Here is a 122,024-nt window from a genome sequence, read left to right as displayed (position 1 = left end):
AAAGTGATTACTGATGCATTTAAATAGGAATAAACAGAGGATTGTGTCTGAAAACAAAATTATTCCAACTTTATGGGCAACAGTGTACAATAAAAACAAACATTTTCCCTCTCTGCCTTTTCCCTGTGCCTGTTGCAGTCACCAGGCTGTGATACGTCAGAATTAAGAAGCCGCTGTTGATAAACACCAGTTTTCTTACAATGACTTGTTAAAGTTATTCAATAAGTTTAATTGACTGTTGAGGGTCAGACAGGAATATCTTTTTCATTCATCTTTTAACTCTTAACCTTTTTCATTTCTCTAATTTCCAAAAAGAAAACCCATACACCCAGTCCCCCCTCCTCCTCTTCTCAGTTTTCATTCATACTCTCCACAAGCATCTTTTCACAGCCATGGAGGTGTCCTTGCATAACCTCTCAGATGGCCAGCTGAAATGAGGAGGGAAAAAAGGATAATAAAATCGTTACTAGTTCCTGTTGCATAGCCCAGCGGATTATGCTTCTTATGCAAACAGATTTTTGATGAATTTACATAAGCAGGGAGGCAGGCAGAGGGGAAAAGGTCAGAGCAGAGGACACACACACTATAAGGATCCGCAGCTGAAGGGTTTCAGCTCAGCCAGTTCATTCAGATTCAACATTTCCATCCTTGCTGCTGACCCAGAGGCATTAATCCTAAACATTTTCATCCGTGTTTTTCACTGAAGAAATAATCCTTTTTTGCACGCGAATGTAACCAATACTCATAGATTATCACACAGTGGGATATTAGCTGTAATCGGCCTGTCTCTTACATCCAAACTGGTTTTACGCTTATATATGGCTTTAAAAACAATGGAAAGAGTATATGTCATAGGATGTAATTTCTTTCATAGTGTTACATATATTTTTCAACAGGAAAAAAATAAAGCATGTGATTTGAAATTATCAGTTTTATTTGTCAGTATTAATTGAACTCAGCAGTGTATAATTAGTCCAGATTTAACATATTATACATATTATCATAATATGTTGAAAATGTTTTAGTTAAAGTACACTTTAAGTACAAGTTTAAGTACACTTTTTAAGATACAGTTCATTTGACTGTATTCAGTCAAAGTCAGTTTGATATTCAGTGATAATAACACTCTCTGAACTAACTACTATACAAACTTTGCTGGGAGCTTTAATCATTATTAGAACATTTTATTTCTTAATTGGAAATAAAGGTAAAACATATAACAAGACACAAGACTGTGGTTGAGCAATGAAAAAAAAAGTGCCGGACAGAATATTACAAAAATCAAACAATAAGTAACCAGACAACAGGCAAAAACAACACAAAAGTGACTTTTTCCATGGAATAAAAACTGTTTTAGTTCTTTTTAGCGCTGAAATAATTCATCAATTTGGGTTTTTGAACTAAACAAGCAATTTAAAGATGTCACCTCGGGCTCTGAGGACCTTGTGATGAACATTTTCAATGTTTTTTCATTCCATTGACATGTTTAAACACTAAGTGATTAATTGCAAAATATTTGAGAGATTAATCAATAATGAAAAAGGGATGGTTGCAGCCATAGTGTTTTTATAGGCCCTACTGTAATCAAACAGTGTTGAATCTCCTGTGAAACTCAGAGAATAGGTGTAAGCTACTAAGAGCAGAAACTGTAAACAAGCAACTGTACCCCCTAACCTGTAAACTGATAGTATCCTATTTCCTCTGTCAGCTGCAGGTTCAGATGTTAGTCTAATGTACACAAAGATGTCAGCACTCAGCTGGAAACCAGGGTTGCATCTCTTTAGCTCATGAACCTGACTCCTCCCCGCGAGCCTACAACCACGCTTGCAGCCACACCTCCCCTCTACAACCTCCGAGCAACCCAGCAGGCTGGGCAGACAGGGTCAACACACGCTGAGAGGAAGGGCTGTCCTGACTGAAGAGGGACCGGACTGATACTGAGAAGAAGATTAAGAAACAGACGGAAGACAGAGGGGCTTTTTGCACTGCACGGGTCAGCTGCTGAGTCTCCGCTTCAGGGGTCGTGTACAGTGCGCTTGGCTGGTGAACAGAAAATACCAGAAGAAGGTGAGCACAAATAACTACATGGTGACACTTAATTCTGATTTAATTATTCAATTCATAACACCATGTTCCATAACCTTCAATGAAAATGATAGAAATGATATATTATGTGTTTATCAGATAACTGACCACTTTGAATTATTACAGCAAAGAGTCTTGAAAAAAAAAAAAAGGACTTGCAGCTCTTTTACCTCATTAGTATATTTGGTATTTTTGTCCTGGTAGTGATGTCAAAATTAATTTCATGTTATAAATTTATCATGATACTTTTGAGAAATGTTTTCATAATGTCAGAAAGTGAAAGACATACACACACGCAGAGTCCAGACATGGGGCATATTGTCCAATCCCTCAGAGGGAACACAGACTCTTCAATCTGTCTTAATCCCGATTTTCTGGCTCTGGCAAACACCAACCTGTTCTGTGCTGTGTCAGAAAGTGCTAAATGAATTCATAACATTTCATAATTACACATCACTGTCTGTATTTCCACTTGCAGAAATGAGTTTTGGAGCAGCCTGCATTTTCCTGCGTGGAGGGAAAAACATTGTAAGTGCAGCAGTAAGAGCCTTTTCACGTTTTTTGATGGGTTTGTTGCTAATGTTTGCAAACTGCTATGAACGGTTGACAGGATTATAACAACAAAGGTGACAGGATAAAATGATAAGAGATTTAGACTGACAGAGAGAGAGAGAGAGAGAGAGAGAGAGAGAGACAGTGCCTGCTGTTTACTATTGCATGCCGATGATGACACTGGCCCATATGAAGCCATCCTGCCAACATGGGCATAATCTACACTTAAATCCAAGCCATCAGAAAATCCAGCTTCTCTTTGGTGCCACGCCATTTAATTCAGGAGGAGTAGCTATAAAAATAAATAATACATCCATTGCGTGGCAGATGGTTTAGTAGCTAAATTTCTTTTTGTATGTATTTTATGGCAGTGTTGTACAGTATTACAGGGTTTGATATAAATTTCCATACTACACTGGACTTAACCAGCTGTTTTTCTCTTTATGCAGTCCAGAGAACTGGCAGATGATGAGATTGATGGTAAGTTAAATTCTTACCACTGAAATCTTTTCATATTCTCATGTTTTCATCATAAAACGCATCACTTCAATACTCATACAATCACTTTGACTCACACCATGTCACACACTCAACTGTCCTGACTGAGTGTGTTGCTGTATTTTGCAGAGCTGCGTGATGCATTCAATGAGTTTGATAAAGACAAGGACGGGCTGATCAGCTGCAAGGACCTGGGGAACCTGATGAGGACGATGGGCTACATGCCCACTGAGATGGAGCTGATTGAGCTGAGCCAAAACATCAACATGAACCGTAAGTCTTTACTGGACCAAATTTAGAAAAATGGTTGGAAAATTCTGCAGATGCACAGACTTTTGTGATGCACAGCTGCCAGAAATGCAAATGAGACCATGTACGCACTTAGGAAGAGTGACGGGTGTTTCTCAACTTTATTTTTTATTATTTTCCCTGTAGTTGGTGGCAGAGTCGACTTTGAAGACTTTGTGGAACTGATGACTCCGAAGCTTCTGGCAGAAACGGCTGGGATGATTGGCGTGAAGGAGCTCAAAGACGCCTTTAAAGAGGTGACAGTGAAACACTTTCCGTAGACTTTCCAGGAGCTCTGATGTTTCTAAAGGAAATGAAACAGCTCTCCAGCAGCTTCAATGCCAGATTTTGCTTAGTTACTACTCACTCACCACGGTTTCATGAAGATAAACAACACACTGACAGCACTTTTTAAATTTTCTTTTGTCTCTCTGCTTAGTTCGACGTGGACGGAGATGGAGAGATCACAACGGAGGAGCTGCGTTCAGCCATGACAAAGCTGATGGGAGAGCACATGAGTCGGCGGGAGATAGATGCCATAGTGAAAGAAGTGGATGAAGACGGGGATGGCACAGTAGACTTTGAAGGTACAGACTGTCGTTTAGACTCAGTGATTATCAACATAAATGATAAGTGATGCTTTTCTCACAGTGAACTGATTCATCTTGTTGTGTCGTCCCTGCAGAGTTTGTCAGAATGATGTCCCATCAATGATGGTCGAGGAGAAGGTCAAACAAGAAAGTACCTTTGCACATCTGCGGTCATGCATCGATAATCACGCTGTCTTTCTCTAAAGCTCCTTGACAGATTAACTTGTACATATTCAGAACAAACGTAATAATGTTAAAATCCAAATGTAGTGCTGCAAAGAAAAGCCAAGCAATATCAAATAGTTCTCAGAGAGAATACACAGCTATGCAAAGACTGAAAATCATGTACTGAGACATTTTTGTAAATGTAAGAGAATTGGAAAGATGGTGATGAACAAATAGAGCTATATTATTTTGTTTGATGATATATATTGTATATACACAAAGTCCTTTTGGGTTGTTTTGTTGAACTGATTGATTTTTTGAAATGTACTTATTGAATTATTCAGACACTACTGCGTCATTCTTATCACTGAAATGATGTTATAATGCAATATTAGCAATTACTCTGTTACTGTTTGCCTGGACTTGTAATGTAACTCCTTGGATTACATCATTCATTTTTGGATCGAATCCAACGAGTTAAATCATGTAAACAGGTATTTCTGCCTTTGTTTGGCAAAGAACAAAATAAAACATCTAAATATATATGAACATTGCACATGAGTATTGTGTGCCTCCTGAAAGGACGGCGAGGACACTGGGTGGGTTTCATTCAGCAGTTAGTCTGCAGGAATTTGACTTCTGACTTTGCCACGTATGTGATGAAAGACTAAAGGGCCATTTCATAATTTGGCAAAGTAATCAGAAAATAAAGAGACTTTAAAATTTAGGCTACTTGTTTGCAAAAATCTATCGTGGCACATTATAATTTTAAGCAAAGATATGATCGAGTCTAGGGGTAAATTTATCAGTCCAGCTAATGGAAAAACTTTCCGATGTGTCACAGAATGTAAAGCATGAGTATAAATAATAAAATGAATGATGGCTGAATTCCATTTGCATTGCCTTTCTTGATCACAAGTAAAAATGTCCGCTGTGTCGCTTCAGTGCTAACAAGCAAAGCAAATGTGGGACATATTCTCAGAATGACTTCCATAATAAATCAATTTTTATAATAATACACAACTCGCTGGTTATATAAGGAATTGATCTATGGATTTCATGTAGAGGGGATTTAGAAACCAAAAACATCAGTGATGCAGCTGTGCTGTGGGTAGAAATGCTGAGAGTTGAGTAACTTCTCTGCCCTGGCTTTGGAAGGACATCGGGATAAAGAGATTGTGTGACCAAAAATAGACGAGGCCACTGATTTGGTAAAAGTGAGGCCCATAAAACATAATCTAAAAATTCTGACATCATAACACATGCATAACAGATTTCTAGGTATTAGATGCAAAGAAATGGCAAAAAATACATGCCTGCCTCAGCATTAAGCCTTTCAGAGAGGACAGTCTGGACTTTTCTTTGAATTTGACGTTTCTCACAAAAAGTTGTTAATGTTTGTGGAAATAAGGAAGGAATATACATCAAATCATCGCTCGATAGCATCATTATATTATTTCTACTGATACACAGCCTGTGCAAATTTTACCAGTCAACACAACAATAAAAACACCAAAACCGTCTCAAATTTGCAGCAGAATTTCCACAGATTTCACTTCCCACCCTGATACAAAGGAATTGTGAAGAGAAGTCGTCTTGTGGCTTATCCCCAACACAAACTTATCCAAAGCCAGCAGAGCCGAGATTAAATACCTGGGTTGAGAGAATTTAGGGATGTGGATGGGGACACACAGCACCCTCACAAACAGATGTTACTGCATGACAAACTGGGCAGAACTTCAAACGGATGGACAGATGGGGTATGAGGGCTTATAGGACCAATTAACAAAAGTGAAGCTGTTCTGCCTCTGAGCACGTGGACCTAATAACTAAACACACATCTGTCAATGGCACTCCACAGATTGGATACAAGGGGTGATAGCTGTGCCAATATGCTTAATGGATAAATAACAATATTTTGTTTTTTGTTGTAAATAACTGCTCTCTTGTGTGGGCAAGCAGTCAGCATGAGGATGAGAGCGAATCAGTCATTTAGGAAGGATTTATTGCTTTTATTTGTGCTCTAATGCACATGTAATGCAAGAGAGGGGGGGTCCCATTTAAATTGAGGGGTGTAGTGCACAGGGAGGTTGATGAGGCCAAGGGAAGAAGCAGATGATGTAATGCATGCAGCCCTGCCTTTGCCCTGATCCTTCCCTGATCCCTCTAACATCCAGCATCGACCTTTATTGCATTAATCCACAATAATCTCTCTCGGTCGCTCTCTGACTCAATTCCGAGGTAGCCAGTCGGCCCAGCAGCTTGTTGCCGTGCACATCATGAGACTGGCAGTTTTAACCTCCAGCAATCATCTCCTAACACTGTTAACCATCCGCTCTGTCTTTGTTTTGTTTTTTTTCCGTATTTTGATTTGTTTATTCCAAAAGTCCCAGTAATCCTTCTGAGAAGTGGCGCATGCACCCTGGATATCTTCTGCTGGACCACCTGCCCTATAACGCTTAATACAGCCTATCAAAGTCATCTGGTCTTTTCTGTTTCACATTACTCTGTGTATTTGTTTTATAACTTTACATCGGCCTATAAACTGCATTACATAATACCAACAGCTATATGGTGTTTGCTTCTGGTTCAACAGATTTTTTTAACGAATTTAGCCGAATACAAATTTACATAACTAGTGTAATGAGATTTCTAACTGGCTCTGTGCTCAATTACAATACTATTATCAGGATGTGTATCAGTACTATCTTATTAGAAGTGTCAAAGAGAGAACTGACTGTGAGGACACATCTGTTGTGGGGATCAGGATAGTTTGTGTGTTTGTGTGTTGCTGACAACCTGATGACAATAAAAAGCTCAGTAAATCGCTTCAGTGTCATCTGATTTAATTCTCCCACTCAAGTTCTATTTTCAAAATTTCAGTGCTTACAACAAGTTGTAGTAATGAACAGTCATGCTGTTTTGTTCCAATCATTTTGAATCTATTCATTGTTACAGCTTTATGCAGTCTGAACTTAACTATATTGAGAATTAAAATATGAATATGTTCTTGCAAAACATGATCAAAGTGCCAGTAGGTATGACTGAAACTTTTTAAAACCTTCTCAAAACTCCCTTATACTCCCTCACTTTTTGTACACTCTGACATGCTTTATTTATGCTTTCAATGTGAATCACTTTGATACTTTTGTTTTGAAAAGTGCTATATAAATAAAACTTTACTTACTTAATCACTGCACTTATTGCAGTTGTAGCCTACTGAAGAGAATTTGAATTCAATATCATAACAGATCGCAAAAAAGGGTCAGGGGTCAAGGGTTACATCTAACATCTATGTTGCTTCAGTAATATGTTCTACCCTGATCTCAGCTACAGCAAAGCTACGGTCATCCTCCCTCACGTTTAGTCATTTGTGAGAGCAGTAATGGTTTTGTACATAACTATAGAGAAGAAGTATTGCATCTCAGAAGGTCTTCTACCACTGAGTAGGTGAGATGATCAATCTGTCTTAAAGATCTGTCCGTAGTGAATATTTTCACTAGCATGTAATATTTCAGTTTAGACACTCAGTGCTGTTTAAAGGAGTTTTCAAACCTGCCAAGATTTTAAAAAACCACTCTGAATATTTGTGACTTTTCTCCTGAATATGTAAACAAATTATATGGAAGCTATTTGGATAGTTGGAAATATAAATAAATAAATGTTTATTTATAAATGTGTTTAATAAATGTGTGTGCTTGTGCCTGTGTTTGTGTTGTGTTATTTTATTTATATAGCCAGATTATGCGAATTTCTTTTTAAAATTCATAATTATTTTGACATAATTCATCCACTATAAGGTGAAATACCGCTGATATCTGAGGTGTTTCATAGTTTCTCCGCCAGTGGTCATTCAATTAAACTACATACTATACCACATTATACTGAAAAAGTTTTTATCATAGTCCTCGCTGACATTTCAACTGTCCAATCAAAACACTGCATTAAGAACGGAACCCGGAAGGGGAGATTGCTACTCAGTAAGTGCACCATTGCACCTTCTCTGTTACTCCGGGAGAAATGTGTTTAGCAGCGCGTTTGTCTCTGACGTGCACAGCGAGAGTACGATAAGCTCACTCACGCACACTTATATGTGTTGATGCCTTGCTTTTAATTACAGCGGAGTCGATTCAGGTTGTGGCGTTAGCTAATATTGGCTAACTGGCTAGCTGTGCTGTTAGCCACATGCTCTGCAACACCCAGTTGTAGTTGTAGCTCTTGTGAGAGGGTTTCAATTAACAGTACGGCACTTTATTAATTCAATACAAAAGTGTACTGAACATTAGACTTCAGGCTCAGACATCTTCCCTGTCTATCTCATTAGATAAGACACATTAGAAAAGTTCATTGTTGAGTCAAAGTTCATGCAGTGTGCATGTGTTGCTCAGACTGGAGATTCTGTCTGGATGAACTCTTGGAGGTTTTACTGGACAGGAATGATCGGGGTGTCCAGTGTGGAAGATTGAGCAAAACTGAACATGTTTGGAATTTACACCGTTAGTCAGATGAAATAAACAATCTGAAGACACTTAATATTTTACACTTATTACCTTGCATTTTATAGGCCAGTTGAATAATCACTTAATTTAGAGCATAATCAACAGGTTAATCAATAATGAATGATAATAATTGTTAGTTGCAGTCCTACAGCAAGTCTTCATATTTTAGCAAGTGGAATCATTGAATGTTTTGCATTTTTGACTGATAAATGATTTATGATTTCTTTTATGATTTCTGATAAATTTTCTCACTAGTTCATTTATTAACGTATCTGCTCAGTAATCATACTTCTGTGGGACGATAAATCTGACAATGTTGATTTTGTAGAATGGTGTTCTTTTGATGGTGTATTATTTTATCCACACAGGTCTCCACTGATGTTGACTGCGTGTAGAAATCTCCCTTGGACAATTTTATCGCTCACCTGCAGAAGAGTTTGTACCAGGGGGAGCTCGATCTCACCCTCTGCACTCTGCTCTCCCGCCTCAACAGTATCGCCCATCCCTCCCTCTCTCCCTTCACCTACTCACAGTCACAGCTTCCTGACAAGCCGACAAACCTCAGTTCCCCTGCACCTATCTGTTCATTTCTCCTCCGCCCGCTCCTTCTCTCATTCTACTCAGTGTTGGGGCCCGATGGAGCTAAAAGAGGTTCTGCAGGTGCTGGAGCAGCTCGCTCCCCTGTCACTTGCTGAGTCATGGGACAACGTTGGCCTCTTGGTCGAGCCAAGCAAATCTCGGCCTGTTAAAAGCATCCTGCTGACGAACGACCTTACAGATGCTGTCATGCAGGAAGCAGAGACCATGAGCTGTGACCTCATTATTTCGTATCACCCTCCGTTGTTTCGGCCAATCAAGCGCCTGGTTCAGAAAGATTGGAAGCAGCGATTGGCCATCCGGGCTGTGGAGGCCGGGATAGCGGTATTCTCCCCTCACACTTCGTGGGATAGTGTTAAAGGAGGGGTAAACGACTGGCTGGTCGGGGGACTTGGTAAGAGGTCATTCTGAATGGAAACTGTGTCATATATACAGGACTTATGGTACTTGCATATTTAATGAAGGTTCAAGCTAAAATGTTGTGACACATGACGCTGACCCACTGGTCTCCTATTCTGACCTATTTTCCCCATCTCTGTTGTCTGTCTCTGATTCTCAGGTAGCGGCCAGGTGTCTGTGCTGAGTCAGGCCCTCGGTGGCGCCTCCCACTGTCACAAACTGGAATTCACGGTCAGGAGCGCAGAGGAACTAACCGCTGTGATGGAGGAACTGAAGGCTTATGATGGTGGAACCACACCACAGCTTTCAGTTAGCAGGTCGAGTTAATGTTTATATAGACAAACGTGTGTTTTCATGGGCATCATCTTGGTGGCTCTTTAACTACAAATGTAATATACATGACATCACTGCAGACAAGTTTTGATTGATCACCCTTTACTGTAATTACCTTCCATTCCATACAACACGATATCAGCTTTCACTGAAAACTTCCTGTCAATCCAACACACTTATCTTTTAGTGTGCTAATATTCTCAGAGTTGTGAAAACTGTGTTTGTGCAAGATTTGTCAGTTTTAATGAAGAAACAGAAACAAAGTGCTGTATTCACAACAGCCTGTATCGGGTTTATTTTACTGGGCTTGATTTTCAACTCACTTTGCATTTCAAAAGTCGACCTTCACACCTCATATCAAAGCTTCCAGCGCCTTCGTTACTACAGGCTGGTAGCAGGACAATGACAAAAGGCTAAAACCACGTACTCTGATTGATGACCTGTTGTCAGCAAATCTGAAAGGTGACAACAGAAGCTAACCATTTATGTTAATTGGAACATGGTCAGCAGTAAAGTATGTTTTAGTTTGAGACATACAAAAAAAATAACCCCCACAAAGATCCTTTGCTTTGCCCTGGTGAATGAGAGTGTGTTTGCCCTCATGACAGACCAGACAACAGCGGGATCCATGTCAGTGTTACCTGCAGTGACTCAGCGCTGACCCCCAGTGTCCACGCACTGCTACGACACACCACTCCCAGCCAGTCCCTCAGCATCCTGAAGTTAGAGAAGGTACAGCATGAACACATCGCTGTTATCACAAGATGAACAACATTGTATCTCGAGTGACATCCATATTTCTTTTAGAAATAAAACAGGAGACCAATTATGTAATTTCAGAAACACAAGAAGGGTAACTGATGATGATTGGTCTCTTTCAAATGCTACTTGTTACATGTCACAAAGCAGTTGTGGATAGTTAATAGTACGATTCAGTGATATCCTGTTTCATGCATAGTAGTTACTTTTTTGTTAACTAAGCCCTTCACCTGTCACTCCCTGCAGCCCCCTCTCCCAGGACACGGCCAAGGGCGGCTCAGTGTTTTGGACCAGCCGGTAACCGTGGCAACAGCCATTCAGAAAATGAAGTCTCACCTGGGTCTGAGTCACCTCCGTTTGGCTCTGGGATGGGGTCAGACACTAGGTACAAACAAAAAAGCAGCTGCTTTCACAAAAGACTACAAGTTTAAGTTTAACAGTTTGGTTGAGATGAAGATGAACATATGTTTGGGTCAAAATGTAACATAGTTTAGATTAAGAGATGAAAAGTGACACTTGGAACAACCAAATATTAAGTGACACTTATTTTAACAACACATGTGACAATATTGTTTCACCAAGAGGGTAAATACACAGCTTTATAATAACAAATTACATAAATACAGACCATATTTCAAGCAAACGTAACCCAAAGAAGTAATTTTTAAAACAGTCATAGTCAGCATAGATGTCAGGCTTGCTGTGGATTCTCTTTGGATTAATAGCTCACATATAGACCAAGCATTATATGCCTTAAATGTGATGAATGAACTCATTAAAAGTGTCTGAATAGATTTAATTATTCTGATATTTTTCAGAGTCCTCTGTGCGTACTGCGGCTGTGTGTGCTGGATCAGGGGCTTCAGTACTGACTGGGGTCAAGGCAGACCTCTACATCACAGGTAGAGCTTTTCACTAAAAATCCAGTTTAGTTTACATAAAGAACGATTGCATGTGCCTACAGATGTGTTACCAGATATTACAATATAATCATTTTTCAGGCGAGATGTCCCACCATGAAGTGCTGGACGCTGTGGCGAAGGGAACCAGCGTCCTCCTCAGCGATCACAGCAACAGTGAGCGGGGTTTTCTGGCTGTGTTCAGGGAGCGGCTGGCTGTGCGGGTTCCTGACAGTGTCACTGTGGTGGTGTCGAAGGCTGACAGAGACCCGCTAGAGGTGGTCTGACCAGTTTGACCTGAATCATTGGGTAAAATGCAGATGTTTTGATAATAGTAAGAGTAATGTCTGCTTTGAAATGTGTGTGAAATGACTGAATAAAAAACCCTATCGTCCATTCAGACTCTTTATGTAAAGCATCAACATGAAACTCCCTCATTTAATGACGAAAAGTGCTTCCTTGGTACATGGTGTGCTATTTACAATGTATTTCTGGCAGGTTCTTAATAAAAATGGACCCTGTTGATCAATAAATGGACTGAAGCATGTAATCTGTAATCTGAATGCATGCGGCTTGTGCATGCAGCGGATTTATTTATGGACAGCACATAGTGTGTTTTAATCCCCATAATCAGTGACATTAAGTGTGCCCTTTCCCGGTAAGGAGAGAGAATTTCAGCGTGCACACATTTTCCCTAAATGAAATGGTATTTGCATCATGCACACAGGAAAAAAAAAAAAAAAGTAATCCTCATCAGATTAAAAGGCTTGTGGTTTCATCGTAAACCTGTTTGAGGAAATCAGACAAGATGCTGTTATGTGCCTGTTCAACCGGGAGGCACATTTGCGCTAATCTGAGCGAACAATGAGAATTTAAAGACAAATACTTTTTTATTATATCTTTTAAATTCATAATGATGAATTTACTCATCAAAGAGTGTTTTCTGTAAGATGACCTTTAGACCTCAGTGAGCAAATAAAGGTGGACATCAAACCACTTAGCAAGTACATGTCAAAGAGCAAACCTGTGGTAATACTTAATCCACTGTAAACAGCACACACTACCTGCCCCCGCTCTGGTAATGGTAAAAAAAAACCAACAAACAAAACAAGTAAAAATCCTCATTATCTGCCGTTACAGAGTCTGGTGGCTGCAGCGCCTGCGACACACCTGTCAGCTCGTAAAAACATTAAGAGACGTTACACACACCTCGCTGCCCCCATCAAGGTAATGACCTTTCTCTTCGGTGTGGCGTTCACACCTCCACTTCCCCTCGGTCCTCACTAGCTTTTATCCTCTCCCCAGCACACACGTACACAAATGGAGAAGGAAAACAACAACTAGAACAACATTTATACTTCACTCCCTGTAAAGTGCCTCCAGCTGTCACTTTTATACAGGCAGAAATGTCTATGAGCAGGTAGATTCGGGGTTGTGTTTGCCAGTTTCAGAGCTTTTCTCTTTTCCTTTTTGTCTTTTAAGTATTGATCCACAGGCAGACACCGTTCACAGGAAATCATCCACACAGAGATGAAGTCACGCAGTTTATCCTGTCGATCACTGAAGTTGCAAAGCCTTTAATCATGATGTAATGGTAATCCTCAGCCAAACAGCCTCTATGGTCTGCTGACATGTCCTCCTACAAGCATCAGATCACTGCGGCCAGTTCTTGCATAATAAAGTCTCATGATGATTTGTTATCACTTCAAGGAATTCAAGCTTAAGCAACAAGAGCAAAATGAGAAACTTGATGAAGAATCATCTGCTAAAAAGCCATGAAGAAGGAAGGTCAATGCTGTTGAATGTGTTTGAGTTGAAGACATCTTAAACTGTATTGCAGCTGGTTTGCATCCATGAAAGTACAAGTATTTATATTCAGTACTTCTTTATATTTCTGCTCCACTACATTTCATAGGGAATTTTTTTAAATGTTTGTGCATATAATATAAATAATAGTACAACACCAACAGAAGCAATATGGCTGTATAAAGTATCTTTTTCCAATGAAACTTCTGTCCTTTCGCTTCAGTAATACTTTGAATGCAGGACTTCTACTTGTAAGGAAGTATTCTCACAATGTGGTATTGATACTTTCCCTCGAGTGAAGGATCTGAAGACACACCTGCTTCACTTGTCTGGGACCATCACCAGAGGTTTGTCTGTGTGGTCTACAGTGTTGTGTTTTATTGCGTTTTAACTAGAAAGCCCTGTCCTCTCTCAGGACAGCAGAATCGATTCATTCAACTGTTCTAGTGCTGAAATGATTTGGGTAATGCTTGGCAAGATTCAGCTGTAATACTGAGCTTTTCGTGCCTTAATCCAAGCCTTCATATAAAACTTCTAGACTCTTGTGTTTGTGTAGTGGCCAAATTGCTGTGTCTTCCTCTTCCAACTTGATCCAGGGCCTGACTCCCTGCAGAGAAGGACTAACAGGCAGAGCGCTGAGAGGAAGAGGCCTGTCATCAAGTCATCAAACAGCCACAGGGAACCTGCCAGTAAACTACTGGATTTAAGTGGCTGTATACGAGCCATTTGAAACTTGAGAAGCATTTACAAGAATTATTACATTCTTAGGAAAGTATCACCACCACAATGTAAAAACACTGAATTACAAGTCAAAGCCCCGTAAAAGTATTAGCAACAAAACAGTACTGTGTATAGTTTATTATTCAATTCTTTAATTGTTGATTTGTAAGCAACAATATAATGTTGCTGGTCGAGATGAAGCAAATTTGACTTTAAATACTTTCAGTAATTTAACACATAGCAAAACATCATATGTCATGTTGTTTTTGCTTGAATAACCTTATATTCAATACAGGGCCAATCAGTCTGTATGTGTGTATCTATGTGTTTATGTGTAAAATTCTGATTGTAAGGTGTTTTAATTAATGCTCTTTGTTACCTCAGGTTCTAATGTGAATACACTTCATTTATTATTGATATTACAGTTGTAAAATAATTGTAGTGAAGCACAGTATTTGCCCTGAAATGTAGCGAAAAAGAATCATAAAGCAACATAAAATGAAAATACTTGAGTAAAGTACAAATAACTCCAAACAGTACTTGAGCAAAGCTACCTGTTCTACCTCCTCTGACATAAAATAACACAAATCACATGAATTTTTTTCTTCCAGAAACTGAAGGCCTAAGATTTTTTTAATCACCTTGTGTTATGATCAGTGTTTGTGTTGGTTGAGCGGGGACATAAGGGAAGATGGTGAGACAGGGTGGAGAGACTGGGAGGCAAATGAAGAGCTATGTGAAAATGGGGCCATTTGGCCTTAAGTGTGAAGCCTCACACACCTATTTAACCGAGCAAGTCACCACTGTGGGCATTTGTAGCAGAGGACGGCCGAGGGATAGGAACGGAAATAGAGACAAGAAAGAACTGAAACTCTTACAGAAGCGGTCTCCAGTTCAACTGAAGACTGAGAACACTTTGTTAGCAGCAGTCGGCTGAAGTCAGTCTGTAAAAGAAACACGAGACAAAAAGAGTGGAAGAGTGAAATGCTACTTTGCAGCAAGTGAAGAGGACGAGAAAAGGGACAAACACTGACAAGGAAAATGCTGAGCGTGGAGATGTATCCCAGTTTGGCTCTGGGACCACAAAGGATTGGAGACTGCTTTTACAGAGGTGAGTGAGAAGGAGAGTGTGTGCATGAGTTTGCTTTCAAAATCTTGAATAATTATCCAAGATTTTAACAGCGTACCAAAAACATTCTTACCAATTAGGTTTCTCTTTGAAGGAACAACCACTGCGTCTGCAACAGGAGGAAGAAACTGTCATTTAGCGAATCCAGGGGTGCGATGGGGTTTTTATTTGCAGCTCTCAGACTAGAGATGCTCTGAGGCTGAAGCCTGAGCTGGATATTCCTTCATTATTAAAGACTTTTATTTATAGTATATTTATTTTTTTGACAGCCAAATGATTGTTTTCTTAACTGTTTAAACATTGATTGTAATTCATAAGATTACAGCCCTGGTAAAGCCTCCAATAGAAGTATAAAAATGGGGTCATTGAAATCTTAAGGATGATAACTTCCTAATCTCCAAATATACATGTGTATTTCTTTAAATGTTAAGTTTTTACTATTTCCCTGTTGTTTCAGAACGGGAGGCTCCTGCCCACATGCCACTGTACCCTCCCACCTGTGACGTTGCAGCTAAAGCCCTGCCCCCGAGGCTTCTGGCCCCTCCCCCTGTCCCCAATGAGCCTGTCACCAAAACCCAAAAAGATGAGGTGAAGATGGACCTGGAGAACGCGTTCTTATGGAAACAGTTCAGCTCGGTGGGCACGGAGATGATCATCACAAAGAAGGGCAGGTGAGACAAGACTGTAGAGTGCATGTGTATTGGCGCCGACCCTTGACCTCTAACTTCAATCTCGGTTCCTGCACCTTTGTTTATATCCTTATTTTTTTAATTCTCCCAGACCAATAAGACAAGAGACAAAAAGGTGAGCTGATAAACACAAGTATGTGATTTGTAATTTTCTCCACTGTCTTTTCCACTTGCCTAGACGAATGTTTCCCGGGCTGAGGTTGAAGCTGTCAGGCCTGAATCCATCTCTACGTTACATCCTCCTCTTGGACATCGTCCCAGTGGACAACTCCCGCTATCGTTTCCAAGGCGGTGGCTGGCAGGCTGTTGGCGGGGCGGAAGCTCGGCTACCAGACCGGGTGTTCATCCACCCAGACTCCCCCGCCACAGGTGCTCACTGGCAGAGCCGCACCATCTCCTTCCACTTCGCCAAGCTCACCAACAACACACTGGACTCACAGGGACATGTAAGTACGGCGGGCTGACTGATGCAGCACAAATACAGTACGGGACCTTCACTGTAGCGTTTGGAGCCAACCTCTTTTCTTTTATTTCCAGATCATCCTACACTCGCTGCATCGCTACCAGCCCAGGGTTCATGTAATTGAAGCCAGAGACGTGCTGAGGTGGGGCGGAGGGCAGCACTCCTTTGTTTTCCCTGAGACCCAGTTTATCACAGTCACCGCCTACCAGAACAACAAGGTAACTTAACACTACATTTCTATATGAAAGATGAGGCCAATGTTCCTATACAAACTCACCGCCAATACATGCAGTTCAGTTCAGTGCACCGACCATATTTCTCTCTCATAACAGACTCTCTCTCTCTTTTTGTCCTTTTCAGATCACAGAGCTGAAGATCAACGCCAACCCCTTCGCTAAAGGCTTCCGAGAGGATGGCATGAACAGCAAAAAGTAAAGACCCGCACAGAAATAAACACATACAGATTCATACACTTCAAATTGTTGCATATATATTGTGGAGAATCTAAATTCCTTTTTTTTCCTTCCTTTGCAGGCAAAGAGATGCAAGACAGAAGCGCAAAGTAACTGTCTTGACAGAGACCTTGGATATTGGTAAGTGGGTTAACCAGACTTATACAACTTTAAATCATTCATTTGGAAAGTGTTGTTAGTATAACTGTTGCCTGGCTGCTCCTGAAACATCTCCACCTTCCCATCTGTCTCCCTCAGTGAACTGTGACCCATGCGACTCTACTGAGCTTCTGACGCAACCCACCAGCACCAGCAGCACAGACCTGCAGGCCCTCGCTCTGGCCTCCCTGCCACCACTGCCTGATCCCTCCTGTGGGTACAGACCACAGGAGGCCTCCTATCGGGACACGCTGGTCCCACAGCAGCAGCTCGACCTCGGTCAGGCATTCATGGCATCCCAGATGTCTGACATCAGCATTTCCATGGCCAACGGGATGCAGGACACACCGGGGAGCGAGGTGGCAAATAGTATAATTGAAAGGTGGGTGTGTGTGATGTTTGGTTATGAATGGTGGAATTTCTCCATTATTTTTGTATCCACTAAACACTTTATTACACCAGAGGAATGAACTGAATCTAATATGATTTCTTTGCCTTTTCTCCTCCACAGATCAGACACTATGGGTGAAGCAGCTTATACCTCCAGCTTCCCTGCTGCTCAGGCCAACTCCTCCTCTTTCCCCTCAGCTCCTCTTCCTCAGTCATCCTCCTCTTTCCCCTCCCTCCCCATCTCCGACCCCTCAGACACATCCGATCCCCAGCCCTCCATCTCTCCTATCGACTATCCCTCCATTCTCTCCTCCTCACCCACGCTCTCCTCCTCCACCACCACCACTCCCTCTCTGCAGCAGACCTCCTTCACCTTCCCCACTCCGCCTCCTTCAAACTCCTCCTCGCCACAGCCACTCCTTCCCTCCTCCTCCTCCTCCTCCTCTCCCTCCGCCAACACCTATCACACCATCAGGCCCCACGCGACGACAGACGCCTCCTTTCCTGCCCCACCCTCGGCATGTCAGACAGGTCTGCAGGACCAAATATCCGCTCATTCTCTGCTCACTCAGCCCAGTCAGCCACTGCAGGGTCAACCTGTTACCAGTGGAAATAATTCACCCAGCGATCAAAGCTCAGCAGCATTTATCTACCCAAATATCCTGCCTCCAAATCCGGATCCTGCTCCAGCTGCCGCTCATCCTCACCCCAACCAAAACCAACTACTGGCTCCCAATCTGCCGTGCTCCCTACCCACCCACGGTGCCGCCACGTCGTTTGCCTTCCCCTCTGTCCCTCCACACATGCAAAATCTCTCCTTTTCGAATGTATCTCCCAGCCCTGCCCACCCTGCCTTGCACCTCCCAAATCTCAGCCATCAAGCCCCAGCTCCCTCCCTTGCTGCTGCCTTCCCTCCCTCCTCCTTCACTCATCCATCATCCTCCCTTCCTCACCCTCCTTTCCAACCCTCCTCTTGCTTGGCTGTCCCCTCTTCTTTCCAGCAGTCCGTCTCCTCCACTCCAACCGCCCATCCTCAGAACTTGCCCAATCCTTCTGCGTCCTCCTCATACCCTCCGGTTGAACTAGGTGGCATCCCTCAGTTCAACCCCCCTGCCCCCTATCGCCCAGAGATGGTGCTGCACCACCCGTCTCTCCTCCCTCAGCTGGATCCATCTCTTCCCTCCTCCACCCCTCCCCCGGCCCTCTACCCAGCCTTTCCGTCCTACCCTCTCCGCCTGTGTCAGGACCCTCACTCGTCCCTCTCCATCCCTTTCAGGCATCTGTACAGACAACACCAACACGGCCACGCCCACCCCCAGGGGTCCTACATGATGGACATGAGCACGAGACCAATGTTTTAAAATGCAGCATTGTTAATGATGACAAAAATGTTTTGGCCTTATAGCGCTTTTAGGGGTTTTAGCAATTTGTAGCATTAGTTCAAGTAGCCCAATGTACTGTGAGTGAGCGTGTGTGTGTGTGTGTGTGTGTGAGTGTCTTCCTATGAACTGAGCTGATAAACAGTGTGGAATTGATCTAATTTGTAAATAGCTGTTGAAGATTTTCTTTTCAAATGTCCATTCCAGTGTGAAAAATAAAAATGTATCTTTTCCAGGCTTTTGTCGTTCAATTCTTTTCAGCTGAAATATACTCAAATTGAGTTTTAACTTGACTCTAGCTCTTTGGATTACATCTCAAACAAATCAGTACAAAAGTCTTCTACAGTGCACTGCAAAAATTATTCCTTACAGTAGAAACGCAGGGTAGCATACTGACTAAAAATTGTCAAAACATGTCAGACATACTTTGGTGTGTTATGAATTTAATCATCTCCCCTCTCGAACACGTCCTCTGACCTCGCTCTTTCCACCGGCCCATCTCTGCTGCTTGTTGACATAACATATTTTGAGTCATTTTGAAGTCAGTCAACCCTTTTACCAGCAAGAAGACCATCCATTTCTCTACCAAAGTGCGTTGCATTACAACAGATCAGAGCAGAACATCTTTAATGGATTGTTTTGACTGCATCAGACCTTAATTCGTTCACGATTACTCGAGGATGTAAGCGCCCCCCAAACCTTCAGTCATGAAGCTGAGAGACAGTTCAACCTCTATCAGCATCATTTTGTGATTAGTATTTTGATGCTTGGTTTGTCAGCAGTGTCAGCATAGCAAAGATTTGAGCGGTGTTAAAAGACTTTCTGTCTGTCTGTCGGGTCAGAGATACATGACGAGGATGGCGGCAGGAGGTTAATCATTTCCTCTCCTTTGCTGCTTTGCTGGGTCCACACCCTCCCAACCCCTCAAATTTACCCAAGCTCTCTGTTATGTGATGTCATGCATTGAGGTGAAGGCTGATAATTGCATTTGACTCATTATTGAAGGGTCTACCATCTGAATCTCTGCTTCGGATTTCAATTAACAGCCAAATTCTGATATCAACAAAAAAGGGGGGAAAAAGCAAGAAGCAACATTGGTCAAACATGAGCTTTTAATGCCCGTTTAGTTGATGGCAAACTCAGGGGCTTCACTTGTGTGTTGATGCTAAGGGTCAACTTAATGTTTACTCATTTTTTTTCCAGGTAGTCACTCATTAACCAGCGAGTAACGCAAAAGATTATGAATTTTGCTGGTTCACCTACAAACCCTCAAATTGCACCTGCTTAGCTTTTCATCATTTAGGTCTTCTGGGTGCCACTTTCAGGAGGGAGGGTAAGGTGCGTCTGCTGACTTATTTCTTATGCAATTTTAAGATCAGTTTCATATGCCTCGGTTACTTTTGGAGTATCCTAACAGACACCTCATTTAACTTGATCTTGATCTTGAAGCTGTTTCGTTTTTGCTCTGTTTTAAACTACTTTTTCTACACGTCAAAATCTAGTTGTCACTGTTCATTCTTGTCAAGATCACTGACAGCTCCATGCAGCGAGGCTGGTAACTGCATAATCACTGCTGCCGTCCTTTTGCTTCTCCTCTTCCAACAGGTTGTGACATGAGGGGGATCATCACTTCTTCCTGAGCTGACCTCTCAGACTCTGATAATGCCTCTCTGACACTCTGGATTATTGTATTTCTATTTAACTCACACATCAGCTACTTCTGAGCAGCGGGCACACGCTTTGAAATTACAACAAAGGAAGATATACGCAGAAATTTCAAATCATCCAAGCGCCAACTGCAAGCTGTGTTAGTAACATAAACAAAGACCCACATACACACACTTCTCCAGGGACGATGATGTGCTCTCGCTTGCGCCCCTCACTCTCTCACCTCTTGTCGCTGAGGCTGCTGGGTACTGCAGCCCCCAGGACGGCGGCTGCCAGGCGGTCCGACCTTCTCTCAGCGACTCTGGCCTTTGAGGATCCCAGTGCCTTCAGGGTGAAGAGTTTGGGTGAGCTGCTCCGTGCTCTGGGAATCTTCCGCCTCTGCTCCTTCCCTGTGCTGGTTAACCACTGTGGGAAGGTGAGACATAATGTTTCACTCATGATCATCGTATGGAGGAAAATAAGGCAAAAAAAGAGTCACAGAGGCAGGGACTTATTCTTCTCTTGCTTTATCTTTTACAATGATGTTGCCAAGGCTCTGACTGTGATGTTTCTTTACAACTGATTCCTTAGTTTGATAGTTTATCCTTTAGTGTAATGTTGCACACTTTGTACATCTGCCTGACTTCAGTAATGCACAAAATAAAGCAGGACTCTCGGTGAGAAAAACATCAAAATTCCACTTTTTCATCTCTTCTTCTTTCAGCTAATGTCTGTAGCACGCACCTTCCTGGGGAGGAGGGGGTTTTCCTTGCTGCTGCGGCCCACTGTATATGCTCAGTTTGTGGCCGGAGAGAATGAGAGAGAGATCTCTCAGTCCATGGAGAAGATGAGCTTGCTGGGGCTGAGGCCCATGCTGGCGGTACCTATCGAGGAGGATCTTGGAGAAAGCACAGGGTATGTCTCATCTTCACGTCTTTTTTATCAGGTGGATTCATTTTAAATGAAGGGGAGGAATAAACATTTGCTTAAGTTATTGCTGCACTTGACTTTACTGCAGCCACTGCACAGATCTTGTCTGTATTATGATGTCAAAATGTGCAAAATGTATCATCTGAACTGAACATCTCAACATCTTAACTGAAAATCAGTCTATGTTACTTCCTGTCTGCCTGTATATCTCAAGCAGAGCACATGAACCTCATACTCATCCACTTTAACACATTGCGGCTCAGCTTCATGTTTAAATGTGAAGTCTATCACAGCCTCATGTTACCGTTTATCACCTCCAGAGAGAAGAGATATGATGACAACATGGAGGCCATGCTGGAATGTGTGCAAATGTCCCACAGCAACGCCTGGAGCAGAGACCCCATGATGCAGCTGAAGATCACAGCCTTGCTCAGCCCGGAGCTGTGTGTGAGGACAATGTTTTCCAGCTCAGAGTCACCATTCATAATGTTTCTGGGGAAATTAGTTTCATATTCATTTTCAGTTGAACTCCTACTAGCATATTTTCTGTAAATATGCAAAAAAAAAAAAGGATAAAAGACATTTTTAATTACATTTCAAATGCTATTTCTTTACATTTTCAGTAGAGGGGGGCTTTGACATTTAAATTTGGTCGGATACCAATGATATTTATTGTCAGTACTATTGATGTTTTTGTTATAAGGAAAACCAGTTGTGAAATCCCCAGTTTTCCAAGGCCATTTGACCATAAGGCCACCGGGATACACTGTGTGTTGGACCTGAGCCAAACAGTTGCAGAATGTAGTTCAAACATGTGGCAAAAAAAGAGATAAAAATACACACTTCAGTGTTAACAGCTGGGAACCTCCCCCAGTATTTCCCAGCATATACTCTCTTTCTACAGTGATAGATTGTGATAAGTCTGTACTGATTGTATCAAGGTGAAACTCACAACCCTGATCGCAAAACAACCATATGACCTGAATCTCGTTGTGAGAGCCATGGATGGAGAGGTGCGTCCACATTCCATCAAAATAACTCAATATAAACACAGATATATTTACAACATTGGGGGCGGATTCTGATGTTGAATGACCTTTGAACTGCCTCTTTCAGCCAATCAGTTTCCCCGGTTTAGATGAAAGTGAAGTCGCCCACTTCCTCTGTGGTCTGCAGAGACTCAACAAAATAGCAGAGGTACAGCTTCGATGGCTCATGGGAAATGTGTCTGACACGGGAGCACATCATCATAATGATATTATTTTTGAATAATGAATTATCATTTTGCATCACCACTGTGTCTCATTTGCTCCTGGTCAGCACTCTGATGTGTCTGTTACTTGTCTTTCTTAGGCTAGTGTAAACAAAGTCCGAGTCCTGGTTGATGCAGAGTACACCTACATGAACCCCGCCCTCTCTCTTGTCACCATGGCGATGATGAAGAAGTTTAACAAAGATGGTGCCTGGATTTGGAACACATATCAGTGTTACCTGAAGGCAAGTTTATTTTACAAATAATATTTATTTTACCTGCAGTGAATACTATAAGACTTAAACATGATCAAATACTCCCCTCTCCATCTGTGTCTCTCAGGAGTCCAGGTCCCTCCTGTTAGACGCTCTGTGTCTGTCCAAGAACGAGGGTTTCTGTCTGGGAGTCAAGCTGGTACGCGGAGCCTACATGGACAAAGAGAGGAAGCTGGCAGAGAAAGAGGGTTGTCTGGACCCCATCCACCAGTGCTGGGAGGACACCAATGACAGGTGGATAGGAGGAAGCAGCCATTAGTTACAATCTGGCAAAGGCATCACAGACAATGACAAAACATAAACTACATAAACTGAATCTAAAAGTCTGGGTTGTTATTTTTTACCTTTTTTTCCACTAAAACCTTTTTTTTATCAGGATTGAAATCAACTCAGATGCTTTTCTAATGTGTTCGGATGAAGGCCTGTGATAAACTGACTGAAAAACACATGCATCAGTGAGCCTGACTCTGACTCATTTCATCTGTTCACTTGTGTTTGTGCAGTTATAACGGCTCTCTGGATGTGATGCTGGAAGTCATATCCCAGAAACCCGAGCGCTACAGGATCATAGTCGCCACTCACAACGAGGAGTCAGTAAGACGAGCCGCCAAACGGTCAGACCACGTGAAGTGAAAATCACATGGTGTCAACTTGGTGTCATTGACATTAGATAACTATGATATCTGAGAGTACCGCTCCAGGCAGTGTACCATGGCCACAATATTAAGTCTGCGATAATTCAGTTTTCTCTTTGTTATGTGTGAAAATGAAATATTTGTCTCCCTACAATGATCTCACTTTCATGTGAAAGTCACTTGATGCTATGTGTCAGTGGTTCCCAACCTTTATGGCTTGTGACCCCCTAAAACAAAATGTGTTTGCTCATTGATTGTTAGTGATCTCATTAAAAGCGATGTGAAATTGGTGGAGATCGATCACGGCCCCTCAAATTTATCTTGTGACCCATAATGGGGGGTCTCGAGCCCCGGGTCGGGTACCACTGCTGTCTATGACGTAGCTGTTGTGTACATCGTCCTCAGGATGGAAGAGTTGGGGATAGACAAAGATGGAGGTGCAGTGTGTTTCGGCCAGCTGCTGGGCATGTGTGATCACGTTTCCCTCACTCTTGGTGAGCTGTTATAATAAAGTTCATGACATGACAAGCAGCTGCTGTTGGGACTGAAGCTGGAAACCTTCAACTACAGGAGCTCTGGCCACTCGGCCTCTCCTTGTTTAAACTGCTATGGGCATGATGATCTTTAATGATTATTATGTTTAGTCTTTTTTTTTTATTTTTCTCTCATGTCCCTCTCCTCTTCCCTCCAGCTAAGGAGGGTTACGCTGTGTACAAGTCAGTACCATACGGCTCAGTGGAGGACACGCTGCCCTACCTGGTGCGTCGGGCTCAGGAGAATCGCACTGTGTTGCAGGGAATCCGCAAAGAGAGGGACCTACTGAGGAAAGAGCTCCGTCGGAGACTCCGCCTGAGCAAGTAGGCCACCAGCACAGAGAGGAGACACACATGAAGCTAGTGGTGTGAGAGTTGGTGTTAACACCCACACTAATGTTGCCAATTAGGAAACGTGTAGAATAAAAAAGCCACATGAGAACACTTGAACAAAAGGACAGTTTTAAACCCTTGTATACTTACATGTCTCTTGATATGTGATTATAATACCCAAAAAACCCATATGAACGCTATAGCTCTAAACAATGGTTTGATGTTTGATGGACAAATTGTATAAAAATGCATTTCAATACATGTGATATTGCTGCTGTACACTGAAAACTGTCAATGTCTCTTTTATAGTAATAAACTACACAGATGTATGGAATACTTATTTCATTTTTGCCTGCTCAGCTGAACATTTGATTAGTTATCCATTTAATAACAAAGACATCACAACAATAAAAGCTGTTTTTCAGTGTCTGAGTATCACTAAACGCATCACTATAAAAGTAAAAACCAGCTCCTTCAGCTTGTATCTTCATTAAAGTATTGAGAAATATTACCATGACTTGATCCTGTACTGTCCACAATCTAAACCCGAGTTTCTAGTGTGAGGTTTTTAAAGCTATGGAAAATCTATTTCAGGATGATTCTCTTCTGCGTGTTCTGTATCTTCATTAGTGTGATTTATCAGAGGTATCGTCTTTTGATACTTAGAAATCCGTGTATTAGTTCATGCACAAATTCTGCCTGACAGCCTTAAACAGTAATGTCGCTTTGTTTGAACTCTAGCTCTCTTTGCCAAAAAGAAAACTCAAAATTCACTGTTTATTATTGTTTATTTGTTAAGTATAAGTCAACAATACTTGAAGCGTCTATCGTCTGACTGCACTCCCACAAGCTAGCCACACTGCAATGCCCTTTTTGTACAATGTTCTATTATCAATAACCTTAAAACTCTTCATGTACTGGAATATCACCCCGTGCAGTTGCAGTGAGAAAGGCTTGTGCTGCAATGACTTTCAGCTATTTCAGGATCAGTTTTGAGTCAAATGAGGGAGAACAGCACACGGCCAAGTGCCAAGCACAGAAACCCAGGTGGTGGTTGTTATGGAATGAAGACTAATTCAGGTGGCAAGACTGAAATCCACACTTTGCAAGCTCAGTAGTTGCTTTGGTTTTGATTTCTGTAGCCGCCTCGCTGGTAGCCCCCCTGTTTCTGCTGGTATCCACCTTTCTGATCTGTGAAGAGGAAAACATGATTATCAATGAGATGACACAGCAGCATCTAAACAAATGACAAAACAAAAACACTTTCACAAGGTTTACAGCTTCAAATGGAACTATTTAAAAATAGCTGCCTTATTCTTAATCTGACTCAAAGTTACAGCAACAGGAGCAATGACTAAACAGATCAGTGGGATGTTGTGCAGCCTCAGTGTGGCTTAACATACCTCTCTGGTAGGACTGTTTCTGTTGGTAGCCACCTTTTTGATCTGCAATGCAAACAACAACCAGTTACCATTTTTTCCCAAGAAAGCACTATTCAACCTATAAAAGCAAAGGGAGCAAACGAGATGTTCAGGGAAATTTAAAAGATGTAATAATCATATCTTTGGAGAAGTACTTTAATGTGACTTATGGTCATTGACTTACAGGGTGGATATAACATACATACATGTATGGTATAAATGGCATTCAGTGGAGTGTGTTGTCTAAACTGACCTCTGTTGAAGTAGCCTCCGTAGACACCCTGTTTGAGGTCGAAGACGCGCTCGTTGTTCTCCACCAAGCCGCCCAGTTTCTCAGCGAGCTGCAGAGCCATGTTCTGCAGGGAGGTGGGCTCTGTGCGGTGCATCACAACAGTCTGTGTGGGCTGGTCAAGTGATGCCTGTTGGGAGGAGAAAAAAAAAAACATTCGTTATTAATTAGGAAAAAAAAAACAACTAAATTACACAAATGGAAACTAGTTTTGAACATGTAAAGATGCAGCAGAAATCCCATTTGAGATATTCTGTTGCATCTATTCTGATTAAAATTCACAGAACAGAGAAGCCATGACACTCACCATCAGCTCCTCGTTGATGATCATCTTGCTGATGATGCTGTGAACTGTGGGTATTTCCAACTCAAACATCTCAGATAGTGTCTCCATGCTGGAGGAACAGACAAAAATTATATTGACACTCGTTTTTTCCATTAAAAAATAAAAACTTTCACATTGAGACAATGTTGAGGTTGAGCTTGGGTGGATACAAACTGAAGCTTCAGCTGAAAGCTCAAGTAGTTTAGTATTGATCGACACTAGCACTGTTAAAAATGTAATGTATCTTACCTGATGGAGTCGTACACACTGCTGTACGTGAACAGATAAGTCCTCAGAGACTCCTCTTGGATCTTCCTGTAAAATTCATTATAATGAAGTTATAAAGGGCAGCAGAATGAATTTCTATTTGTAAACAATCCTGAGTCCTGAGTTCTCAGATCATTAAGACATAACTTGTAACACAATCTTCATCACAACAGCTACCAGAAGTAACTGGGAATACCACACAGCACAAAACCATGCTACTTGATAAGACTGAATGAAGATACATTTAGAGATGGATGATAATAATGGTCTTTTCTCACCTGACAAGCATCTCGCGTACTCTCTGCGTCTCAGGAAACAGGTCCCACACCTTACTGTTCATCTTCTCATTGATGATGAATGAGTGGCAGGTACGCCAGTCTCCCATCTTCATGGCCTTGCTGGCGGCCACCACATGCTCCCTCATGCTCTCTGGGGGTCCTGGAGGACAAAGGCAACTACAGTTATTCTCTGGTTTTTCTCTATTGATTCAACATCCTGATGTAAAGAGTAATTAGATGACATTGTTGCGTACCCAGCAGTGGCTGTCTCTCTCCCACCCTCAGCTGGTGATGGAACTGCTTGCTGATCATCCTGCGGCGGGCATCAAACTCATGGGCGGCCATGTAGGGGATTTCCAGCAGCATGGCTGACACCAGGTACACACACTCCAGCAGCTCCAGGTTGATGTGCATATGGAATGGCACCTTTTGGGGGGAGGGGTCACAGCAATGTTAGGATACAATCTCACATCAAGCCTGGTCTTTAAGTGGTAGCTCCACTGAGATGTTCACTGACACAGGAATTCATATCAAGCTCATCTGGTCCACAGTTGTGGCAGAATAACAAATCATCTTAGCCATTTGTTACCTGTGTTAAAAGTGTTTTTTTTGTTACAGCTGCTTCACATAAAATACTGAAAAAATTTAGTTAAAGTTTAAAAACACATCCAATGTCAGAACTTAATCTGCTAATTTATTCGATAAAATTAGATAAAATAAAAATCGTTAACAATAAGAAAAACGCACCTAAACATGATCGAAGACATGATTTTACTGCTTCTGTTGGACTTACTTGTCTTCTCTTTTCAATTTTCTCCTGCTCGGCGTTCCTCTCCTGCATGTTCCTCATGAGCAGACCCTGACCCAGCAGCTCCTTGGCGCGGCCAGAGGACTGGATATCCAGCAGGGCATTGTGGGCATCTTTAATCATGCCCTGCCTAAAAGCGCAGATGCCCAGTTGGACCATGGTTCTGTTGTAAAGGATCTAGGAAAAACAAAAACAAACACGGAGTTAGTATTCTCATTTAGGGTTTAATCTTGCAACTAAATAAGTCCTCTTGTGTAGGGTTGCGTCTGTCTGCCTACCTGTACAGGTGGGTCAGCGTGCTGGATATTGTCCTGCAGGTGGCTCATCAGCATCAGGTCGCGGGCCTGGTACCAGCGTGAATGCAGAGCGTGGTGGTAAATGTGGCAGAGGATAGCGCAGGTACGGATACGGTCGGTGCGATCCTTGGCGTAGATGAACTTGCAGAGACGGTCCATGATCACAGCGCTGTCCTCCCCCTCGCTCTCCTCCTGGTCCTGCTCGGACTACACCGCGGACAGAGAGGCCGACACATTAACAAATTCACATCCACTTGATGCCCTACGCTGACTTTTTCTTGATTTGGGTCATTTACAACTTTTTTCCTTCTCACACTGAAGATGTATTGATGTCTGTCAAGTCTGCTGTATCACTTCTGTGCTTTTTCTCACCTTGGTCTCTCCCTGGATGCCCAGGCTGCGCCGGTGGGCCTTGTAGTCAAACTTGTAGTAGGTGTGCATGATCCTGCGCAGATAGATGCGGCAAATCTCCTCTGTGCTGCCCTTGTTCTCCAAGTAGTCCAGCAGCCGGTCAATGATGCCACAAACCCGTCCCTCATCCTTCAGATTGTCAACATATTCTGGAGAAAGAACAGAGAACAGAATAATGAGCTACTAGGAAAAGCTTTTGAGAGCTGTTGTCTTGAGTCTGTTTTCTTGTATAGCTCACCTTGTGAGTGGGGATCAGTGTTCTGCATGATCTTGGTAAACTCTTCATCCATCCTCTCCACCAGCGTTAAGACGCAGCCACGCACCCTGAATGGCTGACAGACGCACACAATAAAGATATAAGTATTTATTTTTTGCAATGCCATCCTCTATCTGGGCTTTCAACAAACAGCCACATATTATGCAGTTTGTTCAGGAGGTAAACTATTCCCATGTTAGTTAAAATATACAGATGATGATGCTTCCATAAATTACAATAATGTAGACAACACAGATGATAAAAATACAGATGCAAAGATGCGGTTTCAGGGATTCATTTTGGGATGGGTTACCCGGCAACCAGAACAAGCTGCCATCCAAAAATACCAGGAATGAAAAACAAAAACAGATGGGAAGAAGGACGAGATACCTGTTCGGAGACGGCCAGATTCTCACTGTCCTCTGCAATGTTCTCCCCGATGAAGATGTTGTTGTGCTCAAAGAGGATGTCCAGCAGCTCATCTATACAATCCAGGCACTTCTTCCACATATCGGCCTAAAGAAAACAGCCAGAATGATTCAATTTCACCAGGATTAGAGTTCTGCTTCTAAGACATTTAAACAGACAATTAAACATATTTTGCAGCATTTAAGCACAGGTTTCCTATGCTGGTTCAGAATTTGATAATTTATAACATCAAATATTATAACAAATTCTAATGGGCCAAAAATATAAATATGCATACTGGGTCTTTATTTTGTTTTATGCAAATAATTTTTTCAAGCATTTCCATGTTGTAACATTTAGAAAAACAGTCGCTCCTACCTTCATGAAAGCTGCCAAGTTGGGGTTGTAGTCATACAGGGAAGCAATGATGTTGAACTTAATCTTGACCAGGATACCTTGGCCCAAGTTATGCTCAGCAGCGATGGCTGCCAGAGCATGGAGCAGTTCAATCTGGGCAGCCCTGTTACGGGGAGAAAAAAAAGCAATTTGGTTGTTTTTCACTGGTTAGTCAGACCTTTTGTTTTTAATACTAATAATGAATTCAATTGTCCATAACTTCATTAAGAATAGTTATCAATACCAGTTTTTTTTTTAAATTATGAATGCAAAGAGCTTCAGTGCATGATGCAGTGTTACCTGTCTGTGCCCTTTTTGCCTCTGGCTTGCAGGATCTCACTCAGCTTCTTCACCACCACTGTTGTGTTGATCTCTGTGCCTTTGGCAAACATCTTAGGCTTTTCCTGATAGAATGAACATACCACATAAGTATTGATTTGTTGATCCATATTATGTGGTGGTTTCCTTTGAGACTAACTGTTCTACACCAGCTCCTTGATATTTTTAAATTATGTACAATTGTTTATGACAGTTTATCATGACTGTCTTTACCTTAACTGAATATTTCTGCCCTGAGACAAAGAAATTGTGGCAAAGACAAATATGGATATGAGCACCATCTATTGTTCCATCTTGATGTAGTGGCAGCAATTGTGATAGCAGTAAATCTGAAAAATGCTTGTGTCACTGTCTCTTTACCTTGACCAGGGGGACGCCTCCCTTCACCTTCTCCCAGCCTCCCTCAACCTCCTCTCCTCCCTCCTCCTCAGCCTCCTCCTCTAGCCGCTCTTTCTTCTTGGGCTTCTTCTTCTTCTGAATCTTCTTTTCGCTGGACTTCTCAGTCTCCTGGGTCCTGAGGACAGACACAGAGTGAGTGGAAGTACGGTATTTAAAGGTTACATGTTGGTGTAGGAGAGGAAGCAATTACTTGCCATTCTTTGACTTGACAACTTCACTTAATTCCCATTAAATCAAAATTTTTAGTCTTTAAAATGTCTAAAAAGTAACTGGAAATGATTCAGCACTGCATGCTTCATTCCTGATTTTTTTTCTGTTGGAAACCAAAAAAAAAAAAGTGTAGAGGGAGACTCACTTCTTGAGGAAGACCACAGCCAGGGAAGCGCTCTTTCCTTCCCCTTCATCTGAGCTCTCACTGCCACTGTCTATCGTGTCTGAGCCCCAGTCTTCATCATCATCATCCTCATCACTAGAAGAGGACTCATCCTGTCAGAGAAAAACTCATTAGCACAAGTGTCCTCTCACACAGGAGTTCATCAGCACAGAAATTAGCACCAGGTTCTCTCATTGTTCTCTCTGTAGTACATTCTTATATGGTATGCCGCCCTCTTACCCCAGATCCCTTGGCAGACTTGAGGAACTTGCTGGCCTCTGGAGCAGCTTCAGGCTTTTTCTTCAAGAAAGACTTGGCTGATACGCCATCATCACCTCCCTCCGCGTCACTGTCAGAAGAGGAGCCTTGTGGAACAAAAATTAGGATGAATTATAGAGATGATGCTTGCACTTATTCAGCATAACCACTATCTGATCTTGACAGCAAGTATAAAAATTATTTATGTTTTGCAACAGAGTTTAGTATGGAATTAAAATATGGGATTACTAGTAATTATTATTTTTTTAGTTGGTAAATAAAGAACTAAATACAGACTCTTTGAGGTGATAAAACAAAATACTGTTACCGTCTTTGTAAATCTAACTGTTTTCTGAATTTGTAGATTTAATGAAACTCCAATTTGAGATCACATATGATCTTGATTTACAAAACTGTACCCATCTTTACATAAATAGCACTGAGAACAGACACAGACATATACTTTTATGACTTTGTAGTTTGTCCAATGATCTAGGAACAGGTACAGGACTCTGAAAGGCTTCAAACCTATTCTATACGTAAACATATTTCACCCATGAACACTTTGCAGTTTGTTTAATTTCTTGGATGCTTTTATAGAGTTCTTGTGATTTAACATAAAAAACATAAGAGCAAACTTACCAGAATCCTCTGGCTCCTTCTCTTCCTCTTCATCTGCAGACTCCTGTGGGTTCTAACAGACGGAGAGAAGACATTGAGAAATTTCTCTTACCGTTGACAAGTCAGGACGCTCTTTTGCAGCATTGCCCAGTTGTTACATTTACATTTTTGACACTGCCAATTACAACCACAGTGTGATCTGTTGACGATTTAAGTTTCGCTGGAGGAGTTAAGTGCCTTGTTAAATGGGCAACACATGGATCTATTCTGCAGATCTGCAGATTGAAGCAGCTAGCTTTTTGCTCTAATCCAGCAAGCTTTCTCTATGATCTGAAGCATAGAACCATGGAGGGAAAGTTTCCTTATTTACCTCCTTGTACGCAGCGATTTCTGTCTCATAATCTCTGTTGTACTTGCGGATCTTCTGACGCAGTGTACTAAGGGCTTTGGCGTTGTTTTTGTTCATCTTCTTCTTGCCCTCTTTGTCCTCCCACAGCTGGAAAGAAAATGATGTTAATTATTTCAAAGTACTGAAAAAGTGGAACATTACACATATAAGACTGCGTTAACCAGGGTTAACATCCTTTTTTTTTTTTAGCTACAAGCAAAGCAACAAACGTGTTAAATTACAAACCTGGTTCAGATAGTCCTCCAGGTCGGCCAGAAGGCGGATATAAAAAGCAGGAACACCCTCTTTGTCCACTATATTTTTGCTTTTGAGGAAGGCTCGACATAACTGCTCAAACTCCTCCAGACATTTGGCCATGTCACGAATCTTCATAGCATTGCGGATAGTCTTGATGAGGTTGGTCAACTCCTCAAATCTGAGGTTTAAGAATAAATGCATTTAAAACAAAAATTGCTAAAACAATATGTACAGTTTAAAAGGTATACTGCTTACAAGATACCACACCAACCTTTTGTCTTTGGCGCTGCGCACCACTCTCTTAGTGTCTTCCTCATCATCACTAAGAAGCAAGGACCTGTGAAAACAACATGGATGTGTAAGATCAGTATAAAAAGTACAGTTTGAGTCCTGATAATGGGATTTATGGCAAACTGCACTGACTGCTTGAAAGTTGTCCCGGGTGCTTTGGGGGTGATCTCACTTCCAGATGAGGACTCCTCTGACTCACTGTCAGACCCGGTGGCAAAGAAACGAGACATTGCTGAAGAAAGCTGTCAATCTGTAAAGACAAAAGACACATGTGTGAGAAATGGTATTTGCAAAAATACAGCCGATTTGTGGACATCTATGGAATATGAAATGAGAATATTTGATATTGTAGAAGCAGTTTTTGCTTACTACTATAAATAAGATGTAAATAAAGATTCGTTTTCTTATCATTGAATAAACTCATTAGAGTTTTTAAACACCATTGCCAACACACACTAACTGGCGAAACTAACATTTAGGACTGGAACAAGACTATGTGAGACATCACAAAACAGTTTGTTGCTGTTTCGACACGTATAACGGGGGAGAAACAGAATTCACTGCACTGTTGTCAAGATATATGTTGTTTGGCTAGCCAAAAATAAATGCATGTCTGTTTGAGATGCGTCACTGTAATGCACACTTTCGAGACTTTGAGAGCCAATGTAAACATTTTAAAGTGTAGTTTGGCATGCTTCCAGTGAAAGGTGCAGTTTTCCAGACAAAAGTAAACGGGGCTGCTGGTTGAGTTAGCATCCTACGTCTGTAGGCTACGTGCTATATGCAACAACCTTCATTTTAGAAAAACGTTATCTAGCTTTGACAGATGGATCGGCTACAATCAGACAATATAACAGATCACCCAAATGCATTTCAAGCTACAGATATTCCCCCGTTTTATAAAAATAATCTATGCGATACAAAACATACAGTAGTCTATTAATTAACATGCCACCACTGAGTTATATCTGAAAATAAAACACGAACTAACGTGGCGCGGGGTTGTTGCTATGCTAACGTTAGCATCACCGGAGCAGGAGCGCCGGGCCTCCCCTCATGTGCAACCGGCGAATACACGTCTCTAAAACGAATAATTATCATATACTTTAATCAAACATTGAGGCAAACTTACCTACGTCCTTGTAAAAGTTATCCCGTTGTGTGTCTGTCCACTTTGAGTCGTTATAAAATCCAGTTTTGCTGTACAGCGGCCACAAAATAAAGGCGTGCAACAGCCTTGCCGGGCACTTGCGTCAGGAAAGGAAGTGCGCTGTAGATCAACAAGGCATAGAGAGGGTCCACAGCAGATCTACACATTCACCATGGACACAGGCTCCGGGGTCATGTTGCCACCTAGCGGCTGACTACATGTGAAACCATTCCGTTGATATGGATGACAGCCATAAAGACTCACTTAATTCACAGGATAATTATGAAATGCAAAACACAATTAGCCCTTCAGCATATTTATTTCAAAGATCTCACAAACATACAAACTCTAAAGACCACGTTAGGCGTCCAAGAGTAAGTTGATCCAAATGTCTTCAGTATTTGTTTTTCACTCCATATTAGTAGATATAAACACAAACAGTGCAACATTTACATGCACATATACAGTATATACTCATTTTAGCATTGTTCGTCAGTATATTTTAATATTTATTCTGGCAGTGTAAAAAGTAGTTACAGCCTCATAACAAGCAAATATTCATCAAAACCTTTTAGTATTTGTAAAGATATGTATGGTTGAATTTATAATTGGTGTCCATTTCAGCGGGTTGAAAAAACAATGTTTTATTACACCGTCTTGTGGACTCTTATATATCTCATATCAGACCAGATTTCAGTAAAGTTATGCCCGGTCAAACAAAGCCACTATTCTACACTGAAGAGCTTCATAGCATTCATTAAATCATGTCAACAAATTGACCTTACTGAGCTAAGCAGTGTAACAAATTAGTATTTTAGAATATTTAAAATCCATTTATTGACAAAAAAAAAAAAAATTATTGACAAAAAAACTATAGATATATTATTAAATAGTCACATTGGGATTTAATTGGAGCATTCAGCATTGTTCTCCATGTTTACTGTACTTCAGCAGCTCTGGAAAAGAGGGAAATCAAAAACATGAACAATTCAAAATTCAAAACCTAGCACAAAATAAATTAAAATTTGGGTACTGACACAATTATGAGACTGGACAAAAGAGACTTCAAAACTAAAAGAGGGGAATCATTTTTTAAATATTAAACATTAAAAGTCATGACTGAGGTAATGTTCAATGAGTGGTACAAATGATGAAAACTCACAGGGTTTTTATTACACAATGTAACAGCATGTTGTCCAAATCATTTTAATACATTCATTAGGATATAAAACACAGTAGCAATTCATACCTGCTTTCAGTCTCCTTATTTCTTCTGATTTTATTTTGAGTTGCTCTTCAAGCACCACACATTTGGCACATCCTGCAATACAATTTGAATCATTACATTACTGTGAACAAAGTCTCTGTGAAATATCTTGCACTTTTTGTTTAGTTTTCAGTTTTGGAGTAGTATAGCGACTACCTCATTTCATTTATACCTTTGTCTATGTTATTCCTCCAGCCAACACTATGTCGTAATGATAGTGCTAGTGCAGTAGTTGCTATCCAGAGACACCAGTTTGTGCTTTAGAACTAGAAATCAAAATCTATAAAGAAATGATGAATGACCACTTTTGCTTATAGCTGGATCAAAGATTGTACATCATGACCATTATGATCGCTAGCAGCCTTCAGACAATCTAAAGACAATACACCCAACAACAGATCTTACTATGCAGATGTTCACCCTATGCATGGAGCATCCTACGCCAGAGGTTTGATTGAATTAGTCCTGTAAGACTTCCGGGGGCCTTAGCTGTCCCATATCAGCAATCCCAACTTACCATGGCCTTGGGGTTTAGCTCCAAGACCTCTATGGCTGTTTGCAGGTTGTTTCAGGGTTCTGGCTCTGCTCGCAGCATCACAAGTTATTATGGTTTCAGCAGTACTGGCTGGCACTGCAGTATCTGAAAGCATGTACCAGAGCAGGTTAGTAACTAACAAGAGTCAAGAAGTCCAAGTTGCTGAGCTCACTAGTACATAAATCCCAGCTGAAACAGCTTAATTTTTCTACATAACAGAACAGTACGATACAATCCCAACCAACCATCTCTTTGGGTTTTAGCTGGCACAGGTCTCTTACTGGTTGTGGGCTGTTTCAGGTTTTTGGCTCTGTTCACAGGATCACAGGAAGATGCTGGAGCTTCGGTACTACTGGATGGTAAGGGAGCATCTGAAAGGAGGAGAAAAAAAAAGTTTTAGTCTTAGGTGATGCTAGCTAGCTTTTGTGCAAATACTAACAATGCAAGTCTTAAAAAATTAAGAACAGCTATGATCACAGTATTTCCTTTGCAGCTGCTCAACATTTACCCATTTTCTTCTTCTTCGCTGTTGGCAAAGCTTCACCCCTGGTTAAGGGATGCTTCTTTGGTTGTGAAGCCCTTGTCACTGGGTTAGCAACTATTGGTGCATAAAGAGTGAGAAAAAAAACAAATGAGCATTAAAACATGTTAAAAACATTAATGTAAATGAGATGTAATAATAAAATAAAGATAACATAAAAATAAAGCAAGTCAACAGGCTATGTAGCAATAGCAAAACTTACAAATAGCTTTAAATGGCAAATGTGCATTTTTCCCCCTTTTTCTTGTCACATTTAACAAAAATCAAAAAGTACTCATGGCTTGTCTTGCGAGCTCTTCCATCCTTGATTATTTGTTTACTTGTTTATTACTGGGGCTCAGAAAAACAACTGTATGGAAATAGTGTACATATGTACAGCAAGACTATCTAATTTAAAGTGTCACATTTATGCACATATCGATTTCCTATTTGTGACTGGCTATCAGAATCAACAGTCAAAACATAGAGTCTGTGAACCACTGAGTGAGTACCTGTAGGCCCATGGAGTTTGTCGGTACTTGAAGCAGTTAGTGCGTTGCTTCTTGCTGATGGCGGCCTGAGACCCGCTGTAGCTCTCTGGATGCCTGATGGTATGCCCATCAACGGTGGTCTCAGCAAGCCAGAATTCGGCTTATTGGATCCTAACGTCAGCAGAGGGAAGATGGTGTGAATTGTGGATATTGTGTGCACAAGCATCTTCCATTTGCAGTGTACATAGCTAAAAAGTCAGACTGAAATTAAGTAAAAAGACACTAAAAACTTTGTCTAAAAATATTACATAAAAGAAATTTTAACTTTAAGTTCATAGAGTGCACTAATGCTTACAGTTCTCATCCCATATTTTTAACAATTAACCCTAAACATTTATCTAGAATACCAAGCTCATTCTAAAAATCATTAATATATACTGCCTACCTGTTGTTGTAGCACGCAGGTTGTAGGAGCTTGATATTCCTGTGGTCTTAAAAACAAGAACAGGGGAGAACTGTCATCAGTACATACAGGCAAAGCTCGCTTTCAGTTGTCTCAATCATAAAAAAGGGGATTTAGCAGATGAAACTGACAGGAGCAACAGAGTTAATTTGATCTGTGTCTTTAAAAAGAAGGTGCTGTCAACATTTTTTAGACTTAGATTACCAAAATACATTCAATATGCAAAGCCTACCCCTTGGGCTGCATCGGAAGCTGCAGTGTTTTTCAAAACCTCAGCTTGAGCTCTCTGTCTTGTCATCGGCAGGCCTGATGTCGACGACTCACATCTTCTCAGAGGCATGATGGCTGGCTTGTACTTCAACAGCTGGGATGCAGCTTTCGCAGGAGGCAAAAGGGACCTAGCAGTGGGTTGCGTCAAGAACGTTTTTCGGTCAGAGACAATGTTAGATGGAACGTCTGATGGCACCTGACCAACTGGATTACTGGGTCCATACCCGTACAGTTTTTTCTGTGCAGCTATGGTTTTACCATCCTCGCGTTCGGTGCTGAAGTGGAACACTTTAGAGTTAGTCATTGGTGTGGAAGTAACCAAAGAGTCTACTTTTAAATCTAAGGTGTCATCCAAATTGAATGCGTTTGCTTTGTTGCTCTCCACAGCCATGCTCTGATGGCCCAAAGCGTCGGAAAGACTGTCCGTCGCAGGCAGGTTTGGGTGTGAATGATCTTTAGCCTCATGTCCACTAGCTCCAGAAGCTACCTCTACGGCTGAATTAGCTTCAAACGTGCTCTCAGGGGTGATAGTTGTTGTTACATTTTGTTTTGGCAGTTCAGGAGGATGACCTTCAGAAGTGTCATCGTTTGGGCTAGTGGTTGGATTACAGACTTTAGGAGGAGAGGGCTTGTCCAAAGTATTCTGGTGACTGTCACTGGAGCTGGTTTCTGACAAAGTTATGGTGCCATTCTGTTTAGAGGTCGGTTTACTGTCGAAAGTGTTCTGGAGGCAAACACTTGTAGCACTGGCTTCCCCTAAATATGTATTTCCACTTGATTTTTGAAGAGAATGCCTATCAAAAGTGGCATTGTTCACTTCACATGAACCACTTGCGTTACCAGCGGAACTACTCTGATTCATAATAAGTGAAGTTTCAGTAGTGTTCTTAAAGTCTGCACTAACCTGCTCTGTAGCCTCACTCTGTGCTTTGGGTCTGTTTCCATTAGATGGTGGAAGATCCAGAGTCTTATTGTGAGGGCAGGATATTTGAGCAGTAGTATTTAAATCGGTGGAGGGCTGTCCAATGGTAAATGTGCCGTTCGAAGACTTGGCTGTTTCTGGGCTTGGTTGTGGCACTATACCTGTCAACTCAGCATCATGGGTAGTAATTAACTCTTCGTTGTTAGCTTCCACAGTATTAGAGGTCTCCATAGTTTTAACATGAAGCTCAGAGGTGACATTTTTTAAACTGGTGTTACACTGCACATCAGAGGTCTCAGCAGACTGGACAGACATGTCGCTAGAGGAGCTTATGTCACGAGTAACATTAGCAGGATGGGTACCAAGTGTGTCCTCATCTGAAGTTTGGCTCTTCGCCATGTTTTGTCCACAGGGTTCCGATGAAGACCTACTGCTTTCCAAAACACTACCCATAGAAATATCCCTAGTTACGTCCGAGGAAGCTTTCATGACGTTTTCCTCCACACACTTATCAGATTGCTCACTAAAAGAGCTTAAGGTCTGGGTGACATTGCCAGTAAGAGTACTTGACGATTCTTCACTTTGAATCATGTCCAGTCTGCCAGGCTCTGCCACAATTTGTCCACTCATCTCTGATGAAGGCCTCCTGTTTTTCACACTATCCACTGGGGGATTATCCTGTGTGGCCTCCATAGGGGATGTTTCTGCTCCTGGTGATGGTTCTGAATCACGTGTAACATCCAGGAGAGTAATTTCCGGGAAATATCTGTCATCCAGCCAGCGCTCAGGAGCATACATGCTCTCAGGGATGTTTACCATCTTGTCATTAAGGTCTGTACTAGTTGTTGTCCCATTGTGTTTCGGCAGCTCAGGAGGGTAGAGTTCAGAATTTTTGTCTTTGACACTAGATTGAAGAGGATTGACTGTCTCATTCTGAGGGCAGGGTTTGTGAGCGGTAGTGTTTATATTGGTGGAAGAACTCAGCTGGGAGGGCTGGAGAGTGGGAAATGTGCTGTTCACAGTCCAAGTTTTTACAGGTGTTGCAGGCATGCTGTCAGGAAGAGCAGAATCATTTCTAGTCATTTGCATTGTGGAATCACATGTATCATTAAGGAGAGTAATTTCTGGCAACTGTTCATCATACAGCCAGCACATAGGAGCAACCTCATCATTTAGTGATCGCCCAGAATGGCTACTGGATAAATCAGAGTTGGGATTTTGACGAGAGCCTCCAGTTGAATTTTGACAATCTGCTGTGGTAACACAAAAGGGAACACTGAGACGAGGATTGTTTCCACGTTTTAAAGGCTCTGGTGATGAACCTTTATTGCCAATGTTTAAGTATTTTAAAATGGGTGTTAGAGCAGACTGGAGACCAGAGATCCGTGATTTTGCCTTGACTCCACCATTGCTGCTTGCAGGAGCTGGGGTTGAAGAGAAGCAAGTGTCAGAGAGAGGCTTGTTTTCTCCACTTGGCTGTGCAGAGGAATATTCAATCACATCTCCTACTTGGACCTTGAGCTTTGAAGTCCCAACGGCAGCGGTGCCTCCTGGTGGAATATTTTCACGACATTCATCAACTTCTGGATTTTTTTGAACACATGAGGGTTGCACTGTTGTCTTACTTGCCATACTAATCAATTTCTCCTTTTCTTTTATATTCGGAAAAAAAGGATTTGTTTGTTCTTTTGGAGACAGGACGCAATACTCAGACTTCCTGACACATGTTTTTCCAGGTGTCCCCTCAGACTCTCCCTGCCTGCGACCTGTGGATTAAAAGTCATACAAAACATCTTTACTTTGACATAAGATCATGTACACCTACACTGTGACAATATGCCACAATTATTGACAGCTCTGAGATTATATTAAATAGCTTCATCACAGGATTATGTTAGTGACAGTTGAAGTAAAAACATAACATTTTAAACAACAGACAGACTTGTTAGTAAAAACAGCAAGCAGTTTAACACTTGTGTCATCCACTTCTACGAAGTTATTCATCTAGATGACAATACATGATGATCAACCGTTAGTAGTACGTTGTGTACCACTGGAGCTGCTGGTCTAATGTTAGTTATGAATTTACAATATAACGCTAGCTTGATATAATAACTGCAGCCAGCAGAGAGGGGTCACAGACGGTGCACATAACATACACATGTCAGTCTCAGGAAAGTCTTAAAAAAAAAACATTAACGGATGTTGTTTTGTCAAGTTTCATGTTGAGAGGTGACAGTAACGATGTCAAGTAGGTCCCGAACGACGCTAAGCTAATGTTAACTTGGTAACGTTAACGTCAGTAGATTGGAGACAGCTTTGACTTACCTATTTCAGCTGGCACTTCTTGGTGGATGTTATGTCTGTGAAAGTATCTGAAATAGTTTACTGGAGACTCGAGCCTGTTAAATGACACACTAATATCAACGGCATGTCAAAATAGCAGCGAAAAGTTCAAGAAAACCGAGGTCCGCCACTCTAGTTCAAATAGCATTTTCTTCTCGCTCATTGGATGATTCCAGCCAATCACAGCTGAAGATTCTTCTTCTTCTTCGCGTATTTAAGAGTGAGTGATATCCATACGGTGGGACAACACTGACACCTATTGTCAGTGAAACTATGTTTTAAATATTTAATGCTTTCTTGTAATAGAGCAACAAAGTAGATCTAGTTTGTTTTTCTCATCTGCACTCAGTCGTGAACACAGCCAGGGTCTTCACTGTGACACTTCAATAATTTATTATATCCTTTTGCACCTCATAGGCCTTATTTGGGAACCGAGGGATCAAAACAGAACAATGACATACTCACTGAGTCTCTCTGCATAATAATACTATTAATACTAATACGAAAAAGTGAAAAAAAAAGTTGTTCCCAAATACAACACAGTGCTTTGATGAAAATTTTGTTAGTTATTTACCGTAGCTGTCACAATCACTAGGTCTCAACTTGATGGTAGACTTTGGACTAACATGTTAGATAGTGCTCTCAACCACCACCACTGAAACACAAAATAGAGGATATCTAGTTGATTTCATCACTGTAGTCAGGTTTCACAGCTATATGTCAAGGAGTAATGAAGCTTTTGATCTGGAGGCTCAGTGTGACCCAATAGGTTATGAAGACACTTTATGTCTGTGTTTCCTTTAATCGGTCGTTCATCTGTAGGATAAATGTTAAACTGAGATTTTTCATTCAATCATACATCATACTATCAGATGTCTCAGTATCTTGCTTTTTGTGTTTGGTGCTCCCTGAACTGATTAAACTTCAAAAGTGTGTTGTTTGTCTTTTGTTCTTGTGTAATGTTTGACTGATTGACATTTTGAGGCTAGAGTGACGTGTGTGTTAACAACCCAGCAAAGCCGAGTATTACCACTTTTTGACTGTATAAGAAAAAAAAACATGTTTTTCAGCTCAAATTTATTACAGAACTTTAACATAGAATATGAACATCTCATCACTGTATTCAGTTTGATAAATACATCAAAAATAAAGCCATTTGTATCATATAATCAAATATTCACACAATGCATTACAATTCATATTTTTTTCACTCTTTTGTGGTTTTCTTCAGTTTGGACTTCAGTTCAGACATGAGTGGATTTCCAAATCTGGGGTAACATTTATAAAAGTAAGAATTAGAAAATATCTGAACACAAAAGAGAAAAAGAGAATATATATATATACAGAGAATATATATATATACAGTAATAATGTCAATACTCTTTTTTTACCCTGGTTGTCTTGGTGGCATCCATTTAGGTCTGTGTTGTGCCTCATCTTGTTTGGGAGTGTCACTCTTCTCCTCTGACTTTGACTCAGGTTCCTGTTGATGTAGTGACATTTCAATGATATATCCCCCTCAACATGAGAGGCAAGTGATTTTAAAAGACTAGTAATAGTACCTGTGAGCTTTCTGAGCTTTTGTCTTCTCTCACCACACGTGTCTTTTTTAAAACAGGAAAACCTGCACCAAGCCCTAAAAAACAAAAATGTGTGACATTAATTACAGATTATGGAAAATAACCAGACATGAAAAACTCAGGATAAATAACAGTAAGTGACCTACCAGGCAGTTTTATTCCAATGCCCATGCCTCCCAAAGGCACACCTATAGGTGCTCTGACTGGCAGATGTGAGGAGGGTGTGGGATCCAGCGAGGGCATATTTAGCAGGGAACGGGGATCTTTGGGTGGCCTTACATGAGGGTTTTTAACAGCAATTCTTGATCTTTGCGCAGAGAAGTCCAGTGAAGATACATCCACCTGCAATGACAAATACATCTGAATTCACACCATCTCTGTATGGTTTCGAATACTGATTTACTAAGACATTTTATGATTAAATGTGAATTTGGAAACAATACCTCAGTCTGATCCTCAGGTTTAGTTGTCGTCTGTTCTGTATCCTCAGCCCGGTTTAGCTCGAGCAGTGATTCAGCAATATCTTCTGACCATCCGGGCTGTGGTTTGTCCAGTGAGGGCAACTTCAACAGCTTCTTGGATTCAGTACAGGCGTCGTCTTGTGATTCTGTCAGCATGATTTCATCCTGCGATGAAGCATCTGAGCCACTTCTAGATCGTCCTGATTCAGCATGTTTGATTTCATCTGGAGAGTCTGACTCAGTCACCTCAAGAGGCGCATCTTCAACTTTAGTTTTCTCGTCTTTGAAGAGTGAGCCCATTTTGGCCTCAACGTCTGCTTCTTCAGTGTCTTTCCAGTCAGTTCTCCATGATCGGTCCACTACCTCAGCATCAGTTTCTTCCTGTGATCCTGTTTCAGTCATCGCCGATTCAACTTGTTCTTCATCCGTTTTTTCTTGCGATTCGTCCGATTCCTGATTTAGATGTCCAGCTTCTGATGATATTACTCCTGAATCAGAGGGAAATCCAGTCTCAGCACTTGATTCCTTCTCTGTCAGATCAGATTGTCCTGCCTCCACTGCTTCCTCCATCAATATATGCTGAGATTCAGAGTTGGGTTGTTGTGTAGACAATTCAGAGATGTCTGCTGATTCTGACATACTAGCCAACTTGTCATAGATGCCTTGAAATGAGCCAGTGCTGGTCGATTTCAGCAGATGGGTGTCACTTTGGTTTGTGTCCCATTCACTGACAGACTGGTCCGAAAATCCTGACTCTGCTGTTGATGAAGACATTTCAGCATCACTCAATAATCCAGATTCCCCTGAATTTGACTCCACAAGCTTCTCTTTCTCCTTCTCTGCCTGCACCGACGGCATTTCATCTTGTTCCTCATTTGATGGCTCTATTTTCGTGTCCATTTGTTGTCCAGGTTCAGGCCCCTCTTGTTGTTCCATGTCATTCGTGTCTTTTAATGATGCCGTCTGTATCCACAAGTCGAGGATTTCTTGATCAATCACATCTTGACTGACTGAGCTACTTGTTTCTTCAGGATAACTCCCCTCTGATTCTGTCACATGCTTTGCCATTTCTGTTATTGCTATCAAAGTCAAATCTTTTGGCCTGGACTCGATTGTCATTAATTCACCCACTGCTTCAGTATCTGTTAACATCTCCCTCTTGCTCATCCCAAATGCTTCGTCTGATAGTTGATCTTTTGTCTCCAGCGACTCATCCGTTCTAGATATTTCAGATTCTCCAAACAAATTATCTGTGTTTTTTTCTGTGGCTGGACCAGCTGCCATTCCCACAACCTCTGGACTGAAAAACTCCATCTCATTGTTGCTCTGAATTTCATCTTCTACTTCTTCCTCCTCAACTCCATAACCTGGTTCTTCCGTATCTATCCCTGCATCTTGCATTTCCACAGTTCTATCTTCAAGTAATTTAGGCTCAGTCTCAACTGGCTCTTTCATGAATCCACATTCAACAATGTCTTCTAGTAAACTAGGAGTCATGTTGCTGTTTTGTTCAAAGTTTATGGTATCTTCTTCTTCTTGAAAGAACGCTGTCCTGGTCATATTCTGTACTTCAGCCTCAAGCATTTTTAATGTTTCATCTGCAAATCCGACCACCGAATCCTCTGCTGCTATGGCTCCTGTTGTCTCACAGCCATCTTCAGCACTTAACCCTTCATCTTTTTCAAATTCAACCAACAGCTCTTCAGTCACATCTTGCAGCTCTTTTGTTGTCTCACCTGTTACACCCACATGCGTCTCAAAGTGCTTTTCTGAGTGTTCCATTCCCATCTTCGAACTGTCCAATAATTTTCCTTCCTCTTCCTCAAATAAGTGTCCCGATTCTTCAGTTGCTGGTTCAACAAGCAGCTCCTCTGTTTCTTGTGGTAATCCAGTATCTGTGAGGTGCAGTATTCCAGTGTGCTCCTTCTCAATATCTTCTGTGTTTTCTCGTTCCTCTTTCATTTGCTCCCTCAGCATTAAATAGTCACCTCCAGCACCACTGTTTTTAAGGCTCTCCAACTCTTTGCTCTCCACCTCTTCTGGTAATTCAGCAGCGTGGATTTCCTTGGAATCTCCTACATCCAGGAAGCTTTGTGTTGTATTTTCATCTGGCCCAGGGTCATTGTTGTATTCAGGAACTCCCTCTTGTGTTTCCTCAGATGTCGGAGAATTTAGCCCCTGCGACACAACAAACGAGCCTTCGCATATTCCTGGAGGTATATTCTTAGACTCTCCACTTTTTTCCTTTCCGGTCTCGCCTTCAGGTTTTACTGTAAATGAGGTGGACGTACATGCTATTTCCATGCAACTTTCTGTGTCGTCTTCTGTCTCGCTGGAAAGCCTCTCCTCTTCATCACAAACTCTCTCGTCTGCCGAAATGTCTGTTGCTGTCACATGAGATTTTTCATCAGTTACTGCACCATCGACATCATCCATCTCTCTTGTTTTGGTTTGCACTTCGGTGTCCTTAGCCACATCCTCCTTTTCTTCATCTGTGAATTCAGCTGTGTCTAGCTCTGCCTCAGCGTTTTGCACGGCTTCTTCATTGTATGTAACATGTTCAATAAAAATGCCTTGAATGTCTTCTGAACCCGTTTTGACGTCTTCTTCCTGCTCTGGCTCTTCATCTATTGCCTGATTGTCTGCAGCATCATTGACAGTTTCTTCCTCACTCTGCTCCCTCTCGTCCACTGTGCTCTCATCCTCCTTTTCTCTTTCATCCTCAACTTCATCACTTTCACTTCTATGAGCCATCGCATGCTCTTGTCCAACATCCTCTGACACACTGCCACTTTTTTTGAGGGTAGTTTGTAATTCATCTTCCAGTGAAGTAATGCCTTTGTCTCCCTCAACATCACTTTCTGACAGCTCTTCAGCTACTGAAAATTGATTCTCAACTGGTTTTGCCTCCTCATCATACTTGTTTTGATTTTCCGAGGCCAGCTGCAACACACCCAAACTGTTTTCTACTTCTTCATACATCAATGCCGTAACCACCTCATCCCTCTCTACCCTTGCCTCTTCTATGGGCATGCTAAGCTCCTCTTCTAAACTAAAATCAGTGTCTTCTGCCTCCAAATCTTTCTCATCTGCATGGTGGATTTTATCATCTTCCTCCTTTACTTGGATCTCTGTCATGGTTTCATCCATTTTTTGATGATCATCCAGTGCCCCCTGAGTCTCATCCTCAGCATCCTTTCTTCCATTTCCCTCTGTGTCTTCACTCATCGCATCTTCTGTAAGATTTCGTGACTCCATCTTTGCCTGTTCTTCATACTCATCATTCTCTGGCATCTCACCTTGTCCATGAGTGTACAATTTCCAATCTCGGTTTTCTTCTTCTTCGTCTTCTTTTGCTCTTGCATCTTTAGTGACAGGCAGTCCTGCATCATCATTTCTTGTTTGGCCTAACTGTTCCTCTCTCGTCCCCTCACCTTCCTCAGATGCTGTGCTTTCATTACCTCCACTCAGCTGGCTTTTGTACTGCATGCTTTCTTCCACAGGCCCCAAGTCGATGTCTGTGGTGCAAAGATCCCAGGCAACAACTGGCCGTGATAAACTAAGCAGAGAAGCTTTCTCAAGAAGCTGTTCCTCATCGTCACCCCTTCCACTAGTGTCACCCTCTGGGTGATCACTGTCAGCAGGCTCACTGTCAACTGCAGATTGCTGGGAGGCATTCGGGTCATTGCTGTCGGTGTTAGTGGGCTCTGGCCTGAGGAATCTGTTCACAGCTTCGGTTATATAGGACTATGAAAGATACAGAGAGAAAGAGTTGACTTTTGGTTAGTTAATAAATCAACATTTGATCTATTCATGTTCTCATTTCTCTTTTTTTAATATAATTTGTCTTGTTCAATTGCTTCAAGCGATTCAAATAAAACATACTTTTTCCTTATAATGGATGCCATGTGTGCTTGATGTCTTTGTTCTAAATAGATTCTAAATCATTTACTTAAAACTATGTGTTTGTACGTATATGGATATACTTGCTACTTGGGACAGGCCCCTTAGTGCCAATTAAGGAAAATACAGGCTACAGCATTACTGTACCGTAGATGGCTACTTACACAATAGCCTCATACCTTCCGGCTTTGCAGCAACAGTTTGTGGAAGGCCCCTTCCTGTTGCAGGATGACGGTGCCCTCATACATAGAGTGAGGTCCATAAATAGTTTCCTGAGCTTGGTTTGTTCTTTCCCCCCTCAGAGGGCTGACCTCAACCTATTCTAACACATCCTGGGTGAACAGACCTCTTTCACAGCAGGGCGGGCATAACTAATAACATTAATTATGGTTCCATTTAAAACTGCAATAATTCTATTATTCAGTTTTTGTTGCAGTGCAATGAGCTTCAAACACAACACTGACACCTTAGAAGGTTGGTATGGAAGACGTGTTACCCATAATTTTTTTTTTAATTTTTACATTCACTATTTACACATTCTGTAGACATGGAGCAACATTAGCATTTATCTGAAGTAATGTATCAGGTGACCAGATGAATGTAAGCTCAATATTTACTTTCCTTTTTGTTCAGCTGCAGGTCTGCTCCACTGCTCCTCTATACCTGGCTCTTTATCTACCAAATGCTGCACAGTAATTACTTTGTGCTGGGCAGGTAGTGTCCATAAATTCCTGATAATTTCCTATAGATTCGTATAAAAACGGTGTAATCTCACACTATTTCAAAGCAAAATACAGACGGTATTCAATTGGTAAACCACCAAATAATGTATTACAAATATTAAATACTTTAAGTGAAGCCTTTAGACCTTTTAGTCAGTGTACAGCCGGTCAGCTGTGCAATATGTCTGCAGGCATATGCCAATAATCAATCAAACTTTATTGGTATAGCACTTTTCACACAGGTTAGTGCAGCTCAAAGAGCTTCACAAAGTTCTTCATATAGCAAATGTGATTTCGAATTTAGGAGACAAACAAACGTGTGTGTGTGTGTGTGTGTGTGTAAGGTAGACAAACACACAGAAAAAGAGAGACGGGAGGGAGAGAGAGGGTGTGTGTGTGTGTGCATTTGAGAGAGAGAGAGAGAGAGAGAGAGAGAGAGAGAGAGAGAGAGAGAGAGAGAGACATCCATACATCCAATCTATGTAAGAGAGAGGTAGACAGACACACAGGAAGCGAGGGGTGACTTTGCATCCACATTTTACTGTTTTCAAATATGAAAATTACAGCAGCCCCCGTTAGAAACTTAGTTTCAAATGCAGCAACTCACCCAAACTGTCCAAAAAGTCCTCCCCACCCTGGAAACGGGACTGTCAGGGTCCATCGTCAAACTTCGTCCTCGTTGACTCTCTGACCATCTGACTTAGGCAATTTTCCTTTGGGAGTAACCGTGATGGGGAGGGGGGGGGGGAATCTAAATCGCCTGTCAGTTTTAAATTTTCCTACACATGTAACTTAACATCAAGCTGCATCCTAACGTGACCAGGTTGAAACACTAGTCACGGTTCAGTTCCTCATACTGACATATGTCCGGTGTATCATTATGAGGAAGAGGGTGATTAACGCAGCTGAGTCGCCAGTGCATCAAGTCTACGTGTTGCGGATGTGAAAAGAGCTTGTGAGAAACCAGGCCACAGAGAAACGTGGTGGTTTCTGTGTTTTGCTCGGTGAGTCACTCTTTTGACAGAGGTCTGCTTACACAGCAGGGCGCTATGACGATCCTCCACATTATAAACAATTATGACGGAAAAACAAAAGGAGCCCCTGTCTGAAGACATTTCTTCATGGCTGATTATGTGTGACTGTCATTAGGACACATCTTCCCTAAAAAGACAAAGATCTTAGTCCTTGTTGACATATTTAGGGCTTGGTTAACTTAATATCAAATCCCAGCCAGACAGGACTTAAGGATGAGCTTAGAGCCACACTATACACTTTTAGTGAAGTAAGTAAAAATAATATATTCTTCATCTGACATATAAAGAGTTAGATGCATGAGCAATAAAACACGCCAGTTCACAATGCAATACACTCAATGCACTCAGTGGTTTTGCTGCTACAGCCTTACTTGTTCTGGTATGACCAGTAGCTTCTGCTAACAAGTAGCTAATTTTAGCAAGCTAGATATTGTTGTGTATCTGACACTACTGAGTCAGTTGGTTAACTTTAAAACTCATCCAACACACCAGGAATTGAGTCGAGTTGCATTGTGGGTAACGTAGGCACCGGGGTTTGACAAGCAGGAAGACTGCTTGGATTAAACATGACATCTCTGGTTCTGCTACATTGATTTTGATACTACCATTATTGTACACCACAACTGAACTTGTTGCCACTCGTCAGCAAAATGTTCGTCACTAAAGGGTCTATAATTAAAGATATGTGTCTATAAACCAAAGAATCTTAGTTTTGATTTAGCTCATAATTTTGTTTAAAATGTTACAGGTTGCTGATCTTGTATAATATTATACAATACATACAAACTGTATGCACTGTTAATTGAATAAACGTATATTGTTTTATTGGTCATGTACCCTACAATATGATATTTGTGAAATGTATAGCATTGTGTGACACTAGAATCTACTGTTCTAGTACATCTGTTTTTTCTGAGGAGGAAGTTCCAAACTAAACATCTCAATTATTCAGTTCAACCACACAGTACCTCCTCCGTGCAGCAGCACAGTGAAGTGACGCTCCTGTGGTCAGAGTGTAGAAAAAAACCACAAAAAACCAGAAGTGGCCTCTATTTTGAAATGACACCTTATTTTAGGAGCAGTGGTAAGCAACAGATATCTGTTTTGCACAGAACAATGAACGGAAGAGAAGCACAGTAAACATTGCCTGTTGACTCAAAACGACATCTCTCCAAAAAATTTGATTTAGATTTTATTTTCCAATGGAGATTTAGAAAGAAAAAAAAATCCACAGAGATCGATTATTATTGTAAAATGTTTGGTACAAAAATATGAGCATTTGTAAAAATCATGAGGTTGGAAGAAAAAAGTAATAGATGACAGTTCATAATAAATAAAGACCAAAAATGAAGCAAAACCACATGAAAGATAGTTGGACATTCTAACATGACTAATACATTATATCTACTATAGAGACATACAGTATATTAGATATATTATATGGGATATATGAAATAGAGAGGCACTCTTCAGACATCAGGTCTTTCACGCAGAAGATGAAATTTCCTCATTGGGCTCTGAAAAAGACGGCACAAGATCAAGAACTAAACATGAACAAATTTCCTGTTGGTAGAGATTTACCTTTTTCTTGTGCAACAAAATGACAGTTGCTTGCAGTTCCTTTCGTAATCTGTCACTAACTCCCTTGCTGTATTTCCTCACCGTTATGCTTCTTAATCTCTGTGACTGCATGAGTAAATTGTTTGCACCGTCTTACCTGTCCAGGTTCGATAAACAGGAAGCTTGAGTGCAGGGTGTGTGACCTCCACACAGACTCTCAAACGTGCCGCCTCATTTTCTCTGGGACCTTTACTCAGGTTGACTCTGTTAATGTGCAATGCGCCTGGCTCTTCCTCTCTCTCTTTGTCACTGTCCTCGTCCACTTCCGACATTGTCTCCTCATCCCTGTCAATGTTGTTATTCTCTCCATCCACTTTTTCATCGATGTATTCTATTCCTTCAGTGTCGGGGTCTGTAACAGCAGCTTTTGTTTCTGTAAAGTAACACCAGCGGGGAGTTAAGGCTGCACATTTCTGTATACAGACACAAAGACTGCAAACCATACTCCTCTTCCAAGACACATCAGAAAGGTCATGGTGTGGCCTGAGCAGGAGTGCAACACCAACTAATTGGCAAAAAGGTGCTTCAGCAGAAAGGGCATACTCTGCAGAGGTAGTGAGCTGAAAGGGTATTTTAGATCGAATACAACTGTAAATAAAGTTCTGAATGAAATAATTCCTCCACCTTCTCCATGTTTTATAGCAGCATTACATCAATTGAAAATAGCACTTCAATAAAATAGGGAGTCTTACAAGAGATACAACAACAAAAATCACTGCACCAGAGGTTAGGATACTCTGACTCTCAGTAATCATTTTTAAGCTCCAACATAGTGTATATGCTGGCTCCCACACTTCCCATGATGCAACAGGTACTGTGTGTTTTATTTAACGCTGATCATTTTGCAAAGAAGCAGGAAAAGTTTTCTCACATTTTAACGGCAATTCTTCACCATCAGCAAATCATTTTTATCTTAAAAAAAAAGATGCACGTATAAAAGAAAACTTATATATATATATATGAATGACAAATACTTATTGCATGTCCGTTCTTCTGTCTCTCCGGCTGTTTGTTTGTGTGACTTGGCAGGCTTGTAGACCTCTCCAGGGCGCACACGCTTTTCAGCTCCCTCTGCCCGTCATCTCCTATCTCCTCTGTTTCACTGGACACCAGCGGTGAGAGAGTGGGTCCTCCTGCTGCCCAGAGTAATTTGACCTTCGGGTGACCTCCCTTCAACAGGAGAGAGAACACACCAACCCCTTCACTGCTCCAACAGACTGAGATCGATGAAGGAATGGAGGGAGCAACTGAGGGGAGTAAAAACAGAAAGTGTTAGTTAATGAAGAGACAGAAGCAGGTCAATATGTTTTTTTTTTTTCTTTAGGTTCCTCCTCATTGTAAGGATAACAGCAAAAGAAAAAGTTGCTGAGAGTAAAACTACCTATAATGATTCATACCAATGTCAACATTTCTCCAGTGTCTCTCAATAGGCTCGTGTAGGGAACAGTGCTCCACTCTACAAATAATCCCTCCTCTTCTCTCCTTCTCCTGAATCGTTATCCTTCTCTTCAGAGTGGCTGTGGCCCTGTAGATTCTGGGATGAGTCTGTACGGGGCCCCACATCTCTCCTCCCTCGAACACCTCCTCCTCTCTGTCGTCTTGCTCTCCCTCTCTGAGCTTCAGCCAAGTGACTGATATGTTCGGAGGGTAGAAATCTGTGATTTCACATCCCAAGGTCAAAGTCTGATCAGGGGAAGAAGTGGAGCCGACGATTTCGGACACACATGGACTCTTCATGAAGCCTATTTGGGATCAAGCGGAAAATTAAGCTTTAATCTTTTAAAATGTGACATTAAAGGTGATGCCTATTTTTTCCTCTCTTTCTTACCTTTGGTTTCACGGGTGACCGGCTGTTTCAGGGCGATGTGGTGGACACTGACCCACACTTTTGTGCCTCCCTTTTCCAGTTCACTCCGTGGCAATTTACACTGGCTGTAGGCTGAAAAGAAGCCCTCTGAATTGGGACGAGGGGAGGATGAGGCCTGGGAGGCCACAGGGCTCAACTCACCCCCCTGACAGAACCAGCGGAAGGTAATGACATCTGGATGGAAATGTGTTGCCCATACTGTCAGGCTGATGACATCTGGGAGACAGAAAGTTCAGCGATGTAGCCCCTTACAACCAGGGATTTTTAACATATAATGAACTTCAACAAGAGGATAAACTATTGCCTTACCCGAGTCATTTGGTGTCTCTGCCAGCTGGATCTCTGATACTTCAGGAGCAGCTGAGAGAGAAAATATTCAAAAAATTCTATTGCGGAAATTGTGAAAATCATAGAGAAGTAGCGGAAAAATGAATGAGAGAAAAAAATCCTTTCTTACACAGAATAGTAAACTTCTCTGACACCCTCTCCACCACGATCTTGTCCTTGCCTATGTAGGACACCTGACACTTAAACACTGCCGCCTTGTGGATTGAAATCTGAGGGATAAAGGTGAGCGCGGAGATCAGCTGTTGAGTGCCACTTCCAGATGAGTGCAGTGGCCCTTGAGTGTGCAGCCTGTAGTAACCCATCTCGCCTCTGGATCGCAGCAGAGGACCCTTCTCTGATACTGGGGAAGTGAGAGTTAGACCGTAGGGCAAATGGATGGTGGTTAGAGGGTTATAGAGGCAGTTAAAGTTAGCTTTGGAGGTCCCTATGTGTGTAAGGTTGTAAAGTGTTAGAGGAATTAAAGTGTAAAAGAGAAAACATGGTATGTTTTAGGAGTAGTGTAAAAGATATTTCATGTGCCATCATACACTTCAATGTATCATTATTTATCACATCATTCCAAACACATTTTATTTCCCATTTCTTTAATATATTGACTATTTAACCAACCCACCTTTGTTTTTCCTTGTGTAGCTTTAAAGGAAGAGGTTAACATTTTGGGAAACATCGTCATTTGCTTTCTTACTGAGGGTTACATGAGAAGATTGATACCACTCCCATGGCTGCATGGTAAATAATGAAGTTACATCAGCAGCTGGTTATCTTAGCTTACCACAAAGACTGGATATAGGTGGAAACAACTGGCCAGGTTCTGTCCAACTCTGCTAACACATTATATCTTGCTTCTTTAATTTGTATAAAAAATGTGTAAAATCCATCTTTCTACCTACTTTGCAACCTCACCATGACAACAAATCACTGTTCCCGGCCAAGAGGTTATCTGGCACATTACAACTGAAATGTGTTGTTTTAATATTTTGGCTTTTGTAACATTTACATATAATGTAACATTTAAATATAATATAATAATAACAATAATAACAAGACATATAATCTGTTATTCGGTGAACTTTCAATTAACTGCAATTCAGCTTACAGATGTGAGTTATAAGTGCATTTCCCAAAATAATGAACTATTCTTAAAGGTTGGAAAAATAGTCTTTCCGCTCTGCCTAACAGTCATCATATACTTTGTATCAGCTTGCTCCAACTTTTCACTGAAAACACAATTAAAGTGTTTACAGTCAAATATTCAAAAGCAAGACATGTTTTATAAGACTACACCACTCCACGTAATGAGAATATTCTAGGTGATCTGTGCACAGGTTTCCCCAAAATTGAGCCAGAATTTCAGATCAATGTCTGTGAGTTTGAAGAATGTGCACGGCATGAGTTTGTGATTGCTGATCCGGGTTTAAGAGGTAAAAGAAGCATTCACCAGTAGCCGCTGGTTATCTGGATGTGTGTAAGGTCTCCTACCTGTGAATGAGGTGTCAGAGATAGGCCTGTCATTGAGGAACCATGCAGTCTGGACTCGGTCCACCCTCCTGCCTTCAATGCTCACTGTCACCCTGCCCTTTTGACCTACAATCACGCGTGGAGGGAGGATGATCCCCGACACACTGAGAGACTTCTGCTTCTCTGAGTGGGGGGGGGGGAGTGGGGGGGGGGTTGAAGGGAACAAAAAAGGATAGTGAGAGAAAGAGGTGCTGAGTTGGCAGCTATTGCGCAATAAGTCCTGATTAAGTCTTCCTGAAACCCACTGTATATATCGTAATGTGTGCTCACAGTTTAGTTAATTCAACATGGTAGTTGTGGAAATGTGGTACAGCATATGCCAGTTAAGAGTTTTGATGATAATTGTTTTAAAGTAAAACTGGAAGCTTGAAAATGGCAACAATAGATCTTTATTTGTCTGCTTGTATATTCCTAACATAGGGGTCACATCACCCATATGGGGTCCAAAAGTAAATCTGAGGGGTCAAAAGATGGTTCTGTCTCACAAAGTCATGTCTTTTTTTGTTGAAATTAAGGCCCCCCCCCCCCCCCCCCCAGAAGGCCTCCAAAAAGCCTTCTCAAAAAAGAAGAAGAATAACCCATGATAAGGGTTGGCTTCATTTTAAAGGGGCACAAGCTAAGTATATACCATTCCCTCAACTGCATGACTGGTTCTGACTCACCATCCCTTCTCCTCCACGAAAAGCCGAAGCATAGCAGGAAGACCAGCACTATAGAAATACACATCATAGCCACAGATGCTTTGGCTGATTTAGTCAACACTGGATCCTCATCTGAAAGGAAACATGTGAGAGAAGACACATGAGGAGGAATCCTGAATAGTGAATCACTAAACTATGCATTGTGTTTCCTGTAAGTATCAGGAACAAAGTATCAAGAACCATCAAGAACCAAACGAGCAAGTTACAAGCAATTGTGCAACTGCCTCTAAAAGCAGCACAGCAGTATAGTTAATAGGCAGCCAGTTTTGTTCTGTTGTTCTCAGACATGCATTACTTCTCGTAAGTCACTGCATGCATGTTATCTTGTCAAATGTACCGTGAAAAATAGGTCTGTACTCTACTGAATTTAGTGGTATGTTTCACCTTGAGGATCCAGCGTCTCCAGGAAGGCTGAGCCGCTGACTGGGTGCACTACCCCAGGTTGGCTTACTGCACACTCCACTTTCCCACCTTGCTCCCTCTGCTCGGGGCTTAAAGTATAATAGCGTCTGGTTCTGTAGGTCCCGTCTGGGTTTTGGTCAGTGGCGGGGGGCTCAGGGAGGGTTGTGCCATTTTGAACCCAGGACACAGACACGTCCTCTGGGTAGAAACTCTCCAGGTCACAGTAAAGCGTGAGAGGAATGTTGCCTGAGTGTGATGGCACGGCAGAAAGTCTAACAGAGGGGAGATCTGACAAAGACAGTATTAAAAGCGTTTGGCTTCATCAGATTAACAGTTTTTATCACAGTTTGTGCTGTACTGACTGATTAACATCTTTGCGTCACTCACAGGTGATGTTGAGTTGGAAATCCAGCTCTTGATAGCTGCCATTGTGTGACACTTTACAGCCAAAGGTCACATTCTGGTCCTCACGAGAAGGGTAGAAGGTGAGGTTGCCCACAGCCATGTAGTAACCATCTGGAGTCTGTTCACCTTCAATCTGGTAGAGAGACTGAATCACTCGCCCATCTCTGGTCCAGGAGAAAGAGACAGAAGGAGGGTAGAAACCATCTGCACGGCAATTAAGCTGGCTCTCTGTCTCCAACACCACCCACTGCTCGGGGATTGAGAGAGTAGGGGAAGCTAAAGAGGGGAGAAGTAGAAGAAATTTGTATTTGAAATATTTGAATTGAGCACCTAAAGCCCAAATCTCAACAACTGAACACAGACATACCAAGGATACCAAATGTAACGCTACTGGAGTGCACCATTGTGGAGTTGTAGCTGACTGTGCACTCGTACAACCCCTGCAGGTCGAGACTAGCGCTGAGGATGGTCAGTGAAAAGTCCCCACTGACAAATTGACTGGTGTCCCAGCTGAAGCCTTCCTTTATTTGTGTTGCTGCTTTCCCGAATAAGGCGATGTCAGAGCCGTGACTTATCCAGTTGACGTTGAGGAGAGACTGATCCATTTTGTCCCCTTTTACAGAATCGGGAAGCGTCACATTGCAGGGGAGGGTTGCATTTGTGTTTGGGCTGGCCTGAATTTCACTTGGAGACACTGTAAGCAGAGAAAGAGCATTTAGATGGAGAGAAAATAAAGAGCTTTTACTGAAGAGCGCTCATGGATACTCTTTCAGGGCGGGCAAGAAAGATGTGATTGTTTGAAAATATTTGGTTAATGATTGAGTTTGATCTTCAACAGTAGTTTTAAGTGAAAATACAGTCGGGTCAGAACACAGGATGGCTAAATGTCTGTAAAGTTTGATAGAAAGTTTTTTTTCATAACAAGCCAACAGTCACTATAGCTTACACTGTGAAATAACAGTTTTAACTTTCTTAAAATTAAAATTTGAACCCATTAACAATAAAACCCACCTTTGTTCAGTTAAATACACTCATGAGTAATTAAGCAAAGACATAAACACACAGCGCCGATCTGTAAATGTCACTTGTAGCCATGGGGGCTGCCCAGCAAAAGTTACAAAATCTCCCTTTTATATCTTTTCTTTTCATAGATCTTACAATAACTGCCATTAGAATACTATACAAACAAAACACAAATAGCATTTGTCCAGTTTGTTTATTTGAATTGAAAAATGTCATAAGTTTAAATCAACAGTGACAAGGAATTGTAAGTCAAGAGTTTGAGTTTCATGAAATTTTCCATTTCACATTCTTTCTTTTTATCCTTCATGCAAATCAGTAACCTCAGTATAGCTCATTGAATCAGTGTAATACCACACCAGTGTAAACATAAAGCCTGTCAGTCAGGTCTGACAACCCAATCAGCTTAATTAGTAACTAGTACAATAAATACTTGTTGGCAGGTATCGAGCCAAGCAATAGTAAACTTGTGTTTATGTTGCAACTCTTGTCAAGTGTTATAGATGGGCTGATCATAGCAGGGTGACAAGGAAAAGAATCAGTTTAAAAAGACATGATTAACACTTTTCTTTAGTACCATTTTTACCTACAAAAGAACATTACAGACACTTATTTGCATGAGGTCCAAATAGATTGAGATGAATGTATTCATTTAAAACATACAGGCCAGTTCAGAGCATTAATTATTTAAATGTGGAAGAAAATATGAGTGTCTGATTGTTAGAATATACTTTTCATTGCTTGCAAATGTAATTATCATCATCTAATCATATTAGACAATATTATATTATTGGACAATGGATGGATGGATAATATGAAATTTACATTGCAAAATCATGTGTCATATGTCATAATAAAGGAATATGGAAATATAGAAATTCAATCGAGAGACATTTTGTACCATAGCCAGACTGGAATGTATGGTTTTAGCCAATTTGATTGAATTAGAATTCCTGAAAAATCACATTATTTCATTACACTGATCTTATGATCCTGATCCAAAAATCCTATGAACCCAGTGTTGCCTTAAAGCAGTCTTATTCGCTGATTTCCAACATCACTCACATTGGCATAATACAACAAGAGATCATATCAATATAACAATATATAGAAAAATAGCAAATCTCTCACTTTATGTATTGACATATTGCCCAAACCTGAAACACTTTATCTGTAATACTCCAATAGTTTTAGTGGTCCTGGCATGCACTCCTGACAAGTTTACCATGAATCGACACAAAATAAAGGTCAGGTGCATGTTGACATTAACATCTCTGAATATCATCAACATGCACCATCTAGACTTTTACATTATTTACATTACTTTAACTCCCACCTCATAAACCACCAAAAGATCCTCACAAACTAATAATTTAAATTCAGATTTAATACTGTAAAACATGCCCGTTCTAAGACTCAGAGTAAATCCAAAACAGCTCAGCATCAATATTTCGAATTGCACCTGGTCAGCTCAAAGTTGTGGTCGTTAGGTGAAGAAACAACAATGTAGCCTTTGTAACAGGCTTGTGAGTGCAATGATACAATACTCACCATGCTTTATGAGAGTCAGGAGGACAACATAGACGAGGACTTTACACTGCATGGCCGGGCTTGTCTTGAGACCAACGTCTTATCATCAGGCCCTTTCGCTGGCTTATATAGAGCTATGTGATGACAGTGGGCAGGATTGTCCTGACAGATGGATAATAAGAAATATTGTCCCTGGGCCTCACAGGAGTGAAAGGAGGCCCTTGATATGTGTGTCGAAATAAGCAAACCTTAGAGGATTGATAGAGCGAGAGGGAGAGGAGGGGAAAAGGAGTTTGATGTGCAGGGACACACAAGTGAGGAAACTGGTCACTTAAAATTCAGACGGGCCTCTAGCCAAGGTTTTGGGGCTACTTTACATTGGTGCAGTGTTGCCATGAATAAACAGAGAGGGTAATCCCACTGAGTTTATGTGGGCAAACACTCAGGCGAGACTACAAGTCCTTTCTCTCTGGGGAAAAGTTAGTGTGGTGTTGCATTTAGGAGAAAAAAGGATAGGAAAGGAAAGGATTTTTTTCTCTCTGTACAGGCCCTCTATCTTTTCAGTCAGCTCCTGCTATGATCCATTCCTCTGGTTCAAGTTAATTTTTAACCAGATCAAGTGCTTGATGTTTGAACGAAAAGGTGTTGTCCGTTTCATCCCCCTCTGAATATTCATTAACTTGATTAGCTGTTTAAATTGTTTGACTTTGCACTTTAATTGATCGTAACACACATCAGTCAGTGGACATGGGTTAATGTCTTATTTGGAGATCACACAGGATCACTGCGTCAGTTGAAATGTTTTCTCTGACAGTTCTCCTTTATGTTCCTTCTCGTTTTGACTTTGCTTTAGCTGACAACAAAAGTGAAACTTGAAAGTGCTAAAAAAAAAAAAAGAGGTGATTAATGTGTCTCATTTCCTTGTTTGTGTTTGGTTCTCTATAGTCAGATGTGACTGAACATCTTGTTCTCTCACCTTTCTTTTTCTGACACTCCTTTCATCGGCTCGAAAGATTGAGTGCACTTCAGGTGGGTTGGAGAAAAGGAGGGAAATTAGGGTTTGATGGAGGGAACAAGCGTTAATGGAAAGATTGACATAACTTAACAAGTGTGAAGAAGTTTTCATTATCTTGTTGGGACATCATCCATGACATCAGTGTCAAAATGCAATCCCTGATAATTGGAAATATGAGGAAAAATGTTTATGATTTGAATACTATGAAATTAGAGTATATAAGGTGCAATAGGCTGCAGTGTTACACACAGTAACAGAAATGAGAGTTTTGTCCTAGCGTTGTATTTTATTTTGTTAGGGGCTTTTATGGATATGCACTGGCTCCTGTTATTGTCTTATTTCTTAATTGTTTTTATTTATTATTTGGTCATTTATTGTTCTGTGTGTAAGTGTGTGTAAGTGAGGGTTGTTTTTTTATTGCTTTTATTCTGTAAAGCACCTTGTGTTACATTGTTTGTATGAAAAGTGCTATATAAATAAAGTCTGATTGATTGATTGACAAAATAAATATATTCATTTATTTATTTATTGCTGCATTGGTGTTGCAAAATAAGTATGATAATATACCACCTTCAACCTGCATCTGTCTGTCACGCTTCAGGGCAGAGAAGCAAGGAGAGCAATTATCTTGATTTGAATGTACCGAAAAACAATTTGACCTCAATTCCGGGATTCCATTGCTGTTACCTCTGCTAAGCACAGACGTGACATTTTAATTATACATCTGTTGGGCTTTGTTTGAAAACAGCCAGAGCGGAATAGTTGTTTTAAAAGGCTACTTTTATCAGTCTCTCAAAAAGAAATTTCAGAAACATTGCATTTCAAGACTACAGTGATTCTTTATTATGCTTCCTGAGCTTTCACTATAGATATGGATGAACTTCTGATAGAAATGTGAAGATTTTGAGGACCACTACTAAAAAGCGGATATGTATTCAGTGTTGGGGAGTAGTGAACTACATCTAACTGTGGCAATTTTACAGTCCAATCAGCCCTCATCACAAATGAAAAATGTACAAAATCTTTTTTTTTTTATTCCAAATGTTCACATTTGAACACACAGAACAATAAAAACCTAAATAAATAACAAAATTAACTACATGTTGGCGCATTGTAAAAGGCCAGTGCTCCTTAACACATAAAGCCCCTTTAAATGCACAGTATGTAACTTCTACTGCTAGAGGTCTCTCATTCAAAACAATAAGAAAAGACAGCGTTGGGTGATGTTGTGACAGAGTTGCCACACTGCTGTAAGCTTCACTCGGTTTCGATTCCTTCAGAGTCAGTTGTTCAGCAGGTTTTTACCAGGAGCCGAATTATCCACGGAGGTCTTCTCCTCTCCAGAACAGCCCCGGGGATTATAACCAGTAAAAACGCTGAATAAAACAGCTTCTCATTTAAAATCAGAGTTTCACTGGCGCTATACAGTGGACACGAGACGTCAGGGAAAGGTTGCGAGCTGAGATTGCTGCTAACCTTTGTTTTGATCGTTCCTCTGATAACTTATGAACCAAACGTTCAGGAGGTTTTTAACAGCAGCCAAATTATCCACGGAGTTGTCTTCCTCTCCTAAATAAACAGACCAGGGGATTTAAACTGGTAGAAACCAAATAAAGCAGTTTCACGTTACAAATCAGACATCCGATGACTAAAATTCTTCCTCTGGTTAATATACTTAGTTGAAAACTCTTAACTTCTCTTTGGCTGGGAACCACAATGCTAACGCACGCGCATAGGGGATATGATGTGAATGACAGGCGACGAAATGAAATGGCACGTTACCATGATTAAAATCATGTATTTCTCTATGTTTGAGAATTGCTAGAAACATTTTGGATAATGTAAATACACAGCTCAAAAGTATATGACATAGGTTTAGTTGTTTTAGACATTGGAATGTGGAAATGTTACATATCATAACTTTAAGGGAGGTTACCTATCCCAGTGCTCTATTCGTGATACTACTGTTACAGTCTATGCAACAGCCTGCAGTTTTTTTTAATATTAGAGTGTTTGATTTAGATGCACATTGAGGAGCTGCTTGAATACTTGAACTTGAATTGCATAGTTGCAGTCTAGTTTAATGCAAGTTTAGTTTAATTATCATGAGAATGCATCAGGGAAGAAAGAGATGTGTTGCAAAGGAAAGGCAGTGTGGCTTCATCGATCAATACTTTTTAAGAAGTCAATCGAATAAGTCGGATGAAGTCCAGCGACAGGTAGAAAACCAAAGTTCGAAGGATATCAATAACACAGCTACAGAGGAGGAAGAGGAGAGTACAAGAGGGGATGCAGCTGATATTGAGGTGAACAGGCCAGTCAGAGAGAGAAATATGGAGCAGAAAACTAGAGTTAAATGGCCGAGGGCAAATAGAATAGTTATCATAGGACTTAGGATGTTAAGCTTAGGGAGCTATTCACTGAGTCTGGTCCATTTTCTGTATCACAAGCTCCTTGTGTTTACCTTAAATTAGATATTTTTTAAAATCTCATATGTACGCCATGTGCAGGCTTTACTGAAAGTGGTTGGCAACGCTGCTTCTGAGATGTCATTGCAAATCATCCAGGGAATGACATGGCCCCTTCAGAGAGATTTCCTACTGAGATGTAAGTTCCTTGAGGGGAGGGAGCTGCAGTTTGTCAGCCCTCTGTGGCCTCATAATAGTTTGGGACCCCAAGCAGTTTCCTGCCTTGCCTGTTCACAAGCTGTGCATCTGATAATTAACTAGTAGTTTAACAACATTTTGCAGTAGACTGCTGGAAGTTCAGATACATTCATATGTGCATAGTGATTCAATTAGTTTAATTCCTTTTTTTTGTTGCCATTTTTGTGTGTTAAACAACTGACACTACAAACAATTCAGGGCCATAAAAGGAAATTAATTAACATTATTTCTCTACTGTAACTGAACAGCCTTTAACTGTCCCAGACCACTGTGAAGACTTAGCCAGGCAATGCATTTGTCATGCAGTCACCACCACACACTTGGCCTTTGAGTAGTGCATGTGCAAAAGCCAAGGGTGGGAGTTGCTCAACACTCACACAGAAACAACATCATGGTGGATAAGTCTCCCTAATCTCAGCATGAAGACCATCACCATGGCAAAACTTAAACATTTATTGTATACAAAACCAAAACTTGACATTCATTGCACTTTCCTATGAATAGTGAGATATTTTAGTTTTTGTGTTTCTGCATGACTTGTGAACAATAAGGCACTTGCAATGAAGGTGGAAACAGCTAGCCTGGCTCTGTCCAAAATTAAGTCAAATCCTGCCTGAAGTCTGTAAAAGAAACCAAAACCAAAACAGCTGTTCACTGTCTCAACCAGGACAAAATAAATTAACATAATACTGTTAATGAAATACCATTACACACAACCTGGCTGACTTGTATGACAGCATACTAAACAGTACACAGACTGGCAACTTGAACTATTTGCAGTTAAATTGTTTAATATTATGGCTAGTAAGTTAGTTTAATAGTTTAAAACAGAAAAAAGCCACATACAAACTCTGTTCATTCCACTTTTTTAAAAGTTGTTTCTTTTTGATCAAACATTAAGTATGTTGTGGAGTCATACAGTAATAAACTCAACAAAAAGGCATGCTGGATGTTGGTATGAGGAAAAGATTTCCTACTTTCTTGGACACAAAGTAGGTGCAATTGAACAGAGCTGATGAATGTATACCAGAGGTACTGACCAATTCTTACTATAGGTACCCATTACTCCGAACTACTGAAACAGGTTTGAGTAGGGTGTGGTGGCTTGATTATAAATAGAGTGTTTGTAGAGTGACAAAGAGCAACCCTACATCGGAGAGACTGTGCTTACTGGAAACAAAATATTAATGACAACACAGAATGACAGCCAGGACTGCACTGATACTCTTGACATGGACTGTCCTCACTGGGCAAGGTGAGCTTTTACACTGAGTTAGCAATTTATTGCACCTTTACAATCTATTTCAAACCATAAAATTCCCTTTTTTTTTTAAAAAAAAAGCTAATGTTTAGTTTTTGTAAAGTGTTAGAGAGGTTTTCATTCAACATTAATTTTGAGGCTATAGTTAATGGTGTTGTACTTAACTGTATTTTGTTAAAATGCCTGTCTAATGATTTTCCTTTTCTTTTACACTCAGTAGAAACTTTTAAAAAACCCTCTAAATATGATGTGAATACAAGCTTACAAAGCTGTTGTGTTGTACATTATGCAAAGTATTGTACAACTGCGTCAAGCTGTTGTTTGGGACGCTGACTTGGTATAATGACTTCCCTTTTTTATGATTCACAACAAAGTAATTAACACCCTCATGTAGTAGTAGCACATGTAGATTCATTTTACTGATGACCTCACTGCATAATGACACAGCTAAAACCTAAAAATCCACTAGAATCAACTAAGGAAAGTGGTCACAGACTGAAATTATAAATTGCAGGAATATGGTTTGAGGTTACACTATTTAAAAAAAAAAAAAAAAAAAAAAAAAGAGCAACATATATCCATTACTATCACCATTACTGTACATAGTAATGATTTTATCCTGTTCTATGTATCTATAGACTGAGAAGCACCAGAGAAAACTGTTAAATTGCCATTTTGGGGACCTTTCATTCATTAGTTAACTTAGAGAAAATAAGACACAATCTTGGGATTAATTGATTTATTACATTTGAAAACTCATGTGTGAACTGAAATATTGGAAACAATCCACAAGTAACCTTGAAATTGTATATTAGCTAACTGTCTTCAACAGTGAATACAAATCAGTACAAGGAAGAGATACAAATCAATACAAGGAAGAGATACAAATCAGTACAAGGAAGAGATACAAATCAATACAAGGAAGAGATACAAATCAATACAAGGAAGAGATACAAATCAATACAAAGAGGTACAAAAACAAGCAGTCACATAAAGGGAAATTATTATGGCTATGAGATGATAACCTGTTGCTTGTTTCCTCATAACTAAAGGTGTTATTAACATTCATCGCCTGTGGCAGAGGGCACTGTAACATTTACTTGCATGTCACCAGCATTTCCTGAAATCTGCAAAATATCCACCTATGATGGTACAATATACTGTAACTGCACTGCAGCTGTAAATAAGCACCTGTGGAAATTACCGACAATGACCATTTGATTTTGTTTTGTTTGGAACATTAAGAAGACAGATACATATAAGGGAAAAGAAAAGATGATACAAAAGATACAATTAACCATATAAAACGCCTAAATGGCAGACAAATATGACTGAAATTAATCTTTCAATAAAAAAACTGTATTGTGACAATTTAAATCAGTTAAAAATAAACAAGTTACAGTTTGCAGGTAACTGTTTTCAGTCTCCACTTCCCTCAAGGAAGATACATATTCTACAATGCAGGAAATTTGTATAATTTCATAGATCTATAACGACCACATGTAAATGTAACAAATTAAAAATATGAACAAAATACTCATAGTACTGTAAGTACAGCTCATCCAACATTCAAAAAGAGGAAGCAGCTGTAACTCTAGTGCCACACTGTGGCTGTAATTACACATATCTACTACACTCAATCAATACTCCTATCCATGGGAAGATGTGTCTGGTCTAACACTTTAACACACATTGGAGAATATAGATTTATGTAACTGTTTCATCTCTCTCTCCTACAGGGTCAAAGGCTCAGGGTAAGTGCAGTCACATATATTCCATACAGCCATGTGAATGCTTTTGATGATGTACATGCTCAGGTCATGAACTGTTTTCAGCAACCATGAATCAAAACAGCTACAAAGGAGAAACCTGTTTAGCTTCACAAATGAATCAGCCTGACTTAACTGTATGTACTGACACACAATTGTGTATTCTCTGTCAGACTGTGGAGTGGCACCTCTGAACACAAGGATAGTGGGTGGTGAGAATGCCACAGCTGGGTCCTGGCCCTGGCAGGTCAGCATGCACTATTTGTCTGCTCACTCGTGTGGAGGGACCCTCATCAGTGACCAATGGGTACTCACAGCAGCCCACTGCATCCCATTGTAAGACAAACTAATACTCATTCAACTAAAATCCCCAAACCCTCAGAAGCAAAGTCTCACTTCAGTTCTTGTTTCATGGAAACATCAGAGCCTTCAAAGGTTCAAAACATGTGTACTCAAAGGCATAGTCTGCTTAACCCCTCGCACCATTATCACTTCTTTTGTGGTGCGCCACCCTGGACAACGCTGTCTAAGAAAGCAGTGCTGATTAGACTGAGTTATTAATGAGCCCGACTCAAGGCCTTAATTTCAAATATTAAATATAGTATTCAGCTATCTGACAGTCAAGAGGGAGGTTTTGAAAAGAAATTGAACATCTTCTATTTTAACAGTCCCTTGAACCCTTCGCTTGCTCAATTTGACCCCATCGGCTAGCTAACGAGTCCAAGTGGACGTTTGAACCAAATTTAAAGAAATTCCCTGAAGGTGATCCAGAGGTGTCCTCTTCATAAGATTGGGACAGACTAACATACGAACAAACGGACGACCAAAAACATAATGCCTCCAGCCACGGCTGTCGCTGGCCCGAGCAGTGAATTCTATTAAATCACACTTCTGCTGCTTGTCAATTTTCACTTGTTCTGACAAAAGGCTGGGTGTATACTGGACTGTGTTGTGAGGGTGATTGATTGAACTGCCTGAACAAATAAGGAACATCTTCCTTTCCCTTTTTTTTTTTTTTTCGTAGACGTCCGCTTTTACATAATTGAGGAACAGAAATTTACTCATATACCAGAAGTCTAATTCTGATACTTGAGAATTGATGCAGCCTGTTAGTCACTTGAACGGGTGTGATTGCCACAAAAAACAGGATCCTCCTTTTTTTAGCCTTAAAAGACCAAGCCACACTGCATTCCGATCCCCCTCCAATATATAAACAATACCTTATCAGCCTTAACATTATGCTGCACTTCTGCATTTTAAAGTTACTCATCACAGATGGTGTTTAAAGATCATGTACTAAACTATTACTTCTGTCTCAAATCCTCACAACCCTCTGAAGCAAACCAGACGTAGACAGTAAGCAAGCTGTTTAATTAAAATAAAGAGCAACATCTATCCATTATTATCACCATTACTGTACATAGAAATGATTTTATCCAGTTCTATGTAACTACAGACTGAGAAGCACCAGAGAAAAATGTTAAATTGACATTTTGGGGACCTTTCATTCATTCTTTTCTGCCTGTACTGACCAATTTAATGAGTCTTTGCTTTAAATCCAGGAACGCAGCTAATAGATGGGTACTCTACTTTGGAAGAGTGAATCAAAATGGCCCTAATGTTAATGAGGTGAAGCGCACTGTGTCTGAAATCATCGTCCATCCTGACTACAACAACACGTTATTCAACAATGACATTGCCCTAATGAAGCTCAGCAGCCCTGTCACTTTCACCGACTACATCAGACCTGTCTGCCTTGCAAGTAACTCCAGCCAGTTCTACAACTCCACCCCCTGCTGGGCCACTGGCTGGGGAAGAGTCGGAAAAGATGGTGAGTTTACTTTCAGGTTGTATAGTTGGGGGCAGACGAAGCATTCAGACAACATTTCTGTCAGGGTATTTTTGTCATTTAAAATTTAACTTCTGTTTCAGTCCTAGTTTGAGCTATTATTAAATGTCTTTTTTAAGTAGTTGCAATTTTTAAGATTTTTTTTTTTTTTTTAAATTAGGTATAAATTAAAGTAATTCTCCATCCACACCTGTCTTTGTATGATACAAATCCATTGATAAACAATATTTTGGGGTTACTGAAACTAGACTGATTTCATACTCTCACTCCTGCAGAGCCCTTGGTAGCCGTTGAGAGACTTAAGGAGGTTCAGGTTCCTGTTATTGGAAACAAGCAGTGCAGCTGCAATTATCGCCCAGTAGACGAGGCAAACATCACTGACAACATGATTTGTGCCGGGCAAGAGAACAGAGGAACATGTCAGGTAAAAATAATTAGTCATTGTTGCAATACCTGATGTAGGAGGACAGACTACTTATTATGTTACTTGATATCCCTACAATACACTCCTCTAAACCACTAATCATAGTGTATAGTATTCAACACATGCAGACTTCACTTCTTTGAAGGTTTTAAAAGAAAACCAAAAGCATCTTACTCTCCTGTATACCCACATATAACGTTATACTCATTATATCCTTCATCAGCAACTTCAGCACTGAGATGTAACTATGGAGCATCACAGGATGAAACTATTTTTACTATTCAAATTTTACTGTCAGTGAGAATGTGTGAGGCTAGGCTACTCCAGTCTTATTCTGTACATGTTACTAAGAGTGTCAATTAACTGTTGTGTTTTGCCTTTTTTAGGGGGACTCCGGTGGACCTTTGCAATGCAAACAAGGTTCAGTGTGGATCCAGGCTGGCATTACCAGTTTTGGAGTACCTTGTGCATTGGCTGATTTCCCTGAGGTCTTCGCCCGAGTGTCTCAGTTCCAGACTTGGATTCTAGACCAAGTGGCAGGGTCCAGCGTTAACTTTGTGACATTCACCTCCAGAGGCCAAAATCCTGAAAACAACTTTGTGTGTCGTGCAAACTCTGCCAATTCAACGGCAGCTCCAACTACGGCCTCCATGGCACCAACCTTTGCAATTGAGCTTACACATGTTGTCATCTTAGTGTTCCTGCAACACATTTTAGCTCTATAGCACAGTTTTGCTGAACAACTTTTCAAACTGAATGCAGACAATGGTAGGCTATAAAGCCGTCCATGTTATGAGTTGCACCACAGTGCCTTAATATTAAAATTAAAATGAATAATTAAAAAATATATTAATATGAAAACTAATAATGAAACAAGGTGTCTTTTATCACTATCAGTTACAATGGGTTGAAATAAATTACTCTTTGACTCAGAACTTACTTACTAAAGAACTAAAAACTAACTAAAGAAAATTTAAATGTCTGAATTGGTATTGGTATTACTGACAAGTAATTTTTTTTTATTAATAAATACACATATAAATAATGTGGAGAAAAAATATAACATTACTGATGTAATGCGTAGAGTAACATTTCTTTTGGTAAAGAAATTGACTTAACACCCTGTTACGGTGCAGGGATGCTGTTTCTGTTGTGTTTTTGGTTTTTAGTTAGCTTTGGTAGCCAGCCTTGGTTTTCCTTTCACTTTGAATTAGTTAAATGATAACACTGATTAGCTCCTAGAGAGTCCTCCTTTTGTTATATTCTGTTTTAACCATTATCTTTACAAATTTAAGTTACAATAAACAACCTTATACCTGTTAACAACTGGGTTTTGTGTTGCGTCCCTTTCCCCTGTGAGCCGGGTTGTAACACACCTTTCCACCTCTGTAAATCATGATCATATGAGGATCCACGCTAAAAAGCAGATAGTCAAAATTAAGAACAAGCAACCAAAAGCACCACAAGCAGGGTCAGACTGGAAACTAAATTATTTTATCCCCAACGTATCACAATTTCAGGCTATTTATAACATATAGGCAAAGCAACAGATATGAAGGCAGCTCAGTGGTTGTTGCAGAATAATGGACAGACAGAATCCATGTTTGTTGTGTGTAAATCGATGTAAAGGTCATCTTGCAGAATCTGTCTGTGGTTGAATATTGCTATAAACAAAACACAGTGAATGTAGTTCCTTCCTCTTTTTAAAGGATTCTTTAAAAGTAAAGCTACACATACTGAATAAAGTTTTGAGTGTTTTTTTTCCTAGTCATGCACGTTTGGTGCCAGTTTAGCACTGAAACGCTGTCTTCATAATTGTATTTTTAGTGTTTGGAGGCTAAAGCACAAATCGAAGTCGCGTGTGGACTAGCTCTGTTAGCTCTGCTAGCGCTAGCTCCGGTATTTTCTCCACATACTCTGTTAACACTGGCACTACATGAAGATACCTGCGAGTCTATCATGTCGCTCGTCCTCGTCAGCGGCCTCCTCCTCTTGCCCCGGGCCCTTGTCTCCATCAGCCTGAGTACAGAGTCTTTCTTCCTCTTCATCTGGCTCCGGTGGACGGTTAATATTATTGCAGCTAACGATAACGCTGACACCGGCATTGCTAACTTTAACTTATTTTTGAAAACATTTGTTAACTTAAAACATTGTGCTGCATCAGCCTCGAGTTTTTTTCTGCTTTTTTGACGTGCTCTGCTCTGCTCCACCTTTTCTTTTTGGGACCTTTATCCAGCTCATTTATATTTTATCCGTTAGCTTAGCTTCTGTTTGTCCTTTGATATTCTCCCTCCTGATCTCTGACATTACGTGGATGGACGCAACCACTTGAAGGGGCCCGGGGGGAGGTGAAGTCGTCCTTCACCTGCCTGGAAGTAGGTCAATACCACTGGGCGGCCTATTTAGCACCGTGTGACCCCTAATCAAACACACATTTTCCAAGAATATTTTATTCCCATATTGCTGGTGGCCTTGTGATCAACTGGTGACCCATCCGGCATTTTCCAGATTTGCCAGTTCTAGCCTTTCTATAAGTAAATAAAACAAGAGTTCACCTGTGAGATCATCGTGAATGCACTAAACAATGGATGGGAAGTCCACATGAGTCACATGACAAATAAAATGTCATGTGAATCCACTCATCAGTTTGGATGTATTAGTTGACAGTTATTGCAATCTTAACCAATTCTTTTAAAATATCTGTTTTTAAAACAAGAATTTACCTTTGTTTGTAAAAAAAAAACATCTTACTATGCTATAATGGGAACAATCATTTTTAAGTTGGGAATCATTTACAACCATGTATTTTATATGCAAATGGAAGACACCCTAATAGGAAACGTACAACCATACATTTCAGATAATTGTAGTTTTCTTATAAAGTAAATAAAGTGTGTGTGTGTGTGTGTGTGTGTGTGTGTGTGTGTGTGTGTGTGTGTGTGTGTGTGTGTGTGTGCGCGCGTGTGTGTAATGATATTTGATATTAGGCTACATGTTGCTTCAGCTTCCCAACAATAATGATGTGCATTTACTCAAAATCTAATATAATTCCTGAAAGAGGAGAGGTAAGGCTTTTCTTCCCTTTTTTTACTCAAAAAGATAGTAAAGCAAAAGCTCAGTAAGAATGAAGTAAAGCCAAATGTTAGGGTAAATGCTTTATTCCATGATAACAGTTTTATACTGCACTTGGTGGAATTAGACCAAGGAAAGAATAGCATATGGTTGTGTAAAAACAGTGTGGTAATCTTCACCTGAAAAAAGGTGTTTAAAAATAAAAGGTAAGGGAATGGAGGCAGAACTTTTTTCCAGAATCTCCTGGCTACAGCAACAACCTAAAGAAAAGTTTTTTCAAACTTTCCTTTCTACCAAGATGTTGTGTTAAGATGTTGAAAGTGTTATTGTCAATAGCAGAGAGACCGTTTCATAGGCAGTGTCTAAGAGGACATGTTTTTTTTTTTGTGGTGATGTAATAATGGTGGGAAGATGGTGGAAGGGGAGCAGGTGAGTGTCCATGCTTAATAAGCGTGGTTGGCCACGAACAGTGACTCTCCACCGGCAGCGCTGCTTCCACTATGCACATATTTGCCAACGCAGGCCTGGCTGTTAGCCTGTAAGAGGGAAAAAGGACAAAGTTATTGAATGCACATTACAGTACTGAAGTTCTCTTAAAAAAATCGACTGCAGCATATGTGTAACTTACTTTATAATGACGTACTTTCATATATTATGTTTCTATATGAACATTTGTATTTATATTCACACATACCAGAGCTCTCTTGATGAACTCCTCCTGGCAAGCCTTTCCATTCTCCTTCTTGCCACCCCATGCTTTGAGGGCAGAGGCCTGCAGGGCACGGCCATAGGAGAAGGTCAGGGCCCAGGGCCTGTGCAGAGGGCACATGTTCATGGCGTTCAGGTTGATAGAGGCTTCCTCCTCACTCTGGCCACCAGACAGGAAAGTAATGCCTGTACGGAAAGATGATGAGAGGTTAGCAACACACCTCTTGAGACATTTGTTGAAACAATGTTTATACAATAAAAAATTCAATCCTTTTATAACATTTTTTTTTTTTATTTTGGGTTTGCAAAGTCTGCAGATGTATGCATATCAACATGAGAATATTTTGTACGTCCAGCTTACCAGGGACTGCAGGGGGCACGGTGCGGCGCAGGGCAGTCACAGTTGCCATGGCAATCTCCTGGTTAGTGTACTTGTGTGAGCAAGAGTGTCCAGCGGTAACCATGTTGGGCTTGAGCAGGGTGCCCTCCAGGTAGACATGGTGGTCAGACAAAGCCTTGTAGACAGCAGCCAGGACCTTCTCAGTAACGTACTGGCAGCGCTTCAGGTCGTGGTCACCATCGGGGAGAATCTCAGGCTCAACGATGGGGACGATGCCGTGCTGAAGGAGGCAGGGACAAAAGTCAGAACTACTATGTTAACAAATACCGACAGCTGAGAAAGGCAAGTTGGTCCTCTCACAGCTGGGTCCAGATTTTAAGGGGCTTTATTAAATTGCTTTGTTATTTTTAAAAGCAACAACAGAGACTTACATGTAAGTATTATAGTATGATTTCTTAATTGATAAAAAAGAGGCCAAAATGGAATTGGAGTTACTCTTTCAACAGTGCAGAAGGTTTTTAATATTTGTATAATATCCACCCAAAAACCCATGCTATGAAGAGTGTAAAATTAAGAGGAAAACCACCTATCTGTTGCGTCTTACCATCTGGCAGATGCTGGCATAGCGAGCCAGGACATTGGCGTTCTCAATGATGGCCAGTCTTGAGGGAGTGGTGGGGGTGATCTTCAGCACACAGCGCCACTTGGCAAAGTCAGCACCGTCCTTCTTGTACTGGGCGCAACGCTCATACAGTCCATCGAGACCTGCGAAAGAGGGAGAGGACACACGGGATAAGTTAGACAGAGACACTACAAGATATTGATGTATTTTTCCTTTTGTGTCTAAATGTGTTCTTCGCTCACCCTGGGTGGTTGTCTCGCCGTTGGTTCCGGCCAGGGGGACAACACCTTTGTCGACCTTGATGCCCACCACCATTTTTCTATCTTTGAGATGCTGGGGGAAGGTCTTGCCACCGTCGGTCTTCTGGTACATGGTCTCGTGGAAGAGGATTACGCCACCAATGCAAGGGGCAACACGGTCATCTGCGGTGAAGAGGAGCTGGCGGTACAGCCTCCTGTTCTCCTCAGTGTTCTCAGCATTGATGCTCTGGAAGCGCTTGGCCACGCTGCCTGGAGGTTGAAGAGAAAGATGAAAACTGGGTTGTGAAGTGCACTAGGGTGTTCGCAGACCATTTTCAGTTTCGTTTTTTAGAGATTTATATTTAAACCGGGCAGCCACAACCTAATTGTGTTCCTGATTATTTTGCTCAGTTTGAATAACTTCCTCTTCACATGTAGGCCTAGTCATGTCAGCTCTGTTATCTGATTAATAGACATAACAGAGCTTCCTTGTAAGATGAAGGCTTTGTTGAAATTGTTTACCGGTGGACTCGTCTGCGGCGAGGATTCCCTTGCCGGGAGCGACAATCCTGTGAGCAATATCGCTGAGCTCCTTCTTCTGCTCAGGAGTGAGGAAGGGGTATGCGTGAGGCATCCTGACTCTGGATAGGAGGAGAAAAAAGACCAAGAATGAGATGATGATGAAGGAAACACCTGACTATGTGGGAATATGCATGGAGGGCAAAAGTTCAACAAAATTCAAACTGCAATGGTTGTGGTTCTCGAGACAATGAGAAACTGCAAAGGTGGGGGTAACTAGTACGGATGTGGTGAAGCAAGAACCAGACTATATGGTTAACATTTTCCTGTCTGTCCTCTCAAACCAGCTGGTGACTATGTAGCTGCAGTTGTTGCATCTATAACTGCTGCAGTAACATAACGCTCTTTATGTGCTGGGGTTGCACACTATTCCCCAGGCACAATGTGCAGCAGTACAAAGTATCCAGTGTCAAAGAGCCCTCCACCCTCCTCTGCCCCATCCTCCACATTTCTGACCACCCTTGAAAAATCATGACAAGCATGTGGATGACCTATTCCATTTTCTAACCTCTTATCCCTGACCTTTCTGTCCCCCTTCAATGTCCTTTCCCTCCTCATTCCTCCTCTATCACCCACCTCCTCTACACACCCCCACCCTCTCTCTCCCCTGTCTGTGCCTCCACTATCAATAGGCTGGACTAAATATACACAGTGTGCTACTGCAAAGCAATGGAAGCATTATGGCTTAGCAAGAAGACATTACGTAAAGGAGAATGTGCAGCTTCACACCCTTCACTCGTCAGAAGTCATGTAGTCAACAGGAAGGTTAGTAGCTACACCGATATGACAAATATAGAAATATACATTTATAGAAAAGAGAGCAGTCAGACTGATGAGTCAAGACCGACAACAAAGCAGTGGAAACTTTGCATCACATAAATTGTTACATAGTAAAGCAAAGCAGTCAGGTCACTTAGTGTGTTGTGTACCAAGACTACATGTGAAAATATAAAATACTGAGGGAGAAAGTGTTAAAGCCAAATGTGGACTACAGTGCAAGTGAAGCAACTCATTATTGAATAGTGAAAGTATCATTGAAAACTCGGTTTGTTTTAGTGTATCAGGGTTAGGCGCGAGTGCATCTGTCTGTGGGTTAAATGTGGCTCTGGCTGTCACAGTAACCACAAATTTAAAAAAGCATAGGAGTAGGTGGAACCTTACATCTCTAGCATGTGTGAAAAGTTATGCGCCTCATGCCTCATAAGTACAAGATCTTCAACATGTAGCACAAAAAGCCAATTAAAGCAATGCATTTATCTCATAGTTGTAATGGTCTGTTCTTTTACCTTTGAGTTTAGGAGGAGAGCTGAGAGAAGAGAGAGGGAGGGAGAAGATCCGGCTTTCGTCTGCGACACCCCCTCCAGCCCACTGGCCCTTGTATTTATCCTCCCATTGTGACCCCTCACATTTCAGCTGCCCAGCTATAAAAAGATCAGGACGCAACCAGAGATGGCTCGTGACATTCAGAGAGACTGTGGCTGGAGTAACATGGTAGTGAGGAACCAGTGAAAGGGCAAAGAGTATCAGTGAATGGCAGAGAAAGCAACAGAGAGAGGGACAGTTACTGTACGGTGGGAAATATAGGGATATACACGTAGAAATGTTGTATGAAAGTATAGCATAAATAGGTGGGCAGAGGTGTAGAGGATATTATTTGGAAATATTCAATAAAGAATAAAGTTTCTTACATCTTCCTTAAACAAAATTATACATTGTCCGAGCACATTGCTGCAACCGGTACATCCTAGTTTAAGGCAATTTTATAAAGTGTATGTTGTAATGGATAAATACATTTTTCATACATTATACAAATGCAGTTAGTTTAAAATGTGCTGTCTCAACTGAGAAGAGCATCTTGGCACCCAGGGGTCATTTGAAAGGGTATGTGGAGGAAGATAACTGGGGTACATGCAGTTATGTACTAATAACACGCACACACGCACACACGCACACTCACACACTCACGTAGAGACTTGGAGAGCATGTGACAACATTGCTAACCTGCCCTTAGAAATCCAATCCAGACACAGCAACACAGTGCACTGATCCTTGACCTTTTCTTGACCTTTCTCGATCATCAGGATAGGGTCAAGCAGGGAGCCTGGCAAAGGTTGCACATGCACATGGTTAATTTGCACAACACTTTATACCTCATAGTGTTCTCATGTAGATAGGTTACATGAAACCACAAGCCACAGTTATCGAAAATGCTATGATGTGACACATTGCATGTGCACCGTGGAGATGGTCAGAGAGTTGTGCAGACAACAGAACTGGAAGAGGTTTACTTCGTGTACAAATTGTGGGCTGAATATTTCAACATGCAGAGTTGTGACAAAGACACAAAAAAGCAGGGTCTCTTAATTTATTTATTTATTATTATTTATCTACCCAGCAGACAGGGTTCAAATGTTATTCCCTTTTTTTTTGATGAAGTCAAGATCTAAGTAATTCTGAATTATGTGGGGGTTTTCACTACTGCAAATCTACAAAATCTGTACCCAGTCAACTAAATTTCCATCCTCCATTCATCCTTCCACTGCACCATTATTTAAGTCATAGTCCAAAAACTTGATGGTTTCACATTCACAGCAGGTACATCCATAGAACATCTATTATGATTTATCTATTTCAAACTTATTAAAAAAAACAGACATAAAGCCGTCAGATAGTAAACCCATCGCTATTCCACCAACTCATAGTGTTAGTGCTCAAGTATTCTAACAGCTGGGATAGGACAATACAGAGGAAGTCAAGCAAAAGGAGAAATGAAACTTTTTATATTTAGAAGTATTGCATGGCTTGTTTGAACAGTTGTTTGGTTTATGCCTAATCTCACTATGGTAAGGAGAAACAAATAATAGATTCAGATCTATTGATATAAAATGTCACTTCCTCTCTCCCTGACTGGTCTCGCATTCAATGTGTAAAGGTAATTCCCTTCATACAGTCAACAACTAAATTTCCTTCCTGTTGTATATAGCTATATATACATTTAATCTTTATTAGAGCAGTGGAGCAGGTTGGCTGCTGGGATCCTTGGCTCCCTCGAACCCAGGCTGCGTCAGGAAGGGCCACCGGCTTGGTCAGTGTATTATGCTAGATGCAACAGAGCTGATCCTAAATGAGACGCACTTGTCATCCATCAACGTGGGAGCAAGTGACTTTTAGGATGAAATTATGAGAGGATTAGCAATGCTATTTCAGTTAGCAGGAGCGAATACTGGAAATCCTGGAAGTATTTTACCAACTGTCTTGGCAAAGAGGACGGATGATATGCATCACGGCCAGGCACAAGGAGAGAAGGCTACTAACTTAATTGGAAAAAAAATAAAGTTTTGTTTAGGCAACTTGTAAATCAACGTTATCAGCTGTGAAATCGGTGCCTATTGGGTCTGTGTCTCCTGTTCGGGGTCCGTCGTTTCCGCATGGGTCCAGGACGAAAGTATTCTTTCTCCAACCCAAGGAACGACGCCCACTTCCGTATGACGAAAGCCTCGACAGAACTACGGAAGCCCTATCCCTAACCTTAAACAACATATGTTGTGCGTCCATCACATCATTCTGGGTATATCATAATGCTGCTTGCTCTGAAACTAACTTGTAAATGAGTTCCTTCTGCTCAATAGTCGTAGACATACGGGTCTTTGAAAAATAAGATCTTGAAGGACTGAAACAGAATTAAACAATGACCATGCTTTGTGCAATCAAGTGACAGCATATAGTGTCCCCACACTAAATAGAAGGTTTGTCAATATTGTAACCCCTCCTACATGTGAGTTCCTCTAACTAGCTATCAAACCTCATGATTTCTGCAGTTTGCTTGCGACATTAACCTCTCTGACAGTAGAAGAAATACCTGTCATAGTTTCCAAATACATTCAGAGCTCAGAGACTGCATCACACTTTTTCATGGGAAGAATACAATGGACTTCATAATTACTGCTACAATATTCTTGACGGGTAAGACACGTTTGAACCTCCTGATTTTGTCTTTCATTGTCTCTTTAAAAATATTTGTTGCCAGCAATTTTATTTAAAGACATATTTAATTTACACCGTCTTCAGCTGTGAGTTATGCATACCAAATATCATAAATTGTTATTTTATAAAAAGCAACACGACTAGAAGATTAATGACTACAAATGTAGAAAACGTAATGTAAAAAAAAAAAAAAAAAAGCCCTTAATATTGAATACAATTGAATTGCAAGTATTGTGAGAAAAGGCACCTGTTGCAGAAATTCCATCAAATATAACAGTAAAACTCAGTTATAATTAATATATGCCATCAATAATGAAGTCACTTTATAACAATTAAATGACACTAGCAAGACTGGCAAATAATCACAAGACATTATGAGAACCAATTATCAACCTATTCATTATGTACATCCTGTGGGTGGGGGGTGGGGTGGGGGTGGACTGACATTTCACCCGCTTAACAGGCCACAATCTTTAGATGCAGACATCCTACATTATGTTTGAATGCAAATTGACCATAAAGAAGCTACAGCAGCAATTACTCATCTCTTAAAAGTAATCTTGCTGAGCCTACTAAACTTGTGACACCATGACAAATATCACAACCAACACAGCACATCTGTCCCACTCAGAGGGTATGAATAATTTACCATTTCTGCTGCCGTGTGTTTTAAACTAGCTCAGTATGTATTTGACTTGTACAATCAAGAGCAACTTTTTACTGTTTTTCTGATACAACAATGGCTACAGAAACCTAACTAAGGGTGGAGTGACAAGAAAACGCAGAACCCGAGTAAATGATGCCAAAATTGATCAATATCTGTCAGACATACTTGACCAGTGTCAGTCTGAATTTCAGTCTATTCACACAATCTCTTATTAAGTTGTTGACCATAAGAAAATATTCAGATTTTGTCAGGCAGTTAGAGTTTGTATTGTATCTGGCCAAATAAGGAAAAAAAGGAAGGCTTTACTTGTGCAATGAAAACACTCAATGTCAGAAAATCCCATATCTATCAGGAAGTCCTACATGTGTCCGTGTGAGGTAGTACACAGTATTTTAGTATAAAAACAGTCTTTTCTGCTTTTAAAGAAATATTAAGGAAGAAGAAATATCACATAGAATAAGAATCACAAGTTTACAGGAAGGAAAATAACTGGCTCAAGAATGTAATTCTGAATATATTTTTTAAATGAATAATTTTTTCGAGCTATGTTTAGAATTTGACCTTTTTTTTGACCATGGTGCTCCCTAGTGGCTTTATTAGGGAGGCAATGTATGTTATAATCACATTAACAGTCTGTTCATAGTGGTTTTAAATCAGATTCTGATCTTTTCATTTCTCAGTGTTAAAAACTGCACCTTGTTTCAACATCGAACCCGTGGCTTGGAAGTCCTGGAGTAACGGAGCCGCAGGTTTTGGCTACCAGGTGGTGCAAAGACAGTCAGAGTAAGTCAGACACATGTGTCAGAGCACTGAGGACATGAACAGATAACATTTCATAATACAGAAGATATAGGCTTTATTTAGCTACACTGTGCTCACCACGCACATTTGTCTGGTTTTCACTTCCTCAGCTTGCTCGTCAGCGCTCCCCTTCAACAGAATTCACTAAATGAAAGGGGTGAAATATACAGGTGCACCACTACAGACGAATCATGCCAAAAATTGCCCATTCCAGGTAGGTAACTATTGATTTCTAAACATTTCAACAGAAAGTCTTGAAACTTACATGGTGAAGGTGTTTTTCCACCAAGCATGTTACTTGAATAGTATATTAGTTCCCCCCCCCCCACCCCCCCCCACCCCTCAACATAACTGTTTACAATTCAGTGCCAGCGTTTGCAGTCAACATGTCCCTTGGTTTGACAATGACGAGTGATCCCGCCAATCAAAACACTGTGGTGAGTTTGTAAACTACAGAGATTTCCACTACATTGTTAATATCAAGGCAGCAATCAGTCAAAATTCCCCTTAAACCTTTTAAACTTCTTGCAGCTTGAAAGTGTTGTTTAAGGTGACAGGAAAACAAATCAACGTATTGCCTGTTAATGTAACTGTGTTATCTCTTTTCAGGCATGTGGCCCAACCATCCCAAAGGACTGCAGGAGTATCACTATGTACAATGGTGTGTGCTTTGCGATAGACCCTTCAAATAGTTTTGGACCTCCTATTCCGTCTTCTCTTGAAGGTAAATGCCATATGCAGAGTTTGTGAAAAAAATACCCATGATAAAAAAGGTAGGGGAGAAAAATATTCATAATAATATATCTCAATATTTTCATGTCAACACACACACACACACACACACACACACACACACACACACACACACAGGATCGTCATTGACAATGCATTCCCTAGCCCCTTCAGTAACCTTGACTGTCACCACTGCATGCCTTACCCTGACCCAACCCTAGCTCTAACCCTAAAAGCAGTCCCTTAGCCAGAGCATTCATATCCATTTAAACTTGTGGGGTCCAGCATTTTGGTTCCTACAAAGCTGTCAGACCCCACAAGCTGTTGGACCTCACAATTAGAATAAAAAAACAATTTCTGTAATATATATAGTCTGTGGAAAGAAATACCAATAATTAGCACACATTAAATCAGTGTATTATCTATAAACTGAAACAATAGTGAATAAAATTGAATGAATTTTAAACAAAAAATAAATAAAGACAACTTTGACATAAAACCTTGTAGAAATAAAGTCTCTTACCACATGTTGTCCTGGGCTGAAGCATGTCATTGTTGATCATCTTTGGCTTGTACTTTCAGAACACCTCTAGAAGCATGTCTGGATTAAATGGAACAAACAAATACCAAATATGTTCCTCCTTTTAATTCCTTCCTCTGGATTGTTATTCATTGTGAAACCCAACCCACTCACCTCCTTTGCCTCTCATCAAATATGTAATGTAAAAAAACAAACAAAACAAACAAAAAAAAATCTAAAATATATATATATATAAAAAAACATTTCAAAATAACATTTACAGTAATTAAAAACACAATATATAATATTAACATAGGTGTATTAAGGCCACAACAGTCAGTGTGGGTTATCTGCCATAACATTTACTAAATTCTAAAACAAGGAATAAAGAGCAGTTGTACCACAGACGGAAAACCAACTACCCACTCACTGAGCAGAGGAATTATTCTACCTGAGAGAAATGTAACACAAACCAAAACTAACTTGAAATGAAAAAACACACTAATAAAATGTTTGACCGCAAACCATATCGCCATCAAACGTGAACTGGAGGCCACCAGCAGCAGCAGCAGCAGCAGCAGCAGCAGCAGCAGCAGCAGCAGCAGCAGCATTAGAAACTACTAGAAATGAAACTATGTGAAGTCAGTTCTACAATGAACCATGATAAAAAAGGGAATAAGAAATAAAATACCTAATACTAAAGTTTGCAAAGCTGAATTAATACATTGCAAACCTCAGCACTAGGTCATCCATCTCTTTTCGATATATATTCTATATCAGTGATTAAAAGATACAGTACCTCGGGGTGTTTGCACGCCTACAGTATCCATCAATAAAAACACAAAAATAAACATAAAACATAGTTAACGATGAAAAATATTTGGCTTACCAGACCCACAAGTGTACAAAACACTATCAGCCACATTGAGAGAGATACACAGCATCATTAGTGTTTGTGGAGGCAGCTCGCGGTCTCCACACCTGCTGGCCATGAGCCTACTTATTAGTTTGGCCCACTCACCTGATTGGCTTTTGCCACCTGCATGGTTCCTGGTGTCCCTGTGCTGCATAATGATTTTTGTGAACTTACACAAAATGAAAAGGTTATGACTGATGTAGTCACCTAGATAATGCAGGTATAATGAAAGAATTCAAAGGTATGTTAAAAGGGAACTTTCTGTAGGTGTTAAGTATCCACAGAATCTGCTTGCTGCATACATACTGTATATTTCATGTGATATATTATGTGGAAAAATGTTCAAATGAACGCTTAACTGATAATTCTATTGTCTGTCTTTGACAGATTGCCGAGCCGAAGCAGATATTGCATTTCTCTTGGATGGTTCAGGCAGCGTATCTGATCCAGATTTTAGAAGAATGAAGGACTTCGTGATAGATCTGGTCCGCACACTAATGGGAAAAGGTAGACAGGTAAAGTACTGTGTTCCCACTGTCACTTAAACTACACTCATTTGTGGTGCAGTGTTGAAGAAAATGCAATTCCATTTGTAAATATAATTCCACAATTTGTAACGGTTTCCAATATTTATGTTTCCACAATTTTTCTCCTCTTTTTTCAGTTTGCTGTTGCCCAGTTCTCTTCGTCACCCCATATCCACTATTACTTTGATAATTTTTTCACATCTGGACAATGGGAGTCTAACATTAAGGGAATATATCAACAAATGGGAGCAACTTACACAGCCAAGGCCATCAGATATGTGGTGTAGGTGCTGACATGATACTAAAGTCAGATAATGTAATGGTGGTTTGAATTGAATTGTAACAGATGTACTATATACTTTTCTAGTCCTGAAAAAACAACAAGTTTGAAAGCACTAAGAACTGTGTAGACTTTGGAAATTTCTGACTAAGGCAACTCCTACTTGGGATGTCAAAAGCTATAGTTTGTGGTGTTGTGTACTGTCTCCTGTGCAGTGGATGGGAACAGGGCTAGACATTAAAATTGTTTTATTTACATTCCTGGACAACTGGCAGAACTAAATGTGGAACATTAAGCCAATAAACTTGCATTACTGAGATAATGCACATATTTTGAAACAAAGAAACTGCAAGGTGTCAAAATTGTTCACAAATGTTGATGTCTCTAGAGATATAGTCTTATAACATGACAAAGAACACAGTAAAAAAGTGTCTTAAAAAGATATCTTTCTTGTTTAGGGAAAATATTTTCACACAAAGAAGAGGTTCCAGACCAAACGTGAAGAGGATCTTGATAGTCATTACTGATGGAGCGTCTCATGACCGGACTCAGTTGCCAAATGCAGCTCGTTCCGCTGAGCAGAAAAAGATTGTTCGATTTGCAATTGGGGTAAGTTGTTCAGTTAAGTCAAACGTGCAGAATGTATTTTCATAAAAAGGCCTTTTTTGTGTTTTATACGTGTAACCAAGATATACGGTGAATACTGTCACATGATGCTATTTGACTACTTTAAAGGCCCAATGTCCAAAATCTAATTTCTCCGATCCTGTCAATTTGTATTATACTTTCTTATATAACCAGCCCAGTTCACAAACCTTTGTAAAAAAAAAAAATTAATTTGAGAGGCATTATCTTGGATTTAGTTTCTGTCAAGTTTAGCTTGTCTATTTAAGACCTGTCAGTCAATTTGCGAGTAATTAATACAAATGATATTTTAATTATATATATTCATTATTAAATTATATAATTTAATGAATGGCCTTTTTATGTGGCTAAAACCTTTATCTTATCAACTGTATATTAACAAGTAAACAAATCAACTCTGTTGCACAGTATAAGAACTTAAATATTTTTTCTCAACATTTCTAGGTGGGAAGTGCATTTTTTGATGTCAGTGCAAAAAATGAACTGATTACCATTGCATCTTCTCCCTCGAACGACCATGTGTTTCAAGTGGAGAACTTTGAAGCACTTCAAAAGATAAGGCAGAATTTGCAGGACAAAATCTTCTCTATTGAAGGTACAGATGATCATATTGACATTTTCAGTTGAAAATACTATACATGCATTAGAGTCCAGTTTCATTTATTCAGTTGGAATATGTTATTGAATTGGAATATATGAAAATACTGTTATAACAAACAAGAAATGATAAGTGCTCATTTCTTTTGCTGTTACAGGATCTCAATCCAGTGGAGAGACACTGAAAATGGAAATGGCTCAGGGTGGATTCAGTGTTGCTTTTGTGCCTGGGGTAACTAAAAAACAATATACACCAGCAATTCACTGGACAATATAGTCTGAGACACACAGACACCCACTCACTCATGTCTCTATATGCCAGCCTTTGTAGCTACAGAGCAAACAGACAGCTGCACAATTTAACAGAAAACATATTTTGAATCTATAATGCATTTAGCTTATTATTTTGGTGATTTATGGGAAACATTTTCTTAAAATGTCTGTCTATGCTGCAGGCAATTCAGATGGCTGTTGTTGGTGCCAACCAGTGGAGAGGAGGCTTCCTGCAATACCCAGTCAGAGGCCAGGCGCCTTTTGAGCCTGCGTTTATAGAGCCTGACAGTTATCTGGGTATGAATAATATAATAATACACTAGAAAACATATACACGTGATTTGTGTCAGGTTTTAAAGTTATAATGGACCCAAATGCAGACCATCCAAGAGTAAGTGAAATCTGTCATTTATTAAGTGAAGGAAAAACAGAAACTTACAAAAAACCAAGAATCCAAAATACACCAGCCAGGAACAAAAAAACAGAAAAAAAAAAAGAACAAAAGAAAAGAACAATGACCGGGAAGAAAAAGCTATTTCAAAATAAAACAGGAAATGGCAATGACCAAACTAATTTAAAAAGTCCAAACACAAAGAGTCCTTAAGGCAAACCATGACAGAGTTGTATTTGCACTGATCTACTGTAATCCTCCCACTTGTCTTTTGGACATACATAGATCAAATGTGAGTTTGTAAAAGGGACATGAAGAAGGCAAATGAGGAATAAAGAGTCAGTAATTTGAAGTAGTAGTTTATATGCAAGCATCTTTCATATCAGTCAAGTGTTTTTTTTCAGCTTACATGTATTTTATGTCACACATAAAACACTAAAAAGGACTGCATTTTTGTAAAAGAATAATCCATCTTCTCTCTCATTTATTTAATTTATGTTAAATAAATAAAAATCACCAAAGTTAAGAAGAACACTACACCCACCACTGAGCATATTGGTTAAGATTAAGAGTTTTACAAAAGCCAGTAAGATCTCAGCAAGGATTTGCAATCCCAGGACTTGAATCTTGGGGAAAATTAGGTCTCAAACATGCAGGCCACACACTGACAAGAAAAGAATATTATGAACTGGAAGGCTCCTTCAAGAAATATTGGATAGCCTGAGACTCAAAGAAGTTTTTTGTATTATTTTATCTTTTTTTTTAGTATGACTATTTGCTGAAATATGTAATTTTCAACTTTTTTCCCAGCAGCGCTAATGATAATGAAAAATATAAAGGCCACAATTTGTCTACATTGGCGAAATCATGATGGCTTTGACTCTCAAATTGTAGGTTACTCCATGGCAGTTGCTATAACCCGGCGAAACAGCCCACTGACAGTTGTTGGAGCTCCGAGGTATAAACACGTAGGGATTGTGATGGCAGTTGACAGAGACCAAAACCAGCAATTGATTGACCCCTCTCCGTGGCAGGTGCGTGTTTACCCATAAGATAGATAGACGATCCATGTGTAGAAGACGAAAAATGTTTTCTCTTGAATAAAAAATGTTGTTTTCTTCCTTTATTTGAATTGTTTTGTGATCATTTGTTGCTTCCTACATCAGTTTCAGACTGGTGAATATTTCGGTGCAGAGGTTTGTGCCATGGATATGGATCGCGACGGCTTCACTGACCTAATCCTCATATCTGCCCCTATGTACAAGGACTCTGATAGAGAGGGAAGAGTTTACGTTTGCATGTTAAGGGGTTCGGTAAATACCAGTTTAATCTAGTGCCATTAAATGAATCTATTTGTATTTTTTTTAACGCTCATGCAATCACTGACTCTCATCCTTATATTTTCACCAGAATGTTGAGTGTCGCTTAGATTCTCCGGTGATACTGAGAGGGGCGGCGTCTGACAAAGGAAGGTTTGGCTCGTCTCTTGCTGTACTGCCTGATCTTAATGAAGATGCTCTCAGTGATTTGGCAGTTGGAGCACCTCTGGAGAACAATGGTCAAGGCAGCATCTACATATTCCTCGGCGAAAGAAGAAGGGGAATCAATGATACCTACTCGCAGGTGAGCGAACTCAAAGAGCCAGCAAAGATTTAACACATCCAGTATGACAGGCCTTATGTTTGCCAAGGTACTTAAAATCTATACAATTTTAAATTCGATGAACTAAAATGCTTCCATTTACATAGAGAATTGCTGCCTCTGAAGTCCAGTCAGGACTGAAGTTCTTCGGTATGTCGATCAGTCGGTGGTCTTCTGACCAGAGTGGGGACGGACTGCCTGACTTAGCGGTGGGTTCAAAGGGCAAAGTTGTCTTACTCAGGTTAGTACAAGATACTCCTCTCATTCATTATTATGGTGTGTTTTCATCATTCTACTGTTACGCTTTCAGGAGTAACTAAACTTCCACTTTGCAGTGTGTGTGTAGAGCAAAGAAATGTTTAGTCATTGAGTCTCTTTGTACTAATTAAGGACAAAACTGTTTGTCAGTAATGGCATGAAGATACAACTGTTATCAGTTTGGTATTCTGTTAGATTATTCATCACAAAGCCAAAGTCTTTTTTCCTCATGTATTTTCCTGCTCTGTCTATTTCTAGATCAAAACCTATAGTAATGGTAGTTGCTACGGTTTCATTCAACCCAAACCAAATCCCTACTCAGCAGTCAAGCAACGACTGCAAACAACCATTGAAGAACTCTGCTGCAATCTGCTTTACAATGACCAGAGAGTCTACAGTAGCCACAGGTGACTCATTGTCCTCACTTTTTCCTAACCAAAGAGCCACTGTCCATCTGTTTAAATCCTTGTATGTGTGTACATGAGCAACATGTAGATTAAACTCTAATTTATTCCAGCTCAAGCAAGGATTAATTATACTCTAACACTGGATGCCACTCGCAAGGCCCCAAACAACAGAGCTTACATCACTGAGAACCAACAAGAGAAGACTGGATCGATTATTCTTGTCTTAAATGACGAAAAATGCCTCACCGAGAACTTCCTTATTGATGTGAGTTGTTTAACATCTTTAACAATAACATCAGGGAAACTTACCACAACCCAAAGAGGTTCAGACTGGAAAACCCCAAAAATCCTATTTTTTTAAGCCCATGCTATTTTAAAGAGTCCTGCAATAAGTCACTGAATCCAGTGCAACCTTCACATCTTTGACAAAGAGTATTTCATAATTGTGCCCTCTTCTTGCAGGCTTGTCCAGAAGATGCTCTCAATGTACTTTCCAATGAGCTCAAGTTCACCTTTGATGGTCTGCCCTCTAATACAGATCTCAAACCAAGTCTCTCCCAGCAGGCTCAAACCACAACCATTCATCCTGTAAGTGACCTTTAAAGACACCCTTGTCTATTGGTCAGTTTAATACTTGCTAACAGTTCTTACACGTGGTCTTCAGAATATTAACGGAACAAAACCTAGTTGTCACGGGTTTTTGAAGTAAGTAAGGTGGCGAAGACGGGGTATAGATAAAGAACACAGCTTCACTTTGACTACTACTTTTTGGGAATTCATTTCCAAGTTGCATCACAATTGACCACTTTATATTAGCTACTTTGGCGAGTTCTACAGCGCTATGAAATGTGCAGGAATCAATATTGTAAATTTATTTGTGAGAACAGATGGACAAACTTAAACTGCAATGTCTTTGCTGTAACACTTTCTGAATAAATATGTTCACGCTCTCTTCCACAGTTAGGGTTTGAGATCAACTGCGGCAATGACAACAAGTGTGTTGATAACCTGAAAGTGGATTTCAACTTCACAAGGTGAGATACAAAAGTGACACCTAACCTGAGTGTGTGAACACATGTTTACTTTGTTCATTTCTGCAAGTACAAAGAGTTCAGACGTTTCAGTTTTGGGGTTGCAGGCACGGTAGAGAAAGAAAATAGCAGGGATGTCGTTTATCAGTCAGTCGGTCAGTTCAGGCTTAAATATCTCAACAAGATAGAACATGAATCCTAGACCTCATAGATCCTTTGTCTTTCTCTTTATCGCAACCTAGAGTTTCTAATTTGCTTTAACTTAAAAAGCTTCAACAGCTGGGCCATGACATTTGGCGCACATATTCATGTCTCTCTCAGGATGATTTATTATCATATTAGTGATCCCTTAACTTTTCATGCAGCAGTTCTTTGGTTGATGATCAAATACATTCAAAACTAATGACACTCCCGTGAGCCTCAGCTGTACTTTGTGTTTTGTGCTAATTGGCAAACGTTTGCATGCTAACACACTAAACTAAGATAGAAAACATGGGAAATGTTATACCTACTTACTATCAGTATGTTAGCATTGTCATTGAGAGCATGTTAGCATTTAGCCAAATTGCTGTGCCCACGTAGGGCCTCAGAGAGTTGCTAGCACGCCTGTAGTCTCTTAGACTTGTTTTCCTCTCCCGTCACTTTTCTCTTTTTTCATAATCTGCCAGATCCTCAGAGGTTAAAGTGGGCATTGATGAACTGTTGAATGTCACTGTAACAGTGGAGAACAGTGGTGAAAACTCCTACAACAGCCGCGTTATCCTCACATACCCAGCTGGGCTCTCTTACAGGAAGTTCACAAGTCTGCAAGTAAGGCATGAGGATGTCTGTTTCAGTTCATCTCTGGTCGGCTCCTCTCTTAGGTCATGCAGCAATTGTGGTTGATGTTTGGTTTTGTGTTTCATATAGGGAAGAATTGAGTGCAACTCATTGGACAGTGAGGATGGATTATCACGAGGAAGGACAGACTGCACCATAGACAAGCCTATTTTCAAGAGCAACACTAAGGTTTGTGTTTTTTTGTACAGCAGCATCTCTTCTCATTGCTGCAGAGACAGTCGATCAAACTGCGGAGGCAACCTGATCTCTCTCAACTCTTTCACGTTAGGCTTCCTTCATCGTGTCCTATGGGATCGAAACCAACAATCAACTTCAGAGGAGGATTTTTGTCACTGCAAATGCCACCAGGTATTGTTCAGCTGCCTGTGAATAAGCACAACACTATGCACCAAGCCTGTAGGTATTCACTAGTCAGTTAATTTCACTTCTCTCTTTTAGTGGCAATCAGGAACACACCAGTTCAAATGAGCTTTACAAAATGAGAGAGATTGATGTGAAGTACAGCATTTTCGTCACAGTTGAAAGGTTTGTGTTGTTCTGTGTGAGACAAAAGGAATTCATTTTAAAAAAGTAATCATTTTAAGTTGACACCGTATTAAGTAATATTAAAAAAGATGTTTAATATGTGTGTGTTTAATCTGTTTAGTTCCCTCAGCTACAACAATTTCACTTATGGAAAGAATGATTTGCAGAAACCAGTCCAACAATCACTTGTGGTAAAATATCTTATGATATGATAGTATCAAACATGATGTTAATGTTCATTACCTTGATTCTGTCTAGGCTTGTTTAGAGTCTTAAGTACCAACCATTTCTTTTCACCCTTTCTTTTAGGTTACAAATGATATCAGAGCGCTGAATTTCACTGTTGTGATCAAGGTGCCGGTAAAGCTCGGTGATAAAGACATCTGGGTGGATTCAGACAGTTTGCAGGTAATGATCCCAAAAATATGTCTTTTTGTGCAACTGCAGCCTCATGGACGGGCAGATGGATGGACGTGGTTAAATGTAAGGACCTGTTAAACTGACATGAATCGGCTCTATTTCAGATTCCAGACTGCCAAAGAGACATGGATGAACAAGCTAGTGTCAAAGATTTTGTTGCTCAGATACAGAAAAATAAAGTAGTGGTAAGTACGCCTCTACCATCTACAGTCTGGCATGTATATTTAGAAATGTACATTGCACTGCATTACAGCTTTCTCTGCTTTCTGCCTTCTCTTAATCGCTCACAGGACTGCTCCATAGCCAAGTGCAGAGTGTTCAAGTGCACTAGGTTCATGGGAAGACTGGAGAGTAGGAAGTACAAAATCTCTGCCAACCTTAGCTCAGGATGGATAGAGCAGGTAATTGATGTGCATGTGTAATACTTAACAAGTGAAGTTATGAGTTTACATTTTATTCACATTTTAGGTGCTGAATTTGTAAGTATTTCGATTACAACTGGTCCCAAATATTACATATTTATATTATATTCAGAAATAACAATTAATAAAACTGAACATCACTGCAGATCAAGTCAAAATGCTCATCCTAAACCCCTGTATTTCTCAAACAGATTGGACTTAAGTCTGCCAAATTCCTCTTGACCAGCACGGCCAGTCTGGAGTACGACAGGAACCAGTTCATCTTCTTTTCAACAGGGTCTAATAACAACCCTCCCATTCGCAAGGTGATTACACCTTAAAGTTCTCTTTATTTGTGCTCTTAAATGAGCTTGAATTTGATCCTCATGGTGTCATTTCACCTCACAGATTGAGGCAGAGGTAGAAGTGTATCCGGAACCAGACTTCACCAAAGAGATCGTCGGAGGATCCTTGGGAGGGTTGGCTCTACTGGCTTTACTCACCGCTGGCCTGTATAAGGTGAAATACTGTATATACATTGTTTCAGTTCATTATACGGCTTCATGGAGACAATGAAGTCACTATAAGGTGTGCTACTGGGTCACCATTACTGCAAATTGCACCCAGTCAGTGTCTTTTCATTTTCAAATATTCAGCAGTTGTTCCCTCATCTGGTTTGGTTCTTGTCATTTGTTTATGATGCAGCTCTAATGCAGGATTGCAGTGTTTTTGGATAATTTTCTATATTTCTTTCTCTCAGGCGGGATTTTTCAAGAGTAAATACCAGGAAATGATTAATGACGCAGGAGGGGAAGGTGCAGGGGCTGGTGAAGGTGGAGCCACACCAGACGAGGCATAACATCTATTTCTATCCCACTGACACTGGCTGTTTCCAGATCCAGCACAATCCCAATGTTAGCCTGCTGATTGCAGCTGGTCACAAAACAACAAATCTCCAGTGGCATTTTTACTACTTTTATCATTCCTTCACTTTTGATTCATTAACTAGAGAAGAGCTTGGCTGTGTCCTGAAATCACTCCCTCAATCAAATGAAACAAAGGAAAACCACACATGTACCATGTGACAAGAGATCAAAACTAGACGAAAAGGTTGGGAACCAGATTTAAATAAAGTGGCAGAAGGTTAATGTCGTGCATTATATATATTACATGGGGAGAGATTCTGAACACAGCCCAGGTGCTTCAGGCAGGTTTTGCAAAGTGACATTTTGAACTAAACAGCCGACTGTTGGTGTACAGTGAAACATTTCTGTGTTTCTATTTCTGCTAAGTATGTATGTTAATTTATACATTTTGTATTAATCATGTGAAAAAAAATCAACACGGTATGATCGGCTGGATTCGGGTTTTCGTCACATAAGGTATTGTAAAACTGTTATGCTTAGGAGCTGCTTGCTAAAAATAACAATTTAATGCACTTTTTCTTGACAATCTGAATTGCTTTGTTTAGGGACAATTGATTAGATATGTAATATTGAGCAATAAGTATGTAGAATTTATGGAAAAGACATTTGTTTTATGCTTCATCAATATTTATTATATACTGTCACATTTCATTTGTCTGAATCATACATGACTCAGAGAAAACAGGTACAATATGATGGAATCGAGAATAAATATTATGAAAAATACTGTCCTTCATTTTTTTCCTTCAGGATTAAATGAAACATTTTGAAAAAGATATTTCCCTGTAAAATTGTATTACAGTAAAATGCCTTCTGTTGTTATAAAAATATAAACTTATTTGGAAGTGCCTCGTGATGCATTCTCTTTAGTGTGACCTGAGTATCATTTACAGTACACAATATAAACGTAAGGAAGAGTGGTCAAAGCTATCGGTCAGCTTGACTTTTGAGTGCAATAATGAACAGACCTACTATCACAACAACAGGAATATGGAAGAAATGGGGACAGTGAAAGCGAAGAATAAGGAAATTGTGAAACCTGGTGCATTTCCTGTTGTAGCTGCTGCAGGAGAGGGCATGTCACCAACTGTCTCCTTCAAGAACGACCCAAATCTTGAAGTCTTTGCAAAGACCTGAATGTCTGCACGGACTGATTTACTTCCGCTCATCGTTACAACGGCCACCTGGAACCAAGATGAGTCCGACTTGCACAGTAGAGGGCTGCCCGTATCCCCCTGCGAAAAAAAAGGATTCATCATCAGTGAGGTCCTGACACTCCTAATTCAAAAGAGTACAATGCTTTTCTTTCCCCACTTTTTTTTTTTTACCTGCTGAAGGTCCATGGTATGAGTGCAAATGTTCTCCGAATCAGAAACGTTCCCACAACTTGCCACTTGAGTTTCAAGGTCCCGAAGACCTGAGCCATCTTTATCGGCACCTAGAGAAATCCCATTTACCCACATGAGTACAGTTTGTGTGACTCATCAATCTCACCTATCAAAGATCAACTGAAATTACACTTGTCACAGTATATAAGTACAACTTGTAAAAAACACAAAACCTTAACAAATTCTTACCTCTGCTCTTACTCCCCTTCCCCCAGCCTGCCACCCAGCATGGGCTACCAATGGGGAAGGATCTGTCATTGCTAATGTCCACACATGCAGGCTGGATATAATCACTGTAGCTGACTGGTTTATCCAGCTGAAGCAGAGCAATATTGGAGCCCGGCATTTTGCTCAATGTAATGTTCACAACATCCAAAGACATCTCAAATTCCTCAAAATTGTTTACGCGTCTCTGGCCGAGAAACACGCTCCACTCCCGGACATTTGGATTGAGGCTGTAAAGAGGATAAAAGAACTCATCAAAAATACATGTCCACTGGTTAATACCTTCAATGAGTAATCAATACAAATTACTTTTATTCTTACGTAGAGAAGCATTGACCACTGGTGAGGACAAACTTATCAGCGATGAGGGTTCCTCCACAAGTGTAGACCCCATTTTTGTGGAGACTCACCATCCAGGGCCACATTCCTCCAGGCACTACACTACTGTCACCAATAGAACGACTGTTCATGGGAGCTTTGCCACACACTGACCCTTAAAGAGGATATTTGATAAATGAAGAGATACCGAAATAAATTGCAGATAAAGGAAAATAAATAATCCAAATTGTATGAGTGTAAAAGTTTTATTTGAAATATGCTTACTGGCAGGACTGGCTACACTTTGGGTGATAATAGTTGGCCTTGTTGTTGGTGAAGGTGCTGAGGGAGGAGGGAGATCAGGACAGTTGTAGCTGCTGTCAGCGTCCGGCCCACTGGAGCTGAACTGGACAAAGCCTGGCTTATCAGAGCTGATGAAGGAGTTGATCCAGGACTGGTAGCGGGACACTCTGGAGTAGACTCCTGGCAGATTGGGACGAGCACAGCCAAAACCAAAACTGACTATTCCAGACTGGACCCACACGGAGCCCTGTTTGCTCACCATTGGACCTCCTGAGTCACCCTGAGGAGATGGAGAGGACACGTCTGAGACGGCGAGGAAATCCTAAACACATTTACCAACAAGTGACAAATGAAAAGAAGCAGCTGACCTGACATGAGTCTTTGCCTCCTGCCAGAACACCAGCACAGATCATGTTGTCTGTGACTGTACCGACTCCATTGAGACAGTTACACTGTCTGTTTCCCAGAACTGGCACCTCCACCTCTTGTAGAGTTTGAGGGAACGGTAAAGACACTGAGAGACCAACAAGAAGAGAAACAATTCATGCATCCACCTACACTTTATGTGACTGATCGAACTGTTTTACAGCAACAAGCAGACTCACCTCCCTCGTTGACTGCGCCCCAGCCAGTGACCCAGCTGTCAGTACCGTTGTTGAACACACTGTCACTGGCTGCCAGACACACAGGTCTGATGTAGTCTGTGAACATGACTGGTGAGGAGAGTCTGAGCAGAGCAATGTCGTTGTCGCTGCTGTCGCTGTCATAGTTTGGGTGTAAAATGATTCTGGCAACAGTTCTGGACACTTCATTTGGGTTTGTGCCCTGCAGGTTCTGACGGCCCAGAGAAACCTGCCATCCAGACGTACTTGTACTAAAGTCAAAGTGACAAATATGAATTAGTTTGAAGATGAAAATCATCACCAAACACAGACTGAGACACACACAAATACATCCTCTGTTATATAGTAGTTACCCACCTGGAGAAGCAGTGAGCAGCAGACACCACCCACTCTCTGTTGATGAGGGAACCGCCACAAACATGGCCGCCAAACCTCTGCAGACTGACCTGCCAGGGCCAACTTCCAGGTGGAGCATCTTCACCTCCAACTATCCTGTTGTTCATGGGAGTGATGCCACACACTGCAAACAACAGGACATAGAAAATGGATCTAAAGTTAACCATACTCACCTTCAAAGTAAAATTACATAATTTAATGAAAGTATATGAAGCCTGGAGAAGGTCGAATAACAAAGATATATTATTTAGTTACAAAAATCTAAAATGTAAATTAAATATGTTGCTCATTAACTAAAACCCATCAGTGTAAGATCTTGATTTTTTCCTGACTTTGGTAACTCCTAGTGGCTGTATGAGAAAAGACACTGTGGCAGACAGCAATGCATGAAGCTACCTCATCCCCCACATGAAGACGACACCAATATTCACTGGAATTGTAGAAATTCTTTCACAAAATGTGATAAATTCAGATACAAAAGAAATATGCAATGATCATAAAAGCTCTTGAGAGTTAATTAACTACTACTAAAAGCCAGTAACTGCTGTCTGCTCCACGTCATTCTTCACTCTCACACTCAGGGGAGACAAACTTTGAATTTTTTAATTTTGCAGAGGGTCTCAATACATTACCAAACTGAGTAACCAGTGCTGAATGAAAAATGTAATTAGTTATGAAATGTTGAGAATTCATGTCTGTTTTAAAAAGTTGGGTCATTGATCATTTATAGTGTAAATAAGAGACAGAATGACCTGTGTGGTGTTTTCTATTTTCTGTGCTAGTCAGGATACTTACATTCAGCACTTGATACAGTGGATGGTGAATCTGTGGGTGTAGCTGGTCCTGCAGTAGTAGTAGTATTAGTAATGAGAGGAGGTGGGAGACCAGGACAGGTGTAGCTGCTGTCAGCGTCCGGCCCACTGGAGCTGAACTGGACAAAGCCTGGCTTATCAGAGCTGATGAAGGAGTTGATCCAGGACTGGTAGCGGGACACTCTGGAGTAGACTCCTGGCAGATTGGGACGAGCACAGCCAAAACCAAAACTGACTATTCCAGACTGGACCCACACGGAGCCCTGTTTGCTCACTATTGGACCTCCTGAGTCACCCTGAGGAGATGGAGAGGACACGTCTGAGACGGCGAGGAAATCCTAAACACATTTACCAACAAGTGACAAATGAAAAGAAGCAGCTGACCTGACATGAGTCTTTGCCTCCTGCCAGAACACCAGCACAGATCATGTTGTCTGTGACTGTACCGACTCCATTGAGACAGTTACACTGTCTGTTTCCCAGAACTGGCACCTCCACCTCTTGTAGAGTTTGAGGGAACGGTAAAGACACTGAGAGACCAACAAGAAGAGAAACAATTCATGCATCCACCTACACTTTATGTGACTGATCAAACTGTTTTACAGCAACAAGCAGACTCACCTCCCTCGTTGACTGCGCCCCAGCCAGTGACCCAGCTGTCAGTACCGTTGTTGAACACACTGTCACTGGCTGCCAGACACACAGGTCTGATGTAGTCTGTGAACATGACTGGTGAGGAGAGTCTGAGCAGAGCAATGTCGTTGTCGCTGCTGTCGCTGTCATAGTTTGGGTGTAAAATGATTCTGGCAACAGTTCTGGACACTTCATTTGGGTTTGTGCCCTGCAGGTTCTGACGGCCCAGGGAAACCTGCCATCCAGACGTACTTGTACTAAAGTCAAAGTGACAAATATGAATTAGTTTGAAGATGAAAATCATCACTGAACACAGTCTGAGACACACACAAATACATCCTCATTTATATAGTAGTTACCCACCTGGAGAAGCAGTGAGCAGCAGACACCACCCACTCTCTGTTGATGAGGGAACCGCCACAAACATGGCCGCCAAACCTCTGCAGACTGACCTGCCAGGGCCAACTTCCAGGTGGAGCATCTTCACCTCCAACTATCCTGGTGTTCATGGGAGTGATGCCACACACTGCAAACAACAGGACATAGAAAATGGATCTAAAGTTAACCATACTCACCTTCAAAGTAAAATTACATAATTTAATGAAAGTATATGAAGCCTGGAGAAGGTCGAATAACAAAGATATATTATTTAGTTACAAAAATCTAAAATGTAAATTAAATATGTTGCTCATTAACTAAAACCCATCAGTGTAAGATCTTGATTTTTTCCTGACTTTGGTAACTCCTAGTGGCTGTATGAGAAAAGACACTGTGGTAGACAGCAATGCATGAAGCTACCTCATCCCCCACATGAAAACGACACCAATATTCACTGGAATTGTAGAAATTCTTTCACAAAATGTGATAAATTCAGATACAAAAGAAATATGCAATGATCATAAAAGCTCTTGAGAGTTAATTAACTACTACTAAAAGCCAGTAACTGCTGTCTGCTCCACGTCATTCTTCACTCTCACACTCAGGGGAGACAAACTTTGAATTTTTTAATTTTGCAGAGGGTCTCAATACATTACCAAACTGAGTAACCAGTGCTGAATGAAAAATGTAATTAGTTATGAAATGTTGAGAATTCATGTCTGTTTTAAAAAGTTGGGTCATTGATCATTTATAGTGTAAATAAGAGACAGAATGACCTGTGTGGTGTTTTCTATTTTCTGTGCTAGTCAGGATACTTACATTCAGCACTTGATACAGTGGATGGTGAATCTGTGGGTGTAGCTGGTCCTGCAGTAGTAGTAGTATTAGTAATGAGAGGAGGTGGGAGACCAGGACAGGTGTAGCTGCTGTCAGCGTCCGGCCCACTGGAGCTGAACTGGACAAAGCCTGGCTTATCAGAGCTGATGAAGGAGTTGATCCAGGACTGGTAGCGGGACACTCTGGAGTAGACTCCTGGCAGATTGGGACGAGCACAGCCAAAACCAAAACTGACTATTCCAGACTGGACCCACACGGAGCCCTGTTTGCTCACTATTGGACCTCCTGAGTCACCCTGAGGAGATGGAGAGGACACGTCTGAGACGGCGAGGAAATCCTAAACACATTTACCAACAAGTGACAAATGAAAAGAAGCAGCTGACCTGACATGAGTCTTTGCCTCCTGCCAGAACACCAGCACAGATCATGTTGTCTGTGACTGTACCGACTCCATTGAGACAGTTACACTGTCTGTTTCCCAGAACTGGCACCTCCACCTCTTGTAGAGTTTGAGGGAACGGTAAAGACACTGAGAGACCAACAAGAAGAGAAACAATTCATGCATCCACCTACACTTTATGTGACTGATCAAACTGTTTTACAGCAACAAGCAGACTCACCTCCCTCGTTGACTGCGCCCCAGCCAGTGACCCAGCTGTCAGTACCGTTGTTGAACACACTGTCACTGGCTGCCAGACACACAGGTCTGATGTAGTCTGTGAACATGACTGGTGAGGAGAGTCTGAGCAGAGCAATGTCGTTGTCGCTGCTGTCGCTGTCATAGTTTGGATGTAAAATGATTCTGGCAACAGTTCTGGACACTTCATTTGGGTTTGTGCCCTGCAGGTTCTGACGGCCCAGGGAAACCTGCCATCCAGACGTACTTGTACTAAAGTCAAAGTGACAAATATGAATTAGTTTGAAGATGAAAATCATCACTGAACACAGTCTGAGACACACACAAATACATCCTCATTTATATAGTAGTTACCCACCTGGAGAAGCAGTGAGCAGCAGACACCACCCACTCTCTGTTGATGAGGGAACCGCCACAAACATGGCCGCCAAACCTCTGCAGACTGACCTGCCAGGGCCAACTTCCAGGTGGAGCATCTTCACCTCCAACTATCCTGGTGTTCATGGGAGTGATGCCACACACTGCAAACAACAGGACATAGAAAATGGATCTAAAGTTAACCATACTCACCTTCAAAGTAAAATTACATAATTTAATGAAAGTATATGAAGCCTGGAGAAGGTCGAATAACAAAGATATATTATTTAGTTACAAAAATCTAAAATGTAAATTAAATATGTTGCTCATTAACTAAAACCCATCAGTGTAAGATCTTGATTTTTTCCTGACTTTGGTAACTCCTAGTGGCTGTATGAGAAAAGACACTGTGGTAGACAGCAATGCATGAAGCTACCTCATCCCCCACATGAAGACGACACCAATATTCACTGGAATTGTAGAAATTCTTTCACAAAATGTGATACATTCAGATTAAAAAGAAATATGCAATGATCACAAAAGCTCTTGAGAGTTAATTAACTACTACTAAAAGCCAGTAACTGCTGTCTGCTCCACGTCATTCTTCACTCTCACACTCAGGGGAGACAAACTTTGAATTTTTTAATTTTGCAGAGGGTCTCAATACATTACCAAACTGAGCAACCAGTGCTGAATGAAAAATGTAATTAGTTATGAAATGTTGAGAATTCATGTCTGTTTTAAAAAGTTGGGTCATTGATCATTTATAGTGTAAATAAGAGACAGAATGACCTGTGTGGTGTTTTCTATCTTCTGTGCTAGTCAGGATACTTACATTCAGCACTTGATACAGTGGATGGTGAATCTGTGGGTGTAGCTGGTCCTGCAGTAGTAGTAGTAGTAATGAGAGGAGGTGGGAGACCAGGACAGGTGTAGCTGCTGTCAGCGTCCGGCCCACTGGAGCTGAACTGGACAAAGCCTGGCTTATCAGAGCTGATGAAGGAGTTGATCCAGGACTGGTAGCGGGACACTCTGGAGTAGACTCCTGGCAGATTGGGACGAGCACAGCCAAAACCAAAACTGACTATTCCAGACTGGACCCACACGGAGCCCTGTTTGCTCACTATTGGACCTCCTGAGTCACCCTGAGGAGATGGAGAGGACACGTCTGAGACGGCGAGGAAATCCTAAACACATTTACCAACAAGTGACAAATGAAAAGAAGCAGCTGACCTGACATGAGTCTTTGCCTCCTGCCAGAACACCAGCACAGATCATGTTGTCTGTGACTGTACCGACTCCATTGAGACAGTTACACTGTCTGTTTCCCAGAACTGGCACCTCCACCTCTTGTAGAGTTTGAGGGAACGGTAAAGACACTGAGAGACCAACAAGAAGAGAAACAATTCATGCATCCACCTACACTTTATGTGACTGATCGAACTGTTTTACAGCAACAAGCAGACTCACCTCCCTCGTTGACTGCGCCCCAGCCAGTGACCCAGCTGTCAGTACCGTTGTTGAACACACTGTCACTGGCTGCCAGACACACAGGTCTGATGTAGTCTGTGAACATGACTGGTGAGGAGAGTCTGAGCAGAGCAATGTCGTTGTCGCTGCTGTCGCTGTCATAGTTTGGGTGTAAAATGATTCTGGCAACAGTTCTGGACACTTCATTTGGGTTTGTGCCCTGCAGGTTCTGACGGCCCAGGGAAACCTGCCATCCAGACGTACTTGTACTAAAGTCAAAGTGACAAATATGAATTAGTTTGAAGATGAAAATCATCACCAAACACAGACTGAGACACACACAAATACATCCTCTGTTATATAGGAGTTACCCACCTGGAGAAGCAGTGAGCAGCAGACACCACCCACTCTCTGTTGATGAGGGAACCGCCACAAACATGGCCGCCAAACCTCTGCAGACTGACCTGCCAGGGCCAACTTCCAGGTGGAGCATCTTCACCTCCAACTATCCTGGTGTTCATGGGAGTGATGCCACACACTGCAAACAACAGGACATAGAAAATGGATCTAAAGTTAACCATACTCACCTTCAAAGTAAAATTACATAATTTAATGAAAGTATATGAAGCCTGGAGAAGGTCGAATAACAAAGATATATTATTTAGTTACAAAAATCTAAAATGTAAATTAAATATGTTGCTCATTAACTAAAACCCATCAGTGTAAGATCTTGATTTTTTCCTGACTTTGGTAACTCCTAGTGGCTGTATGAGAAAAGACACTGTGGTAGACAGCAATGCATGAAGCTACCTCATCCCCCACATGAAGACGACACCAATATTCACTGGAATTGTAGAAATTCTTTCACAAAATGTTATACATTCAGATTAAAAAGAAATATGCAATGATCACAAAAGCTCTTGAGAGTTAATTAACTACTACTAAAAGCCAGTAACTGCTGTCTGCTCCACGTCATTCTTCACTCTCACACTCAGGGGAGACAAACTTTGAATTTTTTAATTTTGCAGAGGGTCTCAATACATTACCAAACTGAGTAACCAGTGCTGAATGAAAAATGTAATTAGTTATGAAATGTTGAGAATTCATGTCTGTTTTAAAAAGTTGGGTCATTGATCATTTATAGTGTAAATAAGAGACAGAATGACCTGTGTGGTGTTTTCTATCTTCTGTGCTAGTCAGGATACTTACATTCAGCACTTGATACAGTGGATGGGGAATCTGTGGGTGTAGCTGGTCCTGCAGTAGTAGTAGTAGTAATGAGAGGAGGTGGGAGACCAGGACAGGTGTAGCTGCTGTCAGCGTCCGGCCCACTGGAGCTGAACTGGACAAAGCCTGGCTTATCAGAGCTGATGAAGGAGTTGATCCAGGACTGGTAGCGGGACACTCTGGAGTAGACTCCTGGCAGATTGGGACGAGCACAGCCAAAACCAAAACTGACTATTCCAGACTGGACCCACACGGAGCCCTGTTTGCTCACCATTGGACCTCCTGAGTCACCCTGAGGAGATGGAGAGGACACGTCTGAGACGGCGAGGAAATCCTAAACACATTTACCAACAAGTGACAAATGAAAAGAAGCAGCTGACCTGACATGAGTCTTTGCCTCCTGCCAGAACACCAGCACAGATCATGTTGTCTGTGACTGTACCGACTCCATTGAGACAGTTACACTGTCTGTTTCCCAGAACTGGCACCTCCACCTCTTGTAGAGTTTGAGGGAACGGTAAAGACACTGAGAGACCAACAAGAAGAGAAACAATTCATGCATCCACCTACACTTTATGTGACTGATAAAACTGTTTTACAGCAACAAGCAGACTCACCTCCCTCGTTGACTGCGCCCCAGCCAGTGACCCAGCTGTCAGTACCGTTGTTGAACACACTGTCACTGGCTGCCAGACACACAGGTCTGATGTAGTCTGTGAACATGACTGGTGAGGAGAGTCTGAGCAGAGCAATGTCGTTGTCGCTGCTGTCGCTGTCATAGTTTGGATGTAAAATGATTCTGGCAACAGTTCTGGACACTTCATTTGGGTTTGTGCCCTGCAGGTTCTGACGGCCCAGGGAAACCTGCCATCCAGACGTACTTGTACTAAAGTCAAAGTGACAAATATGAATTAGTTTGAAGATGAAAATCATCACCAAACACAGACTGAGACACACACAAATACATCCTCTGTTATATAGTAGTTACCCACCTGGAGAAGCAGTGAGCAGCAGACACCACCCACTCTCTGTTGATGAGGGAACCGCCACAAACATGGCCGCCAAACCTCTGCAGACTGACCTGCCAGGGCCAACTTCCAGGTGGAGCATCTTCACCTCCAACTATCCTGGTGTTCATGGGAGTGATGCCACACACTGCAAACAACAGGACATAGAAAATGGATCTAAAGTTAACCATACTCACCTTCAAAGTAAAATTACATAATTTAATAAAAGTATATGAAGCCTGGAGAAGGTCGAATAACAAAGATATATTATTTAGTTACAAAAATCTAAAATGTAAATTAAATATGTTGCTCATTAACTAAAACCCATCAGTGTAAGATCTTGATTTTTTCCTGACTTTGGTAACTCCTAGTGGCTGTATGAGAAAAGACACTGTGGCAGACAGCAATGCATGAAGCTACCTCATCCCCCACATGAAGACGACACCAATATTCACTGGAATTGTAGAAATTCTTTCACAAAATGTTATAAATTCAGATACAAAAGAAATATGCAATGATCATAAAAGCTCTTGAGAGTTAATTAACTACTACTAAAAGCCAGTAACTGCTGTCTGCTCCACGTCATTCTTCACTCTCACACTCAGGGGAGACAAACTTTGAATTTTTTAATTTTGCAGAGGGTCTCAATACATTACCAAACTGAGCAACCAGTGCTGAATGAAAAATGTAATTAGTTATGAAATGTTGAGAATTCATGTCTGTTTTAAAAAGTTGGGTCATTGATCATTTATAGTGTAAATAAGAGACAGAATGACCTGTGTGGTGTTTTCTATCTTCTGTGCTAGTCAGGATACTTACATTCAGCACTTGATACAGTGGATGGTGAATCTGTGGGTGTAGCTGGTCCTGCAGTAGTAGTAGTAGTAGTAGTAGTAATGAGAGGAGGTGGGAGACCAGGACAGGTGTAGCTGCTGTCAGCGTCCGGCCCACTGGAGCTGAACTGGACAAAGCCGGGCTTATCAGAGCTGATGAAGGAGTTGATCCAGGACTGGTAGCGGGACACTCTGGAGTAGACTCCTGGCAGATTGGGACGAGCACAGCCAAAACCAAAACTGACTATTCCAGACTGGACCCACACGGAGCCCTGTTTGCTCACCATTGGACCTCCTGAGTCACCCTGAGGAGATGGAGAGGACACGTCTGAGACGGCAAGGAAATCCTAAACACATTTACCAACAAGTGACAAATGAAAAGAAGCAGCTGACCTGACATGAGTCTTTGCCTCCTGCCAGAACACCAGCACAGATCATGTTGTCTGTGACTGTACCGACTCCATTGAGACAGTTACACTGTCTGTTTCCCAGAACTGGCACCTCCACCTCTTGTAGAGTTTGAGGGAACGGTAAAGACACTGAGAGACCAACAAGAAGAGAAACAATTCATGCATCCACCTACACTTTATGTGATTGATCAAACTGTTTTACAGCAACAAGCAGACTCACCTCCCTCGTTGACTGCGCCCCAGCCAGTGACCCAGCTGTCAGTACCGTTGTTGAACACACTGTCACTGGCTGCCAGACACACAGGTCTGATGTAGTCTGTGAACATGACTGGTGAGGAGAGTCTGAGCAGAGCAATGTCGTTGTCGCTGCTGTCGCTGTCATAGTTTGGATGTAAAATGATTCTGGCAACAGTTCTGGACACTTCATTTGGGTTTGTGCCCTGCAGGTTCTGACGGCCCAGAGAAACCTGCCATCCAGACGTACTTGTACTAAAGTCAAAGTGACAAATATGAATTAGTTTGAAGATGAAAATCATCACTAAACACAGTCTGAGACACACACAAATACATCCTCATTTATATAGTAGTTACCCACCTGAAGAAGCAGTGAGCAGCAGACACCACCCACTCTCTGTTGATGAGGGAACCGCCACAAACATGGCCGCCAAACCTCTGCAGACTGACCTGCCAGGGCCAACTTCCAGGTGGAGCATCTTCACCTCCAACTATCCTGGTGTTCATGGGAGTGATGCCACACACTGCAAACAACAGGACATAGAAAATGGATCTAAAGTTAACCATACTCACCTTCAACGTAAAATTACATAATTTAATGAAAGTATATGAAGCCTGGAGAAGGTCGAATAACAAAGATATATTACTGGAGAGAATAAAAATGATAGGCCAGAGGGAAATAAGCTCCAGATTTGTCCTTGTGGCTGGCAGAAAGTAACGTCAGTTAGGGGCCTTAGAATGCATCAGGGAAGAAAGAGATGTGTTGCAAAGGAAAAGCAGTGTGGCCGCATCGATCGATACTTTTTAAGAAGTCAATCGAATAAGTCGGATGAAGTCCAGCGACAGGTAGAAAACCACAGTTCGAAGGATATCAATAACACAGCTACAGAGGAGGAAGAGGAGAGTACGAGAGGGGATGCAGCTGAGACTGAGGTGAATAGGCCAGTCAAGGAGAGAAATATGGAGCAGAAAACTAGAGTAAAATGGCCGAGGGCAAATAGCAAGAAAGAATGGGAGTCAGTCAATAGAGATTTGTCAGCAATTCTAAGTAGACTAAGAGGAAATGCAAGCGATAGACTAGAGAAGATGGGGGATATAATTTACTCCTATGGTGCAGAAAGATTTGGGGTGCAAGACAGAAAGAGGGTTGAAAGAGCACAGTTAGTTAAGTCTAGACGGCAAAGGGAAATGGAGAAATTAGTTAAGGAAAGAAGACAATTAAGAAAGCAGTGGAAAAGGGCAACAGAGGAAGAGAGGGGGGGAATTAATGTGTTGCAAGAGGATTTGAGAGGCAGACTAGCAGTACTTAGAAGGGCTGAATATCTTAGGAAAAAGAGAAAGAATAAAGAGTATGTAAGGACAGCGTTTTACAGGGACCCTTTCAAGTTTGCTAAAGGATTGTTTAACCAGGAAAAGGGAGGGCAGCTTAAGGCAACAAAGTTAGAAGTAGAAAAATATCTAAGAGACACATATTCAGATTTTGAGCAGAATAGAGTAATAGGCCTTCCACCTGACATGCCGCCAGTAGGAAAGATAGATCATGAGATGGATGTTAGACCACCCAGGTGGAAGGAGGTTGAGGAGGTAGTCAGGCGTGCAAAGGCTTCTTCGGCCCCAGGGCCAAATGGAGTCCCCTACCGGGTTTATAAAAGCGCACCTGATATCCTAAAGTTTTTGTGGAGGCAATTAAGAATAGTTTGGGAGAAACAGGTTATTCCCAGAGCATGGCGTAGGGCAGGAGGTGTTTTTATCCCAAAGGAGAAGGAATCCTCAGACCTGAGTCAGTTTCGAATGATCTCTCTCCTAAATGTAGAGGGGAAGATCTTCTTTAGTGTAGTCGCACGGAGATTAACTAGTTATTTAGAAAGGAATAGCTTAATTGATACTGCAGTACAGAAGGCAGGAATACCAGGGTTCGCAGGATGTTTAGAGCACACTAGCATGATTTGGCATCAGATTCAGGCAGCCAAGACAGAGAAAAGAGACTTGAATGTCACATTTTTGGATTTAGCAAACGCGTTTGGTTCAGTGCCACATAGCCTTATTTGGGAAGCATTTGATTATTTTAAAGTACCTGGAGTAGTGGTTAATTTAGTAAAATTGTATTTCCAAGATATTAGGCTGTGCTTAAGCACAGCAGGCTTCACAACAGGATGGCAGAGGCTAGAAATAGGCATCATGGCAGGGTGCACGATTTCTCCATTGGCATTCACAATGGCGATGGAGGTAATCATTAGAGCTTCTAAGTGGGTTGTAGGTGGAGAGAGGCGGCAGGATGGGGTGCGCCTTACACCAATTAGGGCCTACATGGATGACATGACGTTGATAACTACAACGGTGCCATGTATGAAAAGAATACTTGAGAGACTTAATAAAAACTTAAAGTGGGCTAGTATGAAAATCAAGCCTAGTAAGTCTAGAAGTATCTCAATAAGCAGAGGGAAGTTAAGTGATAGGAAGTTTGTAATAGATGAAGAGGAAATTCCAATAATTAGGGAAAAATCTGTAAAGAGTCTAGGTAGGTGGTACAACGCAGACTTGAATGACGGAGAACAGGTAGTGCAGTTTCGGAAGGATGTTGCTGAGGGACTAGATAGAATAGATAAATCAGGGCTGCCAGGAAAGTTGAAACTGTGGTGTCTGCAGTTTGGGTTATTTCCCAGGCTGATGTGGCCACTGTCTGTATATGAGATTCCAATATCCACTGCAGAAAAAATGGAAAAATTAGTTAGCTTTTACATTAGGAAGTGGCTAGGTGTTCCTAGATGTTTAAGCACAGTGGCACTGTATGGGAAAGGCATACTTCAGCTCCCAGTAACTAGTCTAGTGGAGGAGTTTAAATGTACCAAGGTTAGGACAGAGCTCCTGTTATCTGGGAGCAAAGATGCGGTAGTTAGTAAGGTGGTTCCAAACCCAATCAAGGGGAGAAAGTGGAATCCAAGAATTGCAGTGCAGGAGGCAGAAGCAACGCTTAGGCATACAGAGATTGTGGGTAATGTCCAAATAGGCCGGGGAGGCTTGGGGCTTGGCCCAGGCAAACCGGTGTGGAGTAGAGCAGGTCCCAAGGAGAAGAGAAAGCTAGTTGTGGAGCAGGTTCGTAGACAGGAGGAATTATTAAGGGGTGCTAAGGCAGTGGCTCAGGCTAAGCAGGGACAGTGGGTGAATTGGGAAGGTGTAGATAAGAAAAAGCTTAGCTGGAAAGAACTCTGGAGCATGGAGGAAAGTAGTATTAGATTCTTGATAGGGGCAACTTATGATGTACTGCCAACTCCCCAGAACCTAAAACTCTGGGTAAATGGAGACCCACTATGTTCATTGTGTTCAGGTACGGCAACTTTAAAGCACATTCTGTCAGGGTGTAAGGTTAGTCTGTCGCAAGGCAGGTATACGTGGCGACATAACCAGGTTCTAAAAAGCTTAGCTGCAGGAATTGAAGAATTACGGAGGCAGGCAAATTTAGGAGGACCTAAAACAAAGAAAGGTGCAATCAAGTTCGTTCAAGAGGGAGAGAAAGTTGGTAAGACAACAAGAAGGCAAGGCAGCTTAGAAGGTGCTTGTGATTGGGAAATGCAGGTAGATTTAGGAGGAAAGCTTCTTGTTCCCCAGGAAATAGCCATTACAAAGCTAAGGCCTGATATAGTCTTGTGGTCTAGGAGTAGAATGAAAGTATATTTCATAGAGCTGACTGTTCCGTGGGAGGCCTTAGTTGAGGAAGCATATGAAAGGAAAAAGCTCAGGTACGCAGAGTTAGGGGCAGAAGCAGAGCAGCGAGGATGGAAAGTTAGGATTTGTCCAGTGGAAGTAGGATGTAGAGGATTTGTAGCAAGGTCTGTTGTCTCTTTGGTGAGGGAGTTAGGAGCAAGTGGACAGAGTGTGAGGAAAATTGTAAAGGACATGTCAGATGAGGCAGCAAGATCCAGTCAGTGGATTTGGATGAGAAGGAGTAATGGTAGCTGGGGGCCCAGCAGGGGGAGCACTTAGGATAGATAGACTCTTAGGAGAAGCAAGGAAGAAATCCAGGAAGAGGAAGTGTTTTTAAGTGGGGGTGTGGCCTGTGTGAGCCTCTTTGAGACCATGCGGTTAGTCCAGGTGAGGTGGCCTGTATTGTTTGCTTGTATCGAATTGGTTTGTAGTGTGTCTTTGGCTGTTTAGGTGAGTTTGTTTGTTTTAGGTGAGTTGCATGGTGTGGTGTTAGAGTATGAGGGGTGTAGAGCACAGCCTAATCCGGCGGGGGAGAGCCAGCCTAAAAAGGCCCCTCTCCCTGACTCTACATCCCTCATTGTCTTGAAGAGTGGGGGGGTGTGGGGGGCAAGAGTACAGCCTAATCCGGCGGGGGAGAGTTTAGCTCAAAAAGGCTTCTCTCCTTGACTCTGCCTCCTTCAAAATGGCCGCCACTTTCTCCAACTGTGCAGGGGAGTTTGTTTGCTGAATCTGCTAGTGTGTTTTGTCAGAGTTGATGATGGTGTTGTTTGTGGTAGCATAGGCAAGATAAAGAAAATGGTGGTGTGAGGAGCAGTGATGGCTGGCATTAGGGGAGTGACTCTGGGACGCCAGTGATCACTGTCTAGCCTCCTGGAGGTGTTGTGGGACCAACTAGACGAAACACTGGTGAAAGGAGGTTCCCACCTGATGACCCCAAAGACATGTTAGTTATCACTGCTCATTAGTCTGTACAGTTAAATTAATAGTTATCATAGGACATGTTAAGCTTAGGGAGCTATTCACTGGGTCCATTTTCTGTAGCACAAGCTTTGTGTTTATCTTAAATTTAGTTACAAAAATCTAAAATGTAAATTAAATATGTTGCTCATTAACTAAAACCCATCAGTGTAAGATCTAGATTTTTTCCTGACTTTGGTAACTCCTAGTGGCTGTATGAGAAAAGACACTGTGGTAGACAGCAATGCATGAAGCTACCTCATCCCCCACATGAAGACGACACCAATATTCACTGGAATTGTAGAAATTCTTTCACAAAATGTGATAAATTCAGATACAAAAGAAATATGCAATGATCATAAAAGCTCTTGAGAGTTAATTAACTACTACTAAAAGCCAGTAACTGCTGTCTGCTCCACGTCATTCTTCACTCTCACATTCAGGGGAGACAAACTTTGAATTTTTTAATTTTGCAGAGGGTCTCAATACATTACCAAACTGAGTAACCAGTGCTGAATGAAAAATGTAATTAGTTATGAAATGTTGAGAATTCATGTCTGTTTTAAAAAGTTGGGTCATTGATCATTTATAGTGTAAATAAGAGACAGAATGACCTGTGTGGTGTTTTCTATCTTCTGTGCTAGTCAGGATACTTACATTCAGCACTTGATACAGTGGATGGTGAATCTGTGGGTGTAGCTGGTCCTGCAGTAGTAGTAGTAGTAGTAATGAGAGGAGGTGGGAGACCAGGACAGGTGTAGCTGCTGTCAGCGTCCGGCCCACTGGAGCTGAACTGGACAAAGCCTGGCTTATCAGAGCTGATGAAGGAGTTGATCCAGGACTGGTAGCGGGACACTCTGGAGTAGACTCCTGGCAGATTGGGACGAGCACAGCCAAAACCAAAACTGACTATTCCAGACTGGACCCACACGGAGCCCTGTTTGCTCACCATTGGACCTCCTGAGTCACCCTGAGGAGATGGAGAGGACACGTCTGAGACGGCGAGGAAATCCTAAACACATTTACCAACAAGTGACAAATGAAAAGAAGCAGCTGACCTGACATGAGTCTTTGCCTCCTGCCAGAACACCAGCACAGATCATGTTGTCTGTGACTGTGCCGACTCCATTGAGACAGTTACACTGTCTGTTTCCCAGAACTGGCACCTCCACCTCTTGTAGAGTTTGAGGGAACGGTAAAGACACTGAGAGACCAACAAGAAGAGAAACAATTCATGCATCCACCTACAATTTATGTGACTGATAAAACTGTTTTACAGCAACAAGCAGACTCACCTCCCTCGTTGACTGCGCCCCAGCCAGTGACCCAGCTGTCAGTACCGTTGTTGAACACACTGTCACTGGCTGCCAGACACACAGGTCTGATGTAGTCTGTGAACATGACTGGTGAGGAGAGTCTGAGCAGAGCAATGTCGTTGTCGCTGCTGTCACTGTCATAGTTTGGATGTAAAATGATTCTGGCAACAGTTCTGGACACTTCATTTGGGTTTGTGCCCTGCAGGTTCTGACGGCCCAGAGAAACCTGCCATCCAGACGTACTTGTACTAAAGTCAAAGTGACAAATATGAATTAGTTTGAAGATGAAAATCATCACCAAACACAGTCTGAGACACACACAAATACATCCTCTGTTATATAGTAGTTACCCACCTGAAGAAGCAGTGAGCAGCAGAAACCACCCACTCTCTGTTGATGAGGGAACCGCCACAAACATGGCCGCCAAACCTCTGCAGACTGACCTGCCAGGGCCAACTTCCAGGTGGAGCATCTTCACCTCCAACTATCCTGGTGTTCATGGGAGTGATGCCACACACTGCAAACAACAGGACATAGAAAATGGATCTAAAGTTAACCATACTCACCTTCAAAGTAAAATTACATAATTTAATGAAAGTATATGAAGCCTGGAGAAGGTCGAATAACAAAGATATATTAGTTAGTTACAAAAATCTAAAATGTAAATTAAATATGTTGCTCATTAACTAAAACCCATCAGTGTAAGATCTTGATTTTTTCCTGACTTTGGTAACTCCTAGTGGCTGTATGAGAAAAGACACTGTGGCAGACAGCAATGCATGAAGCTACCTCATCCCCCACATGAAGACGACACCAATATTCACTGGAATTGTAGAAATTCTTTCACAAAATGTTATAAATTCAGATACAAAAGAAATATGCAATGATCATAAAAGCTCTTGAGAGTTAATTAACTACTACTAAAAGCCAGTAACTGCTGTCTGCTCCACGTCATTCTTCACTCTCACACTCAGGGGAGACAAACTTTGAATTTTTTAATTTTGCAGAGGGTCTCAATACATTACCAAACTGAGCAACCAGTGCTGAATGAAAAATGTAATTAGTTATGAAATGTTGAGAATTCATGTCTGTTTTAAAAAGTTGGGTCATTGATCATTTATAGTGTAAATAAGAGACAGAATGACCTGTGTGGTGTTTTCTATTTTCTGTGCTAGTCAGGATACTTACATTCAGCACTTGATACAGTGGATGGTGAATCTGTGGGTGTAGCTGGTCCTGCAGTAGTAGTAGTAGTAATGAGAGGAGGTGGGAGACCAGGACAGGTGTAGCTGCTGTCAGCGTCCGGCCCACTGGAGCTGAACTGGACAAAGCCTGGCTTATCAGAGCTGATGAAGGAGTTGATCCAGGACTGGTAGCGGGACACTCTGGAGTAGACTCCTGGCAGATTGGGACGAGCACAGCCAAAACCAAAACTGACTATTCCAGACTGGACCCACACGGAGCCCTGTTTGCTCACCATTGGACCTCCTGAGTCACCCTGAGGAGATGGAGAGGACACGTCTGAGACGGCGAGGAAATCCTAAACACATTTACCAACAAGTGACAAATGAAAAGAAGCAGCTGACCTGACATGAGTCTTTGCCTCCTGCCAGAACACCAGCACAGATCATGTTGTCTGTGACTGTACCGACTCCATTGAGACAGTTACACTGTCTGTTTCCCAGAACTGGCACCTCCACCTCTTGTAGAGTTTGAGGGAACGGTAAAGACACTGAGAGACCAACAAGAAGAGAAACAATTCATGCATCCACCTACACTTTATGTGACTGATCAAACTGTTTTACAGCAACAAGCAGACTCACCTCCCTCGTTGACTGCGCCCCAGCCAGTGACCCAGCTGTCAGTACCGTTGTTGAACACACTGTCACTGGCTGCCAGACACACAGGTCTGATGTAGTCTGTGAACATGACTGGTGAGGAGAATCTGAGCAGAGCAATGTCGTTGTCGCTGCTGTCGCTGTCATAGTTTGGATGTAAAATGATTCTGGCAACAGTTCTGGACACTTCATTTGGGTTTGTGCCCTGCAGGTTCTGACGGCCCAGAGAAACCTGCCATCCAGACGTACTCGTACTAAAGTCAAAGTGACAAATATGAATTAGTTTGAAGATGAAAATCATCACCAAACACAGACTGAGACACACACAAATACATCCTCTGTTATATAGTAGTTACCCACCTGGAGAAGCAGTGAGCAGCAGACACCACCCACTCTCTGTTGATGAGGGAACCGCCACAAACATGGCCGCCAGGCCTCTGCAGACTGACCTGCCAGGGCCAACTTCCAGGTGGAGCATCTTCACCTCCAACTATCCTGTTGTTCAGGGGAGCAGTGCCACACACTGGAAAACAGATCAGTGAGGCCACATGTGAGAAGCAAAGTCTGTCAAACTACTAAATCAATTAGTCAAAGAGATATTATGGAAATTATAAATAATATTTCCCAGGTTGTCACAGGGAAAGCAGATGGAGCATCTTGTTATAGGGATAATAAATCCCAGCATTAAACAGTTGGAAAACTTCAAGGAAATGTAGAATTAAAAAAAATGTCATACCATCAAGCTGAGCATGTGATTCTGGGAAAGAAGCAACACAAATGGGTTAGTCATAGTTATCTGACTATTGTAGCTTTTTCTAGGCAAACGCTCCAAAAGAACAGAAATAGATTATTTTCTTCAGTTACAATAAATAAATAAATAAATACAGTACATAAAAAGTGAAGGCTTCTGTTTATTCTCCTTTGGAATCAGTGTCAAAATGTGGTTTAAAATAAATTGTTCCTTAAATTATCCTTTTTTATAAAGACTATTTACATTGTGATCCATGACATTTGCACTTAACTGATGGTACTTGTAGCAACTTGGATTTATAAAGCTATAAAGTCATAACTAATTCTACTTCTTAATCATATTTTAATGCTAAAACATGTCAGAAGTTCACGTTTCTTGCAGCCAGCTGGCAAAACAGTTTCCAGCCCGACAACATCAGTATCCACGTTAACACAGAGGGATCATTTCATGTAAGATACATTACACTATAACAGACTGCATGTGATAGATGTATTTCCATACTTACTAATTCTGGTTATTCAGCATTTAAAGACAGAATAAATTGGCAGAGATAATAATTGCCAAGTAATCACAAAAGAAAACACTTGTGAAAGTGCGAAAGATTGTGGATGCTGCTGTTTATCTATGAAAGGAAAATCTGTAAATTATTTCAAGCTGGTACAACATAAGAACCAAAGTTCACCTACTGCCTTAGAATGATTTAACTAAGCTAAAGTTAAATAATTAATTCATAGTCATATCTTGAATTTCGCAATTATAAGATCAGTTGTTAACAGGATTTAATAAATTTAAGATATTGAATTAAATCAACTGTTCAGTCTTGCTTACAAATGTTACAGACATATTTGCTTTACATTCACATTTTCTCGGTTTGAAGAATCTGTTTTTCATTTCACCTGAAGAACTCAGAGCTGTGGCTGCTCCTGCTGGAACACAGTCAGTAAACATACATGGGGATAATGTTCATTTTTAAGTTGGTCTACCCACGTTTTGTTAAACAAGTTTCCCAGCATCTGCTGATAATCAAAGATGCTGAGCCGATCTAAAGTTTGACCTACCTGCAGGCAAAAGACTCGCCAGGGTCAATACGCAGAACCATTTCCTCAAAGCCATTGTGTGACTGAACGGTTTTTGTTTGTCCCTCTTTATATGCTTGGCTAGACGGGTCACCTGCCATGAGGTGTGCCCCTCCCACTGTGAGAAATATTCAACATCAATTGAGATGAACAGTTTCCTTGTTCCTTCTGCTTAATTTTTGTGGAAAAGAGACCAAAGCATTCCAGTAATGTAATTTCATACTGTTTATACACAGCTTGGAGGCCACTGTCCTAACTACAAGTCCTTTAACTGCAAGAATTAAAGGTGTTGTGAGGTTTACAACACACACACACACACACACACACGCACGCATGCACACACACACACACACACACGCACGCACGCACGCACGCACGCACGCACGCACGCACGCACGCACACACACAATTTAACTGTAGAATAAATATTAGAATTTTTAATTTTCCTTTTTTATTTATTTTTTTTGATGATACCTGGAATAAAACTTGGTTATAAGCAGTGGTTTTAATTCTGCCCCTTTCATAGTCTGAGCCTCATTTAGTATCAACAGCTTGGAATGGAAAAAACAGTCAAATATGAGACTTTTGCACAACCCAGCGTGAGAGACAGCAAATACCTGACATGTCACATGCTTGTACAGACGGCAGTGGAACATTTTCACAAGAAGTGACAAAAGTGTCTGTTGTCGCTGTTTGTGGAACAATAGTACATTTCAGCTTCAGCTCCTTGGCTTGAGATTAAATGGTATTTCAGAGACAAAACATGTCATGGTTATGTAACTGGTGTCATGCTCACTACCTGTTGTAATGCAACGGTGGCAGGACGTAGCATTCAGGCTGCTCATGACATTTATAGCTCATTTAAAAATACACACATTACTAATATATCTAATCAGATTAAAAGGAATATATCTACAGTATGATGTCAATGGATTGAATAAGTAATGCATGCTTTCATGTTGAGTAATCCAAAGTAGTCTACTCTAACTCATAAAACAAACTACTGGCATTCATCATGATTAAAAATAATTATCAGACAGGGGTAATGGGGTTTGTTGGACAGAAAGGGGTTAATCAGCTGCAGTGTTGTCATCTCAGCACACAACCAAACATGTCAAATGTGAATGTCATTCACAGATATACTTAAACATTTCTACCAGCACCTTTTAAACTACAACACATCACTGACAGCATGTATTTGACCTGTCTGTCAGCACAATGCATAAAAAAAGCTCCACAAAGGAAGAGGAATTCAGGGAGCTCCTGCTGACATGTTGATGACGTGACGCTCACGTAACAACAAACAATCGGTTTCCTAAGTTCATGTTTAAGCTGAAACCATTTCACCTCATCCATCATTTTCTATGTTTTGTTTAAGTACAAATATGCATTTTGACAGTAAGGAGAAAGACCTTTTCAAATGCAGTTACATAACATACCTTGCATACTGTTAGCTTGAAACTTGGGTTAACTTAATGGCCAATGAATTGTCATGTTCGGACATATTAATGACTTTCGTTGTCATTTAGCACAGAAAAGTGTTTAAAACACCGTTAGTCCAGCTTCCAATGAGAGAAAAAATGCACAAAACACTTTATTTTAACACAAATTCATGTGCAAATACTACTACTGTCCTGAGATGTAGAAGACGTAGATGGCCACATGCTGAAGTGGCATTGTTTTCTGTTTTTTTATTCAAGCGAGAGAAAGTAACAAAGGAATAATAATTGGAACATGTTGCGATGATTAGTTTCTACACTGCAGAGTGGATCTCAACTCACTTGAGGAAGAGAGAAAGGAAGAAGAGAAAACAGGGACAAAAAAGTGATGGGAGACTGTGATTTAAGAAGTGACTGTAGAGGACGAACTACCAAAGGAAAAAAAAATCCACATTTTGTTAAACAGGACATTTACTGTATGTAACTTTCTTGGTCTGACACGTTATCATCCGTCACAAATACTAATGTTGTCACAAAAATCTGGATGTTGTCACAGAAAATCTGGGGCCTCTTGCAGTGGATGATTAAGCTAATTAAACTCGAGAGATTTGTACATACACACCCAATGAAGGAAGTTCAGAAGTTCAGTCTCGCCACTTTATTTCAGTGGCTGGAAAATGCAAATGTCATGGTCACGATTTTACACCAGACCACTGTCTTAGGAAGAAGCAAAACACTCAACCGTTGTTTGTGATCATTATTTGAAATGAGGACAAGCAGCAATGTCATGGTGATGTGAGTATTCACACATGACAACTGAGTGAGTCACCCGTTATTAAGAGTCCTCTTAGATTTTATGGAAAATTTCTCTGAACAGAAGGAAAGTGCGTGAGGGGGTTAAGTAAAAGAGTAAATAATCATGTGAGGGTTTCAGATCATCTTACAATCAGAGAAAAAGCTAAAGTTAGACACGAATGTTTATTTGTCAGCAGGATTACACAATAACTACTGAACTGATTTGCTCCAAACCTGGTGGAGAGATGTGGCACTGGCCGGAGAAGAACCCGTGAAGACTTAGGGCAGACACAGATCATTTACTAAGAATTAGAATTTTTTTTCTCTGATGTCTGACGTATGTTGTTTGACGTTGGTCTCGGTGGAAGTCTGCGCTGGTTTTGTTAAAACAACAGTTTTTGTTGATTTTCTCTCAAAATGCCATCTGTCCACACTACAAGCCAAGCGGTATGAGGAACACTGACAATAGCCACTAAAGCCCACAGCTGACAGTCACCTCCGCTAAGGTGTAGATTCAAAAGGCATTTTGTGAAACACCCTGTGTGAGTGTTCACAGCCATCCATTCATTTCAAGTAGGTGGAACGAACATGTCATGTCAAGATGTCACCTTGTCATATCATTCAATCCGTCTATTATTTCCTCACTTGATCAGCTAATTGTTTAATGTTTCAAATATAAGAAAATGGATAAAAATCCGTCCCAGTTCTCCCAGGGTCACGGTGACGTCTTTTTTTTATGTCAATATTAATTTTACAAAGACATAAAGCAGAGAAAAGCGGCACATTTTCTTCTTCTTTTTCTCAAAAAATGATTGATCAATTATCACAGAATTTTCCAGATAATTGTGATTACTTAACTAATCTATCTAATCAATCTAACTTTAAGTATCAAAATAATGTTTTTCATGTCAGCTAACAGAATGCAATACGACCCATGCCTTTACACTTCCATAAGAGCTGGATATCTATTTTCTTTTTTAAACAGTCTTACTTTAGATTTAAAAAAAAAAATGTTTTCAGTTTATTAAAGATGCTTCACCCATCTACTTTCCATCATCTGCAATGTTTATTTGCAATGTGATAATAGCATAGTAGCAGAATATTTTTGCAATAGTCACATTTTCCAGGAGAAAATGCTGTTGTAGACATTCTTTTTATGTTTTTTATCTTGTTAGTCTTTGGTTTGTTTTCTTTATTTAATAAAGTGGTTAATCAGCCACATGTTTGTGCAGTGTTGGACTCTGCAGTCTGTTAATTCAGATAAAAGAGCATTGTGGACAATGGACAAGCGGACAATGTGATTACTCATTAAATGCTCTGATGACAGACACAGCGGTCTGTGGTAGCAGAGGGGAAGTCATACAGTTTGGCTGATATCCTAAACTACTGATGTAATAACTAGGATGACTGGACAACATGATTCTAAGAAATAGAAATGATTCACATTTCACCAGAATTAACCAAATGAAAAGTTGCAGATTTATAGGTAAAAGAAGGTGAACAAAATAAAGCAAGAATTAACATATAGCCTACCGCTATCCATAAATGGATATCTGACTGGACAATAGAATTATTTAAATGTGAATGGATTTATCCATAAATGGATAAATTCATATTTGGACAAAAAAAAAAGAAAAATCATTAAAAGAATTAGAAATAGGAATCAGTTTCTGGAACACTTTCCAACCGTTTCATTGACACCTGTGGTTCTCTGTACAATGCATTATTAGATTGTCAGCTCACTAGTCAAATAATGTTGTTCAAAAGCGTAAAAGGAAAGCAAACATTTCTGCCTTTAAGTCTCCAACTGTAGTTGAGTTTCCTTTTCATCTTTTATCCTGCACTTCATATTTGTCATGTAGCTCCAGCTGTCCATCTAGTATTTGGTGTTCATAATTCTCATTCAATGCACAAAGCACTTGATAGTTTAACCAATGATGTTATTCAACTACTATAGCAAATTCAAAAGGACTAAGGTGGAATAATTAAAATATACATTCCTACATGAGTGTTGAGAGTGTTGAGCGCTTTGGACACTCTCAGGTTCACGCCCATGTCCAGCCTACACCACTATGGGTATGAGGGGTTACAGCAGCAGTGGTTTACACCTGCAGATGTGGACAATGCACCACCAATGTGCACCATCTCAGTGACAGCTTCTGCAAATTTGACACTTGAGCTACATGCAAGCAACGAGTGTCAGAAAACCCCCCCACCCTCAAGACTGCTGCAGCTTTTTTTTCAGCTATTGTTTCTCCATGTGTGACTAAAGTTCTATATTCACTATATACGCCAGCAAAGTGTGAGTTTTCGCACTTTGAGCAACTTAGCTATTGTATACAGGACGGACCTTATATATATTATCATGTGTTACTGTGATGACTGTGCAGGACTGTGCCTCTAGAGAGAGGGTATGAAGCTGCATTCAACAGTGTAACTTGCTAAATGTGATTGAGCAAACTTGTGAATATGTGACTTCAAATACAAACTTGTTCCTTGAGGCGCCTTTTATCTTAAAGCTTCTAAAAGGCCTTACTATTGCTTTAGGCTTATGAAAACAGAGTTTCACAAGACTTTTTGTTTTATCCTTGTTATTTTCAGCCATATGTGAAATACAAATACTAAAGCTGACCATCCATCACCATGAATTACATGCTAATACTGATTTCATGGCTGAGTCCATCAGGTATTATGAAATAAGACATTTCCCTCACAAAGGGTAACTGTCCTTACATCTTTAGAGAAAGCAGCCAAACAGCTCTGGTGTTATTTGAATTGAATTGAAATAATATTCTGCATTTGGCTCCATCTACTGGTAAGACTGGGTAACTGCATGACACTGTTTTTTTGTTTGTTTGTTTTTTAACCACCTAGTAATATACTGTACACTAGTGTATTCAGATTTAGGATTTATGTGGACTTCACAAGCCAGGCTTAAATCACATGAGACAACAGGTCGTGTTGAAAAATGTGTAATTGGCATCAAAATGCAAACTGATATACAAAAATCACTGCTGCTTTATAAGGTTTGTGTTCTGAAAATCATCTTACAAATCTCTGTAGATGCACATCCAGTCCTGTACCTCAAAAAAAAAAAAAAAAAAAAGTACTGTGGGAGAGAATTTACTTTTCAGATCCAGTGTGGCTTCAGCTGAGCAGAAAAAAAAGAAGGTGTTGAATTTCACAAACTAGCACGCTCTATCCAGCCTTTTCCTTCATTCCTTCAATTGCCCTCCGTCGTTTGAGGTTGGTGAAGAACAATGCAAAGTTGATAATATATGTTGACACGCAGACCATGCAGAAATCCCCCAGAACAAAGGCAAGAATAGCTGCGAGATAGAGCGAGCCGGCCACTGACACCCAGGAGGAGAAGACCAACAACAATGCTGCTTTCTTGGACAGTGACAATCCTGCAATAGGGACAAAAAGGAGGATTTCAGTCCATCAATAAAAGACACAACAAAGACAATATTTGGGAAATTCTACATAAACTATGACTGATTGCTTGACTTAACTGCAAATAATAATTTTGAGTAACAATCAAATATAATGATTTGCTTCTATCTAACCGTTTCAAAAGACAAAATATATAACGAAATATGCAATACTGAAGTATCAAGAGTTCAATGCCAGTCATGGTTCACAAGAAATGCTGGAATAGAGACAATATTTCTACCTAACAACACAGCACTGCACTATAATTTACAGAGGACAATGACAGACTAACCAAGGCCCATCTGCAGAGTGTAAAATATGATGCCAAGCAAGCTGTTGGGCTGGTTCAGAGGATTATCTTTGGCCACGAAGAACTGGACCAAACCAAAGCCACGTCCCCATCTGCCAAGAAAAGAAAGGGGAAACAGTTAGAACAGCACATTATTGATAAGATAAGACATCACTGCTTTATAATTTGCATAACAAATAATCAGACATGTTAAAATTATTTTATGAAAAGCAGTTTGACAGGAAAAGTTAAGGGATATCCACTTGGTATTCTCACAATGTAAAATAGCTGATGTGAAGCACTTCCAGAGGAATTTAACACGTGGCAACGAAAGAGGTTGGAGCTGCCATCAAATATTCACATTTCACAGTTTACAGGCAGAATTTAAAAAAAAGAAAAAAAAAGAGCATTGCTCAATAGAGAAGAGGTCGAGGTCTGTTGGTTCTGCACAACAGCGGACAAATGAAACACTGAAGCAAAATCTGGAGTAAAAAGAAATTTTAAAAAAAGAACTTACCTAGAGGTAAAAACCTTGGAGCAGCTCACAGACTCCCCCAGGTCGCACATCGCCCTGTAATCTGGGTTTCTCTCTCGGGACAGCTCGACGTGAAGCGCATAAACAGACAGAACCAAACCAAAAACGCACAAGAATATCCGCATTTTTCTCTCCCATTTAGGTATCCCCTGGTTACCAGCCGCTGCCATCTTGTTATAGACACTTTAGATTTATATCACGACTTCAGAAAGCTATAGGAGATGAATAAAAAGTCGGATTCAGGGTTTCCTTTCAAACTTCAGTAAGTTGTCCCTCAAAGTGAAGTCGACGTGTTAAAAGACAGATTCTTACTTTTGATTGGTCCAGTCGACTGTTACCGCTGCCTGTCATTGGACAGCTGCGTACAGATGTTGGACCAGCCAGAAGGGTGTCTCCTGTGTATTTACTGTGGACTTCAGTCTTTCAGGCCTGTGGGGAAAATGTAAGTAGTGCCCTCACTGTTGGTGCTTCAAAACATCAGCACATAATTACTGCACAATCTGCTGTCCAAACACTGTCCCTCATGTATAATCAGTAGTAGTGGTGGAAAAAATAGGCCTACTCAGATTTACTTAAAAAGTAGCAATGCCAAAGTGTAAAAATAGGCTACTCCATTACAAACAAAACTCCTGCATTCAAAATTTTACAGAAGTTTTATCAGCTAAATAAATAAAGTTACAAAAGTCAAAGTATGCTACTCAATATGCATTACATTACTGGATATTACATTACTTCCTTACCAGTTTCAGGAAAGCTGGAACCAACCAGGCTCCAAAAAGCTCCAGGTTCACTGTCAGCTGGTTATAATTAATTTGATTATCTGGTTAAAGAAAGAAAGAAAGAAAGAAAGAAAGAAAGAAAGAAAGAAAGAAAGAAAGAATCACCTAGAAAATCAGCACCTCTAGGGAACAATAACAACTAAGATGGGTCCTGCATTTTAATTTGGCAGGGGTCCTTTATGTAGTTTATCATGCTAACATGGTGCATATTCATAAAATAAAATCAATCAATATATCAATTTATCTATCTATCTTTTCTACTGTCTACCAGGCTCTCTGTTTATGATCCAGTACTGTTGTAATTGCAATTAGATAAGTTATTAGGTCTACTTTTTATTCGTAATAGCAGTGGAAGGTAATTGGTCTACACGATTATTATTCTAGGTCCATCACACATATAAACAGTGTATGTAAGTGCTTTAAGTAATTTTGTCCAAATGTAGCTCCTCCTAAACTAGTTAACTTCTGGAAAACATCGTCACCACAACCCAAAAAACAGAGACCCTACTATCTGCGATGGACTCCACCCTCCCACCACGTCCTCTGCTCCTATTCGACAGTCTCTCGGACGTCACCTCATCTGATTGGTCCGCCACATATCACTCAAACGGAACACGGAACTGTAACGAGGAGGCGGTAGACAAAAACAAGACATAGCCGCGTTACTACGGGATTAAAAACATGGTTTCAGGTGTCGTGGTTGGTTCAAATGGTGAAAGTCTCTTCTGTTGATGAGAAGCACGTCCCCGTGATGTCGCGTTTTGGCTATATAACCGAGGAATAAATGGTTCAACGTACCTAGAAAACCCGAGCTTCAGGTAACTAGCCTACGCCCCTGCGTCAAAAATAAAGTGGGTAAGGTCTTTATCATGGAGTTAGTTTATTTAATTCCTCTGTTGTACAGAAAAGTAGCGGTACCTGAAAGACAGCTCCTCACGGACTTGCCCTCTGTCCGTTTGTAAGCAGCTGTAATGTAGACGCGTCTTTCGACCGAGAGCTACAGGTTTTGGCCACTTGACTGCCAGGCCTTACGGGTGTGAAGTCACGCCTCGTTTTTGTCCTATCAGCTCGTTTTAATGCTCACAGGTACTACATTTTGCCTCATTGTTTCATAGCTGCTGACAAAGCAAGGATTGAATATTGAAGGGACACAGGTAAATGCTGGTAACTATCAGACAGCCATGGGTCACTTTTATGTATTTCACGTTTTCCCACCAGAAGGTGCTGCAATGTTTTTTATCGACTGTGACACTTTCACTTTGTGCTGCAACTAAATTATTATTTTCATCTTTGATTGATCTGCTTTTATTATCATGTTTATTACGTATCAAAACATAGCAAAATATTCCCCATAGTTTAAAGAGTCATACAGGGCAAACAAGCAGGAAATGCTCACATTTGAGAAACTGGAACAAGATATTTTTTGGCATTTCTGATTGACAGTGAAACGATTAATCGATTATCAAATTAGTTGCCAATTCATTTTCTGTTGATCGACCAATTGGTCAATTAATCGCATAATTATTAATTATTTCACTTCTAATCTGGGCACTAATTTCAAATTTCCCCCCATTCTTTATTGCTAAATAGCTCAAGCTTTGTCAGGTTGCATGGGTGGAGTGAGCAGCCCTTTTCAAGTCAAGGCACAAATTACATTAAATTTTGTGACATAAAAAAACATGCAAACTTCCAAGGAGGGTGAATACATTTAAGAGGCACTGTAATTAACCCTAATTGCCCAGCTCCAATTGTATTTAACAGCACTAAAAAAGGATTACAAAAGTGCCAGACTTGCACACATGAGCAGTAAAAATAACATTGGCTCACTAACATTACATAACCTGTAAGATGATATCAACAAATACCTCTCACTTTTCTATTTTTGATTCTTTACAGACACAATGTCGACGAAGGAGGGTGGAGAATGTAAAAACGGTCAACCTGTTGCCATGTCACCCGAAAGAATGGCGACCGACAAAAGCAGAGAGAACCAGAACCAGCGTGGAGTTGAGGCAACGGGAGGCACCACAGACACCAGCACAACAGCAAAAAACTTGGCTTTGCTTAAAGCACACTCTCTGGATGTGAAGTTCGACGTTGGAGAGGAGTACGATGTCATAGAAACCATCGGCACAGGAGCGTATGGAGTCGTTTCATCTGCCAGGAGACGGGACAATGGTAGGGCTGATTTGATGAAGAACACACTGTAACTCATTCTGTGTGTAAATTCACTGACCTTGACAAACTCAGTTGTACACCCTGTCCTTCTATTTTTTTTTTTCTCTGAATCATTTGTGTTTCACAGGCCAGCAGGTGGCAATAAAGAAGATCTCCAATGCTTTTGAAGTGGTGACAAATGCCAAACGCACATTGCGAGAGCTCAAGATTCTCAAGCACTTCAAACATGACAACATTATCGCCATCAAAGACATCCTGCAGCCAAACCTTCCCCACTCTGCCTTCAAGTCTGTGTATGTACACACACACACACACACACACACACACACACCTCAGACCAGGATAGTCTGCAAAACTCTGTAGGTTTACGTCAATGAATAACAACTACACTTCCATCAGACTATTTAAATAGCTCAGTTTTCTGCTCATCGAGAGGATTCAGTAAGACTGATCAAGTATTATTACAAAATTTGAATCTGAAAAAATGTATGAATTTGGAAATTGAAAACATGAAACTAACACAATTTGAAACCATTTCATCAGTACATCAAAATACCTCAGTTCTGATCGTCATGTGAGCAGATTGTGCACCTATTAAATGAAGCTCATCTCACTTTAACATTTCCCATGTTTGCAGGTACGTGGTGCTGGACCTCATGGAGAGCGACTTGCACCAGATCATACACTCTGCCCAGACGCTCACCCCAGAGCACACACGCTACTTTCTATACCAGCTACTCCGAGGCCTTAAATATGTGCACTCTGCCAACGTCATCCACCGTGACCTCAAACCCTCCAACCTGTTGGTGAACGAGAACTGTGAGCTAAAAATCGGCGACTTTGGCATGGCGAGGGGTCTCAGTTCGCACCCTGAGGAGTCTCATTCCTTCATGACTGAATATGTGGCAACTCGATGGTACCGTGCTCCTGAACTCCTGTTGTCTCTGAATCACTACACTTTGGCCATCGACTTGTGGTCTGTGGGCTGCATCTTTGCTGAAATGTTGGGGCGTAAGCAGCTTTTTCCTGGGAAGCACTACGTCCACCAGCTCCAGCTAATTTTGGCCGTGTTAGGCACTCCTCCTGAGGGTTTAATTGGTGCTATTAGAGCTGACAGAGTACGCTCCTATGTTCAGAGTCTTCCATCACAGTTGGCTATGCCTTTGGCCAAACTCTACCCGCAAGCTGAACCGCAGGCTTTGGACCTCCTGGGGGCCATGCTGCGCTTTGACCCTCGTGAACGGATCAGCGTGACACAAGCACTGGAGCATCCTTACCTGTCCAAGTACCACGACCCAGATGATGAGCCAATTTGTGTGCCAGCTTTCGACTTTGAGTTTGACAAGCTTCCCATGAATAAGGAACAAATTAAAGAGGCCATTCTGATGGAGATCCAGGACTTTCATAGAAACAAACAGATCTGTCGTCAGAGGTTGCAGTTCAGGCCTTTGCCGAGGGTGAACGGCGGAGCTGCAGCACAAAGCAGTAACCAGTGTAATGCTCAGGCCTCGACTGTCAACCTGACCAAATCCACATTGGTTCCCATGGCACAACACTCACAGGCAGCACAGATACAGCAGCAGCAAATGAGTGAGGTGAAATCTCAACAGCAACAAGACCGCACACCAGCAAAAGTGGGCTGTGCATTTACAAGTCAGATGCAAAACTTTAATAAGTCCACATCTCTTTTAGAAGTTGCCCCGCCTCGTGTGACCCACAACTTGCCTCTCCTCTCTAAAAATGTAAGTGTCCCAGTCGATGTGGACATGCCCAGTGCCAACTCAGACAGCGGTCAGCCAGAGACTATAGATTTAACAACGCCAGTGTCAAGTCAGGATGGCCCCTCAGAAACAATGAGAGACAGTGAGGCACAGGAGCAGCTAACCAGCAGTCAAGCTTCTCTGACT

The 122,024-nt window shown here is 41.0% G+C and overlaps 16 protein-coding genes across 24 annotated transcripts in view; 7 read left to right on the top strand and 9 right to left on the bottom strand.

The window, feature by feature from the left end:
* The first annotated feature begins 1,725 nt into the window (after window positions 1-1,725).
* Window positions 1,726-4,721, top strand: cabp5a (calcium binding protein 5a). Its single transcript, XM_056366289.1, has 7 exons — window positions 1,726-2,067; window positions 2,564-2,613; window positions 3,087-3,117; window positions 3,265-3,408; window positions 3,571-3,680; window positions 3,863-4,010; window positions 4,109-4,721. The coding sequence occupies exons 2-7, from the start codon at window positions 2,566-2,568 to the stop codon at window positions 4,135-4,137; spliced, it is 510 nt and encodes a 169-aa protein (XP_056222264.1). The 5' UTR covers window positions 1,726-2,067; window positions 2,564-2,565; the 3' UTR covers window positions 4,138-4,721.
* A 3,359-nt stretch (window positions 4,722-8,080) lies between these two features.
* nif3l1 (NIF3 NGG1 interacting factor 3-like 1 (S. cerevisiae)) lies at window positions 8,081-12,060 on the top strand. 2 transcript variants are annotated; one of them, XM_056365196.1, is made up of 7 exons: window positions 8,081-8,158; window positions 9,046-9,668; window positions 9,834-9,990; window positions 10,615-10,738; window positions 11,012-11,150; window positions 11,584-11,667; window positions 11,767-12,060. In XM_056365196.1, the coding sequence occupies exons 2-7, from the start codon at window positions 9,056-9,058 to the stop codon at window positions 11,949-11,951; spliced, it is 1,302 nt and encodes a 433-aa protein (XP_056221171.1). In that variant the 5' UTR covers window positions 8,081-8,158; window positions 9,046-9,055; the 3' UTR covers window positions 11,952-12,060. The 2 variants fall into 2 exon arrangements, with proteins under 2 accessions (XP_056221171.1, XP_056221172.1); XM_056365197.1 differs by having other exon boundaries at window positions 8,136-8,240.
* A 3,727-nt stretch (window positions 12,061-15,787) lies between these two features.
* On the top strand, window positions 15,788-19,084 carry tbx6 (T-box transcription factor 6). The gene is made up of 7 exons (XM_056366395.1): window positions 15,788-15,990; window positions 16,187-16,454; window positions 16,546-16,689; window positions 16,832-16,902; window positions 17,006-17,064; window positions 17,182-17,464; window positions 17,594-19,084. The coding sequence occupies exons 1-7, from the start codon at window positions 15,797-15,799 to the stop codon at window positions 18,831-18,833; spliced, it is 2,259 nt and encodes a 752-aa protein (XP_056222370.1). The 5' UTR covers window positions 15,788-15,796; the 3' UTR covers window positions 18,834-19,084.
* Window positions 19,085-20,093: 1,009 nt separating this feature from the next.
* prodh2 (proline dehydrogenase 2) lies at window positions 20,094-24,790 on the top strand. Of its 3 annotated transcripts, none has more exons than XM_056366319.1 (11): window positions 20,094-20,189; window positions 20,457-20,934; window positions 21,223-21,413; window positions 21,749-21,875; window positions 22,370-22,441; window positions 22,545-22,625; window positions 22,782-22,925; window positions 23,023-23,189; window positions 23,459-23,569; window positions 23,996-24,084; window positions 24,282-24,790. In XM_056366319.1, the coding sequence occupies exons 2-11, from the start codon at window positions 20,707-20,709 to the stop codon at window positions 24,449-24,451; spliced, it is 1,380 nt and encodes a 459-aa protein (XP_056222294.1). In that variant the 5' UTR covers window positions 20,094-20,189; window positions 20,457-20,706; the 3' UTR covers window positions 24,452-24,790. The 3 variants fall into 3 exon arrangements, with proteins under 3 accessions (XP_056222294.1, XP_056222296.1, XP_056222295.1); XM_056366321.1 differs by having other exon boundaries at window positions 23,459-23,549; window positions 24,282-24,421; XM_056366320.1 differs by having other exon boundaries at window positions 20,119-20,184.
* A 435-nt stretch (window positions 24,791-25,225) lies between these two features.
* On the bottom strand, window positions 25,226-33,804 carry eif3c (eukaryotic translation initiation factor 3, subunit C). Of its 2 annotated transcripts, none has more exons than XM_056366317.1 (23): window positions 33,671-33,804; window positions 32,671-32,788; window positions 32,519-32,584; window positions 32,236-32,425; window positions 31,972-32,097; window positions 31,623-31,674; window positions 30,963-31,087; window positions 30,705-30,835; window positions 30,311-30,464; window positions 29,912-30,015; window positions 29,594-29,735; window positions 29,198-29,323; window positions 28,790-28,883; window positions 28,513-28,700; window positions 28,123-28,347; window positions 27,830-28,021; window positions 27,291-27,462; window positions 27,037-27,196; window positions 26,741-26,806; window positions 26,474-26,561; window positions 26,131-26,296; window positions 25,860-25,901; window positions 25,226-25,647 (listed from the first exon to the last, which is right to left on the bottom strand). In XM_056366317.1, exons 2-23 carry the CDS (start codon window positions 32,766-32,768, stop codon window positions 25,568-25,570), a joined length of 2,787 nt encoding a protein of 928 aa, XP_056222292.1. In that variant the 5' UTR covers window positions 32,769-32,788; window positions 33,671-33,804; the 3' UTR covers window positions 25,226-25,567. The 2 variants fall into 2 exon arrangements, with proteins under 2 accessions (XP_056222292.1, XP_056222293.1); XM_056366318.1 differs by having other exon boundaries at window positions 33,675-33,804.
* Window positions 33,805-33,988: 184 nt separating this feature from the next.
* LOC130162028 (mucin-5AC-like) lies at window positions 33,989-40,629 on the bottom strand. Of its 2 annotated transcripts, none has more exons than XM_056365460.1 (9): window positions 40,485-40,629; window positions 37,197-39,922; window positions 36,947-36,992; window positions 36,523-36,672; window positions 35,999-36,088; window positions 35,736-35,861; window positions 35,473-35,595; window positions 34,938-35,009; window positions 33,989-34,644 (listed from the first exon to the last, which is right to left on the bottom strand). In XM_056365460.1, exons 2-9 carry the CDS (start codon window positions 39,786-39,788, stop codon window positions 34,607-34,609), a joined length of 3,237 nt encoding a protein of 1,078 aa, XP_056221435.1. In that variant the 5' UTR covers window positions 39,789-39,922; window positions 40,485-40,629; the 3' UTR covers window positions 33,989-34,606. The 2 variants fall into 2 exon arrangements, with proteins under 2 accessions (XP_056221435.1, XP_056221436.1); XM_056365461.1 differs by having other exon boundaries at window positions 35,772-35,861.
* A 935-nt stretch (window positions 40,630-41,564) lies between these two features.
* si:ch211-136m16.8 (claspin) lies at window positions 41,565-48,104 on the bottom strand. Its single transcript, XM_056366392.1, has 6 exons — window positions 47,776-48,104; window positions 42,526-46,290; window positions 42,229-42,424; window positions 42,065-42,138; window positions 41,894-41,985; window positions 41,565-41,770 (listed from the first exon to the last, which is right to left on the bottom strand). Exons 1-6 carry the CDS (start codon window positions 47,827-47,829, stop codon window positions 41,710-41,712), a joined length of 4,242 nt encoding a protein of 1,413 aa, XP_056222367.1. The 5' UTR covers window positions 47,830-48,104; the 3' UTR covers window positions 41,565-41,709.
* A 1,274-nt stretch (window positions 48,105-49,378) lies between these two features.
* si:ch211-180a12.2 (uncharacterized) lies at window positions 49,379-57,877 on the bottom strand. Of its 2 annotated transcripts, none has more exons than XM_056366394.1 (13): window positions 57,635-57,877; window positions 55,431-55,757; window positions 55,046-55,339; window positions 54,641-54,946; window positions 54,218-54,328; window positions 53,517-53,678; window positions 52,147-52,377; window positions 51,999-52,049; window positions 51,651-51,905; window positions 51,220-51,564; window positions 50,797-51,069; window positions 49,920-50,195; window positions 49,379-49,719 (listed from the first exon to the last, which is right to left on the bottom strand). In XM_056366394.1, exons 1-13 carry the CDS (start codon window positions 57,684-57,686, stop codon window positions 49,688-49,690), a joined length of 2,715 nt encoding a protein of 904 aa, XP_056222369.1. In that variant the 5' UTR covers window positions 57,687-57,877; the 3' UTR covers window positions 49,379-49,687. The 2 variants fall into 2 exon arrangements, with proteins under 2 accessions (XP_056222369.1, XP_056222368.1); XM_056366393.1 differs by having other exon boundaries at window positions 52,147-52,461; window positions 57,635-57,876.
* Window positions 57,878-62,323: 4,446 nt separating this feature from the next.
* Window positions 62,324-69,977, top strand: zgc:123217 (uncharacterized protein LOC641414 homolog). Of its 2 annotated transcripts, XM_056365525.1 has the most exons (6): window positions 62,324-62,549; window positions 64,295-64,309; window positions 64,498-64,660; window positions 65,887-66,155; window positions 66,449-66,597; window positions 66,984-69,977. In XM_056365525.1, exons 1-6 carry the CDS (start codon window positions 62,495-62,497, stop codon window positions 67,320-67,322), a joined length of 990 nt encoding a protein of 329 aa, XP_056221500.1. In that variant the 5' UTR covers window positions 62,324-62,494; the 3' UTR covers window positions 67,323-69,977. The 2 variants fall into 2 exon arrangements, with proteins under 2 accessions (XP_056221500.1, XP_056221501.1); XM_056365526.1 differs by lacking the exon at window positions 64,498-64,660.
* On the bottom strand, window positions 69,740-73,595 carry aldoab (aldolase a, fructose-bisphosphate, b). The gene is made up of 7 exons (XM_056365524.1): window positions 73,444-73,595; window positions 72,101-72,219; window positions 71,582-71,848; window positions 71,322-71,482; window positions 70,739-70,997; window positions 70,364-70,563; window positions 69,740-70,205 (listed from the first exon to the last, which is right to left on the bottom strand). The coding sequence occupies exons 2-7, from the start codon at window positions 72,210-72,212 to the stop codon at window positions 70,113-70,115; spliced, it is 1,092 nt and encodes a 363-aa protein (XP_056221499.1). The 5' UTR covers window positions 72,213-72,219; window positions 73,444-73,595; the 3' UTR covers window positions 69,740-70,112.
* A 2,368-nt stretch (window positions 73,596-75,963) lies between these two features.
* Window positions 75,964-89,665, top strand: LOC130162063 (integrin alpha-M-like). Its single transcript, XM_056365521.1, has 30 exons — window positions 75,964-76,120; window positions 77,489-77,591; window positions 77,720-77,823; window positions 77,976-78,046; window positions 78,219-78,333; window positions 80,165-80,292; window positions 80,442-80,587; window positions 81,043-81,193; window positions 81,674-81,824; window positions 81,985-82,058; window positions 82,282-82,396; window positions 83,385-83,524; window positions 83,657-83,803; window positions 83,901-84,113; window positions 84,239-84,372; window positions 84,648-84,796; window positions 84,907-85,061; window positions 85,259-85,384; window positions 85,757-85,830; window positions 86,496-86,637; window positions 86,737-86,835; window positions 86,936-87,015; window positions 87,106-87,192; window positions 87,314-87,383; window positions 87,502-87,600; window positions 87,717-87,797; window positions 87,903-88,013; window positions 88,226-88,339; window positions 88,422-88,532; window positions 88,774-89,665. Exons 1-30 carry the CDS (start codon window positions 76,084-76,086, stop codon window positions 88,870-88,872), a joined length of 3,426 nt encoding a protein of 1,141 aa, XP_056221496.1. The 5' UTR covers window positions 75,964-76,083; the 3' UTR covers window positions 88,873-89,665.
* A 152-nt stretch (window positions 89,666-89,817) lies between these two features.
* On the bottom strand, window positions 89,818-94,221 carry LOC130162071 (transmembrane protease serine 9-like). The gene is made up of 12 exons (XM_056365531.1): window positions 94,001-94,221; window positions 93,626-93,894; window positions 93,389-93,534; window positions 92,997-93,300; window positions 92,154-92,316; window positions 91,779-92,047; window positions 91,542-91,687; window positions 91,156-91,453; window positions 90,874-91,045; window positions 90,517-90,782; window positions 90,268-90,377; window positions 89,818-90,174 (listed from the first exon to the last, which is right to left on the bottom strand). The coding sequence occupies exons 1-12, from the start codon at window positions 94,204-94,206 to the stop codon at window positions 89,914-89,916; spliced, it is 2,610 nt and encodes an 869-aa protein (XP_056221506.1). The 5' UTR covers window positions 94,207-94,221; the 3' UTR covers window positions 89,818-89,913.
* Window positions 94,222-95,168: 947 nt separating this feature from the next.
* Window positions 95,169-101,585, bottom strand: LOC130162065 (transmembrane protease serine 9-like). The gene is made up of 15 exons (XM_056365523.1): window positions 101,389-101,585; window positions 101,014-101,282; window positions 100,777-100,922; window positions 100,370-100,688; window positions 99,536-99,698; window positions 99,161-99,429; window positions 98,924-99,069; window positions 98,526-98,835; window positions 97,692-97,854; window positions 97,317-97,585; window positions 97,080-97,225; window positions 96,682-96,991; window positions 95,848-96,010; window positions 95,473-95,741; window positions 95,169-95,381 (listed from the first exon to the last, which is right to left on the bottom strand). The coding sequence occupies exons 1-15, from the start codon at window positions 101,532-101,534 to the stop codon at window positions 95,200-95,202; spliced, it is 3,270 nt and encodes a 1,089-aa protein (XP_056221498.1). The 5' UTR covers window positions 101,535-101,585; the 3' UTR covers window positions 95,169-95,199.
* A 4,741-nt stretch (window positions 101,586-106,326) lies between these two features.
* On the bottom strand, window positions 106,327-109,218 carry LOC130162811 (transmembrane protease serine 9-like). The gene is made up of 7 exons (XM_056366649.1): window positions 108,826-109,218; window positions 108,589-108,734; window positions 108,200-108,500; window positions 107,357-107,519; window positions 106,982-107,250; window positions 106,745-106,890; window positions 106,327-106,656 (listed from the first exon to the last, which is right to left on the bottom strand). Exons 1-7 carry the CDS (start codon window positions 109,139-109,141, stop codon window positions 106,327-106,329), a joined length of 1,671 nt encoding a protein of 556 aa, XP_056222624.1. The 5' UTR covers window positions 109,142-109,218.
* Window positions 109,219-115,857: 6,639 nt separating this feature from the next.
* Window positions 115,858-118,914, bottom strand: vkorc1 (vitamin K epoxide reductase complex, subunit 1). Of its 2 annotated transcripts, none has more exons than XM_056365530.1 (6): window positions 118,858-118,914; window positions 117,901-117,980; window positions 117,473-117,589; window positions 117,143-117,372; window positions 116,629-116,738; window positions 115,858-116,311 (listed from the first exon to the last, which is right to left on the bottom strand). In XM_056365530.1, the coding sequence occupies exons 4-6, from the start codon at window positions 117,328-117,330 to the stop codon at window positions 116,100-116,102; spliced, it is 510 nt and encodes a 169-aa protein (XP_056221505.1). In that variant the 5' UTR covers window positions 117,331-117,372; window positions 117,473-117,589; window positions 117,901-117,980; window positions 118,858-118,914; the 3' UTR covers window positions 115,858-116,099. The 2 variants fall into 2 exon arrangements, with proteins under 2 accessions (XP_056221505.1, XP_056221504.1); XM_056365529.1 differs by lacking the exon at window positions 118,858-118,914 and adding an exon at window positions 118,448-118,517.
* Window positions 118,568-122,024, top strand: part of mapk7 (mitogen-activated protein kinase 7) — a 6,962-nt gene continuing 3,505 nt past the window's right edge. Inside the window, exons 1-4 of the mRNA XM_056365522.1 lie at window positions 118,568-118,757; window positions 119,836-120,117; window positions 120,245-120,410; window positions 120,755-122,024. The exon at window positions 120,755-122,024 is cut by the window's right edge and continues 283 nt beyond it. Of these exons, the coding sequence (XP_056221497.1) occupies window positions 119,841-120,117; window positions 120,245-120,410; window positions 120,755-122,024 (1,713 nt within the window). The 5' untranslated portion in view covers window positions 118,568-118,757; window positions 119,836-119,840. The remainder of the gene's footprint in view (window positions 118,758-119,835; window positions 120,118-120,244; window positions 120,411-120,754) is intronic.

Source organism: Seriola aureovittata, chromosome 21, assembly GCF_021018895.1.
Source record: "Seriola aureovittata isolate HTS-2021-v1 ecotype China chromosome 21, ASM2101889v1, whole genome shotgun sequence".
NCBI lineage: Eukaryota > Metazoa > Chordata > Actinopteri > Carangiformes > Carangidae > Seriola > Seriola aureovittata.
Note: the sequence above shows the minus strand (reverse complement) of the source record. Positions and strands in the feature narration are given on the sequence as shown.

What these genes read in the sequence shown, in the direction of transcription:
- cabp5a (XM_056366289.1), top strand. Translation starts at nt 2,566, where the DNA reads ATGAGTTTTGGAGCAGCCTGCATTTTCCTGCGTGGAGGGAAAAACATT. An exon ending in TGCGTGGAGGGAAAAACATT is followed by an intron (nt 2,614 to 3,086) that starts GTAAGTGCAGCA and finishes CTCTTTATGCAG; the next exon opens with TCCAGAGAACTGGCAGATGA. An exon ending in CCAAAACATCAACATGAACC is followed by an intron (nt 3,409 to 3,570) that starts GTAAGTCTTTAC and finishes TTTTCCCTGTAG; the next exon opens with TTGGTGGCAGAGTCGACTTT.
- nif3l1 (XM_056365196.1), top strand. Translation starts at nt 9,056, where the DNA reads ATGTTGACTGCGTGTAGAAATCTCCCTTGGACAATTTTATCGCTCACC. An exon ending in GGGATGGGGTCAGACACTAG is followed by an intron (nt 11,151 to 11,583) that starts GTACAAACAAAA and finishes GATATTTTTCAG; the next exon opens with AGTCCTCTGTGCGTACTGCG. An exon ending in GGCAGACCTCTACATCACAG is followed by an intron (nt 11,668 to 11,766) that starts GTAGAGCTTTTC and finishes ATCATTTTTCAG; the next exon opens with GCGAGATGTCCCACCATGAA.
- tbx6 (XM_056366395.1), top strand. Translation starts at nt 15,797, where the DNA reads ATGCCACTGTACCCTCCCACCTGTGACGTTGCAGCTAAAGCCCTGCCC. An exon ending in ATCATCACAAAGAAGGGCAG is followed by an intron (nt 15,991 to 16,186) that starts GTGAGACAAGAC and finishes CCACTTGCCTAG; the next exon opens with ACGAATGTTTCCCGGGCTGA. An exon ending in GACAGAGACCTTGGATATTG is followed by an intron (nt 17,065 to 17,181) that starts GTAAGTGGGTTA and finishes TGTCTCCCTCAG; the next exon opens with TGAACTGTGACCCATGCGAC.
- prodh2 (XM_056366319.1), top strand. Translation starts at nt 20,707, where the DNA reads ATGATGTGCTCTCGCTTGCGCCCCTCACTCTCTCACCTCTTGTCGCTG. An exon ending in TGGTTAACCACTGTGGGAAG is followed by an intron (nt 20,935 to 21,222) that starts GTGAGACATAAT and finishes TTCTTCTTTCAG; the next exon opens with CTAATGTCTGTAGCACGCAC. An exon ending in GATCTTGGAGAAAGCACAGG is followed by an intron (nt 21,414 to 21,748) that starts GTATGTCTCATC and finishes TATCACCTCCAG; the next exon opens with AGAGAAGAGATATGATGACA.
- eif3c (XM_056366317.1), bottom strand. Translation starts at nt 32,768, where the DNA reads ATGTCTCGTTTCTTTGCCACCGGGTCTGACAGTGAGTCAGAGGAGTCC. An exon ending in GAGGCGTCCCCCTGGTCAAG is followed by an intron (nt 30,016 to 30,310) that starts GTAAAGAGACAG and finishes TCATTCTATCAG; the next exon opens with GAAAAGCCTAAGATGTTTGC. An exon ending in ACGCTGACCCACCTGTACAG is followed by an intron (nt 28,022 to 28,122) that starts GTAGGCAGACAG and finishes TGTTTTTCCTAG; the next exon opens with ATCCTTTACAACAGAACCAT.
- LOC130162028 (XM_056365460.1), bottom strand. Translation starts at nt 39,788, where the DNA reads ATGGCAAGTAAGACAACAGTGCAACCCTCATGTGTTCAAAAAAATCCA. An exon ending in CCTGCGTGCTACAACAACAG is followed by an intron (nt 36,673 to 36,946) that starts GTAGGCAGTATA and finishes TGCTGACGTTAG; the next exon opens with GATCCAATAAGCCGAATTCT. An exon ending in AGCTAAACCCCAAGGCCATG is followed by an intron (nt 35,010 to 35,472) that starts GTAAGTTGGGAT and finishes ATTGTATTGCAG; the next exon opens with GATGTGCCAAATGTGTGGTG.
- si:ch211-136m16.8 (XM_056366392.1), bottom strand. Translation starts at nt 47,829, where the DNA reads ATGGACCCTGACAGTCCCGTTTCCAGGGTGGGGAGGACTTTTTGGACA. An exon ending in GGACTTTTTGGACAGTTTGG is followed by an intron (nt 46,291 to 47,775) that starts GTGAGTTGCTGC and finishes TATCTTTCATAG; the next exon opens with TCCTATATAACCGAAGCTGT. An exon ending in AACCTGAGGATCAGACTGAG is followed by an intron (nt 42,425 to 42,525) that starts GTATTGTTTCCA and finishes TTGTCATTGCAG; the next exon opens with GTGGATGTATCTTCACTGGA.
- si:ch211-180a12.2 (XM_056366393.1), bottom strand. Translation starts at nt 57,686, where the DNA reads ATGCAGTGTAAAGTCCTCGTCTATGTTGTCCTCCTGACTCTCATAAAG. An exon ending in TTCGTGGAGGAGAAGGGATG is followed by an intron (nt 53,679 to 54,217) that starts GTGAGTCAGAAC and finishes CCCCCCACTCAG; the next exon opens with AGAAGCAGAAGTCTCTCAGT. An exon ending in GAAGAACGGACATGCAATAA is followed by an intron (nt 50,196 to 50,796) that starts GTATTTGTCATT and finishes GTTACTTTACAG; the next exon opens with AAACAAAAGCTGCTGTTACA.
- zgc:123217 (XM_056365525.1), top strand. Translation starts at nt 62,495, where the DNA reads ATGACAGCCAGGACTGCACTGATACTCTTGACATGGACTGTCCTCACT. An exon ending in GCAGCCCACTGCATCCCATT is followed by an intron (nt 64,661 to 65,886) that starts GTAAGACAAACT and finishes CTTTAAATCCAG; the next exon opens with GAACGCAGCTAATAGATGGG. An exon ending in GGGAAGAGTCGGAAAAGATG is followed by an intron (nt 66,156 to 66,448) that starts GTGAGTTTACTT and finishes TCACTCCTGCAG; the next exon opens with AGCCCTTGGTAGCCGTTGAG.
- aldoab (XM_056365524.1), bottom strand. Translation starts at nt 72,212, where the DNA reads ATGCCTCACGCATACCCCTTCCTCACTCCTGAGCAGAAGAAGGAGCTC. An exon ending in CGGCGAGACAACCACCCAGG is followed by an intron (nt 71,483 to 71,581) that starts GTGAGCGAAGAA and finishes CCTCTTTCGCAG; the next exon opens with GTCTCGATGGACTGTATGAG. An exon ending in CGTGCCCCCTGCAGTCCCTG is followed by an intron (nt 70,564 to 70,738) that starts GTAAGCTGGACG and finishes CTTTCCGTACAG; the next exon opens with GCATTACTTTCCTGTCTGGT.
- LOC130162063 (XM_056365521.1), top strand. Translation starts at nt 76,084, where the DNA reads ATGGACTTCATAATTACTGCTACAATATTCTTGACGG. An exon ending in TAATGGGAAAAGGTAGACAG is followed by an intron (nt 80,293 to 80,441) that starts GTAAAGTACTGT and finishes CTCTTTTTTCAG; the next exon opens with TTTGCTGTTGCCCAGTTCTC. An exon ending in TACAGAAAAATAAAGTAGTG is followed by an intron (nt 87,798 to 87,902) that starts GTAAGTACGCCT and finishes AATCGCTCACAG; the next exon opens with GACTGCTCCATAGCCAAGTG.
- LOC130162071 (XM_056365531.1), bottom strand. Translation starts at nt 94,206, where the DNA reads ATGGTTAACTTTAGATCCATTTTCTATGTCCTGTTGTTTGCAGTGTGT. An exon ending in GGGCGCAGTCAACGAGGGAG is followed by an intron (nt 93,535 to 93,625) that starts GTGAGTCTGCTT and finishes TTGGTCTCTCAG; the next exon opens with TGTCTTTACCGTTCCCTCAA. An exon ending in AGTGGTCAATGCTTCTCTAC is followed by an intron (nt 90,783 to 90,873) that starts GTAAGAATAAAA and finishes TCCTCTTTACAG; the next exon opens with CCTCAATCCAAATGTCCGGG.
- LOC130162065 (XM_056365523.1), bottom strand. Translation starts at nt 101,534, where the DNA reads ATGAACACCAGGATAGTTGGAGGTGAAGATGCTCCACCTGGAAGTTGG. An exon ending in CACTGTATCAAGTGCTGAAT is followed by an intron (nt 99,699 to 100,369) that starts GTAAGTATCCTG and finishes TGTTGTTTGCAG; the next exon opens with TGTGTGGCATCACTCCCATG. An exon ending in GGGCGCAGTCAACGAGGGAG is followed by an intron (nt 95,382 to 95,472) that starts GTGAGTCTGCTT and finishes TTGGTCTCTCAG; the next exon opens with TGTCTTTACCGTTCCCTCAA.
- LOC130162811 (XM_056366649.1), bottom strand. Translation starts at nt 109,141, where the DNA reads ATGATTTTCATCTTCAAACTAATTCATATTTGTCACTTTGACTTTAGT. An exon ending in GGGCGCAGTCAACGAGGGAG is followed by an intron (nt 106,891 to 106,981) that starts GTGAGTCTGCTT and finishes TTGGTCTCTCAG; the next exon opens with TGTCTTTACCGTTCCCTCAA. An exon ending in GAGGCAAAGACTCATGTCAG is followed by an intron (nt 106,657 to 106,744) that starts GTCAGCTGCTTC and finishes CCATCTCCTCAG; the next exon opens with GGTGACTCAGGAGGTCCAAT.
- vkorc1 (XM_056365530.1), bottom strand. Translation starts at nt 117,330, where the DNA reads ATGGCAGCGGCTGGTAACCAGGGGATACCTAAATGGGAGAGAAAAATG. An exon ending in TCCAAGGTTTTTACCTCTAG is followed by an intron (nt 116,739 to 117,142) that starts GTAAGTTCTTTT and finishes TTTTCTTGGCAG; the next exon opens with ATGGGGACGTGGCTTTGGTT. An exon ending in CACTCTGCAGATGGGCCTTG is followed by an intron (nt 116,312 to 116,628) that starts GTTAGTCTGTCA and finishes TCCCTATTGCAG; the next exon opens with GATTGTCACTGTCCAAGAAA.